The 114186-nt window shown below is 35.5% G+C and overlaps 11 protein-coding genes and 1 pseudogene across 14 annotated transcripts; 11 read left to right on the top strand and 1 right to left on the bottom strand.

Annotated features, from left to right (window-relative positions):
• Positions 1–3632: 3632 nt before the first annotated feature.
• On the top strand, positions 3633–6904 carry LOC149386214 (cysteine-rich receptor-like protein kinase 25). The gene is made up of 7 exons (XM_089626617.1): positions 3633–4377; positions 4760–4858; positions 4938–5092; positions 5175–5385; positions 5667–5904; positions 6104–6257; positions 6476–6904. The coding sequence occupies exons 1-7, from the start codon at positions 3636–3638 to the stop codon at positions 6776–6778; spliced, it is 1902 nt and encodes a 633-aa protein (XP_089482743.1). The 5' UTR covers positions 3633–3635; the 3' UTR covers positions 6779–6904.
• Positions 6905–24172: 17268 nt separating this feature from the next.
• Positions 24173–28704, top strand: LOC149386213 (cysteine-rich receptor-like protein kinase 25). Of its 2 annotated transcripts, none has more exons than XM_089625215.1 (7): positions 24173–25015; positions 25473–25586; positions 25663–25850; positions 27164–27374; positions 27462–27702; positions 27777–27927; positions 28010–28704. In XM_089625215.1, the coding sequence occupies exons 1-7, from the start codon at positions 24232–24234 to the stop codon at positions 28310–28312; spliced, it is 1992 nt and encodes a 663-aa protein (XP_089481341.1). In that variant the 5' UTR covers positions 24173–24231; the 3' UTR covers positions 28313–28704. The 2 variants fall into 2 exon arrangements, with proteins under 2 accessions (XP_089481341.1, XP_089481340.1); XM_089625214.1 differs by having other exon boundaries at positions 27164–27401.
• Positions 28705–30826: 2122 nt separating this feature from the next.
• On the bottom strand, positions 30827–42916 carry LOC149386212 (ent-copalyl diphosphate synthase 1-like; annotated as a pseudogene). Its single transcript, XR_016301353.1, has 13 exons — positions 42674–42916; positions 42201–42574; positions 41936–42122; positions 41634–41848; positions 40403–40523; positions 33459–33571; positions 33065–33293; positions 32444–32557; positions 32223–32321; positions 31881–32141; positions 31663–31786; positions 31141–31344; positions 30827–31027 (listed from the first exon to the last, which is right to left on the bottom strand). The product of XR_016301353.1 is annotated as an ent-copalyl diphosphate synthase 1-like (transcript).
• Positions 42917–46485: 3569 nt separating this feature from the next.
• LOC149386211 (cysteine-rich receptor-like protein kinase 25) lies at positions 46486–49426 on the top strand. Its single transcript, XM_089625216.1, has 7 exons — positions 46486–47386; positions 47468–47584; positions 47666–47829; positions 47913–48123; positions 48220–48457; positions 48558–48708; positions 49104–49426. The coding sequence occupies exons 1-7, from the start codon at positions 46585–46587 to the stop codon at positions 49407–49409; spliced, it is 1989 nt and encodes a 662-aa protein (XP_089481342.1). The 5' UTR covers positions 46486–46584; the 3' UTR covers positions 49410–49426.
• A 2499-nt stretch (positions 49427–51925) lies between these two features.
• On the top strand, positions 51926–55238 carry LOC149386210 (cysteine-rich receptor-like protein kinase 15). Its single transcript, XM_089627431.1, has 7 exons — positions 51926–52708; positions 52777–52890; positions 52986–53176; positions 53269–53479; positions 54099–54336; positions 54435–54585; positions 54711–55238. The coding sequence occupies exons 1-7, from the start codon at positions 51961–51963 to the stop codon at positions 55020–55022; spliced, it is 1965 nt and encodes a 654-aa protein (XP_089483557.1). The 5' UTR covers positions 51926–51960; the 3' UTR covers positions 55023–55238.
• A 2497-nt stretch (positions 55239–57735) lies between these two features.
• On the top strand, positions 57736–85371 carry LOC149386207 (cysteine-rich receptor-like protein kinase 10). The gene is made up of 7 exons (XM_089627425.1): positions 57736–58720; positions 83357–83503; positions 83604–83722; positions 84000–84210; positions 84300–84540; positions 84657–84807; positions 84875–85371. The coding sequence occupies exons 1-7, from the start codon at positions 57928–57930 to the stop codon at positions 85184–85186; spliced, it is 1974 nt and encodes a 657-aa protein (XP_089483551.1). The 5' UTR covers positions 57736–57927; the 3' UTR covers positions 85187–85371.
• Positions 62635–64495, top strand: LOC149386209 (cysteine-rich receptor-like protein kinase 10). Its single transcript, XM_089627429.1, has 6 exons — positions 62635–62776; positions 62876–62994; positions 63293–63503; positions 63593–63833; positions 63950–64100; positions 64180–64495. The coding sequence occupies exons 1-6, from the start codon at positions 62644–62646 to the stop codon at positions 64489–64491; spliced, it is 1167 nt and encodes a 388-aa protein (XP_089483555.1). The 5' UTR covers positions 62635–62643; the 3' UTR covers positions 64492–64495.
• Positions 75831–77550, top strand: LOC149386208 (cysteine-rich receptor-like protein kinase 6). Its single transcript, XM_089625602.1, has 6 exons — positions 75831–75859; positions 75961–76079; positions 76352–76562; positions 76652–76892; positions 77009–77159; positions 77239–77550. Exons 2-6 carry the CDS (start codon positions 75969–75971, stop codon positions 77548–77550), a joined length of 1026 nt encoding a protein of 341 aa, XP_089481728.1. The 5' UTR covers positions 75831–75859; positions 75961–75968.
• An 863-nt stretch (positions 85372–86234) lies between the features above and the next one.
• Positions 86235–90361, top strand: LOC149386206 (cysteine-rich receptor-like protein kinase 25). Of its 2 annotated transcripts, XM_089627427.1 has the most exons (7): positions 86235–87283; positions 88568–88705; positions 88790–88920; positions 88997–89207; positions 89314–89551; positions 89654–89804; positions 89888–90361. In XM_089627427.1, exons 1-7 carry the CDS (start codon positions 86518–86520, stop codon positions 90140–90142), a joined length of 1890 nt encoding a protein of 629 aa, XP_089483553.1. In that variant the 5' UTR covers positions 86235–86517; the 3' UTR covers positions 90143–90361. The 2 variants fall into 2 exon arrangements, with proteins under 2 accessions (XP_089483553.1, XP_089483554.1); XM_089627428.1 differs by lacking the exons at positions 89654–89804; positions 89888–90361 and having other exon boundaries at positions 89314–89552.
• Positions 90362–95041: 4680 nt separating this feature from the next.
• LOC149386205 (cysteine-rich receptor-like protein kinase 25) lies at positions 95042–98142 on the top strand. Its single transcript, XM_089627424.1, has 7 exons — positions 95042–96019; positions 96120–96257; positions 96364–96488; positions 96574–96784; positions 96922–97159; positions 97391–97541; positions 97631–98142. Exons 1-7 carry the CDS (start codon positions 95239–95241, stop codon positions 97970–97972), a joined length of 1986 nt encoding a protein of 661 aa, XP_089483550.1. The 5' UTR covers positions 95042–95238; the 3' UTR covers positions 97973–98142.
• Positions 98143–103852: 5710 nt separating this feature from the next.
• Positions 103853–107857, top strand: LOC149386204 (cysteine-rich receptor-like protein kinase 25). The gene is made up of 6 exons (XM_089627426.1): positions 103853–104908; positions 105458–105588; positions 106439–106646; positions 106762–106999; positions 107090–107237; positions 107326–107857. Exons 1-6 carry the CDS (start codon positions 104011–104013, stop codon positions 107620–107622), a joined length of 1920 nt encoding a protein of 639 aa, XP_089483552.1. The 5' UTR covers positions 103853–104010; the 3' UTR covers positions 107623–107857.
• A 2529-nt stretch (positions 107858–110386) lies between these two features.
• LOC149386203 (cysteine-rich receptor-like protein kinase 10) lies at positions 110387–113408 on the top strand. The gene is made up of 7 exons (XM_089625838.1): positions 110387–111395; positions 111483–111620; positions 111729–111853; positions 111959–112169; positions 112309–112546; positions 112777–112927; positions 113017–113408. Exons 1-7 carry the CDS (start codon positions 111104–111106, stop codon positions 113356–113358), a joined length of 1497 nt encoding a protein of 498 aa, XP_089481964.1. The 5' UTR covers positions 110387–111103; the 3' UTR covers positions 113359–113408.
• The last annotated feature ends 778 nt before the right edge of the window (positions 113409–114186 follow it).

Here is a 114186-nt window from a genome sequence, read left to right as displayed (position 1 = left end):
TTAAATTTTATATTTTTATCCTTCATATTGTCTACTTCTGTGTTCTAATATTTCATACACTTTAGCATGTCTTTATTCATTTTAAATTTTAGTCAACAGACTTGATTAAAGGTTTTAAAAAAAATTTGTAACTTACTATGCCATTCCAAACATCACGTTTGGGATATAGTAAACGTCTAGAACCTTATTAAAAAATAGCCACAAATGAGGTGGCATTTGAATAAACAATCAAAATGTTTCATTTTGTCGTTTCAGCCGTTTTTTTTATTGATTCGTCACTCTTTTTGTCTCATACAGTTTTTTTTTTCTTATCAAAACTTCAAAAAATCTATATCTTCCTCATATGAACTCGAAATTGAGTGATTCAAAATCTTGCGGATTCGTGACGAGGAGAGCTTCAAAAATAGATCTGTGTTGGATGAAAAATCATGTATACTACTGTAGAATTGCACCGGAGTTTACTATTGATACATTAATTGTCATTAATTTTTGAATTTTTAAATTATTTACATTTTTTTTGTTAATTATAACATTTATAATATAAAGATATTTAAGTCAAATATAATTATCATTGGTTATTTTCCTAAACGTTTACAAACGTTGTTTACATCCCAATTTTATAATTTAGTTTTGGCTACAAATTCACAACATTCTTTAAAAAAAAAATGCTTTAACCGAGCAGGATTGTTTAAGTTACACACACGTGCAAATCACGTGATCATATATATGTACGCACGGCTCAAAACTAGTACTCGATAAAAACTAATACATACAAAATAATACAGAATTCCAGTGGAATTTCCGCACCATTTTCAGAAAAATAAAATAAAGAGAGATTATGATATGGACAAATACTCTCGTTATCAAGTGGAATTTCCTCACACTTAAAAAAAAAAAAAGAAAAAAGGCATACTAAGATATGGACAAATATTCTCGTTACCAAGTCTTGCGTCTACTCTAAAAAAAAAAAAAAAAAAAAACTGTTACGTCTTTATAAGCAAAAAAGCCAAAAATAATGTTGTGTCAAAAGTTTACATTCGAGTCCTCGGTTTAAAATAAATAAATAAAAATAGATTTTAGGCCACCAACTCAATAAATCATCATCTTTTTAAATAATAAGAAAAAAATTATTAAAAAAAAAAAGTACAACATGTCCGTAATAAATAAATTAATTAAAAAATAAATTAAATTAGCTTAAAAATTATATTAAATTTAATTTTCAATTAATTAATTTATTGCAGTTTTGGTGAACTATATTGTTTAATAAAATAAAATTTTGACTAAATTTTTTAAAAAAATTAAGATATTAGCTAATTGTAACAAATTCTTCAAATAAAAAAGAGAAATATAAGCATTACACTGTAATTCTAGTGGAAGTTCAGCGCATTTTTAAAAAAGAGAGACAATAAGAATATGGACAAATATCATCGTTATCAAATTTTGCAACATGATTCAAGAAAAAAAAATTTACCTCTACTATAAACAATCAAAATTTGTTTTTTTAAATTAACTAAGCCATTAAAATTTGAAGATTTACGAAATAATCAATTTTTAAAAAATTTTAAGTAAGTAATATTATTGTGATGTGATATTGTTTAGACGTTTTTAGCATATGATTTATTCTCTTGAAGTCTAATGGTTTATTTACAATTATTAATGATTATTTACACAAGAATTTGTTGCAACTAGTCATTTCTTAAGCTCTTTTTAAGATTTTAGTCAAAATTTTATTTTATGAAAAAATAGCCCAACAGACCCGCAATAAATTAATTAATTATCTAATAAATTTAATTTACTCTTTAGCTAATTAATTTAATGTGTTCTTGATTTTTTTGTAATAAAATGAAATTTGAGCTATTTATTAAAAGGAATGTGTACTATTAGTCTACCGGTCTAATTGCCTCTTACTTACAACTATTAACTTCTTTTTAGGTTTATTGTGAAAGTATCATGGAGTTCTATCTCAAAACTAATTGGTAATAAGAGGAGTAATCCATGACCTTTATAAGCTCTTGTTAATGTCCATTCACTTTTAATGTGAGATTCCTAACATTTATTAATAAAATCTCGTTACTATTCACTTAAAATTTATCAAAATAATTTTCATAACGAATCTTAAAAAAAAAATAAAAAAAATAAATTATTGTTGTCTCCCTAAGTAAAAAAAAAAAAAGGCTATTTTGCTCAATAGCCTAATTGATCCACCAAAATTAAGGGACTAGTCCAAGTTTCAATTTATTAAGTAAATAGCCCAACATTTAGACACTTCCTAAACTACCCCTAACTAAAACTCGTTCCATTCGCAAAGAAAAAAAAAACCTTGTTCTTCACCTTTGTTCTTTCTCTCCCAGTGAACCTCGGGTCTCTATGTGGTAATCGCAATCCTCTCTCTCTCTCTCCCTCATCGGAGCCCTAGCCCTTGTATTTCTCCTCTGCGCTCGCTCCTAGAGCCGGAAAACCAGGGTGAAGCATAGCTCCGGATCGCCGCCTCCGTCTCCGACGACGATAAGTCAGGCGCCGGAACGACGGCGACGATCGAGGAGAGGAATATCGCAATCCTCCAGGGTGAAGCACAGCTTCGGATCAATCCCTCTCGTCTCCAACGAAATCGCCACCTCTGTCTACGATGAAGCGAAGCCAGGCGTCAGAGCGACGGCGACGATCGAGGAGAGGAATATCGCAATCCTCCAGGGTGAAGCACAGCTTCGGATCAATCCTTCTCGTCTCCAACGAAATCACCGGAATCGCCGCCTCCGTCTCCAATGAAGCGAAGCCAGGCGTCGGAGCGACGACGACGATCGAGGAGAGGAAAATCGCAGTCCTCCACGGCCGCGAGGTCAGAGTCGAGTTTCCGGCGGAGAAGAGAGGACTCCGGCGAGGGATTCGATGATTATTTGGGATTCGCGATAAGTTAATTTAATTAACTCACGGAATTGAGTTAGGTTAATTAAATTAACTTATTGGTTGAAAAAATTAGATTAGGTTCTGAATTTTTTTGTGAGTAAATTTAATTTACTAAATGATTGAATTAGGAATTAGGTTAATTAATTGAATGCTTTGAATATCAATTGACTTAAGTTATAATTTTTGTAATTTTTTTTAGAATTTCAAATGAATTAGTTAATTAATTAACCTAATTCACTCCAGTAGGTTAATTCAATTAGCTTATCGCGAATTTACCAATGACATTATGGTATGAGCCGAAAATATGGGCTATTTGCTTAATAAAATGAAACTTGAGCTATTCTCCCAATAAAAATGGCAAACCTGGCTAGTTACAACAAATTTCACTAAAAAAAAAGGCCAAAATTTTACTTATGATTCTCAATAAAAAGTGACATATTCTAATTCTAATAAAAGTGTTATATTAGAATTAGAATACGTATTTATTATGATTGTCTCAGTCTCTAATTCTAATAAAAGCTCTGTGTAATGTTCAACAAACAGATACTAAAAATTTGGACAAATATTCTTTGCCTACCCTCTAAAAAAGTTGAGTCTTCGCAAGCAAAAAAAGACGAAAATAATGTTGCTTCAATAATAAATAATAAAAGAAAAAGACTGAACTTTTTAGTCGTCTCTTCATATAATATATATACTCCTCCTAGCCTATCAATTGTAAAGACAAACTAGAGATGGAAAAAACACAAGCCTGCTTATTCACCATCTTCACTTTCCTATTCCTCTGCAATCTTTCAATCTCAGACCCTCCGTACACTTCATGCATAAACGGTACCACAACCCCAATCCCAACGGACCTGAAAAACCTCCTCAATACCCTGCCCTCCAACGCTTCCACGTCCAATTTCAAATACTCATCTGACTCCGGCAAAGCCTATGCTCTCTACATGTGCCTCAACTACGCCGCCGGAGAGCGCTGCCGGAACTGCGTTGCCAAAGCGGTCATCACTGCGGCGACTCGGTGCCAGGCCTCCCGAGACGCCGTCGTGTGGGAGGAGACCTGCCAGGTGAGATTCTCCGGCCAGGACTTCTACGGGAAACTGGACGTCACTGGGAACATTCCTCTGGGGAACAAGAGAAACGTGTCGCAGCCCGAGAGGTTCGAGGCCGCCGTGAGAAAGGCGCTGCGGAGGCTGAGCCGGGCCGCGGCTCGAGGCTCGCCGGAGCGGTACGCGGTCGAGGACTGGCTGTTCGGCCGAGAGACTGTGTACTCGCTTGCACAGTGTGCCGGGGACTTGTCTCGCCACGACTGCCTAGAGTGCCTCGATGTCGCGGCTCGGGACGTTCTTGAGAATTTCTACTCCTCGATCGGAGCGAGGCTTCTCAGCAAGAGCTGTTACTTGAGGTACGAGTTTTACTCGTTTTATGCAAATAACTCCAGCGATTCATCTGCCTCCCAAGCCACAGAAGGAGAAGGTAATTATTTTTATTTTTTATTTTTTCCGTAGTTAGCTATGATAACTCTGAATTATTCATGAGCTTAAATTTTAATTTAGGAGGAATTCGGTCATTTAGTTTTTATTTGTTTGCAATTATTTTGTTTTTGCAAGTTTTAATTATTATTTTTTTATTTTATTTTATATTTTAAATTTTAAATTTTTTTACCTCAAAACATTTACAAATTAGGCCCCTATTTTTTTTTTTTTTGCATATTAGCCCCTAGTTCACCTTTTCTTTTCTGACTTTGTGTGTGTACATATTTAATGACTGGTTATAATATTAGAGTGCCAATTACGTTTTGTTTTTCTACATGTTGGAAATATGGTGAGTGAAATCTGTTTCGCTTGGGGAAGTGCAGGCAAGGAATGGAAAGTCGTGGTCGCTGCGGTGGTAATAATCTTTTTTATGATAGCGATATTCTCTGCCTGTGCCTTTTACCGTAAGTTAAGCAATAGAGGTGAGAAGGGCATATACTAATGCAATAACAAGTTAGTTTTCTTTCTCAGCTGACTTTTCTTTTTAACGGCCGTGACCAGGGAAGCGTGGAAGTATGGGAAAAATGCGTTTCTGCTTGAAAGATCCGAAATCCATGGAGTTCCCATGTGTTGCTTTTGCGTCGATACTTGCTGCCACAAACAATTTTTCTGAGTCCAATAAGCTCGGACAAGGCGGTTTTGGACCAGTTTACAGAGTAATCATTATTTACAACAACAAAATAAAACCTTTATTTTATTTCAAAAATTAAATGAGCTGGAAAATATGTGCATATACAGGGTAAAGTGAGTAATGGAAGAGCGGTGGCGATCAAGAGACTTTCGGTCTGTTCGAACCAAGGTTCAGCGGAATTCAAAAATGAAGTTCTGTTATTAATGAAACTTCAGCACAAAAATCTTGTCAAGCTTCTGGGATATTGTGTGGCCGGAGAGGAAAAACTGCTTGTTTATGAATACATGCCAAATAGCAGTCTTGACATCATTCTATTTGGTCAGTCATTCCTCACTCCTTCTTTGTTATTTTTTTCTTTAATTATCAATCTTCCGATTCCTATTATCTTTTTTCTGGGAGCGAAAAAAAAATGACTTGAGATCACTCGAGTGAGATGCTTTAATTTTGAGAAAATATTTAAATTGAAGGAGATGTTTATGGCATAGTAAAACGCAAGTTCGAACCAAATTGATAAATTTTATTTGGTCAGTCGCTCTTAAATATTCTAATTTTATTTTACATTACTGAATTTTATTAAAGATATCTGTGCATGAAATTAGATAGTAGGACTCGAGAGAGGCTAGATTGGACCGCACGGAAAAACATTGTTTGTGGAATAGCAAGAGGAATTCTTTATCTTCACGAAGATTCAAGGCTTCGAATAATCCACAGAGACCTAAAACCCAGCAACATACTGCTTGATTCTGAATTGAACCCTAAGATCTCGGATTTCGGAATGGCTAGGATTTTTGCAGAAAATGAAGGACAAACCAGTACCAGAACGATTGTTGGGACATAGTAAGTATGGATCTTTATTGCTTATACAACGCGATTACAAAATTAACAAGCTAACCTGAGTATTTTATTATTATTATATATATATATATATTTTTATATATTGATAAAAAAAAAAAAAAAATTCCTTTCTTTGTTCATTTTTTTTTTTTTATCTAAAACGCAAGACTTTTATTTGTTTTTCTTTTGTTATCGAAAATAGTGGATACATGTCTCCGGAATATGCTATGGAAGGGCTGTACTCAGTGAAATCCGATGTGTTCAGTTTTGGAGTTCTTTTGATAGAGATCATTACAGGGAAGAAGAACAACGGGTTTCTATATTCAACCGAACACGGACCTTGCCTTCTCTCTTATGTGAGAGATCTATTAATCAGTTTTAGTTTTTTTTTTTTTTTTTTAACAATTTTTAGCAAACATTAGGGGGCTTGCATAATTTTGTTGGTAAAATTAATGAATAAGAATAACCAACTGTAGGTGACGACGTCATTTTCCCGATATCTCTTGTCATAATATTTTATTTCGCCTTTTTATTTGTTAGGATAAAAGTTTAATAATTGGATTTGGCAACACAGGTGTGGCGTTTATGGCATGAAGGGTTAGCGTCGAAGCTCGTGGATCATTTACGAGCAGATTCGTGTGAGCAAAATGAGATGTTGAAATATGTTCACATAGGATTACTGTGCGTTCAAGATAACGCGTGCGATAGGCCAAACATGTCATCGGTCATAACAATGCTGAGAAGTGATTCCATGAATCTTTTTCAACCAAAACGGCCAGCTTTTTCTACCAGAAGATTGGAGGCCCATTCAAAACCATGCATTGATGATAGTTGTTCTATCAACAGCCTAACTACTTCTAGTGTCCTGGCTCGGTGATACTATTACCGACTTTGGTTGGCCATATCTTCTTAATTTCAAATGCAGAAACTTTGTATTATTCCAAAATGTTGTGGATATAATTTGTATTAGACAGCTAGGCTAATGTGTACATGGCTGTTGAGATGGCAAGATTAGTTAAGAGTCGTAACTAATCATGTAATGAATATAATGAGCTGATTTATATCTATAACATAGTTATAGTTAATAAATGCAACCTCTCCCCCAACTTCCATCCTCAGGCCGCCACGTGGCGTCTCCAGGCACCAACACGTGACGGCCTTAATTTAAAAAAAAATTAATTTTTTTTAATTTTTTTTTTCGTTTTTTCCATTTAAAAAAAAAATTAATTTTTTTTTTCGTTTAAAAAAAAATTCGTTTTTTTTTTCTTTAGTTTTTTTCGCCTTACTTTTTTTTTTCTTTAGTGTTTTTTCGATATATTTTGCAAACTTTTTTTATATACATTGTTTTTTTCTCTCCCTATCTCATAAATATATTTTGTATAATTTTTTTTTATTAATCATAATTATTAATACTATATTATACAATATCAATAACATACATTATTTTGAGTGTATGTTATTATATATATATATATATATATATATATATATATATCTAAATAATTTTATATTTTCTTTATTAAATTCTCTTTCTTTTTCTCTTTGATATTTATTTCTCTACACCTTATATGTGTCTCCGTATTTCATTGAAAGCGAACGCAAATTTTATTTACCCATGAAAGTCTAACCAATGTACAAAGTAAATTTCTTACATTTTATTATTTATTCATGATTTTTAAGGGTTTTTCCTTAATCGCTGATTTTTTTAGTGCCCATTGTTTAAGAAGTTTGATAACATAAGTTAACCTCTACAAATTTTACTTGCTATTATCATTTATAATATCTTAAAATCATTCGCGTGTAGCGAGATGCTAAAACTAGTATATATATATATATATATATATAAAGCGATCATAACATATCAAGCTTGACATTACGATCAACTTTCAGTCTGTCTCTTAATATTTATAACAAAAAATTGGCTACGTAAGCCACCTAAACTATCGGAATTGTAAATTAGCCAACCTTTAGTAAATAATTTGTAAATAGCCAACTTGCATACGTGACAGCCTATTAACTACCTAAAATATATGTTTGGTTGTGTTAAATAAGGCTTTTACTAATTTGTTAATAAGTTTACTTGGCTATTTACAAGAAATTAACCAAAGGTGGTCTATATCTCAATCCACTATATCCGTGTGGCTATATAACTTAATAACCCTATTTATAATTTTCATTATGGTATCAGCGTTACAGAGAGTAGTACAAAAATGGGCATTAGACACGACAAAAAGTAGCGTCTAAAAGTCCGCGCTTAAAAGAAAATAGACGCAATTTATCACGTTTATATCTCGGAAAGGAAGACACAAAACATACTCCCGCCAAATGGCGAGAGAAGAAACATAGGCGAGATGTTGCACCTACAAAATTAATGTTTTAGCATCAAAGTCGCTGTTGTTTTTTTAAAAAAAAAAAAAAATTCCATTTATTAATTACCATTACCGTGCTAATTATTTCTATTGAGGTAAAACAAGATAATATCATTCAAACCAACATAAGAGACTTAAAGACCAATTGAATATAATCAGTTAGTCACTCGAGCCAAGAAAATAACCAACAATTAATAATAAGCAAAAACAACCAACAAGTTTAGTTTTGTTAACAAGGTTACTCTGATCACACTTATAGCAGTATCATGTATCAATACTCATCGACACAGCCCCACACAACATTATATATCTGAGAGTAAAGAAAGGCCGCTAGCTTAAGTACCCTGTCAAAGGTGAAAACGCGACCAGTATTCTTGTTTGCGATGCTTACAAGACAACTGCTGATCTCTTATGTCACGTATTTTTTGCCAAATTAAGCTTTTGGTAAGAAATTGAGAAAAACTTATCAAATGATAGTAGTCGAGACAATTTCTCTATAAATTTTGCCAACATTATAGGATGTTACTAATAGCCATAAATATGGAATGCGGTTCAAGAGCTGTATACAACAAAGTCAAAAGCAATGATATTCAATACAAGTTAAACTCTCAATAACATATAAAAGGTGTGGTATCACTACAACATTTTAGGGTTTAGAGATAGAAAGAATCAGACGTGCTTAGTCACGAATATATAACCGTGACATAACAACACAAAGCCACAACTTATAACACCTTTTCGAATACAAGTTGTAGTGTTTTTATGGTGTTGATTATCTTAATGCAATTGGTTGCAAGATTATTGATATATAATTCTTCGCATCCTTCCAATTGGAAGTGATTATGACACATTTTTTTTCCTTTACATCAAGGACAATCACAACGTTTGGGACATCATGACCTCCCTCACGACCAAAGAGTCAAAGGCTCAAGAAACATTCAATCAACAAAAAAAAAGAGATCGATTAGCTGATCTTGTTCATATTTCACAATCTCATGGAGGACATGTTGCAACTTCATTTGGCCGTGGAGGAAGGATGACATTTCTATCCAAAAAGAAATCAAGATCGAGACTCGAGCCTCAAAGTCAATTCAAAATCCAAGTCCAGTGATCGGGTCAAAACCCTTCGATGTCGATGCCTTGGTACGAGTATATGTATCTCGCTTCGCTTCGATACCTCTCGTATCCTCTCGAGGATCTTCGACGCCGATGCCTTGGTACGAGTATCTGTATCTCGCTTCGTTTCGATACCTCTACGAGCATCACTCAAGAAAAAGACTAATAAAAATCCAAAACATAACAAGAATGAATAAAAAGGCTTACCATGGCCTATTCGCGGCTCAGTCAAGGCCCGTCCTTCGGTTCGCACGATCCTAGCCTCTCCAAATACACGATGCAGACTTTGGCCCCAACTTCTCCAAGGGGCAGGCACATATGTTGACTCGTAGCCTCATCGAATGGTGTGTATATATGCAGGCCCTAGCCACATCATGGTGCCGACGTCCGTGCTTTCCCCGACTTCTCTAAGGGGCTGGCATAGGCGTCAGCCTCTGTCATCATCAAAAGGGTCATCCCGTCATGATCTCTTTAGTCGGTGTCAGCTTCTCCAAAGGTGAACACGGATTCTGGACCCGACCTCTTTAAAGGGCCATTACCGATGTCTGCCGAGCCCCTCCTCAAAGGGTCGGAGCAGACAATGGCCCTAGCCTCCTTAATAATGTGGCACGACAAATACTAAGTGTATTTCACACATACTTATTGTGTACTTTTAAGGTTGAATTGAGGACAACGAAGTAGTTTTGAGGTGATTCAAAGATTTTTCGAACAAGTTAGAGCAAAACAAGAAACACAGAGTGATGTTGAGATTCTCTATTGATGATTATGGATGTATTCTTTCCACCATTGAATATAGTTTTTCTCTGAGCTTTCAAAGTCATATTTATTTTCAAGAGTCAGACATCGGAACAAGAAGTTATGGCTATTTTGAGCACCATTGCACGCAGTGCAGATCTTCGCGCGCCTCACACATTTTTGCATTTGGACAGAGTCATCCGTGTTGTCCGCTCCCCAATTTTGTGTTTCGTGCGCCCCTAAAGCCCTATTTCATGTTTTTGACGCGTTTGGACCTTTTGATCAAATCCAAGGGCCTAAATAGCTCCGAAAATCACCGAAAACCCTACATATAGAATTAAAGTCTCCGACAGCACAAGTTTTCATTATTTTAGGTTTTATTTTTCTTGTTTGGCCAGTTAGGAGAGAAGGAGAACCAAAGAAGAAGAGCTCATTTATCACTGTCGTTGCCACCATCGATTCAACGTTTTTTCTTCCTTTGTTTATCTCCGGAACTCACGGTTTTATGATGCTTGTTTATTTTAGGCCTTTTATGGGTTTTGTTTATTTCTTTTATTCGTTCATTCGATCTGGTCACCATAAACTAATCCACGAAAAGGTGATGGCCCAGCTTGCTTGAATATAGTAGTGGATTCAGTATTTATTTGATTGAAGTATTTTTTATTCTTCATTCTTTGCTTGATTTAAGTCCGTGCTTAATGCTTGCATGAGAATAGCTATCTCGTGCTTGATTTATTATGATTGTTTCGATACTCGATGGAGATTGAATAATTGTGTATTAGAATTATTTCATAGTAGTACATTCCAATTGATTAGAGATAGCTAATCTGCGATGGAATCGTGTGTATGCTCTTGAACGTATTGCTTGTCGTATTTTTGGATTTGAGCTCGAGAGATAATTTTTCGGATATTGACAAAGGTTGTTAGTTACTCGAGAAAGATTTAGCGATATTAAAACGTGAGCGTGATTAAAGAGGTAGAACTGAAAGATCGTGCGTAATTTTATAAATTTCGACCAAAGAAAAGTTTAGCGAAGCTCGTGCCTATGCCTTCCTATCATCCATTCAATCGTATTAATTTTAGCTTTATTTAATTGCTTTTTTTTATTTAATAATCACCTTCGCTTTATTGAGTTCAATTCGTTTGCTCGCTTATTTAATTTTTGGTAATCTTAATTCTCGTGGGATTGACTCGTTCTTATGAAGATATTACGTACTTGAGCGACTACGTGCATTTACTTATAAAAATATCGCAACAACAAAGGACCGTCTTGCTTGCCCCTCAATCTCCTATGCTCCTTTAAGAATGAAGTGTTTGAGTACAGCAACATCTTTATTACCATGCTACTACCTACAAAGTTTAAAATTTTAGTAAATGAGAAAATCTCAATGCTCACTCATGAGTTGACCCAAGATTTCAAAATTCGTCTCCTATAAAAATTTGATAGTTACATGAGAATTTTCTTTCCAAAATTTCAATTTCAACATCCATTCTAGGAAAGACCTTCAATTTCAATCAATTTAGAATTTTCTTTCCATCCACTTTAATTTCAATTATAAGTTAGAATTCTCTTTTAAAAAGATCTTCCGGATGAAATCTCATGAACAGTTTTGTACGCAAATTTGTTTCACCAATGGAATCTTTCATCCTCAAAGTACCATAATAATGTTGGAGACCAAAAAAACATGGACTATTCTCCAAGCATTTTGATTTTCCTGGTCTTAACAATTAAATGTAGGTTTGGTTCATTTTAAATTTACTAATCATATAATGAATAATGGAAAAGATTCTAAGCTAATTATACAAAAAATAGGGTGTGTAAACAAATCATAGAACTGTAAATCGGACCCAACCATTGTTTTTTAAACCGCCGTTCCAGTTAAAGCTGGTTTTTATCCAATTCGGTCTCAAAATTTGAAACTGTGGTTTAGACCGGACTGGAACTGTCTTAAGTTATTGAGATTTTTCTTAATAATTCTAAGACACTTGAGTTGGACATCTATATTCAATAAGGTTAAAAATTTCTGGAAATCGCGACGAAATTGCGGCGAAATTCCCATTTTGGAGCATTCCGGCACAAAAATGATTAGTTGGTCGTTTCGTCGTTTTATTTCGTCGATTTGTCGTCTTCGTGTCGCTGGTGTTGCGCTTTTCGCTAGATTGCGCTCAGCTTAGTATAAAATCATATCATTATTTCGACGATTTTTTTTATTTTCCGGAGAAAAAATGACCCAAATCTCATCGGCGTTTTTTAGGGTTGAAGTCTAAACCAAATTTTTTCTTGAAAAATTAGTCAAACTAAGCCACCTGAAACGTTGAAATTGTAATCTAGCCAACGTTTCGTCCAAATTTTCACTGGAGCAAAAAATGATGACGTGTCTTAATTATGTAAGATGTTAATTACTATAATATCATCTACTAGAATTTGACTTAAAAACTTGTAGCCCACGTTTGATCAACCAAAATTTTCGAAGTTAATACACGTGTATATATTTCGATTTAAAAAAAAATTCTATATTTGGCAAAGTTGGTTATTATGCGTTTATTTCTTTCTAATTTTTTTTATTAATTTCCGCTGCTTTGTTAATTTCTGTTAATTATGGTAAATTTACATATGTGCAGGCAGAGCCGATCAATGCCCACCAGTTTGAAGTTGTTGATGGTGTATCAATTGATATTTCTTTCATTTCCTTTAATACGCATTTAATAATTTTCGAAGTTAATACACATGTATACATTTCGAATTTTTTTTAAAAAATCTATATTTGGCAAAGTTGATTATTGAGCATTTATTTCTTTCTAATTTTTTATTAATCTCCTCTGCTTTGTTAATTTCGGTTAATTATGGTAAATTTGCCAATCAAATTTTCAATACACATTTATTTAGTTGACTTCTACAATCAATTAATATTTCTTTCCTTTCTTATTACATTAACGAATATCCTTTTATGTATTCAAATTAACCAAATTTCAGTCACGTGTAGATTAGAATTCCCTCAAACGTTGGCTATTATTTTCTTCAATTAAATTTTATCACAATGGTATATTAGGTAATTCATAGTTGTAAATTTCTGTAAATGGCTAGATTAAAAAATTTACCAAACGTGGGCTAGAAACCAATAATTATGTTTCAAAATGGCTACATTGCTAGTTTGCCCTTTTTTCTTCCCCATGTTTGATTAATGTTTAAGACCATTTCCACCAGATTACATCATTTTCTACTCTATTTTACAGTATATGTCACATCAAACACTACATCAACTCCAATCGAACTCTATTTTTTTACACCAATTATAAATATTAATTTTATATTCAAGTTTCTCTTATTTATCTCTATACCCTTGTATTTATTTAATATCTTCCTATTATACCACTTATTCACTATTTAATAATAATGTAGTACTCCATTAAATAATTCAAAATATAAGCGTACACAAACTAAACTTAATAGTCTTGGAGGATCCGGCGCTAATCTTCCTGACTATTTGTTTATGTATTGTAAATTTATTTTTAATTTTATTTTATTGTATTTTTTTTTATTTTTTTTTTGTTATAATGTTATTTCATTTCTCTTTTAATATTAATGTCGTTTTGGTTTTTCTCAAACTCCAAATGTTAATGTTGTATTTGAAAATAAATTTAAAATATAAAATATGAATAATTTAAGGATAAATATGATATAATTTTATAAATCAGTAAAAATATATAAATTATAAACTTTACAGGGACTAAACTTTTTTTTTAGTATAATGAATAGTGTCGCGTCATATTCGACGGGACACAAAAAATAATTAAGAACACATGCCAAAATGGCGTGGAAAATCAAGATCGGGTGGACTCCACCCTTATACTATTTAGTGGGAATGGTGTTCAAGGGGAGATGCTCTAATGTTTGTAAAAATACCGTAAGATTGGTGAAGAAAAAGAAGAACATGGCCCACTTTTAAATAAATAATTTATATATTGACAATGGCATATAAGGAGGAGGGAGAGAGAGTCAGACTGGTTTGAAATAAAATTTTGAAATAAATTTATATATTATATTAAAACAATTAATTCATGTACTTGTGAGAAACATGAGGCGAATCTATTAATCCACTATAAACCAAAAGTACAAATTGGTGGTGCACATACCACACTGCGAATAAAGTTTGAAAGACATTTATTCACTAAAATTGTATATTATAATAAAACAATTAAAGTTAAAACAATTGATGTCCATATATATATATAAATATTATTGTACAACATTTCACTTTAAATAATATATTTTCACTTTCAAATAATAAAATTTTAACTTATTTCAAACAAATGTTAACTTATATTTTATTATATTATTTGTGTGTTTATTTAATTATTTTGTTTTGAATTTAAATTTGGACCACATATAACAAATAACTTTTTTAAATTTAAAATTATGCAATATTATTTCCGTAGGTATTTCCGTGTTTTATCGCAATTTCTATCAGTCATTGCAATTTCTGTCGAAATTTGTTTTTTTTTCTCAAATTTCCACATTATTTCCGTCGCAGTTTTCGTCGGTCACCGCAATTTTCGATTTTTGAGAATATCGGCACATTATTGGCTGTCGGCATTTTAAACTTTGATATTCATACATCTTTAAGTTAATATTTTAAATTTTTTTTCCCTATTCTCTTATTACATCTTAAAAAAAAATTAAAATAATATTCAAATTTTACCATTCAGTCTAAAGCAGTTTGGTTCGGTTTAATTTATCTTCTCAAACTATTCGGTCTGGAATGAAAAAAATTTCAAAGACCTTTTAAATGGTCCGATCCAATTAAGAGAGTAACCATACACACTCCAGGGGTTAGTTTGACCCGCACTATCTAGTCTAAGGTCAACGTCCATAGATAAGCCGCTTCTATTAGTGTCCATCAGAGAAATCACCAATACTAGAGGATTGATATGCCCAAAAACTGTTGGTCCCCTCCACTGAAGGGAACGGGTTGAAATTTTAGTATAGACCAATTCGAAAAACGAGAATACATATATTGTTGAAAACAACAAGCTCGAATTCCAATGTTCATGCATAGCTTTGGAAGTGCCGCCAACCTTGGAAGTTGCATCTTTCTATTTCCTAGATTTTTTTCCCATTGTTTCCATGAAAAGTAATTATTCTACTTTTCTCATTCTCGTATAAATAGACGATTCACCTCTCATAAAAATATACTTGGAAGTTCATATTTCAACATAGTATCAGAGCAAAGAAATTCAATCACCATGAACACCTTCGAAAACTCATCCGCCTTCAACACCACTTCGTCTACCTCGTAAAACATGCTCACTCAGTCAAACTCCGATTCATTCTCCCAACATATCACGAGTCACAAACTCAATGGACACACCTTTCTACAGTGGTCTCAATCTGTGCTCATGTTCATCTCGGGACGAAGCAAAGATAATTATCTCACCGGCACGGCTACATCTCCGAAGTGCGAAGATCCGGAGTTCAAGAGTTGGAAGGCTGAGAACAATATGGTGATATTCTCGCTCATAAACTTCATGCACCTCGAAATCAGAGAAACCTTTCTTCTTTACTCCATAGTGGTGAAAATTTGGCAAGCAGCTAGAGAAATCTTCTCCAATTTAGAAGATGTGTCCGAACTGTTTGAAACTGAGAATACACTCCACGACCTTCGTCAAGGAGAGATGCCCTGAGGACGCGAAGCTCTACCGCAAGATCCTGGAGACCAAACGTGTACATAAACTATTATCCGGACTCAAATAAAGACCTCGACGAGGTTAGAGGACAGATACTCAGTACCAAATCACTACCATCTCTCCGGGAAGCCTTCTTCGCGGTTGGACATGAAGAAATCAGAAGGAAAATCATGCTTGGAGGAAGTCAAACTCAAGCAAGCTCAATTCCGAGTTCAGACTCATCTGCCCTCACTTTGTGTGATGAAAGCCTAGCAGCTTGTGTCTCGACAGAGAGACCTCGCAAAGCTCGACCCTACTACGATCACTGTTGACGACCTAGTCATGTTCGTGATTCGGGCTGAAAAATTCATGGGAGACTTCCAAATCCGAAGTCAAGTCGTGACACCAAAAATCCGAACTTAATCGAAAATTTTGTATCCACCTCGTCCGCTGCATCAACTTCGACCTCGGACTTTTCTCTATTCAGTAATTACCAGCTCGCCATGCTCTTGAAACTTATCCAACAAGTCCAGCTCGGTGGTGAAAGCTCTGGCATTGGCCCTCTAGGTAACTCCCATATAGCCCTCATGTAAGTGCTGAAAATCCTTCAGCTTAGATTGTCGACTTCAGTGCCTCAGACCATATGATTGGTAATCGAAGTCTATTCACGAATTACTTTATGTGATAAAGACATATCAATCACCATTGCCAACGGATTCATAACCGAGGTTACTGATATTGGAACAGTGGTCATATCGAAGTCCTTGACGTTAGAGTCCGTATTCTTTGTTCCTCAACTTCGCTGCAATCACCTATCTGTACACAAGATCAACAAAGATTCCAAATGCCGAACTATTTTTTAATGAATGTTCATGTGTGTTTCAGGAACAGGTCACGGGGAGACAGATTGGTAATACCGAGCTGAACACCGGACTCTAATCCTCAAGCCAAACCTATCTGATTTCCCCCTCTAATGCAAGATGGTTCAATCCTCACCTCAACACAAAGAGATCATGCTTAATCACCGTAGGTTAGGACATCCAAATTTCATGTATCTCAAAAGACTTTTTCCTTCATTATTCCTAAACAAAAATGCCAATACTGAATATTCAGTGTGATATGTGTGAGTTCACTACACATTCTCGTAGTTCGTATCATCCCACTTCATACAAACCATCCCGCCCTTTCGCAATAATTTACAGTGGTATATGGGGCCCCTCTAAAGTTCCAAATATCACTGGAGCTCGATGGTTTTCCTCTTTGTTAATGACCATACGAGATTGAGTTGGGTATACATGATGAAACACAAGTCAGAAACAGCCAAACTGTTCAAAACCTTCCACAAAATGATCTAAACTTAATTCGACACAACCATCCAGATCATCCATACAGATAATGCCCGAGATTACTTTAACTCAGAGCTCGGCTCATGCTTTATTTGTCAAGTGTTAATCCACTCTAGCTCATGTGTGTATACCCCGCAACAAAATGGAGTCGCGGAGAGAAAAATTCGGAATCTCCTCGAGGTCGCTCATGCAATCATGTTTTCCTCAAACGTTCCATCTCATTTCGGGGGAGAAACAGTCCTCACAGCCGTCTACCTCATAAATCGTATGCCATCGCGTGCCCTCAACTACAAAATTCCAGCTCAGGTTCTCCTTTACACATATCCCCTAACCCGTCTCATCTCCACATTACCTACAAAAGTGTTCGGTTGTGCCGTAATCACCCACTCATACATTCAAGGGAAACTGGATCCAAAATCTCTTAAATGTATCTTCCTTGGGTATTCTGCAACACAAAACAATTACAAATGCTATGAACCCATTTCCAGAAAGTTCAAAGTATCCATGGACGTTTCCTTTCACCAATTCAGCTCGTCAGAGGGAGAATGACGACAATGACTTCCCAAATTGGCTCATCATCAATCTAGACTTCAGCTTACCTCAAACTCCAAGTCCAACCTCGACCCCTTCTCCTAGCTCGCCACTCATCTCAAACACTTCTCCTTTTGTCCAATTTGTCACTTCAAATACTCCATATACCCAGTTCGTCACAAATTCTCATCGCTAGTTCGCAAAATACTGAGCCATCAAACTCTAGCCCAGAAAGTCCTTACCAACTGACCCATTCCCAGAGTCCGGTAACACTCAATCTCCTTATTTAGCCATTGCCTTAAGAAAAGAAACTCGTTCGTGTCGTCCATTCCCAGATCCCAGCATAGCGAGATGCTAGTCATGCCGAGATCCAAGCCCTCGAACAAAATAATACATGGGAAATCACCGAGCTACCCCAGGGCAAACAAACGGTTGCATGCAGATGGCTATTCACCATCAAACACAGTCCAGATGGCACATTGGAGAGATTCAAAGCTCATCTAGTTGCAAAAAGGTACACTAAGGCGTGCAACATCGATTATCAAGAAACATTCGCTCCGGTCGCGAAGTTCGACACCATCAGGATGGCACATTGGAGAGATTCAAAGCTCATCTAGTTGCAAAAAGGTACACTAAGGCGTACAACATCGATTATCAAGAAACATTCGCTCCGGTCGCGAAGTTCGACACCATCAGGATCCTACTCTCTCTGGCAGCCAACTTAAATTGGCCAATCATCTAGCTCGACGTGAAGAATGACTTCCTGAATGGCGAACTAGAAGATGAAGTCTACATGCAATTCCTACAGGGATCCGACAACAATCAAGGTGCCAACAAAGTCTGCAAACTCAAAAAATCTCTATACGGACTAAAACAGTCTCATCGAGCATGGTTCGGGAAGTTCACCCATGTGCTCAAACAAAGCGACTACGTACAAAGTCAAGCATATCCCACACTCTTCTTAAAGATATCCGTCAAAGGCAAATACACCATCATCAGTGTGTATGTGGATGACATAGTCATCACGGGAGACAACCTTGAAGAAATTAAGAGACTGAAATAGATCCTATCATCCGAGTTTGAAGTCAAGGACCTTGGAAGTTTACCATACTTCCTAGGCATGGAGGTCGCACGATTTGAAAAATGTATCTTTGTCTCTCAGCATAAATATACATTGGATCCCCTCAAAGAAATTGGCATGCTCGATTGCAAACCAGTTGATTCTCCGATGGTTCCCAATGCAAAGCTACTAGCTCGCACTACCGAGGTTGCTACCTACAAAGAGAGATTCCAGCAATTCGTAGGAAAACTCATCTACCTCACTTACACTAGAATAGATATATGATTCGCAGTAAGCATGGTCAGTAGAATCATGAGTAATCCATCGAAAACTCACATGGACACAGTCATGAGAATTCTTCAATACCTCAAAGCTGCCCCAGGGACTAGTCTCTCGTTCAAGAAAAGAAGAAGCCAAGGTATCGAAGTCTTCACTGATTCAGACTGGGCATGATATGTACCAGATCAAAGATCGACATCAAGCATGTGCACCTATGTCTGGGGAAACCTCGTCACATGGCGTAGCAAGAAACAATCGGTAGTCTCGCGAAGTAGTGCTGAAGCCGAACTCAGATCATTAGCAAGTGGAGTGTGTGAAGGCATCTGGTTGAAAAGAGTTCTTGACGATCTCAAGATCGAGGTTGAACGATCTATCAAGTTCCTATGTGACAATCAAGCAACCCTAAGCATTGCTAAGAATCTTGTTCATCACGACAAAATCAAGCATATCGAGATCGACCGATATTTCATCAGCGAAAAAATAGAGTCGAAAATCATCGAATGGAATACATCCCGACTCGCCATCAGCTCACAGACATCCTCACCAAACCTCGTCATCGAGCAAGTTTTTTCGAGCTGTGTAGCAAACTTGATCTCCTCAACATTTATTATCAAGCTTGAGGGAGAGTGTTGAAAACAACAAGCTCAAATTCCAATGTTCATGCACAACCTTGAAAGTGCCACCAACTTTGGAAGTTGCATCTTTCTATTTCCTAGCATCTTTTTATTTTCTAGATTTTTTTTCATTGTTTTCATGTAAAATAATTATTCTACTTTTCCTATTCTTATATAAATAAAGGATTCACCTCTTATAAAAATATACTCGGCAGTTCATATTTCAACATATATGATATTTGAAAAATGAAATATTTTGATAAACAACTGGTTGTTCAGATACGAGCCTATAGTTTGCGATCACATTATAAGTAGAATTAGTCTTTTAAATAAATAATGATAAAATTTGGAAATTTTTTTTAAAAGCCTTAGTTTATCTCAGTTGTGGATACTAAAAAATGAAAAAAAAAATAAAATAATATAACGTTAATATACGCCTTCTTTCCTGGAAGAATATATTATTCCTTACTTTGTAATTTTGTCTGACTTTTGTTGTATACGGAATCAACTTTTGATTTCAAGACTTTATTGGCTAGTATTATCCAATCGGTTCAACTTCTTTGACGTAAAATACAGTTAAATTACTATTTGTCAAAACGACCAACTAGCTAGAGAGCGATACAATTCGAATTTTTCCACAATAAATTATGCAGGACCACATACATCACTGTTCAAATAACGTCGTTTTTTTAATTAAATTTTATTTTTTTCGCTATTTCAACGATAATGTTTGTGTTCTGGTTGTTAGTCCATATAGACTTTGAACAGAGAAAAATGTGATATTTGAAAGAGAAATTTCTTGCGATATACGGCAGGAAAATATATACAATGATAACAGGACAAAGTAGAATATCTCAATTGAAATAGAAAAATTACACGGACTTAACCACTTGAAACCTGGAAATTACAATCTAGTCAAGGTTTCGACTAATAAGTTTCAAATATAGTCACAATTGATGACATGACTTTTATTAGTCATTTAACAAATTATTTGTTTATTCTTTGTTTAAAAGTCGGATGAATATCACATGTAGCCAACGTTTGAGCGCCACTAAATATTGAAACTTTAATACATGTTGTAGCCTTACTTCTCTCTCATTTCACTCCGACCACCACCGGCGCTGACCACCTCTCATTGCTCTCTCCGTCCACCATCGGCGCAGACCACCAGACCACCGTGCTCTCTCATTCGCGCGAGACCACAGATCTGTGCGACCACCCAGATCCGCCATAATCGCCTCATCTCTCTCCGCCGTGAACTGAAGACCACGAGAAACCGTCAAAATTGCCCACCTCGACCGCCTCATCTCCCTCCACCGTGCTTGCTCTCGTGCATGTCTCTGTGTTTGGCGCTCTCAATCGTTGCACAAGCTTGGTAGAGGAGAGGCTGGAACTCATGGCGGCGTGGTATGTGGCGGAGATTCGTTGTGGTAGGATGCTTCCGATTTATTTTGGTTTATTTGTTGTACACACTTTATTACACGCTGTATGAATTTATTCCATCATATTTTTATCTCCTGTTTTGTAATTCAATTAGTTACTCTGATTGATGGATTTGATTTTCATTGACTTTCTTTTTCAATGTACACGAATATATCCCTTAATTAGGGAGTACTTATGTTTTTTTTTAACGTATGAAAAATGTTTATAATAGGCATAAAAAAATTATAATTGTTACAGCCCTAAAATTTGAAAAATTCATAATTTATAAACACAAATTAACAAAAATTTATTGACGATTCACAAGTAAAAACCTGAAAGTATACAAAACAAACACCTATTAATGATAATTAATGAAAATTTACTGACGATTTATAAGTAAAAATCTGAACTAAGCTAATTGTGTGTTAGGTTTTATATGAATTCGTGAATTAATCAAACATTTTCATTACACGTCGCATGTGATAGATTTTATTTACTTATTTTAATCAATATTTAATTTGTTTTTTATATTACATGCAATAATAAATTGCCTTTTAGATATTTCAAATTTTAATCGCAAGCGTAGAATATGAAATTTTTAACTGACGAAGTTGACTTTTTAAATAAACTGAATCAAACGTTGGCTAGTGTTTTGTTACACAGATTTAAACCACACAAGCGTATATTCGATATTTTCTAACCGTAAATTTCGTAAATGGTTAAATTACAAAATTTACCAAGCGTTGATTAGATGTTAAAAATTATGTTTGAAATTGACTATCTTGTTAGATTGTCCACTGAAATATGTGTGTTTTATATTTTATTTTAAATTAACGACATCATTAACCTATAATGATTTGGGTAACACTACTTTCTTGGTGTTCGCATGAGTCAATTCCTAGTTTTAATCTAGAAAAGATCTTCGATATTAGAATTTAAAAAAAAAAAAAAATTTACTATGTGCTTCAAATATAATTATTTGTATTTTGGACAAAATATGTGTATATGTAAGAATGAAATAATAATAATAATAATAATTAAGCTAAGTGTTCTCGGTAGTGCACCGCAACTCTAATTTTATTAGTAAACCACGTGCCACAAAGTTGCGAAAAAAAAATGGTACCTATTACTGATAAGTAAACCGTTACAACATGGATAAACCACAAACAAAGGTATAAACAATGAGTATCTAATATATTATATATACATACTATTAACAAATTGTTGATCATTTTATTTTGTGCTTGATTAATTATCATATTATTCGTTGTTACATAGAGTCTGACTGACGTTTTTGATTCAGTCAAATCTTTTATCTCTCATGTTGCTTCTCCCACTTTAGAGAACATCCTTCATCCCCTTCTGTCAGGATGCGACATGGTCTCGCTGACACCACTGGCCACGTTGGATATGTATGTCATTTGTCTCTGTTCTGGATCAGAGGATATTCTCTTTACTTGTCTCTTATATAAAATAATGCTTTTTCTTGGGTGTAGGATTACGCATTCTTATTATGCCGAAACTTAAGACAAAGAAAATGTGTGTCTTTTGTCATTTAGTGTTGGTGTCTTTTCGTTTTCAGTGAGAGCTAACCCAGCTCATGGTGTGTTGCTGGTGATTGATAATTATTGAAACACTGAGAGTGTGAGAGTGAAAAGTGAGAGAAACTCAATATATGGGGAGCCAAGATTAGAAACTCTCTAGAATAGTTTGGAGTTAAGAATAAGTGGAAGGTCATCATCCATCTGTATTTTGTCATTGTATCATACTATTGTCTAGTGAAGTTACTCTTTTCACCGAGATTCATTCCCTCATTCCCCCCCCCCCCCCCCCCCCCCCCCCCCCCCCCCCCCTAGAGTAGACGTTTTGGCCGAATTGGGTTACCACTCTTGTGTGTTATATTCCCTTATTGTCTTTACTGTTGTTGTTACTTCTCCTAATAACATCTAACGAGACAACTTAAACACTAAATCTGGACTTTCATTATTAATTGATTAGATAATAATTAACTTACGAGTAGAGTTGTGCAAAGAGAACAAAAAACCATAAATCCTATAGGACCACCTATTTCTTAAATCGTTTGTTTAAAACAGGTTATGTCTAACTAATTAATCCAGTCCGTTTTTTAGACTGGTCTAAAACAGTCTGGTCTGATTTCAAAATTTTAGACCGTAGTTTCAAAAGGTACCAGACCGGTCCTAAAAATTTCAAACCGTTAAAAGCGGTCTGATCTAGTTTGGAAACCATTGCATTATGTATCCTTTCAGTAAAATAAAATAAAATAATAATAATTGTGCTTGAGAAATAAAAGGGATTTGACAAATATTACTTAAATCATCTCACTTTTACAAAAATCAACTGAAACTTATTATGTTAATGATTTGCTACGAAATTTTAAAATCCGTTCACGAAATACAAAATTTCGTGATCGAGTTGTCCCGAAACTCTGCACTTTGTGTCCAATCTATCACAAAACAAATGAAAAGTATTACAGTTTTTGTACAATTTATTTAGTAATAAAAAGTCAAATTTTAAATTTTGATTGATTTGAGTAAAATGTATAATTTTAATAGTATTTGTGTTAGAATAAAAAAAAGTAAAAATTTGTAGTTAAATCAAAATAATAATAATATAAAAAATTAGTCAGATAAGCCACCGAAAATCTAAGAATTGCTAGATAGCCAACCTTTTATAAATCTTTTGTAAATAATCACCTCAATTTATTTACGGCACTCATAAAGATAAAAATACCCCAAAATATTTCCGCCTATTTCGGTTTTTTTTTTTTTTTTGTCTTTTTGAGTGTAGTAAATAAGTTGGGGTGACTATTTACCGAAAATTTACAAAAGATTGACTATTATACAAAACGTTATAAATCAAATGGCTATATAACTAAAAGACCCGTAATAATAATAATAATAATAATAGCATGGTTGCCAAATTCCGCGCACGCGGACTTTCAATCCTTAATTTAAATTATAGTTCTTAAAAAAATCTAAACGTCAATTTTAACCGGAACTTTCTCAGACGACTCCTTTCGGTATTTTGTTTCTTAGCTTATCGTGTACGCTTAAATAAAAGCTAATTTTCCTTTCTTTTTTTGTTTGCTCTCCACTAATGACCAAGATATACGTACGTACCTTAGTTTTGGCCAAACAATATTCTCTGATCCAAGGTATCATAATTTACAACACATGGCCATTTTCCCAAAACTTGCCAAACCAGCGCTTTACACAATCATAGTACTCTCGATCTCGTTTTCAAACGCAGATCCTCTATACACCTCTTGCGAGGACAAAAACTGCACTCCAAACACCCAATTCGAGATCAACCTCATTCATCTTCTCAAAGACCTCTCCTCAAGAGCCGCCCACTCACGCTTCAACAATACGCATCGCGGGAACAGCAACGACAATATCGTGTACGGACAGTTTCTCTGCAGAGGTGACGTCATCATAAACAACTCCACCGTGTGCCAGCGCTGCGTCGAGAACGCGATCCGTGATTTCCGAGACTGCAAGAGCATGGATGCTATGATATGGTACGACCTCTGCCAAGTTCGCTATTCGTTCCAGAACTTCTTCTCCGCTCAGGAATACACCGGGAAGTACCCGAAACGCAACGACCACGAGGGATCCGTGGAGGAGGATAAAAGACCACTCTTCGGCAAGGTTTTGGGGGATCTGTTGAAACACATCGCAAGAAATGCGTCGTTTTTCAGCTCCGACAAGTTTGCGACCGGCGAGATAGGGTTTTGGAGAGACGAAAGACTTTACGGGCTAGTTCAGTGCACGGAAGATATCTCGGGGGACGATTGTCAGGGTTGTTTGGACTCTGCGTTTGGAGATCTCAAGGCTTGCTGTTCTCTTCAACGAGGCGGGATGGTTGTTAGTAGGAACTGTATCGTGAGGTTTGAGATGTACAGTTTCTTCAACCATACCTCCTATAATTCTCTTCTAACCTATGACGCTTCCAAAGGTATAACTGCTCTCTGGTTATGGATATGTATGTTTAAATTAGAGAACCAGGCACTATTCTGACGTGTCATATGTCTTTATCTAAGTGGAGTTTTATTGCTTATTTTCCCTATTGGTTCAAAACATTAAATTCCACTAACTTTGGACTAGGAATAAGTCCATATATATATATATATATATATATATATATATATATATATATATATATATTATATCTGGTTTTTTAGAATATATCGCATACATTGTTTTATGGGTACATCATGAGTGTGATAATATATCTAGGAAGGTTTCTCGGTTTCACATAGGCAATTTATGTAACGAAGGGCTTACACTGAAAGCTCTTGTTCTAGAGATGGAATTTTATTTAATTTTATATGATATGAATATAAAAGTTCTTATTTATTTATTTTTGGAATCGTATATAAAAATAAGACTAACCTAGGAAATTTCCTTCACAGAAAAAGCAGGGGATAAAGATAAGACTTTAAAAATTGTCGTTGTCTCTGTCCCAATATTAGCCATCCTTCTGTGTGGTGCTGTAGTTTTTCTACGAATGAAGGGATTTAAAAAAGGTAAATTAGCTAAAATTATATGAACATATATGATGCCATAGATATAGACTATACAATCCCATGTATTTTTCTGCAGGAGACAGAACTGAGCAGGCTTTATTACGAGAATTATCAGGCCATGCAACAGTAGCGATCACCGAACAAGGTAATCTAGTCCCATCCGAGGAGCTTCCTTTCTATGATCTGGCTACTATAAGGACAGCCACGGAAGGCTTTTCTGAGGCTAACAATCTCGGAGCAGGAGGTTTCGGTACTGTTTACAGGGTGTGATTCATTTAATAATGTTTTTTTTTTTTTTTTTTTTTTTTTTCTTTTCTTATCAGCGCAGATAGTTACTAAATTGTTATGAAGTGTAATTTTAGTTATTTAATTGACTTTTTAAGCAAAGTAATCCTCAAATAATTACGGTTAATTATAGCCTTTTTGGTCTTTTTTCATTAAAAAAAATGTTTTTTTATGATATTCATTACCTATAAAACTTAAAATATATTATTACAAATTTAAATTATTTATATCTAATTTTAAAACTCTCATTAAAACAAAAATATTACTCTAGTAAGAAAATAAAATGACTAGCTTTTATTTAGTGTTTGTAAGGTTATAATAGAAGATATGTAGCAAAATAACCAAAATGAAACTATGAAATTTGTTTTTAGCATACGTTTCACAACTTTTAGGAAAATAACCAACAGATTTATGTGGCAATAATTAAGGTCTGATCTGACCTTATTTATTAACAAATTCGTAATTTTCTTTCTCTTACCTTTTTCCTACATTTTTTTTTTTTACATAAAAATTCAAAAAAACCATATCTATCTCATATGAACTCGAAATTGAGTGATTCCAAATCCTAAGGATTCGTGACGTCGAGATCTTCCAAAATAGATTTATTGTTTTTGATGAAAAATCATATTTAATACCATAGATGTAGAAAAATCACATTACTACCTTAAATATGGAAATAACTGAAATTTTTTGAAATTATAAAAAAATGGAAACGTAAATATGATGAATTAAACATAATTTTTATCAAACACAATGAGTCTATTTTTGAAGATCTCGACGCCACAAATTTGTAGGATCTGAAATCACTCAATTTCGAGTTCGTATGAGAAAGATACGAATTTTTGAAGTTTTGATGCAAAAAAAAAAATTATTTGAAAAAAATACGAGAGAAAGTGACGAATTTGTTAATAAAAAAAAGTAAATAAGATCTTAATTATTGCCACATAAACCATTTGACTATATCTCTAAAAATAGTCAAACGTAGACTAGATCCAAAATCATATGTTTAAAGTGGCCTAGTTAGTTACAAATCTCTATAATATAATTGAGTTAGTTTCTTTATAAAATTAATAAGAGTTGAATAAATTTAATTTAAAGTTTAATAATGACTAACATGTTCCAAAATTAATATTTTGAAGATAATTTTTTTTTATAGAAAATTAATTCTTTTGGACCTCACATATTAGTTAGGTATTATTGCGGAAAGAAAACCTATTTTTCAAAAGAAAAACGCCGCTACTTTTAATCTTATATTTGTACCTTTTTATTTATTTTTATTCATTTTCCCACAGGGTGTATTGCATGATGGAAAAGAAGTCGCTGTGAAGACCTTGAGGAGGAAGTCGTGGCAGGGCTTGGAACAGTTCAAGAATGAGGTCACACTCATAGCAAAACTTCAGCACAGAAACCTCGTAAGGCTCATCGGATATGGTATCTCTGGAGACCTAAGGTTTCTTCTGTACGAGTTCATGTCGAACAAAAGCCTCGACCTTTTCATCTTCGGTGTGTTCTATTTCCATCGAAGTAAAGGTACTTATTATTAGATTCGATTCTCATTTTTTTGTATTTTAATATATCGAGTTTCATCAGATCAAGAAAGGCGTTCTCGACTTAATTGGTCGACATACTACAGAATAATCTGTGGAATTTCGAAGGGACTACTATATCTCCACCAGGACTCTCGACTAAAAATCATACACAGAGATCTCAAGCCTAACAATATACTATTAGACCTTGAAATGGTTGCAAAGATATCAGACTTTGGAATGGCAAGGATTTTCTCAGGAAATCAAGACACTGCTGCTGACACCGAAAGAGTCGTCGGAACATAGTTGAGTTTTTCTATCTCAGCAATGCTATCAATTTTTAGAATATTGTATCCTAATTAATTTTATATTGTGACAGCGGGTACATGGCTCCAGAGTTTGCAATGAGCGGATCGTTCTCAATCAAATCCGACATATATAGCTTCGGTGTAATCTTGCTCGAGATAATCAGCGGTAAAAAGAACACTCGATTCCACGTAACAAACCAGGCTCGAACACTACTCGACTATGTACGTCAATCTACCAGAAATACGATCATTTTTATCTTTTACATTTTCGTGTCAATGATAATGAATTTAACCATGAGCATAGGCTTGGAGCTTATGGATGGAAGAAAAAGAAGTTGAATTGGTGGATCCATTTTTGTTGCGAGAATTGAGTTCACGTGAAGAGATTTTAAGATGCATTCATATCGGCCTACTGTGCGTCCAAGAAGATCCGGTGGATAGGCCTTCGATGTCTGACATTGCTGTGTTTCTACAAGAAAGCGGATCCGCCATTCTTACTGAACCCAGACAACCATCATTTTTCATGGGAAGAGTCATTTCTAAGGATGATTTTGGTGCCGATCCCAGCGCCAACGGACTTACTATTTCTGAACTTGTGCCACGCTGACAAATAGTGGTCATTGAAGAATAAACGTGTGTTCGTACTTCTGTACTGTTCTTATATTATTTGGTAGAAGTAATACTTAGGGTGTGCACACTAGGCTATCACGATGCACCAGCAGAATAGGCAAATTCTGAATATTTAGGGTGTGCGCGCTTCGAGGCAACGACATGTAAATAGATTCTTAGGATCCTATGTTAAGTGTAGTGAATTTTTTCTCCTCTCATCGTTTTGGTCTTTTCAATGAGTCTTTTTTATGTCCACTAAAATCAATTTGCCAAAATCTATCTATTTAATACCAGCAGCTTCTTCTTGCACCAAAATTTTAAAGCACTTTTTTATTTATATTTATAGAAACACAGCACCAAACTAACTGAGTATTTATTAATGATTTTAGTATCAAAATTTAATTATGTAATTGATCATCTTGAGCATGAGATTATACATAATTAATCTACTCACCATATTGATCAACAATAGAAATTTGGATATTTCATTCAGACATTTTCCCAACATTTGCTCAAGCCTCAAACTCAATAAGAAATTACAATATGTGTGCTTTCAAATTGCAATCGTCGAGATATTCCAGGAAATAGAAAACTAACATAAAGGTTTCAAATTCTCAAACTTGGTCCGGGCAAAGAGTTGACAAGTAAAAATTTGGGCTTGTATTCTCCGATAATTATGCTTGGGAAGTCAAACAAAGGTTAACGCTTAGACACGGCATGAGAACCCCCTATTAGTCTATCGGAACCAGTAGACTAGTTATAGGTTTCTTAAGAGGAAGTTTCACGAAGGACTTGAGTGATGGATGACTAAAACGATTTCGGAGACGGGTAAAACGACACTCGTCAAGGTCGTAGTACAAAGCATTTCAATCTATGCAACATATATCCACCACCAATCCCCGAAAAGTTTTGTCAATATCTTGATAAAGTTTCGAGGAAGTTTAAGGTGAAACCAAACTGGAGACAAAACGAGGTATCTTGCTACTATTCGTTGGGATAAGGTTTGCGTACCTCGTAAAGAAGGAAGCTTGGACTTTCGAAGATTTAAAGACATGAACAACGCCCTTATTGCAAAACTTGGGTGGCACTTGGCCAAGGAATCCAAGTTATTTTGTGTCGAAGTCAAAGCCAAATATCTTCCGGACTCGAGCTATGTTTTATTCCAAACCAAAGTCTCACAGCCTCGAAAAATTGGAGATATATTTGGCCCACGAAGGAGTTCAATAAAGACAACTCGGTATTTGTTAATGAGAGTGGTAACATGGTTGATATGTTAAAAAAATAAGTGGGGTGTGGAGATAAATGGCGTTTTTGGGTTGGATCTTTCCCTTAATATTCACTCGGTAAATCGATTGATGATCCCAGGCAAAGGTGGAGCTGCCTTGAGCCTAGCAGTCCGATACCCCCTTTCAACTTTTAAAAATTGTAATTTGTACTTTAAAATTTTTATAATTTTAGCCCAAATTTATATAGTTTTTTTCTAATTTGCCTCCCCAAAAAACATTTCTTTCAAATTTGCCCCATCTTAATGAAATTTCTAGCTTCACCATTGATCCCGCGTGAGAGAAAATGGGACTAAAAAATTGAGCAGGTCTTGTGGTGCTCCTTCTGTCGCAGACATTTGAAGATTAAAATTCGCAGAGCTCCGGGAGATGATGAAATTTTTTGGGCGAGAAATCAAGCTGGGACTTTCACCGTCAAATCGGCGGTCAGCTCTATGGCGTTTGAACCTGATGACCCTATTTGGAAGACGATCCGGGCTCTGACGTGATGTGCCGCCTTTGCCAGGTTAGAATCTAATCAATGGGCCATTTATTTTCCAGTGCGATCTTGCTAGAATATTATGGTCTGTGGTGGGATTGGGCTTAAGATGGGTTAGGGATAATGACATTGACGGAAAAATCAGAATACAAAGATTTTCTGGATATTAATGAAGATGTGGCCAGAGTGAACGGAAAGGGCAATTCTTTGCGGATTTGGCGTAGCCGAATCACAGCAGATTCTGCAGCGGAAGCGGAGTTAAAGGCATTGCTGTTTGGCTCTTGTCGAATGTAGTGTTGGAGGGTGATAACGAGTGCATTATGGATAGTGTAGCCCCAAAGCTGAAAGTTGTCCTTTTTTTTTTTGGCATTTGTTGCCTTTGTATGAACATGTTTTAGAGGTTGTAAAAGCCTTTTCTTTTGTGTCCTTTGTATGGATTCCAAGAGCCCATGGTCCATGTAAATGGGCGATGACAGACATCGAGGGCGGTTTTTGTTTTGAAAGGAATGTTCCGCCCTGGAACGTTATTGAGGTGGATGCTAGTGAATCGAGGTATGAGGGTGCTCTTTCCTCTACTGATCTTCCCAAAAAGGAATGGTCGGAGAGGTTTCACCGAGAAAAACATAATTTATAGGGGAAAGATAAACAATATGTCAAATGCAGAAAAGAAAAGTTTTTTTTTTTTTTTTTTTTTTTTTTTTTTGGAAATAAAGCAAAATAGAGCAAATGTCTCCAACATGCCAGTTGATGATCAACCAACTTTTTCAAAAAGTACTTTGGCAATGTGCGAGGTGATAGTCTCATAATCAAAGTGAGCGGCATAATAATAGGTCTTGGCCACCATGAGGAATGTCTGCTTGATTTTTACATCTTCGGTATCGTCCGATGAGTTCTCAAGCACTAGTTGTACTAGCTCTTGCATTCCTGATTCTATTACGGCAGTTTCACGAGCCTAAACATATGGCCAATACAATATTTTTGGAAAAAAAAGCAAGTTAGTAGTGGTTGTCATCAATCTTAGATTTAAGAAAATAATTATTTAATTACGAACTCTAACTAATCTACCTCGTTTGTTTGTTTTTGGTAATGGAGAATATTTTGGCAAACTCTGTTTGTGATGTTGAATAGTCTTCTGTAACGAGGATTCTGCAGTAGACCCTCCACAGGAGTACGAGCTGAGACGAGATTGATTGTTTGGACTAATAATTCTGCCTCTTCGCTCTGGTCCCTATCTCCTCTCTCCTGCCACGTCACCAACCACTTGTTCCACTGCATTGGTGAGTTACGGTCTGACTGTCAAGCTCACAATATTGCTCTAGATTTTGTTACTGTGATGTGCGATTATTTTGTGTACACGCCATTAAAGGAGACTTGTACAACGTAAAAAAGATATAACATGATTGCACTTAAATTAGTGATCCAAGTATATTGTAACAAAATTTAAATTGGTGGAACGATATATATATTTTACGATTACACACTTAATTCACCATGTTTATCTTTCTGTCTTTGATTTTGTTTTAGTGTTGTTAAGATTTGCATAACATTAACAGGAATATAGGCGTGGGAGCTAGAAGAATAACTTACAGCTTGAGGTAGAAGATTACTGATGTCCCTTCCGTGCACTAGAGTGGTGTCGATAGAGAACTTATTCAAGGTTGAAATTAAACTACCAAGTAGTCCGTGACCTGATTCGCTCATATTCAGTGAACTGCCAATGATATTTCATTATTTTGTATCTCAATGTGGCTGCACCGTGCTGTGTTTACAATAGGAAGATCACAGACACATCAATAATTATGTACCTTTCATTCATGTAATAATCATGCAGACTAGTACTTGATCCCTTGAATGCACGAGAAAAGGCCTTTCGGTGATTAGAAGCAGAAGGTTCTTCCCCATTGAAATGATATGTGATCGTCTCCATCAGAGCACTAGTTTTTGCCCATGCGATTCGTTACTCGGCTCTATCTGGTTCACACACACTCGCTGCTGCAAGGTAATAGGCAAATAGGAGGCTTTTTCTGCTTAAACCATAGTCTTCAAGTCTACAATCTGTGAACCATCTGCGATTTGCACGCGGTATATATATTTGTTACAATTCATATCTATCTGTTTACATTGTAAACAATAATGTTATCACGTACTTTTGGAAATCGTGCCACTCATTGGAGTGAACTTTTTGGCAGATGTTGAAGTCTCTCTTTGCCAGCTCAAGAAAGTCATCGTTGTTCACATACGGCATTCTGAGATAATGATCAAATACTTGACAATACACTCAATGTGAATTTCATTGATCTCATATCAGTCCGATATGTATCATGAACTCTATCAATATATCCACATTTTAATTATCTTAAATACCTACCTATATAGAGTCTTTCCGATCCAAACATCATTCCGGCCACCATATTGCTCAATATAGAATCTAGTCTCCAACTGAGGCAAACTGGAATACCATGGAACCTCCAGTGCATATAATGCACATGTGGTTAAAACATTATGGGTAATTTAGCAAAATAACCAACTTAAACGTTGGAAATTGCTAAATAGCCAATGTTTGGTAAATATTAAGTAAATAGTCAATTTTATATATTTACAAACGTAAAAATTAAGTAAATAGCCACTGCCATATTAAGACACGTCATCATTTATGGTTGTTTACCTAATATTTACCAAACCTTGGCTATTTAGCAATATCAAACGTTTAAGTTGGCTATTTTTCTAATTTTTTGAAACATTATCCATGTTGAGCTCAGAAGAACACATCATTTATATCAGCTCTAATTTACTTTTTTTTTCCTCTATTTATTCTCTCATATTTAATCATTCTCCGTATTCCTCAGGTAATAATTATTACGGCATAAGATCAAACGGACTAAATTTTTTACCAATCAACCTAAATATGTGGACAAGGGAGGCTATAACTCACTTGTAAGAAGAAGTCATAGCAAAATAATATTCATTATAAAAATTTAAATCTGGCCGTACCTCGCCAGGCAAATCTTTTGCCATGAGCCATTTGTCGACCAATGACCAATTAGCTTGTTTTTCTCTAAGGAATCTTGAAGAGATATCATTGGCATCTTGTAGAATATTCTCTCCGGGAAAGAGGAGCTCTGATGCTCTGAAGAGGTTCAACATCCCCGTCACTGACTGTATCGATTGCCCTGACATGCAGAAGAACTCGTCACCGTTCTTAAAGTTCCTAAACACTCCTGTGGATCAAAAACATATTGATCAGAAACAATATATACAATACGATAATTGGAATTAGACTTTCGCAGTTAATTGATTTGTTAATATTTAACTCAGTAAACGAAGTAATATTATATTCAAGAGTTACGACACGTCACGCGCAATTAAGTAGTGCATGATATTACCAGCAGAAACATTATGCCCGTGCAATCGAAGAAGCCTAAATCCCATGGCAGTATCGTCAAGATCATAAACCTTTGTATCTCTCGCCCAGCATATTCCATTTTCGGTCCAATACCTAATATTAAAATTATGTACGAATATATAGTAGTCGATTGGCAATTAAGTCTCAACAGTTTTGATGTAATGTATTTTTGTACTTTTAATTTTCGGGTGTATCATTTTGATCTTATGGTTTCTTATCAATCAATGGACCTTATCATTACCATTTTTTACCTTCAGTCTAAAATTTGACCGGCATCATAAACGTGCAGCCTATCTATCTCACTTTTAAAATGTATTTAGTTCTTTATTCTATTAGCTAGTTAATGATAAAACAAATAAATATATACTTACACCATTATTATAAATAAAAATCTATGTATAAACTTCTTTGTTCCCACGACACGTCGACACGCCACGGGCTTGGATGCGAATGCAACATTAGTAATGGCCAATGCCAATATTGACCGTGTTTGAGTATATGGACTGAGGTTATCATGCAAAAAATTGCTTAGTTTAAGTGGAAATTATACGACTACAGTTGACCATTTTAGCCAAAAGTATAATATCATGATTCAGAGATTTGAATTTTGTCAAAAAAATTCACAAAAGTTTGGTAAAAGGGTCATACGTTTTAAAGTTTTGGGATAGCTAATACCAAAAACAAATTACGGACTTATCTATAAAACGCATAAACTTCAAATGTCAGAAGTAAAAGTTATAAGCTCCTGAAAAAATAGGGTGTGAGAAAAAAAAAAGCATTCTTAGCGATCTACTCATTATAATTTACACAATGAGGTAACTATTTCCACTGTAGCTAATAGCTACTACAGTGTTAGTGGTTTTTGCACTGATCCTATCTTTAGTATGGAAATTATCAAAATAAGCTAGAGTGGCTCATCCTGAGCCTAACAACATCTTCTCCTTTACATTGTAATCTAACAACTTGTAACATATGAACCTCTCAACTATTTGATTGCGGCCGACTCACATCACCCAATAGCCTATTTTACAACACAACTATAGGATTCTTTTTCCTTATAATTCAATTAGAATTACGACATGCATTATATGTGTATGCATGCTGCACGCATTAACACCGAACAACTGATGTGAATTTTCTTAACTAAAGAAAAATTCTACACGACGCAAGCGAACGTGTCGTCAAGTAATAGAGTGCAAAAGCACGGATATCGATCCCATAAGGACTCTAGACTATTTCCGAAGCAAACTCACTAGCTTTCTTTTTCGAGTTATGGAAAATGAAAAATGGGGGGTTTTTGATTGTTTTGAGAACAAGATGAAATGTAAACAAAAGTGAAAACACTATTTAAACACAAGTTAAAAGGAAGGGGCGCGATTTCGTTATTTCATCGAGTCGGTCGGTCTTGGTATGATTCTAAGCTCGGGTTTAGAGTTGTAAAAATTTAGTCTCAATCCCTCTTAAAACATTCACTAATCTCTCTCGAGTCTTTAGGAATCTAGCTACGTGTCGAACTTACACCTCTCAGTTTGGGTCCTACTAAAACACAAAACCGCATTTAGCCCGGATTTCAATCAACTACATCTACCCCCTAGTCTTTCTATAGCTCTAGGAAGGTTAATGATGGGACGGGTAGAGCTCACTCGTTTATTACCTCTCGGTTTCTAAACTCGTCTAAGGTTCACTAATTAGTTAGCTACTCTAATTAGCGTTAACACACAACCCATACCCATAATATTTCACTCTCAACCCAACCATGAAGCACAAAATCTAATCTAAAGGTTTGACCAACCAACTCAACTACTCAACTACATCGCACCCCAAATCTATTTAGCTACTCATAATTAAGAATAAACAAAGTAAAATTGAAATAAGTAAAAGAAACAAAACAATAAAGAAACAAGACATTGAATGCTAATCTCAACAACCAAACAAAGCTTTCATTAACTCAAGCACTACTTCAATATTCCACTAAGATAAAACAATAAAGTAATCACAATACTCAATGCTCAATAGATAAAAATAATCAACAAAACTCAATAGAATGCTTGAAAGCTTAAAATATGTTCAACAAAGCATTAAGTGGAGTAAATAAGTAAATAACAATAAATAAAAGAGATAGAGTTAAGGATGAACAAATGGAGATGATGAGGATGATGGAGGTTGTCACTTCTCCCTCTTCTTCTTCACTTCCAAGCTCAAGAACAAAAATGAGTGTCAACCCTAGCTTTCTCTCTCTCACTTTCTCTCTCAAGGTTTCAAAACAAAAACTTAAGTGTTCTATGTCAAACTCCCTTTTTTTTTCTTCTTTGAATAAGTGTATATGAGGGTTTAGGAGAGGTTTTCGGAGCAAATATGGACCCTTGGATGAGATCCAAGGGCCAAAAATGATTTAAAAGACGAGCTCCAAGAATTCTGAAAAAGCACCTGGCGCGGCGCGCCACATAACAGGCGCGCCGCGCCACTCTTGAATTTCTGAAGGCGCGCCGCGCCTCTCTTGCGCGTTGGCCGCTCGAGCTCTCGGGTGAAAATTTGGTTACCAGGGGCGCGGCGCGCCATTCAATAGGCGCGGCGCGCCAGCCTTGAGAAGCTGACTTCTTGTTGACCGCCGTTGACTTTTGTTGACTTGACTTCAAATGACCATAACTTGCTCGATTTAGCTCCGATTCAGCCCGTTTTCGCACCACCACCTTCTCATACTCTCTCAAACCTGAAAATGCAATGAAAACTACAAAATAATATCAAAAACATTAAGAACAAGCTTCGATTCTTATATAAGAGTCATAGATAAGTGTGAATGAATCTCACTTATCAACAACCCCACATTTTCATTGTTACGCTACGTATGTATCATTTATGTTGAGAACATGGTGTTGATCGCGTTTTTAGATTAGTATTTAGAATCGTCTAACTCGATTTAGGGCTAGACTTTATGAGCGCATATATGTTGAGTGTAGTAAAGTTTTTCTCTTCTTGTCATTTTGGTCTTCTCGATGAGTCTACTTTATGTCTCTCGTATTCGTCCCGCTCGTCTCGCTCTTTGGATCTTCGAGTCTTTGGGTCTTTTAGTCTTCGGGTCTTCGAGCTTTCGGATCTTCGAGTCTTCGGGTCTTCGTATTCTTCGTTGAGTTATCGGGTTTTCACTTCTTTGAGTGTTCAACCATTTGAATTACTCTTCGGGACCTTTCCTTCAACCCGTAAAACCTCTCCCAAGACCTTGCCTTCAACCCGTGAAACCTCTTCCAAGAGTTTGCCTTCAACCCGTGAAACTTCTCTTGAATCCTCACATTCAACCATTTGATTTCATCTCCGAGTCTTCGTATCATTGTGTTCTTCGCGTTTCTCGTCGAGTCTTCGGATCTCCGAATCGTTCTTAAATCTTCAAGTCCTTCTTGTTCCTCACCGAGTCTTCGGATCCTCACACATTCACCTAAGCACAAGAAAACATGTATCTAAAGGGACGCGAATGGTTTTCCATTGGAGCGCGCTCCGACTAATTGTATTGTGTCCTTAGTGAACGATATATGATCGTCTCTATATTTTTTAGAGAGAGAAAGTTGTGGTATCAATTGTGTAGAGTTTTGACAAGTTGATAGAACTTACCTTGAGAGATAGTTAATGAGGGTATTTATAGAGGTTTTTAACGATGTGAGAGGCCTTATCTATGTTTTGGAGGCATTTGGGTCAAGTCTTGGCTGTGCACTTGGAGTTGGTGGCAAGCCATGGGGTTGGTGGCATCATAGTAGGGTTAGCGGCAAGCATGGCCATGGTCACCATTTGGAGTTGGCGGCCTGGTTTGAGGTTGGCGGCAATGTGGATTTGAAGGCTTCAAAGTGAGTTGGCGACACCATGAAGATAATTGGCGATATGAACATTGGCAGCGAATGTGAGTTGGCAGTAAGGTGTTGGCGGCCATCTTGGGTTGGCGGCGTGGAGTAGTTGACGGCCAAAATGGGGGTTGGCGAAAACAAGGGGGTTGGCGGAAATGTTGACTTGGCGGCAAGGTGAGTTGGCGGCCAAATGAAGGGCTGGCGGCAAGGAGTCTTGGGCAGCATTTTGGGGTTGGCGGCAAGGCCGAAGTTGGCGCCTAAGTTGGGTAAAAAATAGGGTTTCAAGGCCTTTTGGAGGGTCATTTCGGGGTTTTGACGGTCCATGTTTGTGAGCTTGTTTCAAGTGTTTTGCTTATGACTTTGGCATGAATGTTTTCAAGGAGTTGAGCTTGAAAGATTGGTTTGAGAGTCCCTTTTGAGAACTTGTTTGAGAGAAGTTTTGTAATCTTGATTCGGAGCTCGGTGCGTGAGTTTGTGGACTTGATTTTGAGTCGTTGCGATGGCTAAAAATATGTCCCTTAGATGTGGTCATGTGATATGTCTTTAGACGTGGTCTCGAATCGTTTTGTGAACTCGGGAATTGTCTCGTAGACTTGAGATATGACTTGTCGACGTGGCCTCGAGCCATTGTAAATTCTCTCGTTGAGGTGGTCTCGAGATGTGATGTCTCGACGTGATCTCGAGTCATTTCGCATAATTTCTTTCGAGAGTTACTCGAAGTTTGACTTTAAGCGCTCTGTTCGTGGGCTTGAGCCTTGTGAATTGATTTGACGTATTCGCTTGTTGTTCTTGGAGTTAAAACGATGACATAACACTAGGAATGACAATGGGTCCCTGGGTCTGGCCGGGTCCACTTGTTCCATTACCCGGACCCGGTTAAAAAATAGACTTGTTACCCGGACCTGTTTACCCGATTTTTGAAGCGGGCCGGGTAACGGTTATACCCGTCTGGTCAACGGGTAGAAAAGTGTCGGACCCGTTACCCGTTTATCCGTTTAATATTTACGGGTATCGAGTCGGATAAACCCATTTACCCACATACCCGTTTATATTACCCAATCAAATTCCATTAAAAAAAAATTATTGCAAACACATTATCAAACATCATACAAATATATTTATGTGCATATATACTATTTGATGATCACAATATATATGAGAACAGTTTTATAAAAATACACACAGTATTATGTACTACTAATTTTATAATACTACTAACAATAATCCTGAATGCCCTGATAATATATAATATTAACAATACTATACACTATTATTAACACGCTCATATTAGCTTCAAAAAATTAAACAGTACTTTTTATATTAGCTTCAAAAAATTAAACTAGCTTCAAAAAATTAAGGATGGCGTCGGAAGTTGTGGTCAAGTGTTATTTTTATTTTGCTAAATTAATTTGTCTAATTATAAAAAATAACAAAATTATATTATCAAATTATAATGTTAATCAAAATGGTAACTAATACTAGAAATAACTTAAACTTAAAGAACCAGATCCGAACCAGGGATCGAATCCTAATAAAAATACCTTTTTAGTATATTAACGGATCGGGTACCGGGTAGACGGGTACGGATCTACTTATTCTGTTATCCGGACCCGCTAAAATCTTAACGAGTCCTACCCGTTTACTCGCTAACCCGATAAAAACGGATATTATCCGGCCCGTTTAAATCGGGTAAAGGGTAAAATTGTCATCCCTACATAGCACATGGTGAATTAATTGTTAATCATGGGTAGCGGATATTAGCTTTTTTTAGCATTATTCTAATGAAGCCTTGTTTTTATAAAGATCCTATAATTTAGAATTTCTATTTTATTTACACATCAATCACCTATTAAAATTAGGGTCAAACGGCTATATAGCCAAATAAAACTTAAGTTTTTGCAAAATAACCATAGTTTGTCAACTATAAATAAACTAGCCAAAGTAAGATTAATCTAGGCTGAATCAAATTTAATCCCAATGAGCTGTAAAGACAGAATATAAGTTTTATGAACGCTGAATTAAAATTAATCGAGGCAGGATTAAAAATCGCAGTACTCTCAATTGGCTATTTTGTTATATCTAATGAAACTATGACTATTTTGCAAAAGTCATAGTTTGAATTGGCTACTTAATACAATTTTTCCTTAAAATTACAAGTATTTGTTGCAACTAGTCAATTCTCTACTTCTTTTTAAAAATTTAGCTCAAGTTTTATGTTATTAAGGAAACAGTCTACTAGGCCGAAATTAATTAAATTAATTGTTTAATTAATTTAATTAACTGAACAATTAATTTAATTAACTTCGACCTTGTGGACTATTTTCTTAATAAAATGAAACTTGAACTATTTTTTAAACTAGAGTGGATTATTCAGCTACTGACTTAATTGCCCCTTAAAATTATATATCTTAAGTGGTAATAAATGATAAAAAAAAAATGTGACTTTATTTAAGATGTTGTGGTTTAATTAACTGAATAATTTATTTAATTAACTTCAGATTTGTGGACTATTTTCTTAATAAAATGGAACTTGAGCTATTTTTTGAAAAAAGAGTGGACTATCAAGCTATTGACTTAAATGTCCCTTAAAATTATATATCTTCAATGGTAATAAATTATAAAAAATGTTACTTTATTTAAGATGTTGTGGCTTAGTAAACATGATCCATATTTTGAATATCGATTTCTATTATTTTTTCAGCTAATATTACTCATAAAAAAAATAAGCGACTCTTATATTTGTAAGAAAGTGATTGTCCAATTGCTTTTAGAAATTTTTTTTAAGAAAAAGATAAATAAACCAGCAACACCTAAAAAGCTAAAATGACAATTTTAACAAATTAAGTTAAACCGAATTGGATGTTTCTGAACTTGCTATTAATTAATTCCGAGTCAAGAATTCTAACTCTAATATGTTTAGTCCTGGCATTTGACATTATGTCATGCTTGTATAATAAAAGAAGAAAAAAAAATTATTAGCCCCCCAAAAAAATTATGGCTTCATCCTTGTTGGCAACTGCTTTTAAATCTCTCAATTTTTTCTTTGCCATTTCCACACACACACACACGCACACACACACGGATATATATTTACCTGTGAACGTAATTAACACAGTCCTTCATCTGTTGTTCAAAATATTTGGATAACCCTAAACGCTGCAATCGGTCCACAACCCAAAGGTGTTCGAACAGATCAACCGGGTACACGCTTGGTACTGTCAGTTGGCAAGGAAACAATAGTAATTAAAAAAAAAACCTAAAATTTCAGTTTACTTAATTAAAATACTATCTATTTAATGTTCTAGCAAAATAATCAATTAAAATAAATAAATTTATCTAAAATTCGAACAATAGCCAACATTAAAAATCATCATAAGTATTAAGTTTCAATAATAATGTTTTTACCATAGTATTGGTATTTTTAGAGAATATTTCAAATTTTGGTTATTTTGTTAAGAAAACTTAAAAGTTTGGCTCTATTGCTAAAAAAAATCCTTATAACCTTACAACTCAAGCTTTCTGCTTTTATTACAAGATCAAAATATTTGGAACACTATATATTTTTAGTATATAGAGATTTTACATTCGATGAAAATTCTAAAATATAATTTATAAACTATATATTTGCTTGATTTAAACACATGAAAAACTCAATTAGAGTGCATTTGTGTAAAAGAAAGCATTTTCAACTACATGACATTTTCCATATTTCTATAGCTCTTCAAATACATACACACACACACATATATATATATATATATATATATGTATATATAGGATTATTCTAAAAATACAACTAACTGAAAGAATTTTTTTTTATCATATATTAAGAAGGTTTTATTTTACTTTTATAACCATAATTGTGAATTAAAACAGTTTTCATAACATATCTGTTAATAATTATCATTAAATGTATTTTTTTTTTCATGACTTGAAATAAATAGCTTTTTATTGAATAACAAAAAAAAAACGCTGTATATATGGATTTCTATTAAGGTTTACAGTCTTAATAAACAAAACTCAATGAGTAAAAAATAAATAAAAAAATTGTAAGCAACCAAATATAATCAAGGACGTCATAACTACTTAATCAATTTCAAACTTAACTTTTAGGAACTAGCCAACGTTTCATTTATTTCAATAAATTAATTATTTATCAAAATTAACGCATATCTATTAAAATTAACGTTATGAAAATATTAATGACAATTGTGTAGAATATTATCTGTTTAATGAGGTTATGTCACAAAATATGACTAAATTTTAAATATGCCTAAAACGTTAGTTAGATTGCAAATTCAATGCTTCCTCTCTTAAATTTGTACCTGCTCCACCAAAGCTATCGACTTTGTTAATCAAATAGCCTAAGCAGTTCTTGTCATTTGTCTCCATAAAGGCGAAGGCAGTGGAAGAAGGAGAGAAGAGAAATGATCGGTTATGGGACTGTAGTTTGAGAAGCTTTTCCCACTCAAGCCCTGACATTCCTTCCAAATTGTGCAAAAGTGACGTTGGCACCGTGTGGATTATGTCACTCGGTATCCTATCATATATTCATAGTTGAAATATTATCGAAATTAGCTTTGCGTTATTATTCATATATATATATATATATATATATGTCATCTACTTCAACAGCTTAGCATCTCTCCTGTTGTAAATCTCCCGTAGCCCTGGAGAATCCTCAGGCACTCCCAGGTTTAGCTTTCGAGCTATTTCCAGAAGAGAAGGGAAAATGATTTCGAAACCGACAGTCATGTGCTCGGGATTCTCCTCCTCGTCCAATCCACACATGTTCTCCTTGATAAACGTCAATCCTGAATTACACAATCAATATTGACAAAAAATAAAAATAAAAAGGAAAGCATTAATCAGGATTTTTGCATGGTCATAACCTCTTGCCAGTTTTTCTGGATAGGCATTCCAAGTCTTTAAGGCAACAACGCAAGCCAAGGTGTTGATGAGGCGGTCGTGGGTCAAGAAAATCTCCGACTCGCCCCACGATCCGTCGGGGAGCTGATTGGCAGCGATCCACTCGAGACACAATGGAAACCGGGGACCATTAACACCTTTGATTCGAGCGACCCATGCGGTGTCGTACGCCGAAATGCTTATCTCTCCATCTTTCATTTTCTGAAGCTTTGATTTTATCGAGCTGACAAGCCTTGCTATATCTTCATTTTCAGAAGTTTCCATTGCGAGATTCAGCAGTGACTCTGAGCGACTTCCTGATTGTCTTGAACGAGAAGTTATATTCTGGTTTCCCATCCTGTTCGAGAAGCATTTGGGGATATATAGTGAGGAAAGGAACAAGCTAGCTTGGAGAATAATCAGTTGGTACTCTCTGATAAATCTATTCATAACTCACTGATATTCAGACTCCGTAGCATGTGTTCTCATCCGTGTCCTTTTCACCGAGAAGTGCCTTCGGTCTCCCAAACTTACTACTTGACGAGGAATCCATTGCAGCGGACAAACACAAATAATAGAGGAGTGCATGATCCCCAGTAACGAAATTACTTACAATGACCTACGAAAAGAATAGATGATGAACAAAAGATTCCTTAAAAAGGGGGTATCAAAATCGTATTTTTCATGGAAAGTTCCTCCCCAAATGCATGGGTTCAGGTTGAAAGAAATGAATATGAGGTGTTTGTTGTATTTGTTAGAGAATGAAGATATAGCTAGAAAACGATTTTCTTCATTGATCTTGAATGAACAATTACACTGTGTATTTATACGGACTCTGACATTCTAACTAACTCTAACTAAATGTGAGCTTGATTTACACACAAGCTAGATTCTCAGCCTTAGGCACTTTGCTGAGCTGGCAGGGTTGCACTCTAAATCTTGCTGAGCTGGCAGGGCAGTACCTCCAATACCCCCCCTTCAAACTCAACATACTTGCATCAAGTACTTTGAGTTTGGAACGCATAGACTCAAAGGCATTGCTAGATATGGCTTTTGTCAGAATGTCAGCACTTTGGTCGACAAAAGGAATGTCTTGTACCTTTATGTGCTTGGCTTGAACATTTTCACATCCGAAATATAGATCAAGCTTTAAGTGTTTTGTTCTTGCGTGGAAAACTGGATTCGCTGCCAAGTGAACTGTACTTAGATTGTCGCACCACAAGATTGGTTCTCTTGAGCTCTTGACTTGAAGTTCAGAGAGGAGATGTTGAGTCCACGTAACTTCAGAGACACGAATGCCAGGCTTCTATACTCGGCTTCAGCAGAGGACCGGGAGACTGTGCTCTATTTCTTGGACTGCCAGGGGTTTGAAGAGTCTCCAAGAAACAAGCAAAAACCTGATGTTGAGCGTCTATCTATGACATCAGAGGCCCAGTATGCGTCACAGAACCTAGTAAGGTTTAACGGTCCTTTGCTGAGCTAGCAAGATAGGTGAATACCACAGTTGATTGTTCCACTTAGATACCTCATAATTCTCTTGATTGCTTTCCAATGGTACTCTTCAATTGGCTCATGCATGAATTGACATACTTTGTTGACATTGAAAGTCAGTTCTGGCCTTGTTATTGTAAGATATTGCAGTGCACCAACTATGCTCCTGTATTGTTGAGGATCTTCAAACGGTTGACTTCCATAGTTTAGAAATTTCTGACCAGTATTTAGTGGAGCTCGTGTTGAGCTGGAATTTTGCATCTGTGCCTTGCAGAACAAATCTTTGATGTACTTGGACTGACTGAGGAAGAGACATATGTAAATAAATGCATTTAAATCAGCATTTATTTTTAGAATAAAGAACTCTCCTTTTTTTATTGCTTGAATTTTGAGAATAAAGATTAAAAACACCTATGACTCAGGGGGGTGGGTTGGGTCTACACACTTCGTTTTTTCAAATTGATTAGAGTTATTCCATCAAACCATCAAGTATCTATTTATGTTAACTTAAATATTTTTTAATAATATTTAATTTTGTCTCTTAATCCATATTTTGACTGACGTTTTCATGTCAATTAATCAAAATTAGCATAATAAATAAAAGTATATATTAGTTGAAATCTTTATAACATATATAAAAAAAATTTCCCCGCACCTTGTTTTTCAAATCGATCAGAGTCATATCATCCAAACATCAAATGAAAAACTGTCAATACTATATACAATTTATTTATATTTGCTCAAACTTGTAATTATTTTCAATTCAATAAGTTTTTGAACAATTAAAACTCGTGACAGAAGCCATGAATTTTTCGTTGGGGGGCTTGATGATGTAAAAGAATATTGATTATATCTTTCAAATTTTAGTAAAATTTTGTCTCTACACCTTGTTTTTTTTTTCAAATCGATCATGTATCACTTCCCTGCTGTATGTTGGTGCAACATAGTACAATGAAGATTTTCCCAAAGTCACATGATACTAGTTTACACAAAAACAAGATGCACATCCAACGTTGTAATAATATATGTGACAAGATGCTCTCACAAATAAGATGAGCAAAAAACAATATGTAAAATAGAGACACAAGAAATTCTAAACTCAATTTGATGGAATGTCACGTACGTATGGATAGTTGTGGTCCAACGAAATGCAAATTCACTAATCTAATCAATAAGTAAACAATACTACACATCTATCTTATATGAATGTTCATCTATTTACAGCCATTTTTCTATTTTTACATACCCATGAATTTTTACTCCGACTCTCCTTTCGAATCTAAGATCTCCGCACTTCCATTCAAACTCCCACAAATTTACAGCCATTTTTCTACTATTACGTACTCATGAATTTTAACTCAGACTCTCCCTTTGAATCTAAGATCCTCTCATTTCCACTCAAATAGTCACCAAAATTTTTGTTACTCTCAATCACAAATTAAGGCTGTGGCATAATATCTATCACTCACAGTGGGAAGAGCAACATGACCATACAAGCACACATCATAATGAATTATGTAACTTAGTGCGGTATAATATAAACTAGTGCAGTATAAATCAAGTCTCGAGGGATTAGAATCTCGGTGTAAAAAGAATTTTTTTTAGTCAAGGCCTAGTAGAAGAAGTACACAACGACCTTATTAGCTGAATATCAAGGATAGTCCCACATCGACTGGGTGTTATGATCCTGGGCTCTTTATAAGGCTTGTGGGTTACTCCTCTAATTGCCAAGTTTGGTTTTAGATGGAACCCCACACTTTTAAGATGGTATCAGAGCGGGGCCCATTCTCGGTTGTGGGCTACCTGATCGGGCCTCTAGTGCCTGTGCCAATGTATAGTCCCACATCGACTGGGTGTTATGATCCTGGCCTCTTTATAAGGCTTGTAGGTTACTCTTCTAATTGCCAAGCTTGGTTTTAGATGGAATCCCACACCTTTAAGACGGAATGATCAACTCTTGATTGCCCTTTTCCTAAATCCTGATACACGTTTATAGCAATATGTAATCTTTATAATATCACGAGAAAAACAAACCCAACCTCTACTCACAAATTAGTGGATTGTTGAAGGCGATTATTTATGCACTCACAGAAACAAGTTTTCGCTCATATACAACTCTTAAAAACTCACAATGTGTCAAGAGACTCGTAGTCGCAATATCTTTATTAGGGTTTTAGAAAATATCGCAACTAATTTATTTAGTGACGATAATCTCGGACATCTCGGGCTGAGTAAATAGGCTGAGCTTCTTACAATTAGTTCAAGAATTCAAAATTGGAAGCCCAACTCTTTCTTTTTCTTTTGAGAAAGAAGTCATAATCCACCAGGCCTGGCACTATCAATGATACTAAATATTTTTATTTTTAAATCATAATTTAATGCACTACAATTTTTACACGATTTGACCATAGCATGCAATACAAGAATTTTTTTAAAAGTCAATCCTGCTTAAATAAGCACTTGGTCGTGATTCGTGACATCATGAGTTCGTGGTCAATTAGCATAGAGTTTTCGCTTCTATACAGATGAAAAAATAAAATAATTAAATGGAAAAGATAAACAGGGTATTAATACCGTTTGAGTATATTTCCTGTTAGTTTCCTATAGATTAGAAAATTATATCAACCACATACATTCAGTTCATGATATAGATAGTATTCGATGTAACAAATAAAAAAAATGACTTAAATCATTTCATTATTTCTCCCGTTTACTTTTATTCTCACATACCTCAGCATATAATACAATATAGTACCTTTCATATTAGAATATAATATTATTCTTAGAAATAGAAACAACTACGTAGTGACCAACATAACTAAAAACCATCCATAATCTCAGGCGAACAAAAAAGAAAAAGAAAAAAAAAGAAAAGAAATGGACACTATTCTTCAAAGAAGATTTAGACTCAACCCATCGCTAATTCTTCTTCTTCTTCTCTTCCTCTGTGGTCTTTGCCACGCCGATCCTCCGTATCATTACTGCCCATTGAACACAACAAGCACTTTCTCCGAAAACAGTCCGTTTGAGAAGAACCTGAGCGATCTCCTTATGAACCTAAAATCCAACGCGTCGAGCTCCAAGTCCTACAAAACGCAGATAGGGACAAACGACAGCGACGACAAAGTGTACGGCCTATTCATGTGCTTCGACTACGTTTCGCAAGACACGTGCCGGGTCTGCGTAGAGACCGCTTCCGACGAGGTCGCGAACTCTCTCTGCCCCGCCTACACGGCCGCCACGGTCTGGGAGGAGAACTGCCAGCTCAGATACTCCGGCCAAGACTTTTTCGGGAGACTCGAAGTCGACGACTTGGCCGGCGCAGACTTTCCGCAGTGGAACGATCAGAACATCTCGCGGCCGGTGGAGTTTCGGTCCGTCGTGGACGAGGCGCTGCGCAACCTCACCCACGTGGCGGCTTACAACGGAGGCGGCGGCGTGCATTATTATGCCTCCGGAGAAGTGGCGTTCGCGGCCGATACCATCTACGCCGTGGTTCAGTGCACCGTGGACTTGTCGCCGGACCAGTGTTGGAGCTGCCTCGGGAATTCGACCGAGAAGATTCTAGATCTTTATCATTTTTCCATCGGGGCTCGGCTCTACGCTCGGAGTTGCTACCTAAGGTACGAGCTCTACCCATTTACCAAGGACGAATCGGGGGACTTCAAGAAAGGACGAGGTAATTATTTTTGTACACATAACCTTTTAAAATTTATTTATTTATTTTTTAGATTTTTTTTTATGTTTTGTGGATGGACAGGTGGGAGAAGGAGAGTATGGAGATTTGTGCTTCTCATAGTCGGATCAGCTTCTTTGGTGATTGCGGTTCTTGGTTGCTTTGCGTTCTACTATTTGTTTAAGAAAAGAAACCGAAAAGGTATATATATATCTTAGAGTTTAATACTTTTGTTTTTAGTATTTCTTTTAAATTTCTCTTGATTTTTATTTTTTTATTCAGGGAATAATGAAAGTGAAGGACAAATGCGACATGAGAGCTTAAGTATGGGTATTTCGGGAAGAAAGGATTTTCCTTGCGTTAAATTGGCATCGATACTCGCTGCCACAAACAACTTTTCCGAGTCACACAAGCTAGGACAGGGCGGTTTTGGCCCGGTTTACAAGGTGATCATTTCGACGAGGAATAATTAGAGAGAATTCATTGTTTTGTAGATAAAATATTAGAAACCAAATTCGATTTATGACAGGGAATACTCAAAGAAGGAAAGGAAGTGGCAGTAAAGAGGCTTTCGTTCTGTTCGGAGCAAGGCTCGGATGAATTCACGAACGAAGTTCTTCTAATAATGAATCTCCAACACAAGAATCTGGTGAAGCTCTTGGGATTTTGCGTAGAAATGGACGAAAAGCTTCTCGTGTATGAATACATGCCAAATAAAAGCCTTGATATCATTCTATTCAGTGAGTACTATACTTTTATCTTTTCTTCTGCTCTTTTACCTTCTTCTGAACCAATAGCGAATAATTTTTTTTTGGGTACGCATTGTTGATGATTAGATCCGAGTCAGCAAGTGAGCTTGGACTGGGAAACGCGGATCAGTATCTGCACAGGGATAGCGAGAGGGATTCTTTATCTTCACGAGGATTCGAGGGTCCAGATTATCCATCGAGACCTCAAAGCAAGCAATATATTGCTGGACTGTGATATGACTCCAAAGATCTCAGATTTCGGAATGGCTAGGATTTTCGCCGGAAGTGAAGACCAAGCTAATACTGCCACTATTGTTGGAACTTAGTAAATTCTTTTCCCTGACTTGTTACAAAATTATTTCAAGATTTTTTTTTTTTTTTTTTGCATTTATTTATAATTGTTTTTTTTTTTTGGGCGGTGAAAGTGGATACATGGCACCGGAATACGCAATGGAAGGAATATACTCTATAAAGTCCGACGTATTTAGCTTTGGGGTATTATTGTTTGAAATTATAACAGGGAAAAACAATGCCAACTTTCATCGAACTCAGCTTGCTCCTAGCCTTCTTGCTTACGTGAGTTATTATTTCAATTTCGCATTGTTTAACTTTTCTCAACAAGTAAAGAAACCGCATGTCCCTTATTTAAATATTTTCCTATAATATATGTGATTTGGTCAATAAATTTTGTTGGTCGAACCATAATTTCCACTAAAATTGCAAGACTATAATAAAATAAAAAAAAATTAATAACTAGCCCCTTTTTATTTAATCATTATGATTTTGCTCTCCCAAAATGTACTTATAATTATAGATTGAGTATAGACGATTGTTTTATATTTTTTTCAACTACTTCTAAGTTTTATTTTCAATTCCTCTTGGGATTTAATTTTAATTAGGTTTTAAGAAAATATTATTTTCGAGTATTGGCTCCACTTGAGATTAATATAATGTTATTCTATTTTTTATAGGCATGGCATCTATGGCAAAGAGGGTTGGTGTTGGAGTTGATAGATCAACGATTTGCTTGTTCGCGCGAAATAGATGATGAATTTTTGAGATACATACACATCGGATTGTTGTGCGTTCAAGAAGACGCGTGCGACCGGCCTAGCATGTCGTCAGTCGTCGTTATGCTGACGAGCAAGTCGTCAACACTTTACCAGCCGAAAAGGCCAGCCTTCTTCACGGGGCGGGTCAAAGATCATGGCAAATCAATCCTCGATAACAATTTGTCTGTGAATAATTTTACGGTCTCTAGTGTCACGTCTCGATAAATACTTTCAAGATTAAGTAACGATGCCGTACATTTTAGGATAAGTTGTCTAGTTCATGTGTTTCTATTCTACAACTCTCATTGATCTCTGTATTATTTCACCAATTAATTAGAGTACATATGCTTTTTTATAAAACCACAGAAGTTAATAATTTTACTTGGCCAAAAAATTAAGTCATTCGGTCTATATATTCATACAATTAGATAAAAGGGCCACATGTGCTAATATGCTCTCAAAATACATAAACTCCAACTGCTAAAATCATAAAGAAAATTGGACCTAAAGCAAGTTCAAATGCTACAAAAGCAAATAAACCTAAAAAAGGTTTACTAATATTTTTAAGACTTCCCATCACATGCAATAGGTCAAGTATATATGTCTGAAAAAAAAAATCATTATTTCACAGCCCAATAATTTTGACCCTTCCTGCGAGATGTGTAAGTCGTGTTGGTTCAAAGTATCATGCAATACGTTCCTATTACTCTAATTAGAAATTGTGCGCTTGGAGCTTAAAATTGTAGAATGATAAGCCGGAAAGGTCAAACGAAGAAAGAGGTATAGATGCTGAATATATATATTCACAATGTATGTAATGCGCACACACACACACACACATCTATATATATATATATATATATATATATATATATATATATATTACAGTATATACAACTAGCCAACTCTATAACTCCTAACGACCAAATACGTTACAGCGGGCAGTATTAGATTTTAGTTATTTATTTAATGAAATGAATATAAGTGATGTGGATAAGCTAGCATCTAGGTTTACGGTCTTGTTTGAACTTTGAACATAATTGTGTAAGGATCTATGACTGCGACTTGTTCATATATATTTAAAATAAGACTGCGACTTTTTCATATTTAAATTAATAAAAATAAAACTCACAATCGGATCTTATTATTTTCTATCAATCCACCAACTCTGACTCGTCCGTTGTTATATCAAAAGTTCAAAACCGCCTTAAACGCTTTGCGTGCTCTAAATCTAATCCTACCTCGAATATATAAATGTTTTTTAAAGTTAGCTTTAGTCGTCTAGTAAGATATGGAGTTAGTCACAGCTAACGTATGGATAATATTTCAACTTTAAGCCAGTTATTGAAATTCGCATTATATTTTATTTTGTCCGGAATAATTCATTATATTATACATTAAGGAAAAGAATAGGAGACAAAATGAATCAATGTTTTTCTTTTTCCCGCCACTTTTTGTTTTCTCTTGAGCAGCATCATGAGTTTTTAATGCTTACTTACTACCAAATAAAAAATCCAAATTCAACAAGTTCTTATTGTGTCTCAAAAAAAGAAAAAAAAAAACTCAGATGCTCTGCTGATGAACAACTCAGTACTTTAAAAGAAAAATTAAACTCTCATAAAATTCGCATTAGCTAAAATCTGCTATAGTACTATAATACGATCGAAGTTCTTGAATCCGAAAAACGAGTGTGAGAGTTGAGAGATGGTCAGAAAATTGGATTTTCTCATTGACATAAATGAACAGTGAAAACTAAATGCAAAACGAGTCAAGTTAATTAATTACAAATTACAACTGACTTGCCAGCTAGACTATAGTGTAGTAAAAGAAATAATCCTAGACATAATAACCACGCTTATGATTGCAATATACTCAATTCTTAATAGCAAAAATAATTCCACCCAAACTTATTTGGACCACTTCTCCCGGACGGGTGGGGCTATTTTTCTACAACTCCCTCATTAACATGACAAAAGTCCCAGAATATTCTTTTATAAACAAAATAAATCTGTATAGTATTTAACAAAAACCATTGGCGCAGTTAGTATAGCACGTGGTATAAATTCATAATGCTTTCTCATCAATATTTCTTCCTCCAATAAACGTCCGTAGTGCTATTGATCTTCAGGATAATGTTCATGTTTGCACGAACTATAACGACTGTATCGCCAAAAATGTTAATAATATTACCCAATGTTCTCTATATTTAGACCTATTTAGAGCCAAAGGCCCAAAATCGATCTCGTCTTACAAAAGTTGGTAACGAATTAAAAACCACGCCGTCATGTCGCGTGAATGACGTCTGAGCAATATTTTAGATGTTTGTCACCGCAAATTCGTATTTAGATTCCACTATCGTCGTAATTAATAAAATATCAAAAAGAACTTGGAGGCTTACTTTTCTTTGCATGAATATATATACATCAACCAACTTGCATGTGACACCGACACATTTCCGAATAATGACCAAAACAGGTCTGTTTTCTTAGGAATTTAGCACGTAGCTAGTTGATGCATATATCTTTATCAAATAAAACTAAATTTTTAAATCTTAAAAATACTATATCAACATATTAGAGTCAATCTTCAACGCTAAGGCCATTTCACTCTCAAACTTTGAGCGCCGGAGAATGAAATCAATAACCAGCTTTAAAAATAATCATACATTTAAGTTGAAAAGTCCAAGACTTAAAAATAAATCTTCTTTATTCTCCCAAAAAAAAAAAAATTATTTCGAAATATGAAGTTCAGAATCATAGTACTACTACTCTCAATCATGTCGTCATCGTCGGTAAATTCTTTCAGTCATCTCCGAACCTTCTGCCCGAAGGACAAAGGAAACTTTAACCCTAGCGGCGACGGATTCTTGACAAACCTCAAGACCGTTCTTGAAGATCTCTCCTCGAACACGATGCTCGACGACACCGTACCGGGGTTCAAAAACTCCTCCGTGGAGACCCGAGTCAACGAGGTGTACGGACAAGCCCTGTGCAGAGGCGACGTGTCGGATCCTGAGACCTGCCGGGGCTGCGTCCGAGCCGCGAGCCGAGACTTGCTGGAGAATAATTGCACGAGCAAGGACGCGATCGTGTGGTACGATCTCTGCCAGATCAGATACTCCTTCCAGAGATTCTTTGCCATCATGACCTACACCGGGAAGTATCCCGAGCCCGGTCACCTGAAGAAGAACATCCCGGGCGATCTCGTCCGTCCATTCGTCGAAGCGCGGAACGAGCTAATGAAAGAGATCGCCGACAAGGCGGCTTTCTCGTCGTCGAATCGCATGTTCGCGACCGGAAGGATCGAAGTTTCGGGCGGTGGGACCGTCTTCGGGGCGGTTCAGTGCACTTTGGATATCCCTCCAGAGCTGTGTAGAAACTGTTTGGAATCTTCGTTGGGTGATTTGGACGCTTGTTGCTCTTTCCGTGAAGGCGGGTTTGTTGTTAGTCGTACCTGTACTGTCAGGTTTGAGCTCTTCCGCTTCTTCAACGAAACCTCGGACTTCTATGATCTCACGTCGGAAGGTAAAAATTAGAAAATACCGCTTAGTACTTAAGATATGTAACTAACTTTTCTATATATGATTTTTCAGGGGACAAAGAGAAGTCTAGAAAAACGATCACTATAGCTGTATCGGCTTCTGCTTCTCTACTTTTGACTCTCCTTTGTTTTTGGGTTGTGTTTCTACGCCTGAGAAATAGGGCAGGTACAGCTAGACGATTAAACATAGCTAGTTACTCATTACCATATATATCAAACCATCTTCTAATTTTTTTTTTTTTTAATTTCTGTTTTACGTAGATGGTGACACGATGAGTGAGCGTGATTTATTAAGAGAGTTTGGCCGTACGACTGTGACGCTCGACGAAGAAGGAAAACTACTGACTTCGGACGAACTTTCTTTTGTCGATCTGGCTACTATAAGGGATGCCACGAATAACTTCGACATCTCGAATAAGCTCGGGCATGGCGGTTTTGGGACTGTATACAAAGTAATCAATATATATCATGATTCATGCATGTCTCTGTGTTCTCTCAAACGGTTTGCATGTATGTTAATAATGTGGGCATGTGTTTGTTACAGTGTGTGTTCGAAGATGGAAAGGAAGTTGCCGTGAAAAGACTCGCAAGAAAGTCATGGCAGGGCTCTGAAGAGTTCAGAAATGAGATTATACTCATCGCCGAACTCCAACATCGGAATTTGGCGAGGCTCGTGGGGTGTAGCATTGAGGGAGACGAAAAGCTTCTCTTGTATGAGTTCATGCCAAACAGAAGCCTTGACTTCTTCATATATGGTTTGTTTGTATATCCCACGCTTATATCTGAAAAAAAAAAAAAAAAATTAAATAACGCAGTAGACAAATATTATGAAAAATAACTATAGAAATGTAATATTTTATGAGATTAATTTTTTTTTTATCATTATTTGTGAAATAAGTTTTGAAAAAATAGCAGGCATGTCACTGAATTTCTTTGATATCAATATAATGTTATAGCTGTTTATTTATATAGATGGCCTAGTTGCATTTCCAAAGAATCTATGCCTAATTGACAGGATATGTATCTGACTCCGTCATAGTTTACAATATAATATCTGCATGCGGTAGCTCTACTCTAAATGACTTTTCTCTTAAAATTTATTATTAACTATAGTTTTAAACAATATTTTTGCGACTAACCCCAGTAGTTGCCGCGTGATGGAAAAATTATAGTGCCAAAGACTTTTGACATAATAATATTTAGTTGAATTAATTTATCATACGTCAGTCATGAATAGATGATTTTCTTATATATATATATATAATTTGCAGTTAAATATGTATTTTATATATATATATAATTTGCAGTTAAATATGTATTTTGGAGGACTAAATAATCTTGTAATCTTGTTCCATATACTTTTTCATATTTCAGATTCAGAACGGCGGTCTCAGCTCAACTGGGAAACGTACTACAACATCATCACTGGAATTTCTAAAGGACTCCTTTATCTTCACGAGGATTCACGACTTAAAATAATTCACAGAGACCTAAAGCCTAGTAATGTGTTACTAGATCATGAAATGGTCGCCAAAATATCTGACTTCGGCATGGCAAGAATATTTTGCGAAGATCAGAAGACGGCGAATACCAAGAGAGTCGTTGGAACATTGTAAGTCATTATTTATCTTTATAGTTACCGTTCCTTTATCAATAAATTAATTATAATTTTAAAAAAAATCATTATAATAATAATAAATATGTAATCAGTGGGTACATGGCTCCGGAATATGCAATGGGAGGATTATTCTCCGTGAAGTCAGACGTGTTTAGCTTTGGAATAATCCTGCTTGAGATTATTAGCGGTCAAAAGAATAATGGATTTCACCTCAGTAAACATGCCCAGACTCTCATTTCTTATGTACGTTCTCTAACTTACTCTTCTTTACCCTAATAACAATATTATAATATTGGTAATTTATGTCATTTTCTCTAAGGAAACTTCCCGAGATTTTTTTTCTTAAAATGACCCTACGCTATCTACAGGCATGGAAATTATGGAAGGAGGGAAAGGAATTGGAAATTGTGGACCCCATGCTGATAGACTCGAATAGGTGCCCAAAAGAAGATATTAAGAGATGTATACATATTGGGCTTTTATGCGTCCAAGAAGATCCAATTGATAGGCCCACAATGAGAGACGTGGTTGTGCTATTGCCAGGAAGTGAGTCAATAATCTCGTCACTCCCTGAACCAAGAGAGCCAGCCTTTGCCGTTGGGAGATTAGTCCAATCTCAGCACTCAGACACTGATCCATCAGTCAACGGAGTTACAATGTCTGGCATTTTACCTCGCTGACATTTGTACCAAATTATTTAAAAGTTTAAAAACTATGACTATTTTGCAAATATCCAAACTTAAGTGGGCTGTTTTGCTTTATCGCCCATTAAAAATTGACGACTGGTCGCTAAGGATTTTTCACAAAAACCTGGCGTGGACTCTCATGGAGACCTTTAGTTCTGTTGCGAAACCTTGTACAATCCGACTTGTACTCCAACGTGTTATAACTAATTTTGCAAATATTTTACGTCCAAAGTGTAATGTTGAGATAATGTTAAAATAGTGTAGTGTAACTAATTTTGTAACTTTGTACCGTGTTTAGGCTTTTATTAGGGGTATCAAGAGGGCTCCATAACATTTATTAATAAGGCTTTTAATTTTACTTGCAATTTTTGTTTTCGGGGAAGTTAGAAGCGGCCATGGTCCCTCCTTGTTTACATGTACGTCCGACCCTGACTCTAAGCTATCGTATGAACTTACATAGTGCTTAACCTGCTCACAAGACACAACCGTGATATTGTTATGAGAAATTGTCTCATTTGCCATCAATTTTATAATTTTTTCTCACTTTCCACCAAAAGACTAATTTTTCCCAAAATGCCATCATCTATGTTAACAATGTTGACATCTATTTTTGCGCTTCACTATGAGATGTCAACATTGTTGACATAGATGTCAACAATGTTGACATCTTGGTGGCATTTTGGGAAAAATTAGTCTTTTGGTGGAAAGTGGGAAAAAATTATAAAATTGGTGGCAAATGGGGCAATTTCTCTATTGTTATCCCTCTCGATAATCACCACTCGGGTAATTTACTATTTAAGAGATATAGCGAGTGACGACACCCACAACAACCTTATATCGTCCAAAAGTCGTCTCCCACATGTTACCTCCCGACTCCTAGCGGGTAACCTCCACTCCCACCATTACCCTCCTTCGGACCAACTCAGCAAAACGATTGCGGACTTGGTGCATCACTGTCTCCTCTAGATTCACCATTCCCCTTGAAAAACTTGTTTCTCCACATAACAGCAGAAGAAAAGATGGCTCACTGTCTCACCATGTTACCACATGGCTTGCAAGAGATAAGAAAGTTACAATAATAACCAAATGAAAGAAAATCATCATCAAACCTTGTTACTAACTTGCGCATGGCATATATTAAATATTTTTAGATTTTGACCTTAGTCAAGATCAGGGCCGGCCCTTCTGTTAAGCGGGCTAAGCCATCGCTTAAGGCCCATAAAATTTGAGAAAAATAAAGGCCCCAAACTTTTGTTATTGTTGGTGGTTAATATGCCTCAATTTTGTTCAGAGTTGTTGGCCCATTTGTTGGACAATAAGGCCCAAACAGCCAAACATGATTTTGTACAAATTGTACGTAGGGGTTTATATAGGGTTTTTCATGTCTTGGTCAAAATGTTGTTTATTGCTTTCTAATTAATAATACATTAGTGCGAAATGCATTCAAGAAATATATTAAAGTCCATATCCGACATAATAGTTACATGAATCCTGTATGTATGTGATCTAAACATAGACAGATAACATTCGTCTAAGTTTGAACTAGTCTAAAAGTAATTATTATAAATTATATATAAAAGTATTTGATAGTTTTTTAGTACGAATCTATTTTTATATTTATATATTGATATTAAAGACATGAATATTATATTTTATATCATGCAGGTTTTCATTAACAAGTGGTATATTCATCCAGGATTTGGTTTTTACAGATGGATATAAGAAAAATACGTCAAATTAACTAGCTTTTGTGTTCACCTAGATAATATAAATTTTTGTTTTGAGATAGTTAAAATTAAAAAAGTGAGAAATATAGGATTAGTTTTACTTAGAAATCAATTTATAACTAGAAACACATCGCCTTAATTCTTTTCTTTTTTTAATTTAAAATGTGCTTGTATAATATGTACTATTTAACACCAAAATCAAATATAAAAATAAAGGCCCCAATTTGTTGGCCCATTCTTCATTGAGTTTTTAGATTTTCTCTTTCTAGTTAGATTATTTGAAGCTTTTTTTTTTTTTGAGTTATAGTAGACAATTACTTCTTTTATTTTTATGTGTGCTGATTTGCATTTTAGAACATAGAAAAATCATGTTTAATTTAAAAAAATATTAGTGGCAAAATTTAAATATACAAAGATTTTACATAGTAACCATATGAATATGAATGATAAGTTTATAAATATTTGTGATCGTCCTCTTTTAGTTTTTTGAAAATGATGTATTTTCTTAATAGTTTTTAAAAATATTTAATATATCCCTGTTTTTTTAAAAGCCTAATTTTTTTCTTTCGCTTAAGGCCTCATTATATGTTGGCCCGGCCCTGGTCAAGATTTGAATTAATCTTCTCATTAGTGTAGAAATAGTCATGACTCATTATTTACACACGTAAATTGAGTAAAATACACTATTCCACTTTCCGTCCGACGTCATTATACATTATTAATTAAAGTGGCTATTATTTCGAGCAATTATAAATGACTATTTACAGTTATTGATTTTTTTCTTACATATTAATAATTATTTACGCTCATCTAATGTTGGCTATTTACCAAAAATTTACTAAATGTTGGTTATTTACTGAATATTGATTAGTTAGCAAATGTTCAAATTTATGCTGGCTAGTTAGCTAATTATTAGTAAACAAAATATAGAGAAAATATTAGGAACAAATCAAAACTCAAAGTAGACGTACACATAGAGAAACACTAATTTTCATTCTGTAACCAAATCTACGCCACAAAACATGGTTTACTGTTCACAGTCGCCTTTCAGTTGACGAGCTAATTGACCCTTGTATGCATTGCAATGTCCAAAACTCAAAAAGACATCCACAAACAAAACAATAACCAAACTAGGCAAAAAATTACAGCACCCAAGAAGAGAAAAATAATAAATGATGATGATGAAATCATCAACAACGATCGTTTCCTGTAAACTCAGTTCAATTCTACTTGTCTACACAGTATTCATATTCATGGCAACAACAGCGAGAGTCGGTCTGTGCGGTTACATCTCCCACAGCTGCCCAAACGACACTACAACGCCTCTTACGCCGCGCCAATCCCAGCACATCAAAGACCTTCTCACCTTTCTCTCCGCCAAAAACGACACCTTCCACTACACCACCACAAACGGCACCAGCGCCAAGTCGGAGGTCTTCTTCGGCCTCTTCCTCTGCCGCGGCGACGTCCCCGCCGGCCCCAACTGCAGCCACTGCGTGGCCGCGGCCAGCAGAGACGCCGAGCGGCGGTGCGGCGCCGCGAGGGAGGCGGTGGTGTGGCACGACGAGTGCATGCTCCGGTACTCCCAGAGCCCCGTGTACGCAGTCCTGAGCCTCGCCCCGACGAACCTCTCGCGGGCCTCGAGCGGCGGCGGCGACAACCAGATCATGCTGACGGCGTATAGCCTGTTGTCGGAGATCGCAGTGAAGGCGGCGAACTCCGAGGGCAGGTTCGCGGCGGGGAAGAAGTTGGATCCGGGGTCGGAGGTGGTGTACGGGTTGGCGCAGTGCACGCCGGACCTCTGGCCGGATGACTGCCTGCAGTGCCTCGTGAATGCGACAAAGGGGATCGAAGGGCGGCACAGGAACATCCTCCTTCCCAGCTGCTGTCTAATGTACGATGTGGACTTGTTCTTCAACGCTGCGGCTTTGCCACCAGACCCCATTTCGCCTTCGCCTAATTCGGGTATGTTTCGTTTCGTTAGTCCACCCACATATAATAATTGCAAATTCAACTGTTTTAGTGCTTTGTTTAATCGAAATGTAAAAAAAAAATAAAAAAATTAATGATACTCGCTAATGCATATCAGTGCGCTAACGCGTAGTAATGTTTTATAAAAAAAACGTCATATTTTATACACAATAAAATCTTTTAAAGTATAGATATATCAATAATAACCTCAATTATTACACGAGTGATATTCTTTCCCTAGATTATTAATTTTTAAAGTATGTAATTAAGTTTTCGGATTTTAATTTTTTTAGCATTTTAGTTTATTGAAAAGGTATATTACTTTTTTTTTTTAAATGAGATTAACTTAATCTATACTTGCACTTTTGACAGTGTAACTGATTTATTACAAACATCATACTATTTACAAATTTATTTTGCATCTCTTGGTAGTATTCTAGTCCTTTCACCAATACGACTGCATCTTGCTCGTATACTGCAAGTGTACAGTGGGCGGGTGGGGGGATTCACTAATCAGAAAGAATAATACATAGGGCCACATGTATACTATCCAATAATACATAGGGCCACATCAGAAAGAATAATACATAGGGCCACATAGTTTGACTAGTATTTTGTTGGATGTGTATTGTCAGTTTAGTCTTTGATGAAACTTCGTCCCATCTACCTTTGATGTTGATGATGCTTGAAAATGAGAAAGGGTCAGCATAATCGAATTCCAAATAAAACAAAATATCTAAACTATCTACTCTCTTCAAAATTTAATCTCTTTTAGAGTGTAATGATGGAAATTGGCGAAAAATAAGAGCAATGATGATTGGAGAATAATACGAGAGAGAGGGAGAGAGAGGTGTGCTAAAATTTATATTTTAAAATTTCTCATTTTAATTCGTTTTTTTACTAAATTATTTTGAAAACATTGACTAATAACTATAAGGATATTATATTTTTTAATGCCTCGTTTATTTTCGTTAACGACGATAAGGATATTATAGTTTGCTATACTATCCAATTTTATGAACAACAATTAATTGATAATTTTGTCCAAATAATTTAAGAATTTGTACCTAAGAATTTCATTTCGTCATGCGTTTCAGATTTTTTTTTTTAGCCATTCTACTTATGTGACACATTGTTTATACCATTTTTACCCTTATTAATTAGTTAATATAATTTATTTTCGTAATTAATAAAATCTAATTTATTATTCAAAATCCTTAATTATTAGGATATCAATTATCTCTCTCTATCTTCACGTTCACTCTCTCTCTCTCTCTCTCTCTCTCTCGTCACATTTTTTACCCATGGACAAATGTCAAAAACATTAAAAGCGCAATTAATAATCGTTAATAACTGTTAATGAGTTTTTGTTTTAACTAATAGTCGGTAATAACTGGTAATAAGTTTCTACCAGAAACCTATTACTAGTTATTACCGACTATTAACTCCGATTCTGTTGTTTTTTATTTCCGTTATGGCTAAAAATGTAATGAAGAGGGAGAGAGAGAGAGAGAGAGAGAGAGAGAGAGAGAGAGAGAGAGAGAGAGAGAGAGAGTATTTAGGTATAGATAGATTATTTTCATTTAATTTATTTTTGACAAAGAATTAGGAGAAAAAAATAAGAGTAATTTTGTCTTATTGCATTAAAGATTGGTTAATTACCAAATATTACTAAAACGTTGGCTATTTCACAATTTTAAGTTTCAAAAAGCTAGTAAGCTAGAACGCCCAATAATTTATGTCTAATATTAATCAATTAGAGGGAGTTATTTAGGTAAAATTATCAATTAGCTATTGTTAATGCTATCGGTGACTATTTAAGTATAATTAATCAAATGTTGATTATTGTACAAACTTAAAGTTTTCACATGACTGTATATTTATAAAATCTAAATTATTAATTAATATAATTTTTTTTGCTTAATTATAAATAAATTATTAGGTTTCGTCATCACGTTTTTATACTATTTTTATGTAAAAAAAAATAGTAGTGAAAATTAGTGGAATTGCTCCATCAATCAATTAGTAAACCAAATTCGTTATAAAATTAATGTCTTTGTTATTTATCTCGGGTTATAAACAGCGGTGGAGTCACATTATAATCAGGGGGACAAATGCCCCCCTAAATTTTAAAATTGTATTTTTTTACCCCAAATTTTTTTATTAATTTTTGTCGAAACTTATATGTTTTTTTTTATTTACCGCGCCGACTACAATTTTTAGTTCCGTCACTGGTAATAAACAAATTTATTTTTGGTAAGGATGCGAGTGCACCGTCCTTGAAGACCAATTGTGATGCATATACACAAAGGTTATTACCATGGGAGGGACGTTAGGATTCCTTGAGGAAATTGTGTTTTCGATAAGACATTAATTAGTTTATATGAAATATTTGGGTAACAATTAATTGATAATTTTGTCCAAATAATTTAAGAATTTGTCACTGACTAAACCTATTCAAACCTAAGAATTTCATTTTGTCATACGTTTCAGATTTTTTTATTTTTAGCCATTCTACTTATGTGGCACATTGTTTATACCATTTTTATCCTTATTAATTAGTTAATATAATTTATTTTCGTAATTAATAAAATCTAATTTATTATTCAAAATCCTTAATTATTAGGATATCAATTATCTCTCTCTATCTTCACGTTTACTCTCTCTCTCTCTCTCGTCACATTTTTTAGCCATGGACAAAGGTCAAAAACATTAAAAGCGCAATTAATAATCGTTAATAACTGTTAATAGGTTTTAACTTTAATTAATAGTCAGTAATAACTGTTAATAAGTTTCTATCAGAAACCTATTACCAGTTATTACCGATTATTAACTGTGATTCTGTTGTTTTTTTACTTCCTTCATGGCTAAAAATGTAATGAAGAGAGAGAGAGTATTTAGGTATAGATAGATTATTTTCATTTAATTTATTTTTGACAAATAATTAGGAGAAAAAAAAAGAGTAATTTTGTCTTATTGCATTAAAGATTGGCTAACTACCAAATATTATTAAAACGTTGGCTATTTCACAATTTTAAGTTTCAAAAACGCTAGTAAGTTAGAGCGCCCAATAATTTATGTCTAGTATTAATCAATGAGAGGGAGTTATTTAGGTAAAATTGTCAATTAACTATTGTTAATGATATCGGTGACTAATTAAGTATAATTAATCAAACGTTGATTATTGTACAAACTTAAAGTTTTCACATGACTATATATTTATAAAATCTCAATTATTAATCTAATTTGTTTTTGCTTAATTATAAATAAATTATTAGGTTTCGTCATCACTTTTTTATACTATTTTTATGTAAAAAAAAATAGTAGTGAAAATTAGTGTAATTGCTCCATCAATCATTAGTAAACCAAATTATTCGTTATAAAATTAATGTCTTTGTTATTTATCTTGGATTATAAACAACGGTGGAGTCACATTACGATCAGGGGAACAAATGCCCCCCTAAATTTTAAAATTGTATTTTTTTACCCCAAATTTTTTTATTAATTTTTGTCGAAACTTATATGTTTTTTTTTTAAAAAAATTTACCGCGCTGACTACAATTTTTAGTTCCGTCAATGGTATAAACAAATTTATTTTTGGTAAGGATGCGAGTGCACCGTCCTTGAAGACCAATCGGGAAGCATATACACAAAGGTTATTACCATGGGAGGGACGTTAGGATTCCTTGAGGAAATTGTGTTTTCGATAAGACAGTAATTAGTTTATATGAAATATTTGGGTAAGGAGAAGAATCTTAACTATTTCAGAACAGAATCATAAATAATCATAATATGGTTCATTTAAGAATCTAATATTCCAAATTTGTGTTTTGGCGGACACACACACACACAAATATATATACACACACGTTAGTCTGCGCTAATTGGTATTTTTATGTGCAGGTAAAACATCAAAAATGTGGAAGGTAAAAGTCACTGTTTCAATTGTAGCTTCACTTTTGGCCGTCGGTTTAATGTCCACTTCAGTCATTTTACTTCGCAGAAGAGCTAAGAAGAAGTACAAGGCTATATTCCCACGTGAAAAAAGCTGTATGGAACTAATACTTTTTTTCTTTCTATTTTTTGAGAAACAACATAACATTTCCAATATTTTTGAAGGCGTCAATCTTTTTCTGTTTCCTGTAGCAGTGAATGATATGACAACGGTAGAGTCTCTACAATTCGATTTCAGAAGCATCCAGATTGCCACTAACAACTTTTCCGACGAGAACAAGCTTGGTAAGGGTGGATTTGGAGAAGTTTACAAGGTACTTATACAGACACTTTATTCTTATTTGAATTTTTCTTTGAATCATGATTGATATACATCCTTAAATAGACTTCATGCTCGGCCGACTCATTAACAACGAGTTAACTTGGCTAGATAATTTTAAAAAAAATTATATATAAAATAACACAATCATTAAGCACACAGTCACTTTTTCTTTTTGTTTATAAAAAACATATATTTATGATAAAAACTTTTTTGCGGTACATGAGATTCTGCAATGAAACTGAGAAACAGAATATTTAATCTAAAAAAATTAGTGTGTATTCATCTTTCAGGGGACACTTCATGATGGAAGAGAGATAGCTGTGAAGAGGTTATCCAAACACTCTGCTCAAGGTGAAGCAGAGTTTAAGAATGAGGTGATATTGGTGGCAAAGCTTCAGCACCGAAATCTTGCTAGGCTTTTCGGGTTTTGCTTGGAAGGAGAAGAAAAGTTACTCATCTATGAATACGTTCCTAACAAAAGCCTCGACTCTATTCTATTCGGTTTGTGCTTTTTAAACTTACTCGTCATCCGATCTATTTGCCTTGGACCAAAAAAATTAGTTTATAAAATTTGATTTGTATGTTGGCAGACACAAAGAAACAATGCAAATTAAATTGGCCCATAAGGTGCAAGATAATTGAAGGTATCGCTCGGGGAGTAATGTATTTGCATGAAGATTCTCGGCTTAAAATTATACACCGCGATCTCAAAGCAAGCAACGTCTTGCTCGACAACAACATGAACGCAAAGGTGTCAGATTTTGGAATGGCAAAGATGTTTGTTGGAGTGGACCAAACTCATGGGAACACCAAAAGAGTCGTCGGCACTTAGTAAGTTTTTCTACATATAAACTCAACATTTGAACTATCTCATCATCATAAATATCATGATTAATCTAGTGTTGAATACATGCACTCGATTTTATGTTATATCTTGTGAGAAACAGCGGCTACATGGCTCCAGAATATGCAATGGAAGGTTTATACTCGATAAAATCCGACGTGTATAGTTTTGGAGTGCTCTTACTTGAGATTCTTAGTGGGAGGAAGAACTCTAGCTTTCGCATCTCAGATTGTGCACCGAGCCTCGTCGCACATGTAAACTTTACAAGCCTATAACGTAATTTAATCGAATTATATAATGCAGCATTTGATTAAAAGATTGTTTTTGGCTCAGGCTTGGCAACTATGGAAGGAGAAGAAAGCGTTTGACTTAATCGACTCGAATTTGAAGGATCCACAGAATGAGAGTGAGCTTTTGAGGTACGTTCACGTTGGCTTGTTATGCGTCCAAGAAGAGGCGTTGTTGAGGCCAGCCATGTCATCGATCGTTTTGATGCTGAAAAGTGAGTCTCAAAGTCTCTCCCAGCCACACCGACCGGCTTTTATTGCTAGAACGTCAAACAAAACTAGTCACAATAACGAAATAATAGCTGTTGATAGTTGCTCTGTCAATGGGATGACTGTTTCTGAATTTCTTCCAAGATAACATCCGAGCAGAATTTGGAACAGTGAAAATTCTCATGGAGGATTCATTAGATTAAATTTTATTTGATTTCAAAAGCAAGCAGGCAACAAGTCGTAGTGCCATATGATGAGAATGAGGTGAGTTAAATAGGGAAGTCTCTCAGCTGGTAGCTGATTTGTATCTCTTTCATAGGGTCACATTGAATGGAGGGGAATTAATCATAAGCATAATTGTAGCACTAGTATATAGAGTTAAATTAGCTCCTCGAGAACCGGGGCGATTAAGCAAGAGGATGATGAAGAGGTTGCGATCTCAGTTTGTATGAAAGGGCTATGAAAAATAAAACTGCAAATAAAGAATAAGAAATAAGTTTTTTGATTCCACAACCATACTTTAAATAGAAAAAAATAATTTAATCATCGTACATGGTTTAGTAGCTTTATCATGAAAACGTGAAGATTGCCGCTTCTTAGTAATCATTTGGTATTAACGCACCGATGCTCAATATTTTTTTATGCTCAGTCTTAGTTTTATTATCAGGTGAATCTGAGATAGAACTTGATTTTTGAGCCTAGAACAACCCTAACAAATATATGGTTCAAGCGTTAGTGTGTGATTTAGGATGGTAAGCCAATCGTTGAGAAAACTATCAATCTTGAAAGTGCAGGAATCACACAATAAAACAAAATGTGAACTAACAAAATTTATGTTGCTCACTTCTCCAAAACTTAGTTTTGAAATGGAATCATATTAAAGTTTTAAGAAAGAAAAAAAAATATTTTAAAAAAATAGCTAAAATTTCAAAATTATGTTGTCAAAATATTTTTTTGATGATTTATATAAGTAATTATCACTTTTACAAATGCAATTACACGGTTAAAATAGTTATTTAAACTTAGACATTTATTGTACATTTTAATTATTTCACTCATTTTAAATAAAAATTATTTTACAAATTTATTAATTTTAATATTTTGTATATTAATTTTACAAAATATAGAGAAAAAAAATTAGGGACAAATCATTATTCAAAGTAGACTTATTATATTCTGTAATTAAATCCACGCCACAAATTATGGTTTACATATTGTTGACAGCTGCCTTTCAGTTGACGAGCTAATTGACCGTAGTATGCATTGCAGTGTCCAAAACTCAAAAAGACATCCACAAACAAAACAATATCCAAACTAAGCAAAAAATTACACCACCCAAGAAGAGAAATATAATAAATGATGATGATGAAATCATCAACAATGATCGTTTCCTCTAAACCCTATTCGATTCTTCTTCTCTACACAGTAATCATATTCATGGCAACAACAGCGAGAGTTGGTCTGTGCGGTTACATCTCCCACAGGTGCCCAAACGACACTACAACGGCTCTTACGCCGAGCCAATCCCAGCACATCAAAGACCTTCTCAACTCTCTCTCCAAGGCCGCCCAAAACAACAGCTTCCACTACACCACCACAAACCGCAACATCAGCGCCAAGTTGGAGGTCTTCTTCGGCCTCTTTTTCTGCCGCGGCGACGTCCCCGGCACCAACTGCAGCCAGTGCGCGGTCGCGGCCGCCGGCGACGCCGAGCGGCGGTGCGCCGCCGCCGCGAGGGAGGCGGTGGTGTGGCACGACGAGTGCACGCTCCGGTACTCTCAGAGCCCCGTGTTTGCGGTGCTGAGCCGCAGCCCGAGCGAGCTCTCGCGGGCCTCGAGCGGCGGCGACAACCAGATCGTGCTGACGGCGCAGAGCCTGGCCTCGGAGATAGCGGGGAAGGCTGCGGGCTCGGAAGTTGGAAGGTTCGCGGCGGGGAAGAAGTCGGTTTTGGGGTCGGAGACGGTGTACGGGCTGGCGCAGTGCACGCCGGACCTGTCGGAGAACGACTGCAGTCTGTGCTTCTTGGCGGCGACAAAGTGGATCGAAGGGCGGCGGAGGAAGATCCTCCTCCCCAGCTGCTATCTCATGTACGATGTTGACTTGTTCTTCGACGCCGGGGTTTTGCCTCATTCGGGTATGTTTCGTGTTCAATGTCCAGCCGCCACATATGACTACTTTAATTTAACACTTGGGGGACTCTATACGAATTGCAAATTAAAATGTTTTAATTCTTTGTTTAATCGAAATTTAAACAAAATTAATGATATTCGCTAAAGCTAGCTAACGCGTAGTAATATTCTATATAAAAAAAAATGTCATATTTGACCCAGTAAAATCTTATAAAATATAAATGTCATTAATAATTATATTAAAAAAAAATTGTCATGTGGATAATCGTCGTAAGAAAGTAGCTAATTAGTCGAAATAAATTAAACTAACTTGTTAAATTAATTTAATTTACTTAAAAAAATGGACCGTCAAATTGAAGTAATTTAATTAATTGATTTATTAACTAATTTATTTTATTTTGGGCTGATATATTATTTTATAAATAAAACAAAATTTTGACTAACATTATCTTAAAAAAAAATTATGAAATTGATTAATGACAACAAATTCTTCTTTTTAATTATAATTTTGCTACGAATGGTACCTCAATTATTACACAAGTGATATTATGTCCCTAGATTAATTTTTAAAGTATGTAATTAAGTTTTCATATTTTAATTTTTTTTAGCATTTTAGTTTATTGAAAAGGTATATTACTTTCTTTTTTTTTTAATGAAATTTCTCCATTAATAAACTTAATCTATACTTACACTTTTGACCGTGTAACTGATTTATTACAAACATTATACAATTTACAAATTTAAATATTATTAATTGCATCTCTTGGTAGTATTCTAGTCCTTTCACCAATACGACTGCATCTTGCTCGTATACTGCAAGTGATATTATTTACAATGGGCAGTGGGGGGATTCACTAATCAGAAAAGAATAATACATAGGGCCACATCTCACTCTAGCCTGTTGAAAACGTTAGTACATAGTTTGACTAGTATTTTGTTGGATGTGTATTGTCAGTTTAGTCTTTGATGAAACTTCGTCCCATCTAACTTAGGTTGTGTTTGGTAGTTAACTCAAACTGTTTTTTGTTTTTTGTTTTCTAATTTTTGTAGTTGTACTGAAAAACTGTTTTGTAGTTGTTTTCAAAAAGCTGTTTGGTACAGTTTTCATTTTTGTTTTTGAGAAAGTGAAAAAACTGAAAAAAGTGTTTGGTATAGTTTTCATTTTTGTTTTTGAAAGAATGAAAAGAGAAGATGAGGAGAAAGAGGAGAGAAGAGAAGAAAAAATATTCTCAAAAACACATTTTATTTGTTTTCAGTTTTCTTTACTTTTTTCCAAAACAACTTCAAAATTTTTTGAATTTTTTTTCCGAAAACACCTTACCAAACACATTTTCCAGTTTTGTTTCCTATTTTCACTTCTTGAAAACTCAAAAACAGTTTTTGAGTTAATAACCAAACGCTACCTAAACTATATACTCTCTTCAAAATTTAATCTCTTTTAGAGTGTAATGATGGAAATTGGCGAAAAATAAGAGCAATGATGATTTGAGAATAATAAGAGAGAGAGAGAGAGAGAGAGAGAGAGAGAGAGAGAGAGAGAGAGAGAGGTGTGCGCTAAAATAAAGGAATTAAAAATCACGGCATGAATAGTAGGATACGGTTTAGTATTTATATATTAATTATGCTAACTAATTGATTGGTTTATGTAATAAAATTTCTCATTGTAATTCGTTTTTTTACTAAATTATTTTGAAAACATTGGCTAACAAATATAAGGATATTATAGTTTTTAATGCCTCGTTTATTTTCGTTAACGACTAGATTACAAAATTAATGGTTAATTTGCAAAAATTAATGTTTGTTAGTAACTAATTTGCTATACTATCCAATTTTATGAACAACAATTAATTGATAATTTTGTCCAAATAATTTACGTCTAATATTAATCAACGAGGGGGAGTTATTTAGGCAAAATTATCAATTAACTATTGTTAATGAAATCGGTGACTAATTAAGTATAATTAATCAAACGTTGATTATTGTACAAACTTAAAGTTTCCACATGACTATATATTTATAGAATCTCAATTATTATTTAATATAATTTGTTTTTGCTTAATTTAAATAAATTATTAGGTTTCTTCATCACTTTTTTATACTTTTCTTATGTAAAAAAAATAGTAGTGAAAATTAGTGGAATTGCTCCAATCAATAAATCGTTATTTATCTCGGGTTATAAACAATGGTGGAGTCACATCACGATCAGGGGGACAAATGCCCCCCTAAATTTTAAAATTTTAATTTTTACTCCAAATTTTTTATTGATTTTTGTCCAAACTTATATATATATATATATATATATATATATATATATATATATATATATATATTAATTTACCGCGCTGACTACAATTTTTAGTTCCGTCACTGGTAATAAACAAATTTATTTTTGGTAAGGATGCGAGTACACCGTCCTTGAAGACCAATCGGGATGCATATACACAAAGGTTATTACCATGGGAGGGACGTTAGGATTCCTTGAGGAAATTGTTTTCAATAAGACAGTAATTAGTTTATATGAAATATTTGGGTAAGGAGAAGAATCTTAACTATTTCATAACAGAATCATAAATAATCATAATATGGTTCATTTAAGAATCTTTAATCTTCCAAATTTGTGTTTTGGCGGACACACACACAAATATACTCGTTAATCTGCGCTAATTGGTATTTTTATGTGCAGGTAAGACATCAAAAATGTCGAAGGTAAAAGTCACTGTTTCAATTGTAGCTTCACTTTTGGCCGTCGGTTTAATGTCTGCTTCAGTCATTTTACTTCGCAGAAGAGCTAAGAAGAAGTACAAGGCTATATTCCCACGTGAAAAAAGCTGTATGGAACCAAGGAAAAAAATGCCGTTTTCGTTGCCGTTTCGAGCCTCCTGATTTACGGAAAGTCGTCATGCCGATGGAATTTCTAACGGAAAAATTGTGGAAATGGGCAAGTAAAATGCCGTTTTCAAATGCCGATTTCCATGGAAAACCGACGTGCCGACGGAAAACCGAACGGAAATAATGTGGCGAAACAAACACATAAATATATATATTTTTAAATGTAGTTCAAATTTAAAACACTTCAAATCATACATATCTAGCATAAATGTTCCATTTGTTCATGAAATAAATATGTTTCACAACCATATAGTTACAATATTAAAAAAAATGTATTAATAGAATCCCGATGGACGTCCCGGTTGGATAAAACCCGGTTGGTTTTCCTGGGGTGCAATGCCGAACTCCTTCCTCACTCATCTTCGATATACCTGCATATTGAATTCAACATTTCAATCCAAATTCAACTTGTCAAAAAATTCTAATCAAACTACTTTCATTTCAATATGTCAACAAATTTCTTTCACCATGTCAACAAATTTCTTTCAACATATCAACAAATTATAGTCAAACTACTTTCATTTCAATTCAAAACGTAACAATTTCAATTCATAATCTAATTTAAACATGTCAACAAATTTATTTCAAGATATCAATAAATTCTATTCAAAATTCAAACTAATTTAATTTCAATTCAAAACGTAACAATTTCAATTCATAATCTAATTTAAACATGCAACAAATTTATTTCAACATGTCAAACATTTCTATTCAAAGTTCAAACTAATTTCATTTCAATTCAAAACGTAACAATTTCAATATATCAATAAATTCATACACTTAAGTCTTAAATAATTTCATTTCTAGCATATACAAGATACAAATTAAACACATAAACTTACTTAAAAACAGAAATAAAACTTGAACTTCGGTTTTTTCAGTTGCCGGAAAATTCAAGGTTCGCCGGAAAAAATGGTGTTTCGCCGGAAAATTTCAAGGTTCGCCGGAATTTCACCAAAAAATCTGGAAAAAATATATATCATAGATCGTCACATTACAAACAACTTTCATGAAGAGGATTATATGAAAAAAAAATCAAATTACTCAAGAAATTGAAGCTGCAAGTTTCAGAATCTAGGGTTTCCAAAACGACTTGGAAATTCCTTCAAATCGGAGGAAATTCGTCGACATATTGTTGATTTATACCTTGAGCGTGAAGAAAATGGTGGAAACTCGCCGATCGCCGTCGAATTCCTCCGACACCCACGTTCTCTCTTCCACAGCCGCGAGACTTTTTTTTTTTTTTTTCTTTTCCTTCGAATTTCCTCGAATTTCCTGGAAATGAAGATGGTTTTATACACAAAATGGAACGACATCAACCGGCATTAAACGACAGAAACGAAATGTCGTTTCTTGGAAATTCCAGCGACATCACACATGGAAACGACATATTTCTCTTTCGCTCGCCGTTGACCCATGGAAATGGAATTTCCAGCCGAAATTCCGGGAAATTCTCCGGCATTTAGTTCCTTGTATGGAACTAATACTTTTTTTTCTTTCTATTTTTTGAGAAACAACATAACATTTCCAATATTTTTTAAGGTGTCAATCTTTTTCTGTTTCCTGTAGCAGTGAATGATATGACAACGGTAGAGTCTCTACAATTCGATTTCAGAAGCATCCAGATTGCGACTAACAACTTTTCCGACGAGAACAAGCTTGGTAAGGGTGGATTTGGAGAAGTTTACAAGGTACTTATATAGACACTTTACTCTTATTTGAATTTTTCTTTGAATCATGACTTATATACATCTTTAAATAGACTTCATGCTCGGACTACTCATTAACAACGAGTTAACTTGGCTAGATAATTTTAAAAAAATTATATATAAAATAACACAATCATTAAGCACACAGTCACTTTTTCTTTTTGTTTATAAAAACATATATTTATTATAAAAACTTTTTTTGCGGTACATGAGATTCTGCAATGAAACTGAGAGACAGAATATTCATCTTTCAGGGGACACTTCATGATGGAAGAGAGATAGCTGTGAAGAGATTATCCAAACATTCTGCTCAAGGTGAAGCAGAGTTTAAGAATGAGGTGGTATTGGAGGCAAAGCTTCAACACCGAAATCTTGCTAGGCTTTTCGGGTTTTGCTTGGAAGGAGAAGAAAAGTTACTCATCTATGAATACGTTCCCAACAAAAGCCTCGACTCTATTCTATTCGGTTTGTGCTTCTTAAACTCACGCGTCATCCGATCTATTTGCCTTTGACCAAAAAAATTAGTTTATAAAATTTGATCTGTATGTTGGCAGACACAAAGAAACAATGCAAATTAAATTGGCCCATGAGGTGCAAGATAATTGAAGGTATCGCTCGGGGAGTAATGTATTTGCATGAAGATTCTCGGCTTAAAATTATACACCGTGATCTCAAAGCAAGCAACGTCTTGCTCGACAACAACATGAGCGCAAAGGTGTCAGATTTTGGAATGGCAAAGATGTTTGTTGGAGTGGACCAAACTCATGGGAACACCAAAAGAGTCGTCGGCACTTAGTAAGTTTTTCTACATATAAACTCAACATTTGAACTATCTCATCATCATAAATATCATGATTAATCTAGTGTTGAATACATGCACTCGATTTTATGTTATATCTTGTGAGAAACAGCGGCTACATGGCTCCAGAATATGCAATGAAAGGTTTATACTCGATATAATCCAAAGAATTTGCATGATGAAGGACGAGGAAGGGAATTCGTATCAGAAAGGGGAGTGTGGAGGCTTTGGAAAGGGAAACTTCTCGGAGCTGTTCAAATCCATCGAAGAATTCGAGAAGACACTTGAAGCTAAGTAGTGTAGTGTATAACATTTGTATTTTTACAGCAATCTCTACTCAGTGTTAGAATGAATTTGTATTTTTAATTAACAATTCACTTTTCATAGTATTATTTCTAATTTAGAACTTTGTTAATTAATTTTTATTTAATTTTAACTGAATTTTGATTTAATTTTCTAATGTCAGATTTTGTAATTTTTTTTATTTAAAAAAACATATTAGGTGCGACATTATCGCACATGATATGTCGCGCTTAAAAGTATGACTATTAGGTGCGACATGTCGCACCTCTTGCTTTTAGCGACGGACTTTCAGGTGCACCTAATGTCGAACCTAATAAACTATTAGGTGTGACTTTTGACATATTTGGTGTGACATCCGTCGCACCAGATGCCGATTTTTGTCCCAGTGCTAGTTAAGGTAATTATTCGTAAACAAAATATAGAGAATATATTAGGAACAAATCAAAAGTCAAAGTAGACGTACACATAGAGAAACACCCATTTTCATTCTGTAACTAAATCTACGCTACAAAACATGTTTACTGTTCACAACCGCCTTTCAGTTGACGAGCTAATTGACCCTTGTATGCATTGCCGTGTCCAAAACTCAAAAAGACATCCACAAACAAAACAATAACCAAACTAAGCAAAAATTATACCACCCAAGAAGAGAAATATAATAAATGATGATGATGAAATCATCAACAATGATCGTTTCCTCTAAACTCAGTTCAATTCTACTTGTCTACACAGTATTCATATTCATGGCAACAACAGCGAGAGTCGGTCTGTGCGGTTACATCTCCCACAGCTGCCCAAACGACACTACAACGCCTCTTACGCCGCGCCAATCCCAGCACATCAAAGACCTTCTCACCTCTCTGTCCGCCAAAAACAACACCTTCCACTACACCCTCACAAACAGCACCAGCGCCAAGTCGGAGGTCTTCTTCGGCCTCTTCCTCTGCCGCGGCGACTTCCCCGCCGGCCCCAACTGCAGCCACTGCGTGGCCGCGGCCGCCGGCGACGCCGAGCGGCGGTGCGCCGCCGCGAGGGAGGCGGTGGTGTGGCACGACGAGTGCATGCTCCGGTACTCCCAGAGCCCCGTGTATGCAGTCTTGAGCCTCGCCCCGAGGAACCTCTCGCGGGTCTCGAGCGACAGCGACACGCAAATCAAGCTGACGGCGTATAGCCTGTTGTCGGAGATCATAGTGAAGGCGGCGAACTCCACGGAGCTGGGTAGGAAGTTCGCGGTGGGGAAGAAGTTGGATCCGGGGTCGGAGGTGGTGTACGGGTTGGCGCAGTGCACGCCGGACCTCTTGCCGGGTGACTGCCTGCAGTGCCTCATGAATGCGACAAATGGGATCGACGGGCGGCAGAGGAACATCCTCCTTCCCAGCTGCAGTCTAATGTACGATGTGGACTTGTTCTTCAACGCTGCGTCTTTGCCACCAGACCCCATTTCGCCTTCGCCTTCGCCTAATTCGGGTATGTTTCGTTTCGTGTTCAAAGTCCAGCCACATATAAGGGGCTCTCTATAATAATTGCATATACAGCTGTTTTAGTGCTTTGTTTAATCGAAATGTAAAAAAAATTAATGATACTCGCTAATGCATATCAGTGCGCTTACGCGTAGTAATGTTTTATAAAAAAAATGTCATATTTTACACAAAAGATATTTTCAAGTATAGATATATCATTAATAATTATATAAATTTATATATATATATATATATATATATATATATATATATATATATATAATAACCTCAATTATTACACGAGAGATATTCTGTCCCTGGATTATTAATTTTTAAAGTATGTAATTAAGTTTTCAGATTTTAATTTTTTTAGCATTTTAGTTTATTGAAAAGGTATATTACTTTTTTTTTTAAAATGAAATTTCTCCCTTAATAAACTTAATCTATACTTACACTTTTGACAGTGTAACTGATTTATTACCAACATTATACTATCTAGAAATTTATTGATTGCATCTCTTGGTAGTATTCTAGTCCTTTCACCAATACGACTGCATCTTGCTCGTATACTGCAATTGATACTATGTACAGTGGGAGGTGGGGGGATTCACTAATCAGAAAAGAATAATACATAGAGCCACATCTCACTCTGGTCTGTTGAAAACGTTAGTACATCGTTTGACTAGTATTTTGTTGGATGTGTATTGTCACTTTAGTCTTTGATGAAACTTCGTCCCATCTACCTTTGACGTTGATGATGCTTGAAAATGAGAAAAGGGTCAGCATAATTGAATTCCAAATTAAACAAGATATCTAAACTATCTACTCTCTTCAAAATTTAATCTCTTTTAGAGTGTAATGATTGAAATTGGCGAAAAATAAGAGCAATGATGAGTTGAGAATAATACGAGAGAGAGAGAGAGAGAGAGAGAGATGTGCTAAAATAAAGGAATTAAAAAACACGGCATGAATAGTAGGATACGGTTTAGTATTTATATATTAATTATGCTAACTAATTGATTGGTTTATGTAATAAAATTTCTCATTTTAATTCGTTTTGTTACTAAATTATTTTGGAAACATTGGTTAATATTTATATGGATATTATAGTTTTTAATGCCTCATTTATTTTCGTCAACGACTAGATTACAAAATTAATGGTTAATTTGCAAAATTAATGTTTGTTAGTAACTAATTTGCTATACTATCCAATTCTATGAACGACAATTAATTGATAATTTTTTCCAAATAATTTCCGTCTAATATTAATCAATGATAGGGAGTTATTTAGGCAAAATTATCAATTAACTATTGTTAATGAAATCGGTGACTAATTAAGTATAATTAATCAAACGTTGATTATTGTACAAACTTAAAGTTTCCACATGACTTATATATTTATAGAATCTCAATTATAATTTCATATAATTTTTTTTTCTTAATTTAAATAAATTATTAGGTTTCGCCATCACTTTTTTATACTATTTTTATGTAAAAAAAAATTAGTAGTGAAAATTAGTGGAATTGCTCCATCAATCAATTAGTCAACCGAATTCGTTATTAAATTAATGTCTTTGTTATTTATCTCGGGTTATAAACAACGGCGGAGTCACATTACGATCAGGGGCACAAATGCCCCCCTAAATTTTAAAATTGTAATTTTTACCCCAAATTTTTTTATTGATTTTTGTCGAAACTTATATATTTTTTTTTAATTTACCGCGCTGACTACAATTTTTAATTCCGTCACTGGTAATAAACAAATTTATTTTTGGTAAGGATGCGAGTGCATCGTCCTTGAAGACCAATCGGGATGCATATACACAAAGGTTATTACCATGGGAGGGACGTTAGGATTCCTTGAGGAAATTGTGTTTTCGATAAGACAGTAATTAGTTTATATGAAATATTTGTGTAAGGAGAAGAATCTTAACTATTTCAGAACACAATCATAAATAATCATAATATGGTTCATTTAAGAATCTTAATCTTCCTAATTTGTCTTTTGGCGGACACACACACACACACAAATATATATACACACACATTAGTCTGCGCTAATTGGTATTTTTATGTGCAGGTAAGACATCAAAAATGTCGAAGGTAAAAGTCACTGTTTCAATTGTAGCTTCACTTTTGGCCGTCGGTTTAATGTCTGCTTCAGTCATTTTACTTCGCAGAAGAGTTAAGAAGAAGTACAAGGGTATATTCCCACGTGAAAAAAGCTGTATGGAACTAATACTTTTTTTTTCTTTCTATTTTTTGAGAAGCAACTTAACATTTCCAATATTTTTGAAGGCGTCAATCTTTTTCTGTTTCCTGTAGCAGTGAATGATATGACAACGGTAGAGTCTCTACAATTCGATTTCAGAAGCATCCAGATTGCGACTAACAACTTTTCCGACGAGAACAAGCTTGGTAAGGGTGGATTTGGAGAAGTTTACAAGGTACTTATACAGACACTTTATTCTTATTTGAATTTTTCTTTGAATCATGACTTATATACATCTTTAAATAGACTTTATGCTCGGCCGACTCATTAACAACGAGTTAACTTGGCTAGATAATTTTAAAAAACTTATATATAAAATAACACAATCATTAAGCACACAGTCAATTTTTCTTTTTGTTTATAAAAACATATATTTATTATAAAAACTTTTTTTGCGGTACATGAGATTCTGCAATGAAACTGAGAGACAGAATATTCATCTTTCAGGGGACACTTCATGATGGAAGAGAGATAGCTGTGAAGAGGTTATCCAAACATTCTGCTCAAGGTGAAGCAGAGTTTAAGAATGAGGTGGTATTGGTGGCAAAGCTTCAACACCGAAATCTTGCTAGGCTTTTCGGGTTTTGCTTGGAAGGAGAAGAAAAGTTACTCATCTATGAATACGTTCCCAACAAAAGCCTCGACTCTATTCTATTCGGTTTGTGCTTCTTAAACTCACGCGTCATCCGATCTATTTGCCTTGGACCAAAAAAATTAGTTTATAAAATTTGATCTGTATGTTGGCAGACACAAAGAAACAATGCAAATTAAATTGGCCCATGAGGTGCAAGATAATTGAAGGTATCGCTCGGGGAGTAATGTATTTGCATGAAGATTCTCGGCTTAAAATTATACACCGCGATCTCAAAGCAAGCAACGTCTTGCTCGACAACAACATGAACGCAAAGGTGTCAGATTTTGGAATGGCAAAGATGTTTGTTGGAGTGGACCAAACTCATGGGAACACCAAAAGAGTCGTCGGCACTTAGTAAGTTTTTCTACATATAAACTCAACATTTGAACTATCTCATCATCATAAATATCATGATTAATCTAGTGTTGAATACATGCACTCGATTTTATGTTATATCTTGTGAGAAACAGCGGCTACATGGCTCCAGAATATGCAATGGAAGGTTTATACTCGATAAAATCCGACGTGTATAGTTTTGGAGTGCTCTTACTTGAGATTCTTAGTGGGAGGAAGAACTCTAGCTTTCGCATCTCAGATTGTGCACCGAGCCTCGTCGCACATGTAAACTTTACAAGCCTATAACATAATTTAATCGAATTATATAATGCAGCATTTGATTAAAAGATTATTTTTGGCTCAGGCTTGGCAACTATGGAAGGAGAAGAAGGCGTTTGACTTAATCGACTCGAGTTTGAAGGATCCACAGAGCGAGAGTGAGCTTTTGAGGTACGTTCACGTTGGCTTGTTATGCGTCCAAGAAGAGGCGTTGTTGAGGCCGGCCATGTCATCGATCGTTTTGATGCTGAAAAGCGAGTCTCAAAGTCTCTCCCAGCCACACCGACCGGCTTTTATTGCTAGAACGTCAAACAAAACTAGTCACGATAACGTAATAATAGCTGTTGATAGTTGCTCTGTCAATGGGATGACTGTTTCTGAATTTCTTCCAAGATAACATCCGAGCAGAATTTGGAACAGTGAAAATTCTCATGGAGGATTCATTAGATTAAATTTTATTAGATTTCAAAAGCAAGGCAACAAGTTCAGTGCCATATGATGAGAATGAGGTGAGTTAAATAGGGAAGTCTCTCAGCTGGTAGCTGATTTCTATCTCTTTCATAGGGTCACATTGAATGGAGGGGAATTAATCATAAGCATAATTGTAGCAGGAGGATATAGAGTTCAATTAGCTCCTCGAGAACCGGGGCGATGAAGCACGAGGATGATGAAGAGGTTGCGATCTCAGTTCGTATGAAAGGCCTATGAAAAATTAAACTGCAAATAAAGAAGAAGAAATAAGTTTTTAGATTCCACAACCACACTATAAAAGGTACATTAGGAAAATAAACAATTTAAACGTTTGATATTACTAAATAGTTAACGTTTGGTAAATCTTAGGTAAATAATCCCTTTAATATATTTAGAGATGTAAATCTTAGTTAAATAACTCTTTCCCCCTTTCCATATATTAGGTCACGTGATCATTTACGACTATTTATCTAAGATTTACAAAACGTTGGTTATTTAGTAATATCAAACGTTTAAGTTGACTATTTTTCTAATTTTCTGTACTATATATAGAAAAAAAAAAATTAATCATCGTACATGGTTTGATAGCTTTATCATGAAAACATGAAGATTCTCGCTTCTTAGTAATCATTTAGTATTAACGCACCGATACTCAATATTTTTTTTATGCTCAGTCTTAGTTTTATTATCAGGTGAATCTGAGATAGAACTTGATTTTTGAGCCTAGAACAACCCTAACAAATATATGGTTCTAGCGTTAGAGTGTGATTCAGGATGGTAAGCCAATCGTTGAGAAAACTATCAATCTTGAAAGAACAGGAATCGCACAATAAAACAAAATGTGAACTAACAAAATTTATGTTGCTCACTTCTCCAAAAATTAGTTTTGAAATGGAATCATATTAAAAGTTTTAAGAAAGAAAAAAAAATTATTTTTAAAAAATAGCTAAATTTTCAAAATTATGTTGTCAAAATATTTTTTTTGATAATTTATATAAGTAATTATCACTTTTACAGATGCAATTATACGGTTAAAATAGTTATTTAAACTTAGATATTTATTTTACATTTTAACTATTTCACTCATTTTAAATAAAAATTATTTTACAAATTTATTAATTTTAATAGAGTATTTAGCTGTAACACCTTATTTTTAGCGAAAATGATGATGTGAGAGAGAGTGGAACCACCAATGTGAGAGAGCATCAGTGGTTAGCCGACGCTAATGCTTATGTCGACGTGGCAACGAAAGTGGAATCTAGCGGTGGAGAGGGTCTGATAGTTGCTTGGTGACGTGTGACGTATGTGTCACTCGTAAAGAAAAACTTTCGTTGACTTGACCAACATCCAGATTAAAAAGGACTCTCTTAAACTCTTTGGTAGCAAGAAATATGTCCGCAAAGACCAAAACATCGATGATGATGATCATATCAACTCTGAGTCTGATACTGATCATCAGCACACAAGTTTGTACGGCAACACCAACGTATTTGTTTCATTTCTGCAAAAACACCACCCGTTTCGCCGCGCCCAGCAACGCCACCTACCGAGCCGCCCTAGACCGTGTCCTCTCCTCCCTCTCCGCCGCCGCCGATATCGGATTCCGCCACAACGCCACCGCCGACGCCGACGCCCGCGGCCTATTCTTCTGCCGGGCCGATGTCGGCACCGACGCCTGCGCCGAGTGCGTGGCTACTGCCGCGGCCGACCTCCCGGGGTTCTGCCGGACGGAGAGATCCGCGGTGGTGTGGTACGACCAGTGCCAGCTCCGCTACTCCGACCGCGCCTTCTTCGGCCACGCCGACCATAGCCCTCACGTTTCTCTCGTTAGCACGACGGACGTCGCCGGGAACAGTGAGAGGTTCCGGCGGGTGGTGGCGGCGGCGGTGGGAAGAGCGGCGGAGGATGCTGCGAGCGGAGGAGATCAGAAGTTTGGGGTTAGGGAGGCAGAGTTGGAGGAGGGCCTGATTAAGAAGGTGTACAGCCTGGCGCAGTGTTCGCCGGACGTGTCGGGATCAGGTTGCGGGACGTGTCTTTCGACGGCGGCGGCGATGCTTCCGAGTTGCTGCGACGGGAAGTTAGGGGGCAGAGTGTTGACCCCCAGCTGTAGTGTGAGATTCGAGGTCTATCCTTTCTTTAATGCCACCGCCGATATTTCTTCTCTTCCTCCCACTACAGACCCGAAAGGTGACTTTTCTAACTGTTTCCTCTGATATACTTTTGGATTTGGAATATATTTAGTTTACTGATGTGCGCACTTGGTACGTAGTAAAAGAACTGTTTTTGGTGTTGCAAGTGCTTATTTGTTTCTAGATATGGCAAGATTGTTTATTTTTAGATATGGTGAGATTTGTTTAGTTACTACTGAGCCGTCGTAGTTCAGAACGGTTAATGCTAGAAAACGTACACATATAATAAAGGAACTTAGAATTCCCGCTGACCAATGACGTTCCGATTTGACTTTAAAAATAATATAAGTAAAAAGATGTTCCCAATTTTATATTTTTGGTTGAATATTTTATAAGATGTTGCTCCCATATGTAATCGCATAAATGATTCGCTTGGACTTGGATAGTTAGGTGGAACCAATGTTCAAATAAACAACCAAAATTATCGACAAACCATGTGATTATATTATCTCATGGATTATTTTTTTTTTATAAAGAGAGATTTTGATTTTGATTAATAAAATAATAAATAAATATTTATTCTATTAAGAGTATTTTGGGAGTTCAAATTATTCTTTTGTAAAAAATAAACAAAAATAGTGATATTTGTAATATAACATTTTTTAGGGGGTATATGTTTTTATATTAAAATGAAGGGATATGTTTGATATTTCTAGAAATCGAAAGGATAAATATCGTATTTCGATTAAACACGAGGGATACTCTTGATATTTTTCCTCTTTTTAATTATAATTTAGCTACGACCTCAATTATTACACGAGTGATATTATGTGCCTAGGTTAATTTCTTAAGTATGTAATTAAATTTTCATATTTTAATTTTTTTTAGCATTTTAGTTTATTGAAAAGGTATATTACTTTCTTTTTTCTTAATGAAATTTCTCCCTTAATAAACTTAATCTATACTAACACTTTTGACCGTGTAACTGATTTATTACAAACATTATACAATTTACAAATTCAAGTATTATTAATTGCATGTCTTGGTAGTATTCTAGTCCTTTCACCAATACGACTTCATCTTTGCTGGATAATATATAGGGCCACATCTCACTCTAGCCTGTTGAAAACGTTAACACATAGTTTGACTAGTATTTTGTTGGATATGTATTGTCACTTTAGTCTTTGATGAAACTTCGTCCCTTCTACCTTTGATGTTGATGATGCTTGAAAATGAGCAAAGGTCAGCATAATCGAATTCCTAATTAAACAAAATATCTAAAGTTCTAAACGATCTACTCTCTTCAAAATTTAATCAGTATAATGATTGAAATTGGCAAAAAATAAGAGCAATGATGATATGAGAATAATACGAGAAAGAGAGGTGTGCTAAAATAAAGGAATTAAAAATCACGGCATGAATAGTAGGATACGGTTTAGTATTTTATATATTGATTATGCTAACTAATTGATTGGTTTATGTAATAAAATTTCTCATTTTAATTCGTTTATTTACTAAATTATTTTGAAAACATTGGCTAACAAATATAAGGATATTATAGTTTTTAATGCCTCGTTTATTTTCGTTAACGACTAGATTACAAAATTAATGGTTAATTTGCAAAATTAATGTTTGTTAGTAACTAGTTTGCTATACTATCCAATCTTATGAACAACAATTAATTGATAATTTTTTGGGCCGGTTAGGTATCTAGCCCAACTATTACTTAAATTAGGTAACTAGTCCAATCCACTACCAAACAATATTATATTCCTATCTTACCCCTCATCAAATACACACCAAAATATTCGGATCTGACTCCAAATCCTTCAATCCTTCGATATTGTCTCCGAACTCTCCGTCGATTTCGAATCCCTCAATCCTCCGATATTGCGTCCGACCTCCTTTTCCGCCACCAATTTTCTGATTTTGCCACTTCCGAAGCCGACGAAGCGTCTCCGTTCTCAGACTTGGAAAAAATGGTAAGTATATATTATTTCCGATTCGATTAACCCATAGAACACCATAATTGAAACCCTCCCCCGCATCTCCGATCAATTCTCTGTTAGATTAACTATAAAATATGCTTTTTCGAATGGTAAATAATTTTTACTATCGGACCATCCGATAGTAAATAATATTTATTATCGGACCATCCGATAGTAAATATTATTTACCATTCGAAAAAACAAAATACTTGTCTCCGATTTGACGAACGATTCCATGATTCAAATCTGATGATGAATAACTGGAAAAAAATTGAAATTAACGACCAAATAAGAATGAAGTTATAAGAAACTAAAGAACCTAAACACCTACACTAGACAAACATAAACTAAGAATGATTAAATGACTAACCTAAACGAACATATAATATAAGAACAATAGAAGAACATCTACGAAATCGATGATCCTACTATTCCAAATGAGTTGTCGAATATCGTGGTTGCAAATCCCAGGATAATTTTAATGGTAAATAATATTTACAGTCGGGCCATCCGATAGTAAATGTTATTTACAATTTGAAAAAACAAAATACATGTCTCTGATTTGGCGAACGATTCCATGATTCAAATCCGATGATGAATAACTGGAAAAAATCTAGAATAAACAAACAAATAAGAACGAAGTTTTATGAAACCAATGACAATTTTGGAAGTATGAGAAATATGGGCTATTTCCCTAAATAAATAAATAGTTGAGCTATAATTTAAAAGTCCCCTCTATAAGTAGGCTAGTTGTTTATAAATCTTTTCCAAATAATTTACGTCTAATATTAATCAACGAGAGGGAGTTATTTAGGCAAAATTATCAATTAACTATTATTAATTAAATCGGTGACTAATTAAGTATAATTAATCAAACGTTGATTATTGTACAAACTTAAAGTTTCCACATGACTATATATTTATAGAATCTCAATTATTATTTAATATAATTTGTTTTTTTCTTAATTTAAATAAATTATTAGGTTTTCTCATCACTTTTTTATACTTTTCTTATGTAAAAAAAAATTGTAGTGAAAATTGGTGAAATTGCTCCAATCAATTTGTAAACCGAATTTGTTATAAAATTAATGTCTTCGTTATTTATCTCGGGTTATAGACAACGGTGGAGTCACATTACGATTAGGGGGACAAATGCCCCCCTAAATTTTAAAATTGTAATTTTTACTACAAAATTTTTATTGATTTTTGTCCAAACTTATATATATATATATATATATATATATATATATATATTAATTTACCGCGCTGACTACAATTTTTAGTTCCGTCAGTGGTAATAAACAAATTTATTTTTTGGTAAGGATGCGAGTACACCGTCCTTGAAGACCAATCGGGATGCATATACACAAAGGTTATTACCATGGGAGGGACATTAGGATTCCTTGAGGAAATCGTGTTTTCGATAAGACAGTAATTAGTTTATATGAAATATTTGGGTAAGGAGAAGAATCTTAACTATTTCAGAACGGAATCATAAATAATCATAATATGGTTCATTTAAGAATCTTAATCTTCCAAATTTGTGTTTTGGCGGACACACACAAATATATATACACACACGTTAGCCTGCGCTAATTGGTATTTTTATGTGCAGGTAAGACATCAAAAATGTGGAAGGTGAAAGTCACTGTTTCAATTGTAGCTTCACTTTTGGCCGTCGGTTTAATGTCTGCTTCAGTCATTTTACTTCGCAGAAGAGCTAAGAAGAAGTACAAGGCTATATTCCCACGTGAAAAAAGCTGTATGGAACAAATACTTTTTTTCTTTCTATTTTTTGAGAAACAACATAACATTTCCAATATTTTTTTAAGGTGTCAATCTTTTTCTGTTTCCTGTAGCAGTGAATGATATGACAACGATAGAGTCTCTACAATTCGATTTCAGAAGCATCCAGATTGCCACTAACAACTTTTCCGACGAGAACAAGCTTGGTAAGGGTGGATTTGGAGAAGTTTACAAGGTACTTATATAGACACTTTACTCTTATTTGAATTTTTCTTTGAATCATGACTGATATACATCCTTAAATAGACTTCATGCTCGGTCGACTCATTAACAACGAGTTAACTTGGCCAGATAATTTTTAAAAAATTATATATAAAATAACACAATCATTAAGCACACAGTCACTTTTTCTTTTTGTTTATAAAAAACATATATTTATTATAAAAACTTTTTTTGCGCGCGGTACATGAGATTCTGCAATGAAACTGAGAGGCAGAATATTCATCTTTCAGGGGACACTTCATGATGGAAGAGAGATAGCTGTGAAGAGGTTATCCAAATATTCTGTTCAAGGTGAAGCAGAGTTTAAGAATGAGGTGGTATTGGTGGCAAAGCTTCAACACCGAAATCTTGCTAGGCTTTTTGGGTTTTGCTTGGAAGGAGAAGAAAAGTTACTCATCTATGAATTCGTTCCAAACAAAAGTCTCGACTCTATTCTATTCGGTTTGTGCTTTTTAAACTCACGCGTCATCCGATCTATTTGCCTTGGACCAAAAAAATTAGTTTATAAAATTTGGTCTGTATGTTGGCAGACACAAAGAAACAATGCAAATTAAATTGGCCCATAAGGTGCAAGATAATTGAAGGTATCGCGCGGGGAGTAATGTATTTGCATGAAGATTCTCGGCTTAAAATTATACACCGCGATCTCAAAGCAAGCAACGTCTTGCTCGACAACAACATGAACGCAAAGGTGTCAGATTTTGGAATGGCAAAGATGTTTGTTGGAGTGGACCAAACTCATGGGAACACCAAAAGAGTCGTCGGCACTTAGTAAGTTTTTCTACATATAAACTCAACATTTGAACTATCTCATCATCATAAATATCATGATTAATCTAGTGTTGAATACATGCACTCGATTTTATGTTATATCTTGTGAGAAACAGCGGCTACATGGCTCCAGAATATGCAATGGAAGGTTTATACTCGATAAAATCCGACGTGTATAGTTTTGGAGTTCTCTTACTTGAGATTCTTAGCGGGAGGAAGAACTCTAGCTTTCGCATCTCAGATTGTGCACCGAGCCTCGTCGCACATGTAAACTTTACAAGCCCATAACAACTATATAATGCAGCATTTGATTAAAAGATTATTTTTGGCTCAGGCTTGGCAACTATGGAAGGAGAAGAAGGCGTTTGACTTAATCGACTCGAATTTGAAGGATCCACGGAACGAGAGTGAGCTTTTGAGGTACGTTCACGTTGGCTTGTTATGCGTCCAAGAAGAGGCGTTGTTGAGGCCGTCCATGTCATCGATCGTTTTGATGCTGAAAAGCGAGTCTCAAAGTCTCTCCCAGCCACACCGACCGGCTTTTATTGCCAGAACGTCAAACAAAACTAGTCACAATAACGAAATAATAGCTGTTGATAGTTGCTCTGTCAATGGGATGACTGTTTCTGAATTTCTTCCAAGATAACATCCGAGCAGAATTTGGAACAGTGAAAATTCTCATGGAGTGAAAATTCTCTAGTGCCATATGATGAGAATTCTGGTAGCTGCTTTCTCTCTCTTTCATAGGGTCACATTGAATGGAGGGGAATTAATCATAAGCATAGATGTAGCACGAGGATATAGAGTTAAATTAGCTCCTCGAGAACCAGGGTGAAGAGGTTGCGATCTTAGTTCGTATCAAAGGGCTATGAAAAATAAAACTGCAAATAATGAATAAGAAATAAGTTTTTAGATTCCACAACCATACTTTATATAGAAAAAAATAATTTAATCATCGTACATGGTTTAGTAGCTTTATCATGAAAACATGAAGATTGACACTTCTTAGTAATCATTTTGTATTAAGGCACCGATGCTCAATATTTTTTTTATGTTTAGTCCTAGTTTTATTGTCAGGTGAATTTGAGATAGAACTTGATTTTTGAGCCTAGAACAACCCTAACAAATATATGGTTCAAGCGTTAGAGTGTGATTCAGGTTGGTACGTCAATCGTTGAGAAAGCTATCAATATTGAAAGAATAGGAATCGCACAATAAAACAAAATGTGAACTAAAAAAAATTATGTTGCTCACTTCTCCAAAAATTAGTTTTGAAATGGAATCATATTAAAGTTTTAAGAAAGAATTTTTTTTTTTAAATAGCTAAATTTTCAAAATTATGTTGTCAAAATATTTTTTGATGATTTATATAAGTAATGATCACTTTTACAAATGCAATTATACGGTTAAAATAGTTATTTAAACTTAGATATTTATTGTACATTTTAACTATTGCACTCATTTTAAATAAAAATTATTTTACAAATTTACCTATCTGAAAATAGCTATTTAGTTAAGATTTAACAAACGCGGACTGTTTAGCCATTTCAAACATTTAAATTGACTATTTTTCTAATTTTTTTTATTTATTTTAATAGAGTATTTAACTGCAACACCTGATTTTTAGCAAAAATGATAACGTGAGAGAGAGTGGAACCACCAATGCGAGAGAGCATGTGGTTAGCCGACGCTAATGCTTGTGTCGACGTGGCAACGAAAGTGGAATCTAGCGGTGGAGAGGGTCTGATAGTTGCTTGGTGACTTGTGACGTATGTGCCCACTCGTAAAGAAAAACTTTCGTTGACTTGACCAACATCCAGGTGTTCACACATCACATACGATTCCTATATCTGCTCTCAGACTTTCAACGCCGCCCCAGTAGTCAACCCCGAATAAATAAAAATATAAAAAGGACTCTCTTAAACTCTTGGTAGCAAGAAATATGTCCGCAAAGACCAAAACATCGATGATGATGATATGATCATATCAACTCTGAGTCTGATACTGATCATCAGCACACAAGTTTGTACGGCAACACCAACGCATTTGTTTCATTTCTGCCGAAACACCACCCGTTTCGCGGCGCCCAGCAACGCCACCTACCGAGCCGCCCTAGACCGTGTCCTCTCCTCCCTCTCCGCTGCCGCCGATATCGGATTCCGCCACAACGCCACCGCCGACGCCGACGCCCGCGGCCTCTTCTTCTGCCGGGCCGATGTCGGCACCGACGCCTGCGCCGAGTGCGTGGCTACTGCCGCGGCCGACCTCCCGGGGTTCTGCCGGGCGGAGAGATCCGCGGTGGTGTGGTACGACGAGTGCCAGCTCCACTACTCCGACCGCGCCTTCTTCGGCCGCGCCGACCATAGCCCTCACGTTTCTCTCGTTAGCACGACGAACGTCGCCGGGAACAGTGAGAGGTTCCGGCGGGTGGTGGCGGCGGCGGTGGGAAGAGCGGCGGAGGATGCTGCGAGCGGAGGAGATCAGAAGTTTGGGGTTAGGGAGGCAGTGTTGGAGGAGGGCCTGATTGAGAAGGTGTACAGCCTGGCGCAGTGTTCGCCGGACGTGTCGGGATCCGGTTGCGGGACATGTCTTTCGACGGCGGCGGCGATGCTTCCGAGTTGCTGCGACGGGAAGTTAGGGGGCAGAGTGTTGACCCCCAGCTGTAGTGTGAGATTCGAGGTCTATCCTTTCTTTAACGCCACCGCCGATATTTCTTCTCTTCCTCCCACTACAGACCCGAAAGGTGACTTTTCTAACTGTTTCCTCTGATATACTTTTGGATTTGGAATATATTTAGTTTACTGATGTGCGCACTTGGTACGTAGTAAAAGAACTGTTTGGGTGTTGCAACTGCTTATTTGTTTCTAGGATATGGTAAGATTTGTTAAGTTACTACTGAGCCGTCGTAGTTCAGTTCAGTTTATAAAGAATTTAATTTCAAACGGTTAATGCTAGAAAACGTACACATATAATAAAGGACAGATCCAGAAATGTCGATTCCCGCTGACCAATGACGTTCCGATTTGACTTTGAAAATAATATAAGAAAAAAGATGTTCCCAATTTTATATTGTTGGTTTAATATTTTATAAGATGTTGCTCCCATATGTAATCGCATAAATGATTCGCTTGGACTTGGATAGTTGGTGGAACACTTATTAAATGTTTTTGGAAGATGTGGACCATAGGTTAAATGGTTTAAATTAAAGACGTTCCATTTTATTTTTTTCGGAGAAGACGTGGAACTCTTATCTTTTGTAGAAATAAATAGTATGTATATATGAATATGTAGAATCAAGATATTTAGGAGACAAAACTTGAAAGTAAAAGGCGAAAAAAAAATCCAAAAGCTTAGACACATGAGCTTTCACTAGATATATGATTATAAATTTGAGAAATTGTATCAACTACCATCATTTGATAAGTTTTTTTCAATTTCTCACTAAAAGCTTAATTTGGCCAAAAATACTAGTAACTCACTTGTACAAATACAATTTTACCTTCCACATAATGTCAACAATTGACATCTGTTATTGACATCTGTGAGTTTTGGGTTCTCTGTTTGTTGACATAGATGTCAACAATCGACATATATTATTGACATCTATGTCAACAATTGACATAAATTGTTGACATTAATTGTTGAGGGTAAAATTGTATTTGTACAAGTGACTTTCTAGTATTTTTTGTCAAATTAAGTTTTTGGTGAAAAATTGTAAAAAAAACTTATTAAATGATGGTAGTCGAGACAATTTCTCTATAAATTTGATGAATTCTAAGTTGCTATTTTTCACTTTCTAACCATAGCCTAACTGCTAATCTTTGATAAGGTACAATCTACGTCAGATTCGGAGATAGGTTGAGTGTTGTGGAAATTCTTTACCTGTCCTCACTCAAGTAGGATTATATGTTAGAACATATTCACAGTCACTTTAATCTGAATCCTAGGTATCTTTTCTTTGTTCTATCTTTGTTGGTCTTTCTTTCCTTTTATCTTATTTTCTTTAATATTCTATTTCTTTTGACAGAGAGAAGTAATTACTCGACACTTAAAACTGTGGCTATTACTGTACCTATTGTAGTTTCTATACTACTTTTCATGTTGGGATTATATTTACTATGGAGAAGAGTTACAACACAGAGAATATCGACAGAGCAAAACGATGGTAAAGATGACAAAATCTCGACTTAAGAAATCTAAATAAAATGATATGTTTCAATCACGATTAAGCGTGCCCTTGATTATGTAGCTGAACACGATGACGAAATATCTAGTACTATTGAGTCCTTGCAATTCGACTTCGCAACAATCGAAGCTGCCACGGATAGATTTTCCGTGGATAACAAGTTAGGCGTGGGAGGATTTGGCGAGGTGTTCAAGGTAACCAATAATGCATAACACCTTTATTTATGTGAAACGCTATGTCTTATGCTATTTATTTCTAACAAAATGTCAGGGAAGGCTTCTCGATGGCAGAGAAATCGCTGTGAAGAGGTTATCAAAGAGTTCTTGTCAAGGTGTGGGAGAGTTTAAGAACGAAGTAGGATTGCTTGCAAAGCTTCAACACAGAAACCTTGTGAGGCTGTTGGGTTTCTGCTTCAAAGAAGAAGAGAAGTTACTCGTATACGAATACGTGCCTAATAAAAGCCTTGATGGTTTTCTATATGGTTTGTCCATCCCATTAGTTATGCTCCTTAATGTTCAATATCCCTTCTCTTCTAGTTCAAAAGCTTTAACATGTTGGTTGGAACTATTCTTTTTCTGTATCTGCAGATCAAGAAACTCGGAGGCATTTGGATTGGGAAAGTCGGTACAGAATAATCGGAGGAATCGCTCGTGGCATTCTGTACCTTCATGAGGATTCAAGGCTTAAAGTCATACACCGTGATCTGAAGACTAGCAATATATTGTTAGACTTAGAAATGAACCCGAAAATTTCAGATTTTGGAATGGCGAGGATTTTTTCAGCAGACCAAACTAGAGGAAGCACAAGAAGAGTTGTAGGGACTTAGTGAGTTCTATTATCACCATAATTCTCAACTTGCTGTCCAAAATCAAATGATGTTATATAATTTTTTTGTTTGATTTTTATATTTGTCTTGCTTTTCTGCAGTGGATATATGGCACCAGAGTATGCGATGCGTGGCGAATTCTCTGGTAAATCTGACGTGTATAGTTTCGGGGTAATAGTGCTCGAGATTATTAGTGGAAAAAAGAATAGCAGCTTCAATAGATCAGCCGGAGCTCGAGACTTATTGAGCTATGTGAGTATTGAAATTCAAATATTTTTAGTATCATTTAATGTATATAGGACTTAAAATTATGCCTTTGTGACGGCTTTACGCAGGCTTGGAAACTTTGGAGGAACGGGACGCCCTTGGAATTTTTAGATCCAACGGTTAAAGATTCATACTCGGAACAAGAGGTTTCAAGATGCGTCCACATGGGCTTGTTGTGCACTCAGGAAGATCCGGAAGATAGACCCACAATGGCCACAATTGTTGTTATGCTTAATAGTTACTCTATCACATTGCCAGTTCCTCGAGAACCCGGGTTTTATGAGAAAGAAGAGTATCGGAGCAGAGAAATCGTCCAGGTTTGATGAATCGTCTATAAGGTCCTTTGGACCATGCTTGACAAATCGTGTGTCAAATCAATGATGATTTGCATTCTTTGGTAGCAAGTCATTGAGTGCTGAGCTTGTAATAAATCAAATTTTCATTTTTCTTTTGTCCTTGTTGCACTATATATACAAGTCAACTGTAAGTAAAAAAAATCAATTACATCTAGTTTCTATAAAGCTCATGGATGGCCTCTGCTGTGATTCTGTATGAAACGCTTATAAAAAAAAAGATCTATTTTTTAGTAGCTTTTAGGTCGATGTGGAGTACTTCATGTTTCGCGACGATTTCAATGTGATATTTAAAACTTGGATAAATAGCCACATTTACAGTTTGATATTGCTAAATAGTCGACGTTTCGTAAATTTTAGGTAAATAGTCACTTTATATATTTACAGACGTAAATCTTAGGTAAATAGTCATCTCCATTTATTAGGTCACATCATCTTTATGGTTATTTACCTAAGATTTGTGAAACGTTGGCTATATAGCAATTTCAAGCGTTTTAATTGGATATTTACCTAATTTTTTTTTTAAATAATAGCTTTTATTTATTGGTATAAGAATTAGTATGTTTGAAATATAGGGCAAAACTTGGGAATAAAGAGGATGATTTTTATTTTTTATATCTATAGTGTGGGTTTGGGGTTATTCGGATATTTGAGAAGTGGGTGTTCTTTGGTGCAATTCCTAAGGGGTGACAATAAGAATTAGACTAAAACATTGTACCAATTCATCATCATCTGAGTCTAATATAAAGATCAGATTCCGAATCTGAGATCGGACTCACAACTGGAGGTGACGAACATGGCGCTGACTCGTTCGGACTCGGTTCGGTTGGTGATTCGCTGATGGCGACTCGAAGCAAAGCTGAGTTTTTTTTTTCGGAAGCAGAGCTGGGGTTTAGTTTTGGGACTGAAGAAAATGAAGGAATGAGTGGTGATTGACATTCGACCATGAGTGGTGAGCTGGGCTATTCTTTTCTCTTTTATACCATGGTGCAAAATAAGTATTATTTATTAGGGTCAAGCGGCTATATAGTCAAATAGAACTTAAGTTTTTGCAAAATAGCCATAGTTTGTGAACTATAAGCAAACTAGCCCAAGTAAGATTAATCTAGGCTGGATTAAATTTAATCTCAACGAACTATAAAGACAAAATGTAAGCTTTATGAAGACTGAATTAAAATTAATCGAGGCAGGATTAAAAGTCGTAGTACTCTCAATTGGCTATTTTACTATATCTAATGAAACTACGACTATTTTGCAAAAGTCATAGTTTGAATTGGCTATTTCATATCATTTTTCCTATTTATTAACAAATCTCTTAATTTAACCGTCGTGGTAATAACTGATCAGGCAAAGTCAACAAGCATCAAAATACTTTTGAATTAAGTACCACATACATAAGTTCAATTGAGATTGATTTTTAATAAACTATTATAAATTTAATTTACAAAAAATTGGCCATACAAGCCTTACAAACGTTGGCAATTGTGTTTTAGCCAACATTTGGTTAATTATTCGTTAATAGCCAATACGCTTACGTGGCATAATAACTGAATTTTATTTACTCATTTGCCCTTATTAATTCGCCTTCATTATATTAGAGGCAGTTTTTTTTTTAAAATTTGAAATAAACCGAAAGGGTAAGTAGTTATTTGGACGTGTGTTGGCTCATTTAATATCGGTTTTTTATATTCGGAATAAACTGTTTTGGAAATCAGTTATTGCATTTCCTGATTTGTTGGACGTGTGTATTTGAAATTTAAGCGGTTGGAAATAGAAAATTTGTTTCTATTTTTGTAGCAGAATAATATATACCATATTTCAATATAATTAGCATTTATTATCTTTATTTTCATTCATCTGAAAAATTATTCTTCATTTTCGCTCATTGAATCTGGTAAGGATCTCTGTTCGCATAATTTTCACGTTATCTGATGTTAATTGATTTGTCAGCTTATTTACAATACAAATAAACTGTAAATAAATTTTGTATTTACTGTCTATTAACAAGATTCCAGTAAATAACGTGTATTTTTCTCACAAATTTGATTGTTAGAAGCAAAAACAGACTTTCTGCAGATTGTAAATGAACCAGTATATTTAACATGACATCAATTTACATATAAATGAATCAATTTACAATTTATAATTTCCATTACTCTTATTTACAACTCAAATACGCACAAAAAAAAAAAAAAAAACTTTCCTTTTGTATTCTTTCTTATTGGATCTAAAAACCAGAGCGTTCATCCATTTTTTCCAATCTTTTATTTCTCCGAATCGATGGAGGAGAGGTATCGCGAGGACGTTTGGAGCTAGAACAGCGAGTACACGTTGGAGGACGAAAGAACTGGTGCTGGTGGCCGCGCGCAGAAGAGAAGAAGGAGAAGAAGACGGCGGCGTTCCGTTTCAGCAGGATGGCGCGCGCGAGGAAGAGAAGCTCGGGCCCGGGCAGGTGCTGGTGGCCGCGCGCAGAAGAGAAGAAGGAGAAGAAGACGGCGGCGCTCGGTCTCTGCGGGATGGCGCGCGCGAGGAAGAGAAGCTCGGGCTCGGGCTGGTGCTGGTGGCTGCGCGCAGAAGAGAAGAAGGAGAAGAAGATGATGGCGCTCGGTCTCAGCGGGATGGCGCGCGCGAGGAAGAGAAGCTCAGGTTGGGCTGGTGCTGGTGGCCGCGCGCAGAAGAGAAGAAGGAGAAGAAGACGATGTTTGGTCCGAGCGCAGAAGAGAAGAAGGATAAGAAGGAGAAGAAGATTGCGTGTATCTGTGGTTTAATTACAACAGATGTTGCTTTTAATGATTTTAATTTTCGTGAGATTAATGGGCGGGAACAGTTGGAAGGTTATTTTGGTATTTTTATATATGTAAATAAATTGGGCTGGCTATTAACCCGAAATTAACAGAATGTTGGCCAAATCCAAATCTGTCTAAATAAGGGAGGCTATTTAGCTATATTACCCTTTAATTTACTATAAAGGTTAATTTAATTTTTTGAATTAAATTAGAAAATACATTTAATTGACTTAATTAGAAAATAAATTGTGGTTAAATGGGGTACAAAGGTAATATGTGAAATCCTAACACATTTATTTTTTTAGTTGGGTTATTTTCTTAATTAGTAGGACTATAAACAAGATATAGGGTATATAAATAAGTAAGACATGCTTTCTTTTGGTCTTCGCATTTCCTACGACATCCAATAAAGTTTTCACTGAAAAATGTATACTTGTGTTTTTCTATTTTTTGCAAAGGGGAAAATCATATCAAATGAAGGTGAAAAACTAATAATTTAGTAAACGCAAAATCATTTAATTTTAAAACCCAAAATGAAAAAAAAAATCAAAACAAAAACCTTGATGTTAACTTTTAATTTATATATCAGAAAGACCTCGATGTTATTGTTAACTATTATAGTCAATCAAATGGGAGAAAAATCTACGTCCCTATTCATTATCTTTGTTGTCCCTCGACTCCCTCCCACCTACGTCGTGTACTATAATTCTTTCACTTTTGGTATTCAGTGGACAGGTGGAGAATTAAAAGCCAAACGTCCGAATCAATTGAAATAGTCAAGAGGTATTATTAGTCAATCCTGAAGTCTAATAACAAAACCAAACTCGTTGAATTTATTGTTTTTCGACAACAAGTCTACCACTACATTCTAGATAAGTATTAAGATCATGAACCTCTGATTATTACAAGTAAGAAGCCTATAGAAAATCAACACGTATACCTGGTTTATAACTATTATATGCTTTTATATTATTTTGGGTGATATATGCTAAATAGTCATATTTGCAAGCTAAATTTTGTATCTAATTAAAAAATATATAAACTAAAGTTTGTATAAAATTAATAAAATTGCTAAAGTTTACAAAAATATGCAAGGACCAGGTTTTAATAATTTTTTGACCCTCTGATTAAAGTTGTTGGAAATAGTCAATTGATTATACAAAACGTCAAAATTTAGAAGTATAATCTCAAAATTATTTATTACATCGTAATTTTAGCTTTTTTACTAGAAAAGTTACAATTTTGATTATCTCCGATTACTCCATCTGAGGTTCTTCTGCATCACATCGCAATAAATAATATTGTCCACTAGTTCATGATGTACACCAATAGTCGATGATGAAATTAAAAGGAATCTTCATCACTTTTGCTTGACATCTCTTCGCCTCCTAAAGATCTCCGTCAACATTGGAATCTTCATTGAGTTGCAATGGATCTCATCTCTTTGTGAAACAGATGGACCTCTCTAGGATTCATAGTCGTGATCATGGACTTACGGATTAGTGACAAAGGAAGAAAATGCATAATGAATGAAAAAATGAAGTTTGATGACGAGAAGAGTCAGCGTGAGATGCAAGAGATCTATAACTAATTCAAAATAAATATCAAAATTCATTAAACACACACACACACACACACACAAAAAGATGACACTCTACCTCGCGGGATTTACATTATTTAGAGGTTTTTGAGCAAGGATGAAGGCTGGAGTGATGAGAAATGGTCGAGTCCGTGAGATACGGCATGATATGAGTAGATCGGACGACGCATGGTAGAGATTTTCTGAGAGAAGTTTTCGCCCAAATTAAAAGATTCGTTATAGTAAATGCAGAATTTTAGAGAATTTTTATCTAAAATTTAATGAATCGGGGTGGTTTTTGACCCATCCTGTAAAATATTAACATACGACTCTTGCGGTTCTACGTTATCTAAGCTTGTTTTAAGGTAACCTCCATCTATTACATAAAAAAAATATCTCAATCTCTATTAAAAAAAAAAAAAAGGTCATCTCTTTAGTGCATATATATACCGTCATCTCTTTCAATATTTTATATAAAAAAAATTCTACAAAGTTTTTTTACACACAAAATTATAGAAGTCTGTGGCTTGGTGCTCTTGCTGATCTCGAAACGTACAAAATTTTCTCCCTTTTGTTTTTAACTTTTTATCATTCCAATAATTAGAGCCCCAATTAAGATACTTGACAGTCACTGACACATGCATTGATAATTAGTAGAACTGAAAATATCATTTGGAGAGAAAGGCAAGTATTCTACGACGATGAAGAGAACACTGTTGTCCCCAAAGTCTCTGGTCATTTGGGCGGCTCTGGCTTGCGTTCTCCGGCGAGCTACGAGTGCGTATGTGAGTCACGCGTGCACAAACTCCTCAAGCTTACTGTCCCCAAACACCACTTACTACTCCAACCTGATACTCCTCTTCTCCTACCTCGTCTCCAACGCCACCAACCCCAGCGGCTTCTACAGGACCGCCGTCGCCTCCGAAACTCCCGACCAGGCCGTCGGCCTGATCGTCTGCCGCGGCGACCTCTCCCCCGACGCCTGCCGCGGATGCGCCGCGAACGCCACCGCCGAGGCGCTCCGGCGCTGCCGTCGGGAGAAGCGCGGGTTGATCTGGTACGACGAGTGCTGGGTACGCTACGACGATACCCTGTTCAACCCATTCGCCACCGTGCCGGCGATAACCCCGTCCAGCACCGAGAGCGTGGCGGGAAACGAGGCCCAGCGGTTCTCGGAGGTCCTCGCCGGCACGATGAGATCGGTGGTCTCGGAGGCGGTGAGCTCGGCGACGAGATTCGCGACGGAGGAGGCCGCTGTGACGGGGTCGAGGACGCTGTACAGCCAGGCGCAGTGCACGCCTGATATGTCGGCTCGGGATTGCGACACGTGTCTGAAAAGCGCCGTCGCGTTTTACCCGACGTGCTGCGGCGGAAAGCAAGGTGGCAGAGCTCTGTTGCCGAGCTGCGTGGCCAGATACGAGCTCTACCCTTTCTACAACATCACCGCAAAAGAGGCTATCACGCCTCCACTGCCGCCCAGAGGTATAGTTTTCTTGGCTTTTAGATCGCCAATGATTTCACCGTAAATATATATATAAAAAAAAAAAAAAAAATTGAATCTTTCTTTTAATTTTTTATGCAGAAAAAGGAAACAATCACGGTATTATTTTTGCTATTCTGGTTCCGATTGGGGTGATTTTGGTAGCGTTCGTCATTAGCTTCTTGGTCATCCGTCGGAAAATGATAAAGAAGCGCTATCTCTCTATTCGCCGGGACAGCAGTAAGTTTGCAGAGCAAAAAAAAAAAAAAAAAAAAAAGAAGAGAAAACGAAATCCAAAATAGTTGGTTTGACTTAATTGTGATCTTAAATCTTTCTGATTGTGTAGCGAGGGAAGATATTTCTATGGGAGACAATAATCTTCAGTTTAGTATGGAGGAGATTGAAATTGCGACGGAAAACTTTTCGGAAGCTAATAAGATTGGGGAAGGCGGATTCGGTGAAGTCTTCCTGGTAGAAATCAGCATGACTTGTATATATATATGCCTCAGATTTTGTATTTCGTTTTCAATTCAAAATTGTTTACCATGATTTTCAGGGTACACTTACTGATGGACAAAAAATAGCAGTGAAAAAACTACTGAGGGCCTCAGGGCAAGGCGAAGAACAGTTTAAGAACGAGGCCGTTCTGGTCGCCAAGCTTCAACACAGAAACCTTGTGAGATTGTTGGGGTTCTGCTTGGAGAGACAGAAGAAGATTCTTGTCTATGAATTTGTGCCAAACAAGAGTCTTGACTTCTTTATATTTGGTATGACCGTTCTGTACCACTTACTAATCTCCCTTCTGTATAAAAAAACGCCATGGATAAAAGCTATATTAAGTGAATAAACTATATTTTTTGGCAAATTTATACACATTTGGATTTCCTCGTTTTGACTTGTGCAGATGAAGAAAAGAAAAGGCTTCTTGATTGGACAAGGCGGTATAAGATTATTGGAGGGATCGCTCGAGGGATTCTCTATCTCCATGAAGATTCCCGGCTTAAAATTATACACCGTGATCTTAAAGCCAGCAACATTTTATTAGACGATGACATGAATCCGAAAATTTCAGATTTTGGCATGGCAAAGGTTTTCATTACCGACCAGACTCACGGAACTACCAGCCGCATCGCTGGAACTTTGTAAGTTTCTCATCTCTTTTTAGAGTTGCCTAAGAATTTACAAGAAGAAGGTGAATTCAACGAGATATATCTTGAGAATAGCTGTTAAATCTGATGTTTAGCTATGTTATAATTAGGTAATTCATGAACTCTGTCTTATTTTTTGGCCAAAGTTGCATAATGCTAGACAACTTTTCACTAAAAAATAATATTTGTCACGGATAATAATTGAATTAATTATCAATCGTGCAGTGGTTACATGTCTCCGGAGTATGCAATGCATGGACAATTCTCCGTGAAGTCTGATGTGTTTAGCTTCGGAGTCTTGGTTCTCGAAATCCTAAGCGGCAAAAAAAATAATTCTTACTATCAATCGAATTTTGACGGAGACCTGTTAAGCATTGTGAGCATTGAATTTACATACAATATTTATATCAGAGTTTGGAAAACTATTCTTTCTACTTTGAGCACATTGTGATTCGAAAATTGCAGGCTTGGGAGCTATGGAAAAATGGGACACCTTTGGAGTTTTTGGATGCGACGATAAGGCATTCGGTGTCGAGAAATGAAGCCATTCGATGCATTCATATGGGACTGCTATGTGTTCAGGAAAATCCCGCAGTGAGGCCCACAATGCCGACGATTGTTCTCATGCTCAATAGCTACTCCGTTACTCTCGCTCTCCCTCAAGAGCCAGCGGTTTTGCATCGGAACAGAGCACCCTTGAGGACTCCAGTGAGAGTCAACGAGCATAGTAATCGATCAACAAACAGCTCAAATGTGTCGATGTCGGTCAATGATGAATCAATGATCACTCAAGTATACCCTCGATAGACTGTTATCAATTATATATATATATATATATATATATATATATATATATATATATATATAGAGAGAGAGAGAGAGAGAGAGAGAGAGGGAGGGTCTATTAGATATATAGCCTTATTTACATATTTGGATTGTCATTTAGTCAACCTTTAGTAAGTTTATAATAAATAGTCATGATCAAATATTTATACGCGTAAATTGACTTAAATACTCTATCAAAATGTTGGCTATCTATCTAAAATTTACCTAAAACTAACAAAAACATTGACTATTTACCTAAAATTTACAAAACGTTGGTTAATTATAAATGAAAAATTAGACGAATTATGTTACTTGAAATGTTGAAATTGTAAAATAGTCAACGTTTCAATATTTTTTGTTTAACTAGCCAATTATGATGATGTGACAATTAAACCAAATTTTTACTTTCGATTTTGCCTTTTTTTAAAATAAAAAATTATAAATGAAAAATGCAAAATAATAAAGCAATCACGGAACTTAAAATCTGCAATCGCTCTGAAACCCTAGCAATGGTTTCTCCAATTAATTAACCTTGAGTATTCTTCAAACTCTTTATGCTCCTCCGCCTTCAAATCCATCGTCGTTGCTGGACACGTTTGCGAGGTAGTTCGAATCTCTGTGAAATTGGCTTCTTCCTCTCCTTCTTCCGGTATGGATTCGTCCTGTTCATCGAATCCTCTGTTTTCAATGAGTTTGTGAGCTCAAGCCCGAGGTTGATCTGCTGTGAAGAGCTCGATAATCGCCGATGACAGTATGTCATGGAGGCTGATCCCTCTGGAAGTAAGGGCATCAACCGGCGAGTAGGATTTTCGATTGGTGGAGAGTCTTCGTAGTTGAGTTTTTGCGTCCGCAATCGCGCTTTAGGCCGCGGTTGGCTCCGCCACCATCGTTGCACTTTTCGTCGTCGGAGTTGGTTTGTTGTTTGTGGTGATTTTTTTTTTGTTGTCGCTGGACTCTTCATGATCGAGGTAAAAAATTGAAGGGAAAAAAACACATTTATACCCTGTGTTTTAGTGAAATGTCGAGTTTAATCCTCAGTTTTCAAAAATGCCGAGTTCATACCCTCTGTTTAACTAAAATGACGAAATATACCATCTGTTTAACTAAAATGATGAAATTATACCATGAAATAGACAACAGTGTCACAAATATTCTTTTTATTGACTTTTCATTGACGTTGACTATAATATTTATAATATAAACACCAATTATCTTTATTCATTCGCGCCATATATGTAATTTATTTAAAAACTAAAAAATAAACAACAGTCTCTTAATCGTGAAGAACACAGAAAGAGGCAAAGGGGTAAACATCGATAGTCGATAGTCATCAAAATCGCATATTCGAACAGAGAATCCAAGATTTAGAGTTACAATTCGAACACGGAATGAAGTCATTTCTTAGGCGATATGAGTTTTATTATTTAATTTCAATTTAAGGCTATTTTTTTTTCAAAATTGAGAATTTGGAAATTAGGGTACTGATTTAGATTTGATTCGGTTTTTCTTATATAAGAGTTAATATCAATGAAAGGGAGATTTGTGACGCTGTTATTCATTTCAGGGTATAATTTCGTCATTTTAGTTAAACAGAGGGTATGAACTCGACATTTTTGAAAACTGAGGGTTAAACTCGACATTTCACTAAAACACAGGGTATAAATGTGTTATTTTCCCAAAATTGAATTGGATTGAAGATTATAGGTTTTCATATCTGTGTACTGATTTGATGTTTGATGAATTTCTGGAAATTGATCTTTGAATATGTTTTTTAGTTTAAAGTTTGAGTTGATGATACGTTGTCACTATGATCTCTTTTTTTCAAAATTCGTCATTTGTTTATTTTGGTTAATTTGACACATAATTTTGTTAAATCTGAGATCTCCTTTTTTCGTAACCCGTCATTTGCTTATTTTGGTTAATTTGACACATAATTTTGTTGTATCTGATATCTCTTTTTTTTTTCGTTACCCGTTGTTTATTTATTTTGGTTAATTTAATGCATAATATATGTTATTTACTGAAATTAATTATTATTTACTAAAATTTACAGATATCAACAGTACTACCAAATTTTTAGTGCTCGTCAATGGTCTTCTTGGCATCGAAGATCTGTGTGGAATTCGTCATGTCGGTGCGTCTATATGGTCTTATGAGAGAGAGAAAGAGAGAGAGAGAGAGATGAGAATGACCATTAAACGTGGTTATGGTCAACTCATTTAATGTCTCATTTTTTATTTTAATTATAAAAATTTTAATTAAGGGTATTTTGGATATTTGATTCTCCACATCTTATGTTAATGACTATTTTGTAAAAATAACAAAACCTTTGCTATTTAGTAAAACTCAAATTTTTTGTTGTCTATAGTCTATTATACATTTCTCTAATTTTAGTTGGCTAGTTTGCTAATTATTTTATATGTATATGTATACTCGTCTATCGTTTAATGTGTCATATGAAATACTTGAAGTACTTCTCTAGTATAGAAAATTGGCTATGTGATTTACTACAGATGTAAAAAGACATTGATAAGTGGTTTGATGCAGAGGATGAAAATTTGTTGGATATTTGTTTGTAATTTCTTCCTACTCGATAAAATAAGCGAATCAAATAATTATATTAATTGCTTCCTTTCTTCTAGACGGTACACTTCATAGCAGAAATAATTATTTATGAGCATTAAGTGCACATGCATTATTATTTATGCCGTAATACATAGGAAACACATTTAAGAATTTTCAACTGAAGAATTTTCAACTGAAGAATTTTCAACAAAAATAATAAAATAAATGATTATGTAAGACGTCATAGTTCATCTCTATTGATGAGTAGTTTTTATGTATTTACATGTACATCCCCCGAGAAAAGGGAATTTTTTTCTATCTTCACGAGGACTCTCGGCTTCGCATTATACACCGTGACGGCCTAAAAGCTAGCAACTTGTTACTGGACGGTGATATGAACGCGAAGATATCCGACTTTGGCTATTTGAAGTTGACCAGACACGAGGAAACACAAGCATAATTGTTGGAACATAGTAAGTTTGACATATATTTATCCCAGAAACAAAAAGCTAGTGACAACAACAATTTCTAACATATAAAAAGCAACTCATAATAATTTTTCGGTGGTTACATGCCACCGGAATATGCAATGCAAGGGCAGTTTTCAGTCAAATCTGATGTGTACTGATAAGTGCGTTTATTACGCGTAAAACTCCTATTTTCCGGACTAAAAACTAACGAATCCTCAAGTGTTTTTGATAGTTTTTATGTGTTTACGAGTGATTTTCAGGTTTAAGAGGTCAATTGGGTCTTGAGGAGGTTATTAGCACATCATGTGACGATTCCGAACAATTTCAAGGAGATTCATACACATTTGGACAACTTGGAGCGAAACAAAGAACGACATCCTCTTCTGCAGGATTTTGGATTTTTAAATGATGATTTTGGATGATTCACTTCCATAACTTGATAGATCTCTCTCTTAGATTTCCAACGCATGTTTATTTGCAGAAATCGGACGTCGGAGTTAGGAGTTACGACCGTTTAAAAAACGGTGTGCAACAAGTAGGAAGCGCGCGGCGCGCGGACAAAAATTTTGCCGTTTTCGCCTCCAGAGTCGTACGCGCGGACCGTGCGAAGCAAAAAATCAAAAGTGCGCGCCGCGCAGACAAAAGGGCGCGTCGTGCGGTCCAAAAATCAGCTTTTTCCAATGTTGCATTTCTGAGGGGATTTTGGCCATTGGATGTGATTGGAAGGCCTAGATTGCTCTGAAAACAAGTCCCTTCAACCTTAAAAAGACCAATACTTTCAGAAGAAGTCATGCATGAAAGGGATTTTGTAGAATCTATCAAGAACATCTTTTCATTTTCTTAGTTTTTCATTATTTTTCCTAAATTTTCCAGACTTGTTCATACTTTGTGGCTCCAATTTGAAGAGAAGGAGAGAGCTGCAGAGTTCTACCATTGCTACAATCCTAATAAAAGTGTTCTATTCTCTAAACTCTTATTTTTTTAATTCAAGTTCTCCATATGTTTATGATGTTTCTTCATGTGTTGTTCTTGTGTTCATCTTTAAGTATTTTTATTGTCATGGTTATTAATATGAATTAGTCTCATGTAGGGCTATGGTGTAGCGGGTTCATTATGATGTAGGATTCATGGTATTAGAATTGTTAGGTTGTTGTTTTTCTCATCACTTTTACTTAATCCACAACTATGCTTAATGCTTGTATGAATGTCATGAACTCATGCTTGTTTTATGTTCAACTCTAATGCTTGAGAAAGATTAGGTTGTTTTGTTTTTGTGTGGATTACTAGAATTCATTCCTAGGCTAGAGTTAGCTAGGTTGTTTTAGACTCGTGAGAATACTCTTGTTTTTTAATGCTAGCCGTGCTTGTTAGGAGTTGAGATCGAGAGATGATATTCCGGTATCGGTTTAGGTTGTTAGATGCTTGAGAGAGATCTATCAATTCTATTAAAGTGAGTACGAGTAGTGAAAAGTGTGAATCTCAATAGCTTGTTTCTTTTCCTAATTCAGCGAATCTAAGTTGTTTTGTGAACCCGTGAACCATAGTCCTTCCCTTTATCCAATAGAATTTTGTGCATCTAGTTGTTTCATTTTGTGACGTGTTAGTGAATTTTTGTGACAAACCTTCTATCATTATTTTTGGGTTCTCATTCAAACTTGTGAATCTTGAATCTTCAATTTGGCTAGTCCTCGTGGGATCGACTCGTTCTTACGATTTATTACTATTGCGACCACGTGCACTTGCGTGTGCGAGAAAATTCGCAACATGTACTGCTTTGGAGGTTTTATACTCGAGATTATCAGCGGGAAAAAGAACACTAGCTTCTATGAATCCGGTTACGCCGACGACTTCTTAAGCTATGTGAGTACAATTTGGATTTTAGATTATAATTTTTAATATAACATATAATAATGAAATGAAACTATATTTTGGGTAGGTTTGGAAGCTTTGGAACGAAGGAACGCCATTGGAATTATTCGGCCTGACGCTTGTGGATTCATACCAAAGTTTCAAATGTTGTTTTCGTTATCTTTTCGAGCTTCTTGATTTAAGAAAAATCAACAAATTGATAGAAAATCGAACGGAAATAAATGTGAAAAATGAATTTGCTGTTTTCAAATACCGTTTTACATGAAAAACCGAACGAAAAAAATGTGATAAAATATATTAAAAATATATACATATAATATATACATTATATGTAATACATCCCTCAATTTTTAAACATATATAAAGAAAATATATTGTATATAACTTTTTAAATACATACATACACACATATTTTTCAAATTTTAAGCTTGAAAAATATATTGCAAATAGCTTTTCTAGTTAGTTTAAATAAAATTGAACGAGTTCTTCGTAGGATCAATACTCATGCTTCTTAATTATTAAGACGAGAATCTTATGAAGCAAAAAAATCCTCATCACAAAGTTCACTTTGAAGACTTATTTTTTGAATACTTTTAATCTTACATTATGCATAGTATCAATTACCGCTGATATTTAGACACAGCTTATAATGAATAATCTTCAAATTTCAACATAGAAGTCTTAAGTTTTGTAGCGATTTGACAACATAGAATAGTCTTGTAGATATTACCTCATTGGCGGTGGTTCAAAATAAGTTTAAAAAAATAACCAAAATAAGTTAAATAATTATTTAAATATTTTTATTCTACATTATAAAACTACCTTCTAGCCGTCTAATATTTCTAGCTCCGTCTCTACTACAAGGGGCAGGACTGTCAATTTACCTAAAACAATATATGGGCTTTTTTTTTGTTTTACTTTGACGTAACAAAGCTGTTTTGTCGGGGCAGAAGAAAATAAAAACAACAGACGAAAGTTTGACTTTATAATGTTGTTGAGTCAACGACTGCCTCTCCTTTCTCACTAGTCACTACTTTTAAGCCTCTTGTAATTCATCATCACACAAACTTCAAACAAGCCAAAGGGATTAGGATAATAACGATATACCATCGAAAAATGACAACCATTATGTTATCAATAATATTTCTCGCTCTGATCAACACCGGTGAAGCTGACCCAACGTACCTGTACCACGTGTGCTCAAACGCCACGACTTTCGCTCCAAACAGTACATACAAATCCAACCTCACCGCCCTCCTTTCCTTCCTCTCCTCCTCCTCCGACTCACGCGCCGCCGCCTCCTCCGCCGGAGCCGTCCACGGCCAGTTTCTCTGCCGCGGCGACGTCAACGCCACCGCCTGTCGGGGCTGCGTCGAGTTCTCCGTCAGAGACGCCGTCAAAAGATGCCCGGTCGAGCAGGAGATCGTGATCTGGTACGACGAGTGCCAGCTCCGATACTCCAACCGATCCTTCCTCGGCTCCGTCGCCGATCGGCCACGCGTGGCGCTCCTCAACACGGCCAACGTGACGGAGCCGGACCGGTTCAACCGGCTGCTGAACAAGACCATGAAAGAGGCGATGAAGGCGGCGGCGGAGGCGGAGACGAGGTTCGCGACGGCGGAGGCGGAGTTCAACGGCTTTCAGACGCTGTACACGCTGGCGCAGTGCACGCCGGACTTGGCCGGAGAAGATTGCCGGCGATGCCTCTCGGACACCGTGGCGCGGCTTCCCGTATGCTGTCTCGACAAGCTCGGAGGAAGAGTTTTGTTTCCGAGCTGTAACGTTCGCTACGAATTTTACCCTTTTTACTTTACCCAACCCGCCTCGAAGTCCCCGCCGCTTCCTCCGGCCACCGGAAAGATCCCCGGCGGTAAGATCTTGACGGCGACCATTGTGGGTGTTGTAGTCCCAGTTGCTGTGCTCATGGCAATACTCGTGTTAGGATTATTTTGTTGCCTTAGAAAGAGAGCTCAAGATAGAAACGTGAAGGACAATCCAAAGGAGTTCAAGATAGGTATGCAAAGGACACTGTATGCGTTATTTGTTTTGTTTTGTTTGGGTATGTTTGGTTATCAACTCAAAAAACTGTTTTTGAGTTTTCAAGAAGTAAAAATAGGAAACAAAACTGGAAAATGTGTTTGGTAAAGTGTTTTCGGAAAAAAATTTTAAAAAATTTTGAAGTTGTTTTGTAAAAAAGTAAAGAAAAATGAAAACAAATAAAATGCGTTTTTGGAAAAAAAAATTATTGTCTTCTCTCCTCCTTCTCCTCATCTTCTCTTTTCATTTTTTCAAAAACAAAAATGAAAACTGTACCAAACACTTTTTTCAGTTTTTTCACTTTCTCAAAAATAAAAATGAAAACTGTACCAAACAGCTTTTGAAAACAACTGCAAAATAATTTTTCAGTACAACTACAAAAATTAGAAAATAGAAAACAAAAACTTTTTGAGTTAACTATCAAACAACCCCTTTGTTTTTTTGTTTTGTTTTGTTTTGTTTTGTTTTTTTTTTTTTTTTTGTGTTAGTTGAAACAGAGTGCTTATTGGCTTTTGTTCTGGTTTAGCTTCGGCGAGTGATTTGTCAGCAGTGAAAGTGTCTCGATATGACTTAGCCACCATTGATGCTGCCACAAACAAGTTCTCACCAGATAACAAAATAGGTACTGGATCAGGAGGATTTGTCGATGTTTACAAGGTAACTTTGCTATATCATCAATTTATATATATGAAAATTGTCATATAAACAGGGGAGCTTACTTTTTTTTCCCCTTCTTACTTTTTTTTTTTTTTTTTTTTTTTTTTTTTTTTTTTTTGCATAATTAAGTACAGTAAAAGCGCATACAATATATGAAATTTTTTTTTTCATTAATAAAGGCGATGATAAATGACTTCTTCTTTTCAATTTTTCTTTTTCCCAGAATTTAAGTTACAATTTTCAAACACATATTACAGTGTCATTTTGATCAAAGTATCAAGGGATCAAATTTTTGGACCACGTAACATTGATCATTTTGAGAGTGCCTCCAACTGAAGAATTTATATTTACACTATTTAAAATAAATGTCAAATTAAGTAGTAATTCATCTCCAATAAAATTTTATATTAATGTCAAATAAAATATTATATATATAAATATTAATTCTTTTTATCTATTATGCTCAACCCCTCTGTATTTATTTTATTTTCAATTACATCAATTATAGTAATTTTCTTTTTATATTTATTTAAATATATTGTTTTATTTTAAATTATTCAAATAGCTAGCGTAAATAAATCGAAAAGACATAAGATTTAATAGAGATAGTTTTAAACAAATTAAATAATATGTCTAGGTACAGATATCACGTACTTTTTATATTTATGGCTAATCATGAAATTTGGAACCTTTTAAAAACCAAAATCAGTAATGAACATCTTACTAAAAAGCTACATTGGAGTGAGTTTCAGGGTGAAGATAAAATCTTACTGTCAAATGCGGTTTAGAATTGGTCTTAATATGATGACACTTTGAAGAATAAATTGTTCGTACACATGAATCATTTCAGGGAACATTGGGGAATGGACAGCAAATAGCTGTAAAAAGAGTACCAAGAAAGAACCGTGCTGTGGAGGAGTTCAAGAATGAAATATTGATACTTGCAAAACTTCAGCACCGCAACCTCGTGGAATTACTTGGATTTTGTTCCGAAGGAGAAGAAAATCTGCTCGTCTATGAATTTATGCCCAACAGAACCCTCGACCTCTATATATTTCGTTAGTTTTTCATTTGTGACATAGATTTTTGTCTCCTTCAATAATTAAACTAGCATATATTAGTATACAAAAACTTTGGTTAACCATCTTTTACTTGAAATTTTTCAATGTGCAGATCCGGAAAATCAACTACAATTAGATTGGTTCTCAAGATTCAATATAATAAGAGGAATCGCAAGAGGAATCAACTATCTTCACGAGGATTCTCAAAATATAATCATACACCGTGATCTCAAGCCTGAAAATGTATTATTGGATGGTGATATGAACCCACGAATTTCTAGTTTTGGGTTGGCAAGAAGTTTGGAAGCTGATCAAGAGCTGGGAAATACAAGCAGAATCGTCGGAACATTGTAAGTGTAACTTATCTTACAAATTAGTTATATATGAATAACAACGACTATAAATTATGAAAATTGGATTATATATATTTATTTATGCAGCGGATACATGTCACCAGAGTATGTAATGTATGGACAACACTCTGTCAAATCCGATGTTTATAGTTTCGGAGTCACAATCCTCGAAATTATTAGCGGAAAGAAGAACAGATTTTATGAATCCGACCGTAGTGAGGACCTCATAAGTTATGTAAGTAAAACAAATAATAATATAACCACAATTTATATGGTTTTACAATATGTGACATACGATTAATCATATTTCGACTTGGTAATAGGCTTGGAAGCTATGGAAAGAGGAGACTCCATTGAAGTTGTTGGATTCTATGGTGATAAATTCTTATTCCGAGGAAAAAGTAGTCCAATGCATCCATATCGGGTTATTGTGCGTCCAGGAAGATCCAAATGACAGGCCGGCCATGAAAACAATTGTTCTCATGCTTGATAGTGATGACTCGGTCACACTACCTAAGCCTGAAAAGCCTACGTTTTACAACAGAGCAGCACAAGAAAAGATTGATTCGTGTAAGAGCAGCTCTATTTCAGTATCCATCGAAGAAGGGTCGCCACGTTGATTAATAGAAGCTTTTAGCACCCTAATTCGGCTTTTATAGTTACCCAATATATAGTGTTGAATGTTAAAATTTACTAGTGATGAAGACTTATCAAAATTAAACGTCAAGACAATAATCCGGGTCTGTTTGTGGCGGAACCCTTATAATTTTTCTGGTCCTGGTGATATTGTGGCCCAAACTTCTTTGTCCAAACTTGTTAATTTAGACTACTACACTAAATTAAATTAGCCATAGTCAATCAAAATTAGTTTTGGTGAAACGTTTTATTTATTTTAAACTTCATATTCGCAATCAGCAACTTTCTTAAGTAAATTAAATTTATCACCATAATAAGTTAAATTAATGATGATAGTAAATAAAATTAGCCATTATGAGAAATAAAATTAACCTTCGTGGTAACTGATTAGGCAAAGTTTACAAGCATAAAAAATACTATTGAATTAAGTTACAACATACATAAGTTCAAGTGAGATTAATTTTTAATAAAATATTATTAATTTAATTTGTCATAAAGATTAATTTGATTTATCACAGAAAAATGTATACGATATTTGTGTTGCTCTATTTATGTTTTGCAAAGGGGAAAATCCTTTCTAATGAAGGTGGAAAAACTAATAATTTACGCAAAATCAGTTAATTTTCTAATGAAGGTGGAAAAACTAATAATTTACGCAAAATCAGTTAATTTTTTAAAAAAGAGGTTAACTATTAGTCAATCAAATGGGAGAAAAATCAACGTCCTTATTCTTTATCTTTGCTGTCCCACCTACGATAATTATTTTAAATTCCACTTCAAAGTTCAAACTAGAATGGTCCTGGTGTTCGTACGCCATGTAATAATGTTCAGTGGACAGGTAGAAAAGGCAAACGTCCAAATCATTTTTAATAGTCTAAGAAGAGATATTATTAGTCAAACATGTAGTCTAAAGTTCTAAACCAAACCAAACTGGTGGAATTTATTGTTTCCTACGACGAAAAGTCTACCACTACATTCTAGATAAGTTAAAAATCATGAACCTCCAATTAATAATAATAAGTCCAAAGGCCAATAAAAATCAACACATGTGCCTGTTTTTTTTAATCGGAAAGAACACGTGTGTCTGGTTGGTTACTGCTCTACGCTTACATTATTTGGGTAATTATACTATAATGTACTAAAATAAATCCCCAATTCACTGTATCCTCTACCATAACTCATAACTAGTCATAACTATGTCTTTTTAATTTTTAATACTATATTCATATTGGGCTTATATTTGTTTTACTTTTTTTGTATGCTGCAATATGTTTTTTTTACACTTTTACTTCAACGGTCACACACGTTTACACCCTATTACACTTTTTTTTTCTGACAGACTACTGTCAACGACATGTGGCTTTGGTTAATTTGTTTCTAGTAGTAACACTTCAAAATATTAAGAACAATTACTTTGTTGCTAATGTGTAATTGACACTATCATTTTTTATGTTTATATGTATAATAATGATTATGACATTATAGACACTTAATAAAATATTAAATCAACCACTATTTTAGTTTAAGTGAGACTCAACTCAATTATACAATATTATTTTTTAGAACATGTAAAGCAACATAAAATGCTTGCATTGAAGATGCTTTAATAGTTATGTTGTAACAACAACATTTTTTTTTTCATTTAAAAAAGAGAAAATATAAAGTATCATCATGTTTAATCAAATTGCGCAATTTCTCTTTTAGTTTTCAGATATACTAGATATCTTCCTTAAATTTAATATAATAACACACACATCCTCTAAAAATATGTTATATTGCAAATGCCACCATTTTCGTTTATTTTTTTTATAAAAATATTGAACTCTCCAAAATGCCTTTAATAAAATAAATATTGAAAAACTTACAACTTTGACTATGTCAAGGAATCGTCCTTGTTATGCCGATTACTCCATCCTCGATTCCTTTGCATCACATTGCGGAAAATAATAGTCCACTAGTTTATCGTGTAGACCAATATAGTCGCTGACGAAAAAGGAATCTTCATCACTATTGGTTGACATATCATTCCGTCCTGACAATCTCTGTGAACATTGGAATCTTTATTAAGTTGCAGTAGATCTCATCTCTTTGTGAAAACATGGACCTCTCTTTGATTCACATTCGTGGCCATGGACTTATGGATGCGTGACAATGGAAAAAATGCGGAACGAATTAAAAAAAATGAAGTTTGAGAGAGAGAATAGTATGTGTAAAATGCAAGAGAGTTATAACTAACTCAAAATCAATCTCAAAATCCATTAAAAAATACTAAAAAATTCATTAAGAGGTTTTTGTCGAGTCGCGCGGGATACGACATGGTTTTCCGAGATTTATTTATTTATTTATTTTTTTTAAAAAGCAAAATAGAGGATTCGTTATAGTAACTAATAAGTGCGGGATTTTGGAGAGTTAATATACAAAAATGTAATGAATCGGGTAGGCATTTGACACCGAATCCGCCGGGATCCGAGATCCGTGGTGTGGTTTCTGAGTTCTGACCCATCCCGCAAAAGATTAACATACTGCTTGCAGTGCTACGTGTTATACAGGATACTGCTAAGTTAATCTCCATCTATTACATAAAAAAAAATATCTCCATCTTTATTTAAAAAAAAGATGACATCTCCATCTGTAGTAAAAAAAAAAAAAAAAAAAACATTATGGTCATCAGATGACCGTCATCTCTATCTGTATCTATATTAAAAAAAAAAAATACAATACAAAGTTTCTTACACAAACACAATACTACAGAAGTCTGTGGCCTGGGCCTGGCCGCCCTTGCTGATCTAGAAACAGACAAAAATTTATCCACAGTGCCACTCTTAGATTCCTACCAAAATTTTCCCTTGGAAACAAAAACTTAACAACATTTAATTAGAGCCCCAATTAAGATACTTGACACACACGTGCATTGATAACTGAAAAAATCATTTGAGAGAAAGGCAAGGGTTCTAGTTAAACGACGATGAAGAGAACAACAGTGTCCCCAAAATCTCTGGTCATTTGGGTGGCTGTGGCTTGCGTTCTCCGGCGAGCTACGAGTGCGTATGTGAGTCACGCGTGCACAAACTCCTCCTCGAGCTTACTGTCTCCAAACACCACTACTATTCCAACCTGAAAATCCTCCTCTCCTACCTCGCCTCCAACGCCACCAACCCCGGCGGCTTCTACGAAACCACCGTCGCCTCCGACACTTCCGACGCGGTCATCGGCCTACTCGCCTGCCGCGGCGACGTCTCCCCCGACGCTTGCGGTGGCTGCGCCGCGAACGCCACCGCCGACGCTCTCCGGCGCTGCCCGCTCGAGAAAGCCGGGGTGGTCTGGTACGACGAGTGCTGGTTACGCTACCAGGATCATTCCAGCTTCTTCACCACTCCCGGCGTGGTGCCGGCGGTCAACTTTCCCAGCTCCGGGAGCATCCCCGGCAACGATGCCGGGCGGTTCTCGGACGTCGTTGCCCGCACGATGAGATCGGTGGTCTCGGAGGCCGTGAACTCGGCGAAGAAGTTCGCGACGGGGGAGGCCGCCGCGACGGGGTCGAGGACGCTGTACGGCCTGGCTCAGTGCACGCCTGATCTGTCGGCTCGGGAGTGCGACACGTGTCTGAAAAGCGCCGTCGCGTCCTACCCTTCGTGCTGCGGCGGCAAGGAAGGCGGAAGAGCTCTTTTGCCGAGCTGTGTTGCCAGATACGAAATCTATCCTTTCTACAACATCACCTCAAAAGAGGCCATCGCGCCTCCACTGCCGCCGCGAATCAGTATGGTTTTCTTGGCTTTTACATCGCGTATGATTTCACCGTTAATATAAAAAAAAAATTGAATCTTTCTTTTAATTTTTTATGCAGAAAAAGGAAACAATCACGGTATTATTTTTGCTATTCTGGTTCCGATTGGGGTGATTTTCGTAGCGTTCGTCATTAGCTGCTTGGTCATCCGTCGGAAAATGCTAAAGAAGCGCTATCTCTCTATTTGCCGGGACAGCAGTAAGTTTGCAGAGCAAAAATAAAAAATTAAGAAAAAAAAGAGAGAAAAAGAAATCCAAAATAGTTGGTTGACTTAATTGTGATCTTAAATCTTTTCTGATTGTGTAGCTAGGGAAGATATTTCTATGGGAGACAATAATCTTCAGTTTAGTATGGAGGAGATTGAAATTGCGACGGAAAACTTTTCGGAAGCTAATAAGATTGGGGAAGGCGGATTCGGTGAAGTCTTCCTGGTAGAGATCGGCATGACTGTTATATATATATATGTGTGTGTATATATATATGCCTCAGATTTTGCATTTCGTTCTCAATTCAAAATTGTTTACTATGATTTTCAGGGTACACTTCCTGATGGACAAAAAATAGCAGTGAAAAAACTACTGAGGGCCTCAGGGCAAGGCGAAGAACAGTTTAAGAACGAGGCCGTTCTGGTCGCCAAGCTTCAACACAGAAACCTTGTGAGATTGTTGGGGTTCTGCTTGGAGAGACAGAAGAAGATTCTTGTCTATGAATTTGTGCCAAACAAGAGTCTTGACTTCTTTATATTTGGTATGACCGTTCTGTACCACTTACTAATCTCCCTTCTGTATAAAAAAACGCCATGGATAAAAGCTATATCAAGTGAATAAACTATTATTTTTTTTGTAGTTTCATACCCATTTGGATTTCCTCGTTTTGACTTGTGCAGATGAAGAAAAGAAAAGGCTTCTTGATTGGACAAGGCGGTATAAGATTATTGGAGGGATCGCTCGAGGGATTCTCTATCTCCATGAAGATTCCCGGCTTAAAATTATACACCGTGATCTTAAAGCCAGCAACATTTTATTAGACGATGACATGAATCCGAAAATTTCAGATTTTGGCATGGCAAAGGTTTTCATTACCGACCAGACTCACGGAACTACCAGCCGCATCGCTGGAACTTTGTAAGTTTCTCATCTCTTTTTAGAGTCGCCTAAGAATTTACAAGAAGAAGGTGAATTCAACGAGATATATTTTGAGAATAGCTGTTAAATCTGATGTTTAGCTATGTTATAATTAGGTAATTCATGAACTCTGTCTTATTTTTGGCCAAAGTTGCATAATGCTAGACAAATTTTCACTAAAAAATAATATTTGTCACGGATATTAATTGAATTAATTATCAATCGTACAGTGGTTACATGTCTCCGGAATATGCAATGCATGGACAATTCTCCGTGAAGTCTGATGTGTTTAGCTTCGGAGTCTTGGTTCTTGAAATCCTAAGCGGCAAAAAAAATAATTCTTACTATCAATCGAATTTTGACGGAGACCTGTTAAGCATTGTGAGCATTGAATTTACATACAATATTTATATCATAGTTTGGAAAACTATTCTTTCTACTTTGAGCACATTGGGATTCGAAAATTGCAGGCTTGGGAGCTATGGAAAAATGGGACACCTTTGGAGTTTTTGGATCCGACGATAAGGCATTCGGTGTCGAGAAATGAAGCCATTCGATGCATTCATATGGGACTGCTATGTGTTCAGGAAAATCCCGCAGTGAGGCCCACAATGCCGACGATTGTTCTCATGCTCAATAGCCACTCCGTTACTCTCGCTCTCCCTCAAGAGCCAGCGGTTTTGCATCGGAACAGAACACCCTTGAGGACTCCAGTGAGAGTCAACGAGCATAGTAATCGATCAACAAACAGCTCAAATGTGTCGATGTCGGTCAATGATGAATCAATGATCACTCAAGTATACCCTCGATAGACTGTTATCAATTATATATATATATATATATATATATATATATAGAGAGAGAGAGGGTCTATTAGATATATAGCCTTATTTACATATTTGGATTGTCATTTAGTCAACCTTTAGTAAGTTTATAACAAATAGTCATGATCAAATATTTATACGCGTAAATTGACTTAACTACTCTATCAAAATGTTGGCTATCTATCTAAAATTTACCTAAAACTAACAAAAACATCGACTATTTACCTAAAATTTACAAAACGTTGGTTAATATTATAAATGAAAAATTAGACGAATTATGTTACTTGAAATGTTGAAATTGTAAAATAGTCAACGTTTCAATATTTTTTGTTTAACTAGCCAATTATGATGATGTGACAATTAAACCAAATTTTTACTTTCGATTTTGCCTTTTTTTTAATTAAAAAATAATAAATGAAAAATGCAAAACAATAAAGCAATCACGGAACTTAAAATCTGCAATCGCTCTGAAACCCTAGCAATGGTTTCTCCAATTAATTAACCTTGAGTATTCTTCAACCTCTTTGTGCTCCTCCGCCTTCAAATCCATCGTCGTTGCTGGACACGTTTGCGAGGTAGTTCGAATCTCTGTGAAATTGGCTTCTTCCTCTCCTTCTTCCGGTACGGATTCGTCCAGTTCATCGAATCCTCTGGTTTTCAATGAGTTTGTGAGCTCAAGCCCGAGGTTGATCTGCTGTGAAGAGCTCGATAGTCGCCGATGACAGTATGTCGTGGAGGCTGATCCCTCTGGCAGTAAGGGCATCAACCGGCGGGTAGGATTGTCGATTGGTGGAGAGTCTTCGTAGTTGAGTTTTT

This window comes from Urtica dioica, chromosome 9 (genome assembly GCF_054948205.1).
Source record: "Urtica dioica subsp. dioica isolate 48M chromosome 9, U.dioica_male_clone48M_v1_H2, whole genome shotgun sequence".
Classification (NCBI taxonomy): domain Eukaryota; kingdom Viridiplantae; phylum Streptophyta; class Magnoliopsida; order Rosales; family Urticaceae; genus Urtica; species Urtica dioica.
The sequence above is the reverse complement of the archived record's forward strand: the minus strand, read 5'-3'. Positions and strand labels throughout refer to the sequence as shown.

Coding starts and splice junctions, on each gene's coding strand:
- LOC149386213 (XM_089625214.1), top strand. CDS start 24,232: ATGGCCATTTTCCCAAAACTTGCCAAACCAGCGCTTTACACAATCATA. Junction 25,851..27,163: donor GTTTCGGTACTGTTTACAGG/GTGTGATTCATT, acceptor ATTTTCCCACAG/GGTGTATTGCATGATGGAAA. Junction 27,703..27,776: donor GAAAGAGTCGTCGGAACATA/GTTGAGTTTTTC, acceptor ATATTGTGACAG/CGGGTACATGGCTCCAGAGT.
- LOC149386203 (XM_089625838.1), top strand. CDS start 111,104: ATGAGATCGGTGGTCTCGGAGGCCGTGAACTCGGCGAAGAAGTTCGCG. Junction 111,396..111,482: donor TCCACTGCCGCCGCGAATCA/GTATGGTTTTCT, acceptor TTTTTTATGCAG/AAAAAGGAAACAATCACGGT. Junction 111,621..111,728: donor CTCTATTTGCCGGGACAGCA/GTAAGTTTGCAG, acceptor CTGATTGTGTAG/CTAGGGAAGATATTTCTATG.
- LOC149386205 (XM_089627424.1), top strand. CDS start 95,239: ATGAAGAGAACACTGTTGTCCCCAAAGTCTCTGGTCATTTGGGCGGCT. Junction 96,258..96,363: donor CTCTATTCGCCGGGACAGCA/GTAAGTTTGCAG, acceptor CTGATTGTGTAG/CGAGGGAAGATATTTCTATG. Junction 97,542..97,630: donor ACGGAGACCTGTTAAGCATT/GTGAGCATTGAA, acceptor CGAAAATTGCAG/GCTTGGGAGCTATGGAAAAA.
- LOC149386211 (XM_089625216.1), top strand. CDS start 46,585: ATGGACACTATTCTTCAAAGAAGATTTAGACTCAACCCATCGCTAATT. Junction 47,387..47,467: donor GGACTTCAAGAAAGGACGAG/GTAATTATTTTT, acceptor GTGGATGGACAG/GTGGGAGAAGGAGAGTATGG. Junction 48,709..49,103: donor CTCCTAGCCTTCTTGCTTAC/GTGAGTTATTAT, acceptor TATTTTTTATAG/GCATGGCATCTATGGCAAAG.
- LOC149386206 (XM_089627427.1), top strand. CDS start 86,518: ATGATCATATCAACTCTGAGTCTGATACTGATCATCAGCACACAAGTT. Junction 88,706..88,789: donor ATCGACAGAGCAAAACGATG/GTAAAGATGACA, acceptor TTGATTATGTAG/CTGAACACGATGACGAAATA. Junction 89,552..89,653: donor AGAAGAGTTGTAGGGACTTA/GTGAGTTCTATT, acceptor GCTTTTCTGCAG/TGGATATATGGCACCAGAGT.
- LOC149386207 (XM_089627425.1), top strand. CDS start 57,928: ATGATGATGATGAAATCATCAACAACGATCGTTTCCTGTAAACTCAGT. Junction 84,211..84,299: donor TCTCGACTCTATTCTATTCG/GTTTGTGCTTTT, acceptor GTATGTTGGCAG/ACACAAAGAAACAATGCAAA. Junction 84,541..84,656: donor AAAAGAGTCGTCGGCACTTA/GTAAGTTTTTCT, acceptor TGTGAGAAACAG/CGGCTACATGGCTCCAGAAT.
- LOC149386209 (XM_089627429.1), top strand. CDS start 62,644: ATGTGGAAGGTAAAAGTCACTGTTTCAATTGTAGCTTCACTTTTGGCC. Junction 62,777..62,875: donor ATTCCCACGTGAAAAAAGCT/GTATGGAACTAA, acceptor TTCCTGTAGCAG/TGAATGATATGACAACGGTA. Junction 64,101..64,179: donor CACCGAGCCTCGTCGCACAT/GTAAACTTTACA, acceptor TTTTTGGCTCAG/GCTTGGCAACTATGGAAGGA.
- LOC149386210 (XM_089627431.1), top strand. CDS start 51,961: ATGTCGTCATCGTCGGTAAATTCTTTCAGTCATCTCCGAACCTTCTGC. Junction 52,709..52,776: donor CTATGATCTCACGTCGGAAG/GTAAAAATTAGA, acceptor ATGATTTTTCAG/GGGACAAAGAGAAGTCTAGA. Junction 54,586..54,710: donor CCCAGACTCTCATTTCTTAT/GTACGTTCTCTA, acceptor CGCTATCTACAG/GCATGGAAATTATGGAAGGA.
- LOC149386214 (XM_089626617.1), top strand. CDS start 3,636: ATGGAAAAAACACAAGCCTGCTTATTCACCATCTTCACTTTCCTATTC. Junction 5,905..6,103: donor AGAACGATTGTTGGGACATA/GTAAGTATGGAT, acceptor TATCGAAAATAG/TGGATACATGTCTCCGGAAT. Junction 6,258..6,475: donor GACCTTGCCTTCTCTCTTAT/GTGAGAGATCTA, acceptor TTGGCAACACAG/GTGTGGCGTTTATGGCATGA.
- LOC149386208 (XM_089625602.1), top strand. CDS start 75,969: ATGACAACGGTAGAGTCTCTACAATTCGATTTCAGAAGCATCCAGATT. Junction 76,563..76,651: donor CCTCGACTCTATTCTATTCG/GTTTGTGCTTCT, acceptor GTATGTTGGCAG/ACACAAAGAAACAATGCAAA. Junction 76,893..77,008: donor AAAAGAGTCGTCGGCACTTA/GTAAGTTTTTCT, acceptor TGTGAGAAACAG/CGGCTACATGGCTCCAGAAT.
- LOC149386204 (XM_089627426.1), top strand. CDS start 104,011: ATGACAACCATTATGTTATCAATAATATTTCTCGCTCTGATCAACACC. Junction 105,589..106,438: donor GATTTGTCGATGTTTACAAG/GTAACTTTGCTA, acceptor GAATCATTTCAG/GGAACATTGGGGAATGGACA. Junction 107,000..107,089: donor AGCAGAATCGTCGGAACATT/GTAAGTGTAACT, acceptor TTATTTATGCAG/CGGATACATGTCACCAGAGT.